Source organism: Crotalus tigris, unplaced genomic scaffold, assembly GCF_016545835.1.
Source record: "Crotalus tigris isolate CLP2741 ecotype Arizona unplaced genomic scaffold, ASM1654583v1 scf7180000024310.2302065, whole genome shotgun sequence".
Taxonomy (NCBI): domain Eukaryota; kingdom Metazoa; phylum Chordata; class Lepidosauria; order Squamata; family Viperidae; genus Crotalus; species Crotalus tigris.
The window spans coordinates 617593-761771 of record NW_024100482.1 but is presented as its reverse complement, the minus strand read 5'-3'; positions in this window follow the sequence as shown (position 1 = coordinate 761771).

Here is a 144179-nt window from a genome sequence, read left to right as displayed (position 1 = left end):
TTGAAGTAACAACGGCATTGAAAAAAATGGCGTATGACCGTTTTTCATACTTATGACCGTTGCAGCATCCCCATAGTCATGTGATCAACATTCAGATGCTTGGCAACTGACTCATATTTATGATGTCTGCAGTGTCTCAGGGTCATGTGATTCCCTTTTGTGTCCTCCTGACAAGCAAAGTCAATGGGGAAGCCAGATTCACTTAACAACCATATTACTAACTTAACAACTGCAGAGATTCACTTAACAACTGTGGCAAGAAATGGCTCCATTGTGGCCATAAGTTGTGAACTAGATGTAATTCTTGGGAAGGCCTGGTTAACTATGTATAGCGGGGTAGTCAACCTTGGCTCTTTTATGACTCGTGGACTTCAGTTCCCAGAATTCCTTAGCCAGCTTAGCTTAGTTGGCTCAGGAATTCTGGGAGTTGAAGTCCATGAGTCATAAAAGAGCCAAGGTTGACTACCCCTGATGTATACATTGTATTGTCTAACCTTCCCCATTTCAGCCCTGTGGGATTATACTTAGAGAGTACTTTTACAGAAATGTCCCTCCCAAAAAATCCGTGTCTTCTCAGTTCTTCTGTACATGTGTCAATAGGTCCAGAAGTCAGAATACAAGTAAACCTCAATTTACAACAGTTCATTTAATGACCGTTCAAAGTTACAACGGCACTGAAAAAAAGCGACTTATGACCAATGTCTACGGAGTTTCTCAGTCATCAGGCTGTCCAAAAGGTGCTTTTTCAAGAGGCAACTGGACTCTGAGCTGAAGAAGCTTCTTGGATGCAAAGCATAACGTCTTCAAAGAAAAACAAAGAAAATCCAGTTGCCTTTTGAAATAGCACCTTTGGGATGACTTATGACCATTTTTCACGCTTACGATCTTTGCAGCATCCCCATGGTCACAGGATCAAAATTCAGTCACATGGCAACTGGTTCATATTTATGATGGTTGCAGTGAGATCACCTTGTCAGGATAATAATTTAATAGCTAAACAGCTTGTGTAGAGATGTAATGTGATGTGGATGATGCAATAAGAGGAATGACTCAGCAGGTATGTGTACCCCTTTAAGAGTCTAAGTATAAAAGGGAAGTTTTTTACTGGAGTTTTTCTCTCTCTTCCATTTCCTGCTGTAATCAAGGTTTGTTGGATTCTGCTCTTAGCGCGTGTAAATTGTACCTGGTGTATAATTTGTTATATTGTGGATAGTGTAACATAAACCACATTTAAATACAAACCACTGTTTATTGTATTTACTCCTGGGTTACCTCAGTGAAATAAGACTGTGCATGCGCTGACACACCTTTTGTGACCTTCTGACAAGCAAAGTCAATGGGGAAGGCAGATTCACTTAACAACTGTGGGTCTCTAACTTAACAACTGCTGTGATTCCCTTAAGAACAATGGCAAGAAAGGTCGTAAAATGGGGCAAAACTCACTTAACAAATGTCTCACTTAGCAACATAAATGTTGGGCTCAACTGTGTTCATATGCCGAGGACAACCTGTGTTATATGAATCCTTTACATTCAATCTCTTGGCCCGTATCCCAAGAGTGGGGTCCTCCCACCTTAAAAAAAAAAAATCTATTTATGTCTTTCTGCAAGAAATATACTTTACCTGTATAGGTAAAATCTCAGATACTGTTTCTTCATCTGTCAGGCCTCTGGAAATTATCCTGCCAAGATATATGCCCAGAAAGAATGGTTTTGCTTCTACTGTTCCACCCTGACAGAATAAAGGGCTTTTTGCTTCATTGGAAGTTGTGATTTCTATGCCATTAATTGGTAATTTTCCACCACAGAGGTTTCTATATATACCCCTAGCCTGCATTTCTTTGGCTTTGGCTTTAGCCGTCAGCAACGTGGAGTTTGTAGGTTATGCCAGCTTGAGTAGGACTTGGAGACTTTTGATTCACTCCTTCTTTCCCTCGTCAAGCATTTGGAAGACTTCTGCAGAATTGCTGGGAACTTGACTGTTGGCTGCAACACACCTTGATACAGCAAAAAAAGACAGGAAAGAGCCCATCATAACAAGCCAATCTTTCTGCTTCCATACATTGGCCTGTTAAATCTGGAGTTATGAACTGTCATGGGTAGCCTCCAAGCAGGTGTCCTTGTCAGTATCAATTCAGTGAGCAGTGGAGAATTATCTCCCCTACTTCGTCATGCCTGGGGCAGCTAAACCCATAAAAATAATAGTAACAATAAATGGAAGACAAACATGTACGCGTGTGCATCCCACACACCCCTCCTCCAAATATTTGTTCTTCCAAATCAGAGTAGCTGGAGGGTCTTGTTTATATTTTTCATTGAGAAGGTCCCTGATGCTTTTTCTTTGCCAGTAGCATGATTGGGAAAAATCTCAGCAACCTAAGCAAGCTCACAAACCATTTAGAATATATTACAGAACACATATTCTCCTATGGAAGGCAATCAGTCAAGGCTCAGAGCGTCATAAATGAATACATCTCAATATTTACAAAATGGTATGGAGATCTCCTTCTACTAACCATTCTTTTTCTTTCAAAATTGTTTTTAACATTCATCCATCCATACGTATGCTCTCATCATGCTGTTCCTCTGCGGGGTAAACAGCATTATATAAAAAAGGTGGAAGAAAGCAAAAAGCAAGCCAAAGCAAATTAAGATGTAGAATTAAAAAGGTGTAGGATAAGGTATAAGTTTAAAAAGTGGAGGGAAAGGAATATATTCAAATCTAAAGAATCAGATAGTCAGGCAAATATTGACCTCTGCCACCTATGGTGGTTTTGGTCAATTAAGGCTTTCAGATAAAGCTTTTTAGTGAAACACAAGCAGTATAGACAAGGCTATCAATCTTAGCTTGCTAAGACTGGGTTTAGCCCGGGTTATAGGTAGCAACTAATAGTAAATATAGAACCAGTTCTTTTGTTGGCACATTTTGGCCAATGTGCCACAAGCTTAGGCAAAGACTAGTTGTGTCCCAGGCCAACTCACACTATTCTGTGTAAGCAAAGGTCTCTACTAAATTGCAAATAGCTATAGCATTTAGACTTATATATCACTTCACAGTGCTTTGCAGCCCTCTCTAAGGAGTTTACAGAGTCAGCATATTGCCCCCAACAATCTGGGTCCTCATTTACCAACCTCGGAAGGATGGAAGGCCGAGTCAACCTTGAGCCGGTCAGGATTGAACTACTGGCAGCTGACAGTCTGCAATACCGCATTCTAACCACTGCGCCACCACAACTTGCTTATTTATTTATTTATTTATTTAAATTTATTGGTCACCCATGTTGTCATAGGTAGCTTACGCTTACATCTGTTAGAACCTAAACAGTTAAAATCAACCCTTAAAACCAAAAACACATGGGGAGGGGGATTGGTTAATTAATTGTTATTACTCAATCAACCACCTCCATTGCCCTGTTCCCCTACTGGGACCCAAAGCTGACTGGCAGAGCCATGTCTTTAGGTCCTTACGAAAAGATAGGAAGGTTGGGGCAAGATGTTCCAGAGGGCAGGAGCCACAGTAGAGAAGGCCCTCCTCCTGGACCTCCTCCTGAACACCAGCCGGAATAATCGGGCTGACAGGACACACAGCAGGCCACGTCTGCCAGCAGGAGTGGTACTGGCCAATCCCAGTGGGGTGAGACGGTCCCTCAAGTAACCTGGACCCAAGCCATCAACGGCTTTAAAGATGATCACCAACACCTTGAATTGCACCCAGAAGCAGACTGGTAACCAATGCAGCAATGTTGTTGCTTTCATCCCACAAATGAGGAGTCAGATGCAATATATTTAGAATAGAATAGAATAGAATAGAATAGAATAGAATAGAATAGAATAGAATAGAATAGAATAGAATAGAATAGAATAGAATAGAATTATGGGATAGAGTAGAGTAGAGTAGAACAGAACAGAACAGAACAGAACAGAACAGAATAGAATAGAATAGAACAGAATTATGGGATAGAGTAGAGCAGAGCAGAGCAGAGCAGAGCAGAACAGAACAGAACAGAACAGAACAGAGCTGGAAGGAAACTTGGAGGTCTTCTAATCCAGCCCTCTGCTTAAGCAGGAGAACCTATACTGTCTCAGACAGGTGAATGTCCAGTCTCCTCTTTAAAATCTCCAGTAATGGAGCACCCATGATTTCTGGAGGCAAGCTGTTCCACTGGTTGACTCTCCTCACTGTCAGGAAGTTTCTCCTCAATTCCAGGTTGTTTCTCTCTTTGATCAGTTTCTAACCATTGTTTCTCATTTATACACAACCAGGGTATAATTTTTCTTCTTACTGTTTGTTTGTTGTGTGATTTGGCCTAGAAGCAACTCACATAGAGAACACTATCGACTTTCTGTTGAGCCCCTTGTAGTTTATGCTAGACAATTGCAATGTCAATCTCTGTGTGTTGCAAAAAATGTCATGCACACATAGAAAAAATAAGGAGTCCTGGGAGTCCAGCTGAACACTGGACACATCGCTGTAGGGTTCTTGGAAGCACTAAGGAAATGTTTGTAACTGCCTTCATTATTATTATAGTTGATTGCACAGTCAGCCAGTTATTTGGACTGGATTTCACATTTCTGTCCAGCTATCAGTTCCTTCCCAACTAACATTCACTAACACAGTGTTTCTCAACCTTGACAATTTTAAGGCATGTGGACTTCAACTCCCAGAATTCCACAGCCAGCATCGCTGTCTGTGGAATTCTGGGAGTTGAAGTCCACATGCCTTAAAATTGTCAAGGTTGAGAAACACTGCACTACCTCCCCCCCCAAAAAAATCAGACATATTTTCATTCTTATCATATATGTTCTATGTTTATCTCCTACTTTGCCATTAGTACAGATACTTTTGTAATCAATGTCCATTAACAGATAGATTTTTTTTAAAAAGAGAGAGAATTTTCCAAAGGGCGATGAAGATAAACAAAATTACGGTATATTGTGGCTTGCATTTTAGTTCAGCAACAGAAAATAAGGTCAATTCTTAAAATGTGAATCAAACAAATTTCTCCCTCAATTGTTAGCAATTTCATTAATTGTTACCTAAGTGCTCACAATGGAACAAGCTTCAAATTCTGACATTCTGGACTGTCTAAGCTTGCAGTTCTGCCTTTGCTCTTTATCTCCTGCTGCTAAATTCCATTAAGGGATGAGCTAAAAATACACAAAACAGTACCACAGCCTCCTTGCACACCCCCACTTAAGCATTTTCTACCAATACTCCAGAAATGCTATAGAATACATGCATACTGTATCTCAAGTAGCCCATATGAGAAATTTGCAGTGTATGAAATCCTTTGTTTTGTTTTCGAGGATGATGCCATGTTGAATAGTTTATTCATTCGATGCATATCCGTGAATCTTATAGGAAATCAAAGCCATATATTTACCTCTAGAACCATGGTGGTGCAGCAGTTAGAATGCAGTATTGCAGGCTAATTCTGCCGACTGCCAGAAGTTTGATTCTAACTGGCTCAAGATTGACTTGGTTTTCCATCATTCCAAGGTCGGTAAAATGAGGATCCAAATTGTTGGGAGCAATATGCTGACTTTGTAAACTGCTTAGAGAGGGCTGTAAAGCACTATGAAGCGGTATATAAGTCTAAGTGCTATAGCTATGATTGGTCCTTGGTGCTCTCTGAGCTTGGTAGTTTTCTTGCAAATGATTCATTACTGAAATTAGGTAACATCATCAGTGCACTGTTACTCAATTTGGGTAATGGAATATCTGCAAGAAAACAACCAAGCTCAGAGAGCACCAAGGACCTTTCATTTCAACCCTGAGCTACAAATATTCTCTTTTATTGGCACTCACCACTATCTCTTTCACTTCCCTCCCCCCCAGTGGCAACTATGTGATATAGAATTGGCTCTGAAATAATAGTGTTGGTCCTGAAGTTACAATAAACTTCTATCCCTAAGGAAGGACTTGAACCTGTCTCTCCCTTCTTTAAGCCCAATGTCTTAACCACCATTTCCCTCTCTCTCCTTCCAGGTACATGTCCATGTCTAAGATCCGATATATGTACTGAATGAATACATTTATATTATTATGGAAATATTATGTACTCTGATCTGTAAAGACTTTATCTACCTAGAGATATCAAAGTAGTCCTTGACTTATGATATGGTCTCTTAGTGACCATTCACAATTATGACAGACCTCCTCAAAAGGTACTTCCAGCAAAGGTGAACACCCACCCACCCCTACAGTCACATAACTACATTTCAGGCACTTGGCAATCAGCCCATGTTTACATCTCTTTGGAGCATCCAGTGGTCATGTGACCAAAATTTACAACATTTTAGCCGAGCAGGAGCATTTACTTCCTGTTTTCAGCAAAAACACCCTATAACAAACAATGGATTTGTGTAACAACCATGGTTTTCGCTTAATGTCTATCACAGAAAAAGATCACAGAATCAGGTGGGTCACATGATGATCCCATTTATGACCGTCATGACTTATAACCATAATGGGCAGGTCTCATTCTGGTCATTAGTCAATGACTACCTATCTTAGACTGATCTAATGATCTGATGACAGTTTTCTTCCACTCAGTATTCTTCTTCATCCTGTATTAGGTTCTCGGTCACAACTCCTTCATTTGTCTTTCCTTCTTGGTGTCGAAGAAATTGATACTTCTACAGGGAGCGAATGAATGGTGGACATGGTGCTTCTACTAATACAAGATTGGAAGGGGTTGATTGATGTTGGTTGCGGCAGCTGGCAGAACAATGGCTACAACCATCAGCCAGGTCCTTCTCATTGTAGCAAACTACTATTTGTTTATTTCTGAAACAAATTCATATGGTCACTCGCCTCACACACAGGTGACTCTGGGCAGCTCACAACACTAAAAATCACAACATAAAAACCCATATTCCTACCCACCCATCTTCATGGCAACAGCCAGTGCTCTTTTTCTTAAATAAAAAGGTGTCAGAACTCACACATGTCATATGACCCACATTGCCTACCCTACAAGGTTCCATCCAAAAAAGGTGCCGGAACTCTGTTCTGGGCGTTCTATGAGAAAAAAAGCCCTGGCAACAGCAACAACACAGTCAACTCAACCATTTGATTGGTTCAATCTCCATTCATGGTCTCAGGCCTTCTGACAAAACCATGTCTTTCGGAAAGTAACAGGGAGGAGACCACTCCTATCTCAGAGGAGAGGAATAGAATAGAATAGAATAGAATAGAATAGAATAGAATAGAATAGAATAGAATAGAATAGAATAGCACCGTTGGAAGGAACCTTGGAGGTCATCTAGTACAACCTCCTGTTCAGGCAGGAAACCCTAAACCATTTCAGACAAATGGTTGCCCAATCTCTTCTTTAAAACTTCCAGCATTGGAGCATTCACAACTTCTGAAGGCAAGTTGTTCCACTGGTTAATTGTTCTAACTGTCAGGAAGTTTCTCCTTAGTTCTAGGTTGCTTCTCTCTTTGGTTAGTTTCCACCCGTTGCTTCTTGTCCTGCCTTTAGGTGCTTTGGAGAATTGCTTGACTCCCTCTTCTTTGTGGCAACCCCTGAGATATTGGAACACTGCTTTCATGTCCCCCCTCGTCCTTCTCTTCATTAAATTAGACATACCCAATTCCAGCAACCGTTCTTTATATGTTTTAGCCTCCAGTCCCCTGATCATCTTTGTTGCTCTTCTCTGCACTCTTTCTATACTCTTTTTGTAACAGTCTCAACATCTTTTTTACTCTATGGAATGATGTTCCATAGAGAAAGTGACACTACTACCCTTTTTCATTATCCCACCAGTTGTACACCCTCAATCGAGGGACCAGAAACATATCTTTCCTTCCTGTCTTGGTGGGCTGGATGGAACTAATAGAGAAGAGATACTGGTTGAGTTTTGTGTAAATCAGGGCTTAGTCAGAGCAATTCTCAGAGCTTAGTCCAAGCAGCAAAATGGTCTGATTATTTTACTTGAACAGAAACCAGTAGTGGGATTCAGCCAGTTCGTACCATTTCGGCAGAACCGGTAACTAATTTGTTGTTGCCCAGGCCCAGAATGAACTTCCAGAAGTGGCATCCACACAGAGAACCGGTTGTTCACATATTTGAATTCCACCACTGACAGAAACCTATAAACACCAGCCAGGTTGTCCTTTCTGAACCCTGCCTCCTAATATCCATGTGAGCTAACAAAAATAAAGCTAAGATTACTTTATGCACAAAAAATGGAAGGACACTTTGATTCTCACAATGGATGAAAGGCTGCAAAAGTTGATGTAGTTAGCAAAGATGACTAAACTGATTGCTTTGATTAAAGGGGGGGGGGAAGCACAATTGCTTTTGTTTCTACTTGGAAACCGCTTCTGGACTTTGTGCTTGAGGTGTTAAAAACTGAAACTTTGATTTTGGGTTTTACTGATTCGATAGGTTTGTTATTATAGAAATGGCTAATTTATACTACTATGTAAAAGTAAAAAGTTGAGCTTTAATGCTATTCTCTTATTACGCTACACCAAAAGGAGTTGGAAGTCAACATCTTTTCTTTCTTTTTCTCATTGCCCTATCTACACTTTTCCCTTCCCTTCTGCCTTCTCCCTTCCTTCCTTACTTTCCCACTATTTTCTTTTGTATTTTTGTATTTTGTATCATAGACTAATAAAAAATGTATCAAAAATAAAGCTTGTGTGACTAGTCTGGGATGAAGATACCTCAATACGCTGTTTGCAGACAGATGTTCAATTTTAGGCAAGCTAAAAACAACCTCTTTTCTATATGAGGCTTAATTGGTAGTCCTATACGTGTACTAAGCCTGCGAGTGCTGGTTCTTCCTGCACTCACATCCCTCACAAAAAAGGGTTAGTTTAGATTTCAAAGATGCTACCTTGCCTCATTCTGTGCTGACAGAAGAGAACAGCATTAACCTTTTCACATGCACTAACAAAGACAAGTTAAGACAAGATCTACAGTGACTACCAAAGACCTGACTTTGTTGTTGCCCTAGGCTTCTGACAATTATCAGGCACTTCCAAGCTAATAATCGTAAGCATGTTTACCTCAGTTTGAGCATATGTGTGTGCGTCTCCCTCTCTCTCTCTCTCTCTCTCTCTCTCTCTCTCTCTCTCTCTCTCTCTCTCTCTCTCTCTCCCTCCCTCCCTCCCTCCCTCCCTCCCTCCCTCCCTCCCTCTCTCTCTCTCTCCCTCTCTCTCTCTCTCTCTGTTTGTGTGTTTGTGTGCTCAGTAATTCTGTAAAATAACAACTTTATCATTGACAAATGATAAGTAGCAAGCCCAAAGAGAATAGGAAAATCCTTCTTTCTTCTCCAGAGATGGATGCATAGCATCCTCTTTTGCAATGAGCCTAGGTTCTTAGGTTGCAGAGAAATAATTTGATGGATCTTATTTATTTATTGTATTTGTTTGTTTAGAAAATTTATATAGCTGCCTGCTCGCTCACAGCAACGCTAGGTGGCTTACAGTAAAAACACAAAATAGAATAAAAATAAAAATAAAAAACAATAATCTCCCATCAACCCCAGCAACAGCACACAATTAAATAAGTCATTTGATGGGCTCCCTTGCGCTCTGGGTTTCCCAGGTCCACTAGCAAAACCACACCTTCAGGGCCTTCCGAAAGATTGTCAAAATGGGGGCCAGTCTAATTTCTGGAGGGATGATATTTCAAAGGGAGGGAGCCACCACGGAGAAGACCCTTCTTCTGGGTCCCACCAGATCAGTGGTAGGATTCAGCCAGTTCGCACCACTTCAGCAGAACCGGTAGCTAATTTTTTGTTGCCCAGCCCCAGAATGGACTTCTGGAAGCAGCATCCACACAGAGAACCAGTTGTTCACATATCCAAATCCCACCACTGCACCAGATGTACCTCCTGAGGGGACAAGAACCGCAACATTCCTTGCCTCCTTGCTCTGGAGGGCCAGGTAGATGTGACCAGCAAGAGACGGTCCCCTCAGAAAACCATAAAATGTTCCAAGCCATAAAAGGCTTAAATTTATTTAATTTATATTAATTTATTAAATTTATAACCCATATTTCTGCTTGCAGAATCACCCAAGGTACCGTAATGCAATAAAACAAGGGACAAAATATAAAAAGGCAACAAGGAATTCAATACCACTGAAGTCAAGAGAATTAATATAGATCATTTTAATACTTAAAATAGTAAGAGTAAATATCAGTTTCCTGGTTCAAAGTTTGGAAAGTGTGATTTGTTCATGCCATTTTTAAAAAAAATACTGGGACCATGGAAGCTAAACAGACTTTCCTGGCTTAAGGCTCTCTTCCACATTTATTATTGATTTGTTTAATCAATTTGTCTAGCCACCCATCTCAACAAGTGACTCTGGGTCAGACAATATTAAAATAAAATTAAAAAACAATTACAAATACAAATGCAACAACTAAAATACACAGCAGCTGGACTAAATAACTGTTGACAGTTGCTAACTATCAGGTGCAAAAGAATAGGGCCAAGCATTAAGTTCCAGTTAAGCTGACTTATTGCTCATGACTAGACAAGGTCAGTAACAGGCTAGCAATAATTTGGGTTAAGAGAATTCAAAAGGGGCTGGACGTAGATTACTTGTAGGAACTAGACTGATTTGACTCCACCGAAGCTCTGCACACACTCAGGGACCCAGGCACTTACTCCTAACACTTAGACTTATATACCACTTCAGAGTGCTTGACAATCATCTCTACCTTACAGAGTCAGCCTATTGCCCCCAACAATCTGGGTCCTCATTTTACTGACCTCGGAAGGATGGAAGGCTGAGTCAACCTTGAGCCAGTCAGGATTGAACTCCTGACAGTGGGCAGAGTTAGTCTGCAATATTGCATTCTGACTATTGCACCACCGCAGCTCCTTAGAGCAGAGGTCCCCAACCTTTTGGGCACCAGGGACTGGTTCCATGGAGAAAGGTTTTTCTGTGGACCGGAGGGTGCGTGGTTTTGTGTGCTGCCTGTGCCCCCCAGATGGGGCTTTGCTTGTTTGCATGGACCAGTTTCTGGCAGGCTGCGGCCCAGTGCCGGTCCACAGACTGGGGGTTGCCTTAGAGCATTCCTTAGGGCAAGGGTGTTTATAGAAGCTGCTAATCTAAAACTGATCAAGAGAGCAATCTGTTCATAAGCACAGTGTTGTCTATGGAGATTCCCAGTCGCCTAGGTCAGGGGTAGGCATAGCTGACTCGGGAATTCTGGGAGTTGAAGTCCATGAGTCATAAAAGAGCCAAGGTTGCCTACCCCTGACCTAGGTTTTTCCTTAAGATGTTTTTCCAAAAGGCAACTGGATTTTCTTGTTTCTTCCCTTGAAAACATCTCACTTTTCATCTATGAAGCTTCTCATCTAAGAAGCTTCTTCTGAAGAAGAAGAACTGAAGAAGCTTCTTGAATGAGAAGCGAAATGTTTTCCAGGAAAAAAAACCCAGAAAGACCAGTTGCCTTGGTGGGAAAGCACCTTTGGGACAACTATGACCTAGATCAGGGGTAGGCAACCTTGGCTCTTTTATGACTCGTGGGCTTCCCAGAATTCCTGAGCCAGCCGTGCTGAGGGGAAAGGGAGAGGTTTCCAAGATGAGCCATGCTGGCTCAGGAATTCTGGGAGTTGAAGTCCACGAGTCATAAAAGAGCCAAGGTGGCCTACTCCTGACCTAGATGATTGAGAGTCTCTATAGACAACTCAGTAGTCTGAAGAAGAACTGAAGGAGCTTCTTGGATAAGAAGCAAAACTTTTTCAAGGAAAAAATCAAGGAAGTCCAGTTGTCGTGGTGGGAAAGCAGCTTTGGGACAACTACAGAGTTCATAAATTCCCTCACTTTCAATCACTAGAACAAACAGTTGCCAAATCTAGCATGTGCCTAGTTGCAGGTGCCAATTGAGATAGGTCCCTGATCGCGATGGTGGACATGAAATCCAATCCTGAGCCATTCCTGTACGGGCAATCTCCCAAAACAAGTAGCTTAGGATAATCGTGTGCCACACTAGAGATCATCCTACAAAGAGATACTCTTGTACAGTGCGATGGACAGTATACAGGACCAGTGGTGGATCCTGTAATTACCCATAATGCACTAAAGCAGTGTTTCCCAAACTTGACAATTTTAAGGCATGAGGACTTCAACTTCCAGAATAGAGCTGGAGGGTGGAGTTAAATGTGTCATCAGCTTAGAGTCATTACATTCCCATAAACCAGTGTTTCCCAAACTTGACAATTTTAAGGCATGTGGACTTCAACTCCCAGAATTCCACAGCCAGCGTTGCTGGCTGTGGAATTCTGGGAGTTGAAGTCCTCATGCCTTAAAATTGTCAAGTTTAGGAAACACTGCACTAAAGCAATAGAGTTGCATCACAGCACATCAACTAAAATGGTGACTGCAGAAATTAGGGCAGTGTCATCTGCACCAGGAAACCTTCAATAACTTTGGCTTTCGTGTTGGATGAAAATGACAACAAATCCTGCCATGTTGTAAACAGGAACTCATATGTTAATGCTTTGATGTAGCATCTAGTTAATCATGGTGGGGAAAAGAGGGGGAAGGAGGCGCTTTGAAGTCAGTGCTGACGCCTGACAATTATATGGTCAAACCCAAGCAGTTTTCTTGGCAACTTTTTCAAAAGAGCTTTTTCTTTTTTCCTAGGAGTTAGAGAGACAAGCTGATTTTGGTGTCTAGCCCCACCAGCATCAGAAAGAGTACAGAATAACAGAAGAACAGAGTTGGAAGGGACCTTGGAGATCTTCTAGTCCAACCCTCTGATCAAGCAGGAAACCCTGTATCATTTCAGACAAGTGGCTGTCCAGTCTCTTCTTAAAAACCTCCAGTGTTGAAGCACCCACAACTTCTGGAGGCAAGTTGTTCCACTGATTAATTGTTCTAACTGTTAGGAAATTTCTCCTTTGTTCTAGATTGGTTAAAACAGTGGTTCTCAACCTGTGGGTCGGGACCCCATTTGGGGTCGAACGACCATTTCACGGGGGTCGCCAAACAACGCAGTCCGCCATTTTTTCCCCTTTTCCTTAGCTGTGCTACTCCCTTTTATTCTATTGGCTTTTGAAAGCCAATAGAATAGACTCTCTTGACTAGAGTCTAATTCTATTGGCTTTCAAAAGCCAATAGAAATTGTCCAGGCTGTCTCTGCCCTGCTGAGCCCGCCAAAAGTCCCATTCTGCAAACGGTGCTACACCAGTTGAGTAGTCCTCAACTTACGACCGGTTGAGTAGTCCTTGACTTACGACCGGTTGGGGGGTCGCGTCATTAAAAAGGTTGAAAACCACTGCGTTAAAACAACCAATCTCAGAGAGCACTCATTTCGCCCCTGCTTTACAAATATTCCCCTTTATTTGATACAATGCCCACAGATAGACTCTAGGGCAGTATTTCTCAACTTTAGCCATTTTAAGAGTGTGGTACAAGATGTGGTTTTCCCACTTGCAATGTATGGCTGTGAAAGTTGGACCATAAGAAAGGCTGAGCGTCAAAGAATTGAGGCCTTTGAACTATGGTGCTGGAGAAGACTCTTGCGAGTCCCTTGGACTGCAAGGCGTTCAAACCAGTCAGTCTTGGAGGAGATCAACCTCGACTGCTCTTTAGAAGGCCAGATCCTGAAGTTGAAACTCAAATATTTTGGCCACCTAATGAGAAGGAAGGATTCCCTGGAGAAGAGCCTAATGCTGGGAAAGATTGAGGGCAATAGAAAAAGGGGACGACAGAGAATGAGATGGCTGGATGGAGTCACTGAAGCAGTAGGTGTGAACTTAAATGGACTCCAGAAAATGGTAGAGGACAGGAAGACCTGGAGGAACATTGTCCATGGGGTCACGATGGGTCGGACACGACTTCGCAATTAACAGCAACAACAACAACAAGATGTGGAATATGGAAAGGTATTACGTGATCCGACACACCCATTATTTGGCCAAGTGCCCCCTACAAAAAGATTGAAATCGAGAAGGAGCTTTTTTAGACTGAACCAAGGAGATTGTTACTACAACTTGAACAGAACAATTAAAAAGATGGAAAACTCAGGTAAAACTTGTTCCTAATTGGATATAACTGCTTGAGGAGTTGCCTGGAGGTGCGGAGGTGGACTGGATGGTCTGGGGATATTTAAACAGACTGTGCTCTGATCTGGCTAGAACTAAAGATTTCATGAGAAAATAGGGATTTCTCCCTTAGGATGAGGCTAGTCATTGCAAATGTGGCACTATTCAAACAACTATCTTTTATAGTGCCCTCTGGGACTGACTTATATGCAAAATGACTTGCTAATCGGAAATATCTCTGCCCTTAACATGGCCCTGTACAGACTAGAACATTATGAATCTATATTTTATTAAAGCTTTTGAATTTTTAAAAATATTAAATTAATATTTTCCCCTTTTCTAGTTCCCGCACTTCTGATAGGGAGACAAGACAAGGCGCTTAGGATGGGGTCTAGAACTCAGGTTTCTCTGCTCCTTATCTAGCATCTTAGGGGTTCTCAACCTGTGGTCCAAGGACCCCTGAGGGACCTCAATGTTGTCACAGGGGGTCTGCAAAGGCTTGAAGAAATGTTATGATTTAAATCTTAAGTCTTGGGAGGCCCATGGCCATGATCCATGGCCACAAAAGGTATCTAAAGGAGATCCAGATGATGAAAAGGTTGAGAACCATTTGCCCTAGACCAAAATGACTCTCTAGATAACTAGAGTTTGGTCTAGTGCAGGGGTGGAGAACCTTGGCTCTTTTATGACTTGTGGACTTCAACTCCCAGAATTCCTGAGCCAGCATGGCTCACCTTGGAAACCTCTCCCTTTCCCCTCAGCATGGCTGGCTCAGGAATTCTGGGAGTTGAAGTCCACAAGTCATAAAAGAGCCAAGGTTCCCCACCCCTGGCCTAGTGGCTAAAGTGCCAGCCATAGCTGGTCTGAAAAAAGTTAAGCAGAGCAGAACTTCCTTTAAAATGAACTTAATAATGACATCCCCCGCAAAAGCAGTGCCAACCACTTCCTTCTAGTCAAGAAAATTTTATGGGCGTCTTCATGAAGTTAGCAGAAATTAAGCTCGACAAAAAGGAGACTTTATTGTAACCATACGCCATCCAGATTTTCAGGAATTAAACTTCATTCACTTGTGGTTGAAGTTCACAGCAAGCCTTGATGTCTTATAAATGGAGCACTGAAATATCTGAAATATCATTTCAGAATGCTCCTTTACATGTACACACACACACACACACAATGTATCACTATGTCTTTTTTTCCCCTTAATACTTCTTGTATTTCCTCTTACTATCTGATATACGACAGAGCTCTTGACAGCACTCAAAATCTTTATTAATCAGAGGAGATGGAGTTGCCGAAGTCAGCGCTGGAGTATAATCCTTAAGATGCATTCCCCCACCCACCCACCCACCCTCAAAAGCAGAAGAAAGCTGTTGATAGCATGCCTGACAACAGGGTAAACAGATTATTGTGTTATTGCTGGCTGATTGCTGGAGTTATTTTGGAGCTCTATAATTCATTTAAAGAGATTTTTGACATTTATGAAATGACTTCCATAATCAACTGACAGTGCAATATCTTATAATTGTTCAATTAAAAATGACTACTAGTGCATTCATTTATTAGCAAAATCAGATAATTGTCTTGCCACTAAAGAGTACTTCACAAATGTTGCACATCGACAGAAAATGTTTGAGGAGAACTCTGCTAGGCAAGAGCCAAAATCCTAAGGGTTTTTATTTTTATTCTCCAAGTGCAGGTGTAATTATTACAGACCCCATAGTAAATACATCTCCGTGCGAAACTGTGTTTCTTGAAATTGAGTTTGCATGAGTGTGATTGTGTATGCCTGCGAGCCCTGAGAAGATGCATACTTTGCATAAAAGTGGTGGCATCTGATCCTATCAAAGTTCACATTACTACAACACAACACAACCAATTAGGGTCCAATGACTTCCTATCTAATTCTTATTTATCATATTGTCGTTCCTTCCCACGTTTTCTCCTTCTGGATGAATCTTAACTATCATAAAGTAACTACAAATAGCTGTATTGATAAATCTGGTTTGTTTGTTTGTTTGTTTTAGCTACTGGTCCTGCAAGGTCTTGCAACCTCCAATTTTCTATCAGAGCTTTCAAAAATATTTTGTAGTGGCCTGAACTGCTTCTGTTGCAGCACAAAACAGCCTTTCCTGGCTGACTTGGGAATTCTAGATAGGGTCAAAGTAGGAAAGACCATTCTAAAAGATCATCTAAGACTTCATACTCCATCTTCTTGACCTAGTAAAGTAGGGGCAGGGGAACAGATTCCATAAAATATCTAATGAGATCTGATCAAATCTAACAAGCTGTCACACTTACAAAGATGATAATTTTCCATATAAAAAAGTATTTCCAAAGGTGCAGGTATCTGGTGAAGAAGTTTACATCAGAAGCTTATTCTCACAGTTTGAAACATTTCAGAATGTATTGGGGGAATATTTTTGCCTGCAGGATGCTTTCACATGAATCTCATAAACATCAAGAAGTACTTCTGAACCCACATTTTTACTTATTCATTATGATTAACTATTGTTGAAGCAATCAAGAAGTGCAGCATAATGTTTGTTCTTGTCTGAATGTAGGACCATTTCAGATGAAAGCAAATAATTGATGCAACCAACTTAAGAAAATCCCAATTCAGTCTATGAGGATGCATTTTCTATTTATCACCCCTTAAATTTAATAGTTATACCCCTTACCCAATGAACTTCATTAGCAGACATGGCCTATAAATGCACATTTGATGTGCATTCAGGAAGTCCTCGACTTACCACTGTAATTGAGCCCACAATTATGGTCATAAGATGGTATTAAGCTCATGGTGGCCTGTGTGACTATGCCCGATTTTATTATCTTTTTTGCGGCGATCATTAAGCAAATGTCACAGCTATGAAGTGAATGCTTTAGTCATTAAGCAAACACTACAGTCATTAAGCAAAACCCATTTGCTATGGGGCATTTTCTGCCAGAAAGCAGAAGTTTCTCAAGCACTCATTCACAAGCACACACCACAGGTTTCACGAGTCTTTATTAAGGCTTCTGAGCCTAAATTGTATTCCCCAGAAATTCCCTATGCCAGCACCAGCTCAACCCCAATGAATTCTACAGGCTGCTCAAATGTAGCCAACACTTGTCCTCAAGGCAAAAGCAAGTTCCAAGAGAAAGGCAAATCCACAGACAAAGGCAAGGCAAAGTAAAGCAAGCAAAGGCAACAGCTGAAGAAACACAATCTAAAGTTCAAGGCAAAACACACAGCAAGAAAACAAACACATTGTTCCCAGCATCACCTCCATCTATCCGCTGTGCAACCCATAAAGGAGGACAAAGCTTTCTCCTCATGAGTAATCTGGCTGACCTTCTCTGCCCCTGCCTTTACTCTGCCCTACATGTTCTTGGATCAGGTGAAGAAGGTAGTTCTTCATCATCATCATCACTGACTGGCTGCACGTTTTCCCCACCTGAACCCTCAGGGCTATTCTGCTACAGCTGTGCTTCAGCCAAATCCCTCTCAGACAGCTGCTTGGAACCATTGGCCAACTCCCCTCAAGATGTGCCTGGAACTGCTTCATCCTTCTCCGAGCTGACATCTGGAGAGGTATCTGGGGAAGTGTCCAGGAGTGTCATCACAACACCAGTTTCTGGCAAAAAGTCATAAATCATGGTTACATGATCACAATATGCTACATTGTAAATTGTAATTGTAAATGCAAGCTGGTTGCCAAGCACCCAAAATATGATCATATGACAGTGGGGAGTATGGGCATCAGAAACTTCAATCCAGACCGTAAGTACCTTTTTCAGGATCCATCATCATTTGAACAGTCACTAAGTCACTGGTCATAAGTCAGTGGTTCTCAACCTTTTTAATGCCGTGACCCCCAACCGGTCGTAATTCGAGGACTACTCAACCGGTCGTAAGTCAAGGACTACTCAACTGGTGCAGTACCGTTTCCAGAATAGGACTTTTGGCGGGCTCAGCAGGGCAGAGACAGCCTGGACAATTCCTATTGGCTTTTGAAAGCCAATAGAATTAGACTCTATTCAAGAGAATCTATTCTATTGGATTTCAAAAGCCAATAGAATAAAAGGGAGTAGCACAGCTAAGGAAAAGGGGAAAAAATGGCAGACTGCGTTGTTTGGCGACCCCCATGAAATGGTCATTCAACCCCAAATGGGGTCCCGACCCACAGGTTGAGAACCACTGTCATAAGTCAAGGACTGTCTGTAATCAGATGAGACTTCATCTATAAAGTTGTGTTTCTTTCAGCAGTGCTGAAGAGCATTATCAAGAATGGAACCTGAGCCAACTCACTAAATTTGACTAAGAAATTGGACTCATATTTATGTGCATTAATTTAGCACAATCTAATTTGTAGACTAAAAAACCCAAAATACAATATTACTGCATTCAGCATTTGCTGCCAATAAAGATTCAGAGAATCAGAGACAGAAAGCGTGCTGTATATAGAAGTATCATATAAAACACAGGGAAGATATAGGTCAGTGACAGTCCCGAATCCCCAAAGGATCTAGTTACACTATAAGAGTGCCAAGCCCATTATGAGTTGGAGAAACCTTCTTAAGACAGAGATTTTCCTTTGAAGAGCCTGATTTTAGCTAGCATTATCACAAACCATCTGCTGCGTACAATCATAAATCAATATTCCATTAAATAATCAGAAAACCAAGGAGGCAAAGAGATGATGAAGGAGAGGGGAAAATAAATTGTTTGCAGTTTGTAAAAAGAGAATACTGCCAGGATCCCCTTTCCAACTATAATGATTTTTTTAAAAAAAAAATCATCCGTCTCTTTTTATAAGAACAACTTTTCCAGAATTCTTGGCTGGAATACGTAATTTACATTCCGATAATCATCATTAAAGAAATCGAGTGCAAGTTCACCAGATGGAAGATAATGCTTCATTCGTGGTTGGTACAGCAGGGTATTAAGTAACAAGTAGTTTCAGATTTTCAGTAAGGCTTCAGTTCTCCTCCAATCTCTCCACCAACCCCCCGCTCAAAAAAACCTTGGTAGCATATAAACTGTATTTAAACTCTCTAGGACAAGTAATCCTATTGTCCCTATAGGATTACTGTAGGATTGTTACATAGGATTGCTTTGTTATTATTAGTCTTATACACACACCATCACCACTATTCCCCTTTCCAATTGTGTCCAACTCTAGGGGGTGGTTCTCATCTCCACTTCTTAGCTGAGGGAGTCAGTGTTGTCCAAAGACATTTGTGTGGTCATGTGGCCAGCATGACTATATACCAAGGTTCAAGGAATGCTGTTACCTTCCCACCAAAGTGATACCTATTTATCTGCTCGCATTTTCATGTTTTCGAACTGCTAGGTGAGCATGAGCTGAGGCAGGAACAGGAGCTCATCCTGTCACGCAGTGCTTGGGTCTTGAACCTGCGCTGTCAGCTTTTTAGCTGACAAGCTCAGTATCTTTAATCGCTGAGCCTTTACCACCTCCTCTGGCCACCTAGAAAGCACTCTCAAATCTAGCAGCATTTCTGGAGGGAAAATTTAACCTTCACCCTTCACACTGGAAGGTCCTTCAAGTATAGTGGCATTTCTAAAGTGTTGGATTTCCAGAGGTCTCTGGTGATTATTATGAGAAGAAAGAAGTCTCCTTAAATATTCTTACATTGATGTTTGTAGTCCAGCCCTTTAAGGGAGGGTCTTGTTGACCAAGTATTTAGAGGACTGAGAACTGTGTTATGGATCAACTGAAGACTCTGATAGAAACCACACTGACCACTGTCATTGTCTTTATTTCTGGAATACTACCTACTTTTTATATTGCCTAGACAGAGGACCTTGCCTTGGAAAACTTCTGCCCATGAAGGTAGACAATATTTGGTTAGCTGGGGTCTTCAAATCACTAAAGTAGAATTGTTATGCCATCCTCTAACCCTAAACGTATTTCTCTACTAAAGTTTTTGCTTGCCTTTATCTTTGGGGTATGCAAGCCTATTTTAAAGCAAAAGATCCATTGAAGAAAAGGACCACTTCGCCCATCCTGTCTATTGTTTTCAAAGCAGCTTGTTGCCCTTGACTGACCTTGAGAGATCTCAGAAAAGGAGGATTAGACCTGGCTAGGACTTGGAAGAGAGATTACTAAGGAAGTTGAGAGCTAGACTGGGAGGCTGAAAAAGCATCCAACAAGAAGACAGTGGCAAACCAACAAAATGACATGAATGTATCCATGAAGTCACTAGGAATGCTCAACGTGAAGAAGACATAATGATGATGATGATGATGATGATGATGATGATAATAATAATAATAATACAAAAGTTGGAAGAGACATTGGAGGTCATCTAGTCCTGCTCAGGCAGGAAACCCTATACCATTTCAGACAAGTGGCTGTCCAGTCTCTTCTTTAAAACTTCCAGAGTTGGAGCATTCACCGCTTCTTGAGGCAGGTTGTTCCACTGGTTAATTGTTCTAACTGTCAGGAAGTTTCTCCTTAGTTCTAGGTTGCTTCTCTCCTTGATCAGTTTCCATCCATTGCTTCTTGTCCTGCCCTCAGGTGCTTTGGAGAATAGCTTGACTCCCTCTGTGGCAGCCTCCGAGATATTGGAACACTGCTATCATGTCACCCCTTATCCTTCTCTTCATTAAACTAGATGATGATGATGATGATGATGATGATGATGATGATGATGTTGATGACGACGACCACACTTAAGCATTTGTGGTCCTTTTACACATATCTCTGAGATTGTTTTTCTTTCTCTGTCATGGATTTAAATTTTGAAGGCAGAGTTGTGATAAAGGCTGTCTTGGCAGGTAGATGATAGATAAGATTTCTATAACCTGCCTCGCTTTGCCCTCAACCTGCTACCTAACCTGGATCTGGAATTAGTTGATTAACTTTCCCATATCTTCCCAGGAGTTTTTCCCTTTGCTTTTTGTTCACCTTGGGCATTTGCATCCTTCTTGCCTAAGAGTTAACTCCATAAGTCTAGCCTCTTTGGCTGGGTTTGGTACCAAATACGCACAATGCTTGAGGCAGCAGTGTCCCCTGCTAAGGCTTGAAATCTCTCTTAAACACATTAAGCATCCCATTTTGGACTGATAGTGTAGTAATTATTCCGTTTCACCCTAAAAACCATCCTGGGGTAATTGGCCTGGAAGGAAATTAGCCCGACTTCTCTGCCACCTGGTAGTTAAGGAACGAATCCAAGGAAAGATAAGTGAGGCAAGGGGAGGGGTAAAAATCGGCACTTATTTGATTTTAATCTTGCCACTTTGCAAGCATTTAAATTGCCTTAATCAGGTGGCTGGCTTCCAGCCTGACTAGTAATCTGTTATCAAATTTGTAACTAGATTTCCCCACCCCCACCCCGCCCCCAAAATGTCAACGTGGGCTGAGAATTGAAGTCTATTAACAGTTGTACAAGTCCCCCTCCTAAAATTTCCCATAATCTCTGTATTTATGATCTCTTGCAAATCTGTCAAATACAACATTATTGCGCCTCTCTTTTAAAAATCGTAGCATTCAAGCAAGACTTAATGATTGTTTTATTTGTATAATACATATGTATTGGAGGACAGAAGGGCATTCTGTGTGACCACTACTCACTTAAACATGACGTACACACAATGCATGGACAATGTCAATAACCATAATACTAAAGCTTGATTTTATAAGGGAATAACTAGACTGTATGGAATAACCTTGATAAATATAATTGAATTTTACCCTCCAATAAGATTAACTAGAGGTAATTTTGATTGGAGAATGCCCTGACCGTCTACATATGAGATGTATGATAAACTGGAGATAATCAGTTTAATTTTCTTCTTTTCTTGGTCATTTTTTTTTCCCCTCTTCCAAACATTTTTTTTTAAAAAAGGAGATAGATCCCAGCAGTAATTTGAGGTCCATGCAGGATGAAACAATTTATGATCTAAAATGGATTTTTAGTTTGCTGAAGGGGTGTGTGCGTGTCTGAACTGATTATCTCCCAATCTTCTCATTGTGTCTAATTGTGCTGAGCTTGGTTTAAAATGAGATCAACACAATTAAACCCCAGTAGACTTAATTAAGGGAGGGACTTAATGCTTTACAAAACAAAAAAGAAAGGGGGGAGGGAAGGAATTGACTTTGGACAAATAAAGGATGAATTTTAGCTGAATCCCCTTGATTAAACCTCTTCAGATTTTGCTGCTAAAACTGCCTTTTTAAAATGCATTTAAATGCTTTTATTTTGTTTTTTTTCTGCAAGTTGACCGAGTTCTTTTTTTATATATAGTTTTTGCATTTGTCTTCTGACCAAAATTGCTCAGGGAAGAAAGTGCATGTCTTCTCGTGAAAAAAAAAAAGAAAGAGCTCAAAATCTTCTACTATTAATAAAGATCTATATTTGTGAACCCAACGTGTTTGAGTAGATTTTCTGAAAACCGTTTTTTCCCCTATAATACAAGGAGAATTTAGCACTGTTTAATGTGAAAATTCATGTGAGAAAAGGGAATACGTGACAGATCTGAGAAGGCCCATTGTAACTCTTGCTCTCTTTGTCTTTGCTATACACGGCCTGCAGAAGACTTCCTGAAAAGTATGTCTATGGATGTTCTCAGTCATCTGGGTCCTGTTTGGCCTGAGTGACTGAGGTTGACCTGGATGACTGAGAATCTCCATAGACATTTAGCTATGCACTTTGGGATGAACACCCATTGAATGGTGTTATGTGCTCCTGGCCACTTTCCTTTGTGACCAGAGGCAAGCTCGCCTGACCAATAACCAGCCAAGACACAGTGAAGGCCTTTTGTTTCATTTATTGCAAGAAGCGGGGAGAGAAGCTATCAAAGCTTGCTTCTGTCCAAAGTTCCAACCCAAAATATTCCCTTCTTTATAATCCTTGTCCCGGCCGCACATCCCTCCTCTTTCCCCATTGGCTGAGGTACTATGAGGTTACACTCTTTCCGAACCACCTCTTACACATTTCCTGATAACATATTAAATCATATTCACATATACAATAAGAAGAAGAAAAATTAGACATTCAAATGGTTATTTTAAACTCTGTGGATATTTATGTCCTCCTTTTAGAACAATAAGTTCTTTCCTGTTTTTCAGTTCAGTGTCTTTCCTGGCTAGCCATTTCCTCTTACAGCTATTTTTTATAGTTTGTCTTCTTCCTTTTCCCACTCTAAGACCCAGCTATTTTTGCCTATGTGTTTATCTTACTTCCTTTCTTTATGCTCTCCTTTCCTGGTTCCCATATATTCTAGTTTTTGGTAACTTCTTTGTCCAGGCAGTAAGTTTCCACTGCAGCAAATTCAATTTTAAATTTGTCTTTCAATATTAAATTTTTGAAGACTTTTCCTTTACTTCTGTCAAATGGTGTGGGAGTATGAATGGATTTCCAGAAAAAAAATGCAGACTACAGGATTCAGGTGATGAATCCTCCAAGTGACCTCAACAACTCTCAGAAAGAGTACTAATAACCAGATGACTTCAAGGAATATAAATCCTTCCATTCTCCTCTATTCAGTCAGAACTGAAGAAGCTTCTTGGATGAGAAGTGAAATGTCTTCAAGCAAAAGAAGAAAGTCCAGTTGCCTTTTGAAAGAAAGCACCTTGGGGATTCCTGAGAAGTAATGTAGTTGTGAACATTGGCTGGAAAACAACTCAGTGAAGCTATATTCGGATGGCCCCCACAAGGCCCACATAATGTATATTGCATTTTTTAAGAACAAAGCAATAACCATTTTTAAGCTATTCAAACAGGCAACCCTACACAAGGCAGATGTGTTATATTTTTTATTGATTCTGAGCCTTGAAAGATTTAAGAGCTTTGAGCAGGGTGCAAAAAAATATCTTTTAAAAAATGGGCAAACCATTGCACATTTATTAGCCAAATAGCCAGTTTAGTGTAGTGGCCTAGAAACCAGGAGATTGTGCATTGTAGTCCCTCCTTAGGCATGAAAGCCAACTGGGTGACTTTGAGCCAGTGACTCTCTCTCAGCCCAACTCACTTCATGGGGTTGTAGGGAAAATAGGAAGAGGAAGGAATATGGTGTGTTTGCTGCCTTGAGTTGTTTATAAAAATACTAAAGGTGAGATATAAAATAACACAAAGTTGCTCTGGTGGTTGATTGAGATGCTATTGTAGAGTATTACTTAATACAATAACTGCATGTTCTTTACTCTTTCCTACCATATTCTCTAGGATTACACTGTGGGAAAGAGGTGTGGTGGCCCAGTGACTTAAAGAAATTGGAAATGGTCTCAGCTCCAGCCGTTCGAGTCCTATCTCTGCATGTCAGGGTGAGCTCCCGTCACTCAACTCAGCTTCTGTCCACCTAAGAGTTTGAAAGCATGTTCAGTGCAAATAGATAGATAGGTACCACTTTGGTGGGAAGACAAGCTAGTGTTCTGTGCAGTCAGATTCCTGATGGCTCTGAATTTTCCTGGTTGCAGCACCCACTTGCAAGGCAGCTTCAGGAAGGGAGGGAAGCTGCAGGAAGATCTAGTCATCTTTCTATGTGGTGAGATGCCAGCTTGCCCTCCTGTGGTGCACCTTGGGAAGCGCGCAAGCATGTCCTACAACAGGGCTGGTACTTTAGCAAGCTAAACTACTACTCTGGAAGAGCATTGTGGTCTCCTTGTTACTGTAATAATGCCATATGCTAATAATAATAGTAATAATAATAATAATAATAATAATAATAATATTACTGACTACTGGAGAGACCAAACTGGTCTACAAGAAAGACCAAATGAAGAACAGAATAGAGGCATGGGAAGACAAAGCACTACATGGCCAATACATTAAAAAAATAGCTGGGAAAGCAGATAATAACAAGACCTGGCAATGGCTAAGAGCAGGAAAATTGAAGAAAGAGACCGAGGGACTAATTTTGGCTACACAAGACCAAGCCTTAAGGACAAATACATATAAAGTCAAAATTGAGAAGACAGCAACAGACAGTAAGTGCCGCCTATGCAAAGAAGCTGAAGAAACAGTGGACCACCTGGTAAACTGTTGCAAGAAGATTGCACAGACTGACTACAAGCAGCGGCATGACAAAGTAGCAACAATGGTGCATTGCAAGATCTGCAAAAAATATCATTTGCCTGTAAGCAAAAACTGGTGGGATCATAAAATAGAGGAAGTCATGGGAAATAGAAAGACTGTGGTAAAAGCAAGCAAGGGTAGTACCAATAGTGATAGGCTCCTTGGGTGCAATCCCAAAACAACTGGAGCACCACTTGAACACCCTTGGCATTGACAAATTCGCTATTAGTCAATTGCAAAAGGCGGCCTTACTGGGAACTGCTTCCATTCTGCGACGATACCTGTAATACCATCAAACATCCACATCTGCCTATCCCAGGTCCTGGGTAAGGACTCAATAGGTAGACAAAATGCCAAATCCAGTCTGAACATCTGGCTGACTGTGCGATGATCCATAATAAATAATAATAATAATAACAACAACAACGATACCAACAAACATTGTAATGATTCCCCCACTGAAGGATGCTATGAATGAAGAATGCAATGAAGTCCACCATTATGGTCAATCACTCAATGGAGCACTACTAATATATTATTATCATATCTTCCTAAATAAAAGTTGCTCCCTAAAAATGCTGCATTCTCTTGTTTTCTATCTAGTTAGGAGGGAGACCAATGAAAGGCTAATGTTGTACTTCTTTTCTTGGAACTTGTGAATTCTGAGCCGGGCATTTTTAAAAAACATAAAAATCTCCCAACAATGAAATTAATCCAAAAGTACAAAAGAAAAGCAGCTCACAACCATCTACTGAATAATGCAAAACTGTGCTGATTTAAATTAAGTGTCAACCTTAATGTATTGTCTATGCAGAAAGTACAATATATGCAGACATATGGATATATAGTTAGCACGTCGTATTTCATTGTCTATAAAGTATTTTAATTCAAGGTAAATGGGGGATGTATGAAATTGGAAGATTTGAAGAGACTCTGATTATGGCTGTTGACAAATCACAATCTTCCCCGACTCCAGTATTGTTCATATATGCCAAGGCAACAACACAAGAGGTGAACTGACTGTGTTTATTAAGAACACCTTGGATTCCGCTAAATCTGGAAAAAAATGGAACTAGACCAAAGAACACGGCATGAGTGGCTGGTGCATCTTTTGATAAATACCAATATCCTCACAACTCCCTCTTTCTAGATAAAATAACTTATGCATGGAACGTTCAACACAATTCACTTAAACTTGTCAATCAAGTTTAGGTTTGGCTCAGTGCAAATAACAGGCAAAGACCACTCTCTCTGAGTCACACTTTTATTCAGATCTGGACAAAGGTGGGTCCTCCCATAAGGCTGGAAGAACCTAGAATTATGTCAACAGCAAGCTTTTATGCTTTACATGGTGTCACAAACAGGAAACTACAAAAGGCTTGCTTGGTGATCGATAAGCAAAGTACCAAAGTACCGAAGCACCCTCCACCTAGCAATAAGTGTTCCAAGTGAGTTTTTGTAAGAACCCCTCTAGGTTTTTTTATCAGCCTTCACCACACCCAGGACCAGTGGTGGGATTCAGCCAGTTCGCACCAGTTCGGCAGAACCGGTAGCTAATTTTTTGTTGCCCAGGCACAGAATGGACTTCCGGAAGCGGCATCCACACAGAGAACTGGTTATTCACATATTTGAATCCCACCACTGCCCAGGACACATGTTCCCCATTTCAGCCAATTCAACGTACAATCCTTGGTCATCAGAATCCTGATCCATAAAGTGGAGGGAAAAGTCATTGCACCAGGGGCACTGACCAACAGTTTGTTCCGATTCTTGATTATACTGTATGTCCAGTTCTATCTAATTAAAATAGTAATATTAGGATATCCTTTGTCACTCTCAACTCAACTTCACTTTTGACACCACATGTTGTTCACCTTGGAGAATACAATGACTCCAATGATACAACAGACTCAGCATTAAGATCAAATTAGCTCAGACCAGGGGCAAAAAGGAAATGTATACATATTGCAAGAAAATTACTATTATTGCTTAGAATCTTGGTAGGCTAAATTGTTGATAAATACCAACTTCCTCATGTGCCCGTAAAATTAGCTGTGAGATAATTTAATATAATTGTTAATTGTTTAGGAAAAATAAATAGGAAATTGTTGAATTTGTCTCAAAACTGAAACAAAGGGAAAGGGTTACACCTCCTCTTTTTTTGAAAAAAAAATCTACCAGAATGCTTTTTTTTTCTAAATACGTCAAGTCATAATTATATTACTGATATAAGAGAAGAGACGGTAGAGCTGGAGAGTGGAGTTAAATGTGTCATCAGCTTAGAGTATTACATTCCCATAAACTGTCCAAGTCTAACTCCTCTTGAATTCCATTCACCCAATTTAGCACTGAACCTTAGTTGAATAGATTCTTATATATAAGCTTGAGCAATAACTCTTCTGAACTGCAGTTTCATGTATGGGTATCAATCCTTGGACCTAACAACTATGGGGGATTGGATTTCAATAGTGGGCTTCCCATTTTGAAATCTGCCCAATGAAGCAACTACTTTCTATTCCTTTACCGTATATGCCGGCGTACAAGGCGACCCGGCGTATAAGACGACCCCCGTCTTTATCTCTGGGCTGCATTCCTAGAATGTCGTCTTATACGCCAGAAACTACCAGTATTTCCGGCGTATAAGACGACTCGGTGTATAAGACGACCCCCGTCTTTGGCGCCGATTTCAGCGCTCGCGGAAGTCGTCTTATACGCCGGCATTTACGGTATGCTAAAACCAGCCTTGGCTGTTTCTTTCCACTACATCAGAGATGCATATTTTGCTTGGATCTTCTTTTTAATTTGCCTGAATCACGAGATGTACATAAATACTTTCACAAGGGACACCCCATTTCAGACTGGATTGATATTTTTTAAAACCCATTATGGGTTTAATGAACAGATGCATTTATTAATCCAACTAACTAGTTCACGAATGCTTCCAAAGTCATTTGCTTTCTACTTGGAAAGTTGCTAGCAACTTATGCCTGCTGCCATATATTTCGAGGGTAAATATGAACCTAACATACTTTATTTCTCAGCCTCTGACAACCTTTGTTATTTCGTTTATATGCTATTTGCAGTGAGATATAAACATCTTACTTCTCTGCGTGATCATATCAACAGTGGGTCAGTTTAAAAAAATCGGGAATCAATACATTGTAAGAGATCAAGCAAGACAAAAGGGGATGCAGCCAAAACAGGACAGACTAAATGCATAGCGTGTAAAATGAAAATAATAATAATAATAATAATAATAATAATAACAAGGTCAAGGTAATAACTAAGATAGGAATGTATACCTAAATATTCTGTGTCAAATAACAGTTTAATAGATGAAATGTAATTCATTCAAATGAATGAAATATATAACCTATAACAGTGGTTCTCAACCTGGGGCCTTGAGTTAAGTCTTTGGGGTCTATGGCCATGGTCTGTGGTCGTAAAAGGGAGTCTGTGGTGAAGAAAAGGTTGAGAACCACTGACCTATATGATTGGTTAAATAGAAACAATATAATTAAATACTACATATATTTGATATATATACAACTTATACAATTTTCCTTAGAAAGAGGAAGATGAAGATGACCTTCTCTGTTTGAAGGTCAGACATCTCCAAGACCAGTCTGAAAAAGAGAGATGTTTGGATTTTGTAAAATATTTTGGATTTTGAACAGCACTGATGATGCTACCATTTTGGGTAATAAAACAACTGCAAGAAAACAGCCAAGCTCAGAGAGCACCAAGGAGTCCTCATTTCAACCCTGAGCTGCAAATATTCTCCTTTATCTGTAAAACATTTGTTTACTTATTTAATTCTATCAATAGCTTATCTTTCCACTAAAAAGAAACCCCAGGACAGATAAGAACAATCTGATAAATAAATTACAATAAACTCTTACAATAAAAATTCATAAAGAAGATATGATTATTTGTTTGTTCATTGTACTTATCTCCTGCCACAATATAATGACTCTCGGGGGGGCTTACATGATGTATAGAGGGGGAAAATGTAAAACGTTCACAGTAAAGTTAAAATAACAATTTAAGTAATCATCCTAGAATTCCCCCAAATACACAATATAGCCAACCAAAATAAAGCAGTCATAAAAAAGCAAATAAACGAAGTTTTATATATATATATATATATATAAGGTAGCACAGAATATAAAATTAAGAGAACAAGCTGAAATAGTTTGATATTTCTTGAAAATTAACAAGAGAGAGCTTCTAGCAACAAATTTACAGCTGTTCACAATTTTTGGCCCTCAGAGATCAATAAAATCTAAAAAATATTCTGCAGCTGAGGATCACTATAAAGAGAACATTACAAATAATCCTCTACTTATGACCACAACTGAGCCCAAAATTTCTGTTGCTAAGCAAGACATTTGTTAAGTGGGTTTTGCCCCATTTTACGACCTTTCTTGCCACAGTTGTTAAGTGAATCACTGCAGCTGTTAAGTTAGTAACATGGCTGTCAGATGAATCTGGTTTCCCCATTGACTTTGCTTGTCAGAAGTTGGCAAAAAGTGATCTGGGACACTGCAAACTTTATAAATATGAGTTAGTTGTCAAGCATCTGAATTGTGATTGTGTAACTTTGGGCATGCTGCAACGTTTGTAAGTGTGAAAAACGATCATAAGTCACTTTTTTCAGTGCTGTTGTAAAAGGGATCAGGAAAGTAGAGCTGCATATTGGTGAGAAATTTGTATTATCTATCCCTGCCATAAATTATGCTTTTTTCCTGAATTAACAATTCCGATTCTTCTTCCAGAAACGGTCAGAAGCTGAAATGCTTATGAGTCATCCGGTGCAGCTGAAGGAAACGTGCAATAATTGTAATATGCCAACATGCTCAAGACAAAGCAGTGCTTCTCAACTATAAGATTACTTGTCATTTCCAATACAAGGCAACTTCTAGCACATCTTGTCACTGCCCACAGCCAGAAGGCCAATCATTCTACCTAATTCACCCATAATCACGCCACCATAATCACATTAACCAGAGGACAGACTGAATTCCATGTTTGCCCACTCATTTGCCCTCCCTTTCTACTTTTTGCTGAGACAAGCTTGAACATATGGGACCCCAGGGAGACAAACTAGCAATGGATATAAAAACAAGGAGAGTTCATACATCACGGGGCTAGCATTGATCTTCTAGCCTTTGACTCATTCTTCTTGGTTAGTGATTGTATGGAGGAAGGAAAAACCTAGGCAGTAGCTTTCTCAGCTCAAACTAAGCCTTTGTACTCTCAGTATGCTATTTTTTTCTTCTGGATACATTGTTGTTGTTGTTGTTGTTGTTGATGATGATGATGATGATGATGATGATGTCATTGACAATGACCACAACAATTTTGTGAAATTAAATCTTTTAAAAATAGAACTTTGCTTGAGCCCCTTGAATGGAGGCAAATATGCCTAAAAAGCCCAGGGTTCTGTTTGTGTTTAAAGACTTCATGGATAAAAGATTTGTAGGTCCTACTTCACAGAGACTCCTCAGCTTAAACCTGTCATCTAAATCTGATTTAAAGATAAAGAAGCATAAGACTAGAGCGTACAGTTACTAAAATTGCCCATTCATAGTTAATGCGTATCAGCTACTTGCTTATATAATTATAAATATATAATAAAAATTTTCCAATTATACTAAAGGTTATATTATACAATTATAGTAAAGATTGATAAATAAGTTCCTAAATGTATCTATTTAACAAAAATATCTATCTATCTATCTATCTATCTATCTATCTATCTATCTATCTATCTCAAATTTAAATGGCTTTCCATCTCATGAAAAAGATAACTGGTCATCCATCTACATTTAGTTATAGCAGATAACTCTGGGCAGCTAACAAAACAAAATGGAAGCAACCGAGCATCAAAATATGAAAACAACCAATTAAAAGCATAGCCTTAACCATTTCACTAAATCATAAAGGCAAAAGACATATACTGGGTTTCACCAACATTGTTGGTGGGCAAGTCTTCAGGGGCTTCTGAAAGGCCAATGAGATGGGGGCCATCTAAACTTTGGGAGAAGTTATTCCACAGGGCAGGTATATCAATGGAGAAAACCTATGCCTTGGGGCCCATCAAATGACACTGCTTTACCAAGAGGACATGGAACATATCCATCCTGCCAGATATGAATAAGCATGTACACATTTTATGCAACACAATCTCTTCCTTTGGCCTTATTTGAAAATGGACATAAATACATGGTATCTCTGTTATATGAGTAACAAGTTAGGGTTGACGATGCGCTTCATGATGCTGTTAGAGCATGGCTTTATTCCTAGGTGGGAGATTTTTTTGCAGAAGGAATTTCAAACCTTGCAAGCTGTTATGACAAGTGCCTCAATTTGAATGGCGATTATGTTGAAAAGTAATGTAATGTTGTAGTTTTCTAATGTGTATAATAAAAATTCTGTATCTGAGAGTGTCTGTCATTGATAACCAAATGGAGATTTATTTCCAAATTGCCTTGGTAGAACACAAATGATTTTGGAATGTAAATGGACGACATATCAAGACTTATTGTATCTGAAAAAGAGGGATTTGAGATAAAGACAAGAGAACAACTAGTAAGTGAAGGATTTGATTGTGATTGGTTTAATTATTACAGAATTTTTGATTTTCTTTTTGATTAAAAGAAAGTTTTGTTTTCACAGGAACTAAATCTGACCTGGACGTTAATTTATCTTCTGGAGATGGCCACTTGATTTCTAATATAAAATATTACTTAAGATGAACCTAGAAGATGAATACATTAACGAGTGTATGGTAAAACGGGGAAAAATTGGGATATAATATAATGCTAGATAAATGGGAGAACGTATGGACAAATGGACTAAAATTCACATTAAATTATAGTTTGAAAGAAAACTTCTTTAAATGATGTATTGTTGGTATTTGATCCTAGGTAGACAAAAATGTATAAAGGGATTTCTAATAAGTGCTGGAAATGTAATCAAAATCCAGGTTCATTTTATCATATGTGGTAGTCTTGCAAATATGTGAAAACATACTATATAAACATAACAATGACAATGCAAAAAAATATTTAAGATACAAATATTAATGAAACCTGAAGCTTTTCTTTTAGGGATGATGGACAAGCCAATTGAAAAACAATTTGGGATGCTATTCCTTCACATGGTATACTTGCCAAACATTGGAAAGAAAAGGAGATGCCAACTGTTGAAGAATGGATTTTGAAACTGACCGGAACTAGCAGAGATGGCAAAATTAACTGCTTTGATTAGAGATAAGGGACTAGACAGCTTCATAAGAGACTGGAAATCATTTGTAGACTACACACTAAATATAATAACAGATGGTTAACAGAGGGATTTGAAGATTAGTGTAATGTAACCTGTTGACTGCTTTTACGTGTGTATGTGTGTGTGTTTGTGTGTGTGTGTGTGTGTGTGTAAAACAGGAGGACAATTTACTTCTTTTTCTTTACTTACAGCAACCCAGCCAGGGTGAATCCTACATGTTAAATGCTAAATTTAATTAACCACTTTCTCTTCTTTTTTTGTATACTATTTTTTGTTGTGGTGGTTTTTGCTGGGATTGAATATACACTTTCATTTTGTTTCATTTTGTCTGTTTGTTTTATTTTATTTTTTTTTGTATTTTATTCTGTATGACAAAACAATTATTATTATCAATAATAGTAATAATAATATTAATAATAGTAGTAGTAATAATAATAAAAGAATTTGAGACAGTAAAATTAGATAAGGCAGAGCACTTTGTGGGGACCAAAGAACACGATGGTGGGCATATAATCTCTTCAAGGTGACCTGCTGTGGAACCCAACATTAGAGTATTAGAGTTAGAAGTGGATGATCACCCACTTAATAATGGCAGGAATTATAAGACTTGATTTGAAAGAAAGCATTAAGTATCATAATGCCACTCTAAAAATGTATACGATCTGTCTCAAGGGCTATTAGATAGCGCTTGACAAATGAGGTGTGTCTTTTCAATCTGTTTTGCCTTCTTGAAACATTTTTCTGCTGCTGGTCAGATTCTTAAAACTTTAGTATTGTACATGAATGACTTTGGCTGGACTCAGAAGCTAAGCAGGATCAGATCTTTACTAAAATGTTTGCCCGTCTTTGCTGTCAGAAGTCACAAATTATACAACTTTGTATTAAAGCTGTAAAAGCAGACTCATGGAAAATGTCCTTAATATAATGTTGTTGTAGTTACAACATTTCAGAAGAAGACAATGGCACACCCACTTCTTTATTGTTGTCAGTACTTCATCTTTTTATGCTCATCTTCTTGATCTGGTTCAAACCTAACACAGAGAATAACAGAGTTGAGAGGGACCTTGGAGGTCATCTAGTCCAACTCCCTGATCAGGCAGGAAACCCTATATCATTTCGGACAAATGGTTGTCTAATCTCTTCTTTAGAACCTCCAGTGTTGGAACACTCACAATTTTGGAGGCAAATCATTCCACTGATTAATTTTTCTGTCAGGAAATTTCTCCCCAGTTCTAATTTGGTTCTCTCCTTGATTAGTTTCCATCTATTGCTTCTTGTCCTGCCTTCAGGTGCTTTGGAGAATAGGTTGGCATTATTATAATGTGGCATTAACCAGAACAATCCTCTTCTACATCTTCTCTGGGACAGCTTGCAGAAGATTTGGGACTACTCTCTTTTTAAATTAATCACAATAGGTATCACTGCCCATTGGTCAAGGTTGTTATCAATCTGCTATTAGAAGCAGCATATTGCACTATCCATAGCATAACTATACCAGTAGGAAGGTGTTCTTACCACTATGTCCTGCTTGTGGACTCTCCAAAATCCAGTGAAAGTGCAAGTAATTGAAAAAAAAATTAATTGCTACTCAAATCTGGGATAAGAAGTGTTTTATTTTGAGGTCCACAAAAATAAACTGAAATACCTGTTCTACTCAAGTGTGCTATAGCAAGGGAAGAAATAATTTGCATTCACCTTTATGAATGTTTTCAAAAGAATTTTCTAATTTACAGGAAGGGGTAGATCTGGTTGTAAATCAAATCCAAAGAGTTTAGTAAGGAAGGCAAAGATATTTCAGTGTAACAGTTGCTGGGAATAACCAGCAATATAAACTGGACTCTATGAGACAGATTGCATCAGAAATCTATCTGTTAAGAGCTGCGCTGCATACTTCTGAATTCAGTACTGAACATTAATGGGCTGTTTTATAAACATTAGTGAGTATGATTCTGTACCGGTCAGCAGAGGTAAAAAGGAGCCAAATTTCCCAAACCCTAAGAAATGAATTGGATCTGTCTTGATGAATAGTGCAAATTGTAAATTTCCTCAAGAAGAGATTGTGCACTCTAGCATAATGGAATAAAGCTGACCATCACAGTATTGAAAAATTGCGGATAGCTATTCTGCAGTTAAATGCCTAATGTTTCAGATCTTTTGTTCTACGTCTTTATTATGCGATGCCTGTCGGCACAGGGCTGTAAGGAACTGTGTACAAGAAAAACAAAAATGAGCATCTCTGTGGGATTGCGATTGTGCTGGAACAGGTCCATGGGTGAATCAGTCGGGAGGGATGGAGAATATGCAAGCTGGCATCTATATCAGTTTTAAGAACCAGATAGGAGTTCTAGAAATTGTGTACCAAGTTAGGAAATTGAACACTTGGGCATAGGCTTCTCATTACGATGATCTATACTCTATCACTATGCACCAATTATTTCTACACTCACAGAGAAGCTGGATGAAGACCTTGCTTTCATTGGAGAAGATATAAGGTGGAAATGTGCTTGTCTGAATTTTTATTTTAAAGGAGGGAAGATATAAGGCAAACAGCCATGAAGAAAGAGTAAAGAGATAGGAATAGTACCTCATACAAGAATCAGGAGAATCTCCACTGTCTTTCCAAAACATGTGATATTAACAGAAGGAATTCATAGAGTGGCATCACCATTTGATTTCCAACATCTTACGATATTCATTTTGTCTTATAGAAGAATCAGGGAGCTGCAAAATTATATAATCCCAGAGGAAGAACTTTAGAAATTTTCTAGTCAATCCCATCCAATGGCAAAGAAATAATAGTCCCAGAACCGGAAGACCTCAAATGCATAGCCTGCCAATCTTGCCAGGATTCATTTGAAGCCTGTTGCTCCCCATCTAGATCCACACAACCTTCAAGTACTGGAATAAAACAGTTCCTCTATCTTCTTCTAAAGTTCACTAACATGGAATTTTAGGGAGGGAGGGTGAGAGAGAGAGAGAAAGAGAGAGAAAGAGAAAGAGAAGGAGAAGAAAGAGAGAAAGAGAGATTCCTTCCCTTTAGTACACAGAATAACTGTGGTATCCATCACAAGTCACAATGACATCAAAACAATGACACATGCATGATTATGTCAGCATGTAAATGGCTCAGTTTATAATAAAGGATGATGCCTGTTCCAGGTATATAACTTGCATTATGTACACATTATCATTTCCTGATCACCATTACAAATATCTTCAAGTGATAATTATTTCTTTCCTGCACCCATGCCATTGCTAGAAGCTAAGAGAAAAAGGCTGAAAATTTTGCAAAATTGCCATTATTGTGATCTTTGGGTGCAGGGTAGCATGGCCAAGAGATCAAACATGTTGAAACAGTCGTCTTAGAAAAATATTGGGATAGCAAATTTTGCAAGGAGCCTTTATGAGAATACAAGTTTTTCATAAAAGGGAAACATTCAGCAATTATGAATTTTTAGTTTGGTTTGGTTTTTTTTTATCAGAGATCAGACCATTTATGCTAATAACCTGTTATTTTCTGGATTTGTTTGGCAGTCACAATAGCCTAAATGGGTACAATTTTAGAATTAAGAAACAATAAAGAAATAGCTTTCCAGCCTCCTGGCATAGAAAAAATAACCCCCAAACACCAGTAAAACTACGAAGCACTTTATATTCAACAAAGCATTTGTAACACTATCTAATAGCATGATTTAATGTTTGTAATGATTTAATATTGCTAAAATACTGCAGAGATTTACAAGCCATCTCCATTGACTCATATCTTTAATCAATATTAACTGGTGAACTGGTTATCAAGATACAATATTCTACAGGTATTTTAAGTTTTTTGGGTCAATTTCTATTTATTCATACCAACCATATTAATAACAGCATGCTCATCTTTGTTTATGACTTTCATTCATGTACTGACAGTGTAGTATTAATATAGTGTGCTATTTTCCTCTTCAGCTATATTAAATATCAACAATTGTTGTAATACATTTGCCAATAGTTTCATTGCAACTTCATATGCAATATTGAAATTTAAATGACTGATGCCATTTTGTGTCTTTAAGGGTACCGATTTCCATAGGTACCCCTAAATCTGAAGAGCCCTGCTATCAGAAGCCATTCCATTTCTTGAGGGATAATAACGCCAAAGAGCCCCTGTTAAAGGTATCTCCCTTTCTGATGGGACAAGAACATGATATTTCATGAGATAAAAACAATTTGTTTGCTGGCTAGTTATAAGTGCTGGACATGAAGATTAATTCTTTCAGTCTAGTAGAGATTCAAATCAAATCTATTTCAGGGTAGCTTCAATCTCAAATATAAGCATGGTCAGTGGTGGGATTCAGCCAGTTTGCACCAGTCTGGCAGAACCGGTAGCTAATTTTTTGTTGCCCAAGCCCAGAATGGACTTCCAGAAGCAGCATCCACACAGAGAATTGGTTGTTCATATATTTGATTCCTACCACGGGGCATGATACAGGTTAGATTGGCCTGATTATTGACCTTTCCACAAAAGTAGAGTATTACGTTGATTCTCTGAGATTTCTCAATAGGCTTTTACACCACTGAACACGGGATATTATTGCGGTAGCTTATGAGTTAAGATATTGGAGGTACTATGTCACAATCATTCAGTTCCTATCTGCAGGACCATCATTAAGAAAGAGGTGGTAGGACATTTCTGGTTGGCATCTAAGTATTTATCATAGGGGCATCCTACAGTTTCTTCAAGTTTGAAGACCCATGATCTAGATCAGTGTTTCTCAACCTTGACAATTTTAAGGCATGTGGACTTCAACTCCCAGAATTCCACAGCCAGCGTTGCTGGCTGTGGAATTCTGGGAGTTGAAGTCCACATGCCTTAAAATTGTCAAGGTTGAGAAACACTGATCTAGATGAAGCTACTGAAAAACCTCATCCAGAGATTTAGAGGGCAGTATCATCAGTATGAAGAAGAGATTACATTCCATATCTGCTTTCCACTTAAGACAAGAGATGCCACCTATTGATAAGTGGAATTAGACCAGCAAACTACAGCAGAATCCATATCAGAAAGAGGCTTTGAAAAACAAGAAAATGGTCTGTTCTGGATTAGTTAACACACTTTCCAATAGAAGATGCACATAGAGGATGTGATTGATTTGACCAACTCTGATTGATATTATCATATACAGCCCTACCAGACTGAAGTGTGGTACAAGTGACCCATACTTTAACAATCTTGAATTCTGATCACCCCAATGATACTTAACAGCATCCATAGTGAGCTACAATAAATGACAACAGGTGTGCAATATCATGCCCCCAACAGCTGACTGAACTATCATTGTCAAGGTGCTTGACACACCTGGTGAACTAATTTTTGTTTGTTACAAGCTTATACTAACAGAATCTTGCAAGTCTGAGAATACATCTTTCTCCCTACACCAGGGGGTCTTCAAATGTGGCCCTTTTATGACTTGTGGACTTCTACTCCCAGAATTCCTCACCCAGGCAGGCTGACTGAGGAATTCTGGGAGTTGAAGTCCACAAGTTATAAAAGGACCAAGTTTGAAGACCGCTGCCTTACATCTTTACAGTCAAAGAAACTAGAGAGGGTTCCTTCTGAGATGTTTGTCATACCCTCATTCCTGCTGCAGGCTAAGCTGCCTCTTATCCCACTGTTCCCCTGGCTGAGACTCTTCCCCCTGTCTCCCAGGATCATTCAGACATACCATTAACAGGATCATAAGACCACAGTGCATGTTTAGAACAGAACAGAATAGAATGGAATGGAATGGAATGGAGTGGAGTGGAGTGGAGTGGAGTGGAGTGGAGTGGAGTGGAGTGGAGTGGAGTGGAGTGGAATGGAGTGGAGTGGAGTGGAGTGGAGTGGAGGTGGAGGTGGGGGTGGAGTGGGGTGGGGTGGAGTGGAGTGGAGTGGAATGGAATGGAATGGAACAGAACAGAACAGAACAGAACAGAACAGAACAGAACAGAACAGAACAGAACAGAACAGAATAGAATAGAATAGAATAGAATAGAATAGAATAGAATAGAATAGAATAGAATAGCTGGAAGAGATCTTGTATGTCATCTAGCCCAACCCCCTGACCAAGCAGGAAACCCTACATCATTTCTGACAGATGGCAGTCCAGTCTCTTCTTGAAAGCTTCCAGTGATGAAGCTCCCATAACTTCTGAAGGCAATCTGTTCCATTGGTTGATTGTTCTCAATGTCAGAAAAATTATTTCTAAGTTAAATCTCTCCTTGATCACTTTCCATCCATTATTCCTTGTCTGGTCTTCAGGTGCTTTAGAAAATAGATAGACTCCCTCCTCTCCATGACAGCCCCTCAAATATTGAAACACCGCTATCATGTCTTCCCTGGTCCCTCTCTTCACTAGACTAGCCATGCCCAGTTCCTGTAGCCATTCTTCATGTGTTTTAGGCTGATCTTCATCTCTCTACCTGTGGATGTCCATGCTTATATTTTTGGGTAATATAAGCTATCAGTTTTGCACAGAGTTAAATTTCCAATTTTATTCTGGATGATGGAAGGAGAGAGAGAGAGAGAGAGAGAGAGAAAGAAAAAAATAGATATTATTCCACTCAAACTTCTACCAAGGCATTTTATCCCCTTCTAGCTTTTCTATATACATGTGAGAGCATTTCTGAGCAGTGGGATTAGAAAGAAACCTGCAGGCATATTAATAAATAAACTTCACATGGTGTTAGATATTAAGTAAACATACAGCTAAATATTTCTCCAAGGGCTCTGTGATCTTATAACCTATGGACTTCTAATTTGGTTACTTGTGACATGTGGTTCCTGCCCTTGGGAATTGCAATAAATTAATTTTGAAAAGTGTTTTTGTTTATTTGTTGTTGTTTTTTTTTTCATTTCAGCAATAGCGTTGCTCAAACCTGAATTCCAGAAGAAATATTAGCAAAGCAGTCTTACAGATGGACATCAAATGCAGTAGCTCAGTTGAGCCTTTGGCTACCACAACTGATAGTCAAACTTCACAGAGTTAAATTCATACATCATGCCAAATTCTAAACCCAGATGAACAAAATGCAACTCCTGTCTTCATAACTTCGATCATGGTTTAGCCTGGCAGTGTGCTTGGAAGCTGGGCTTTCACAACAGACTGAATGATGAATTATCAAACCAGCTTAAGATAGAATGGTGTGAGAATCTAGCCAGGTGATAGCAAACCTCTGAAATGGATGTCTTTCAGGTTTTATTTTTTTTTAAGTGTTAACAATAGTTATACATGAGCAGAATAATGGATTTATGTTGTTAAGTGAATCTGGCTTCTCTATTGACTTTGCTTATCACAAGGTCACAAAAGCGGATCACGTGACCCTGGGACTTTGCAACGTCATAAATATAAACCATCTGCAAAGCATCTGAATTTTAAGCCGATGTTGCAATGGTCGTGAAAAATGGTCATAAGTCCCTTTCCCCCCCCTTTTTATTTTTTTAAGTATTAACAATAATCATACGTGAGCAGAAGATGGATTCATGTGATTCTGATCAGAACTGTAAATTAATCCTTTTAGCATGTCACATTTTTCCAGTTAAGGATGGGTGATAGGACTTGCAGATATGAATGCACAGGTAGTGGCAGCACATCTAAATGGAGCCTATGACAATATAGAATCTAAGAAGTTGTAATTTTAAAAGAGGGTGAAAAGTTATTACCTTAGCTCAGGGGTAGGCAACCTTGGCTCTTTTAGGACTTGTGGACTTCAACTCCCAGAAATCCTGAGCCAGCCATGCTGAGGGGAAAGAGAGAGTTTCCAAGCTGAGTCATGCTGGCTCAGGAATTCTGGGAGTTGAAGTCCACGAGTCATAAAAGAGCCAAGGTTGCCTACCTCTGCCTTAGCTTATGTCTAAAGGGGTGAAAGTTGGAAGTCAGTTCTTTATTTTTTGTCTTTGTTTCTTTTTTCTTTTATTTTTTTTCTTTTCTCTGCATTTTTCTTTTCTTTTTCCTTTTAGTTTGGCTTGTGTTAATATTTTACTACGTTTAATAAAAATTCAATAACATTCTTTTTTTAAAAAAGCAGGACCTGGATCTCTACATGGAGCATCAAAGTGAGAAGTCGTGCTAAACTGAACTAAACCTGCCATTCAATTGAACTTTTTAACAGAACACAAAGAGGAAATTATGAAACACTAGAAAATTATATTTACTAGGGAATTATCTTTAAATTTACAGAAATTACTTGTGGGTGACCCCCGTTATAAAGCCTTGATCTAAAGCTGGCTGTGTAGCACATGTTCCTACTTTATACAGGTAGTTCTTGACTTATGACCACAAATGAGCCCAAAATTTCTGTTGCTAAGTGAAACCTTTTTAAGTGAGTTTTGCCCCATTTTACAACCTTTCTTGCCACAGTTAAGTGAATCACTAAGTGAACTATTCACTATTGACTGATCAATAGCTGATCACGTGACTCTAGGACATTGCAATCGTCATAAATATAAACCAGTCTCAAAGCGTCCAAATTTTAATTATGTGACCAAAAGCAATGTTGCAATGGTTGTGAAAAACAGTCACAAGTCCCTTTTTTTTAGTGCCATTGTAACTTTAAACAGTCACTAAATTCACTGTACCTGTACCAGTGCAAGTTTGGAAGATGTGGAGAGACCTGGTCCATAGAATTGCCCATAAACAGACATGACTGAATGGATATCATCACCACCACCACCACCACCACCATATTGTTTACACTACAAGAAGGATAGTTTTCCTTGCTTGTCCTGGTGAAGCCAATTGTACTTGAATGTGTCGTGAAGGTCTGACAGCCAGATGAAAAAGAAGACATTGTTATCAGTCAATGAAAGTGGGTGAACAATCAATCATCCAGGAAGAGTTTGGTGTAGATGCAGCTGCTTCATGTGATATTATTTCCTTACCAAAAACATCAGCACTGAGATTAGTTAGGATTACTCATTAATGCCAAGAAGATTTAATGGGAATGTTTTTGTTTGTACTTAGGTTATAAGTAATGCCAGCAGAGCCCAAAAAGTTCACCATCACTGGGACTCATGGCAACGGTCCACAATCTGGGTATTCTCCAGATCAGTGGAATAACTTTTCAACAGAGAGAATTTTTTATTGTTGTTAGTTGTGAAATCGTGTCCGACCCATCACGACCCCATGGACAATGTTCCTCCAGGCCTTCCTGTCCTCTACCATCTTCTGGAGTGGGATAAATGTGAGAGTGAAGTCCATACAACTAGAGAGCCTCCAGGATAGGAAGACTAGTTTAGGGCTTTCGTTTTTTTTTGTTTGTATGTAGTTCTGTGTGTATGCATGCACACAGAACAGAATAACAGAGTTGAAAGGACTTTGGAGGTCCAACCCCTGTTCAAGCAAGAATCCCTGTACCACTTCAGACAAACGTCTGTCCAGTCTCTTCTTGAAAACCTGCAGTAATGACTCCCACAACTTCTGGAGGCAAACTGTTCCAATGATTATTTGTTCTAATTGTCAGGAAATTTCTCCTTAGTTCTAGGTTGGTTCTCTCCTTGATTAGTTTCCGTCCGTTGCTTCTTGTCCTGCCTTCAGGTGCTTTGGAGAATAGGTCTGTCCTTCTTCCTTGTGGCAGTCCCCCAAATATTGGAAGACTGCTATCACATCACTTCTAGACCTTCTTTTCACTAGGCTAGACACACCCAATTCCTGCAACACATTCATTACATGTTTTAACCTCCAACTGAGATTTCCAGAACTCATTTACAATTAACATCTCAATTTGGGTAGCTAGCTCAATCAAATTGGAATGCAATAAAAGTCCAGAGTTTGTGTAGCAGAGATATTTCAAGCTTAAAGACAAGAGTCAACATCTGTAAAATTTAAAAAAACAATACAGCAAGGGGTGGGGTGGGATGGGGGGGGTTTCAGATTTGTAGAAGACTTCTCTGTGAACTGTCATATAGGTTGCCTTCATCTCCGGAGGGATGTGGAAGGAAGAATGTTTCACAAAAGAGAAAACAAAACCTAGTTGTTAACTACAGTTTTGTCTTTGGTTATTCTCCAAGATAAATGATCTATTCTGGATGGAAAAATTGGGGAAATGGAGGGAGAGAGAGAGAGAGACAAGGGTTTATTATTGCCTGACCAGGCCTTGTACGATGTGTTAAAAATGCTTTTAAAAAAATAGATGAGATATAAATGTATACATGACAGAATCAATTTTTCTTTTAGCTGAAGGGCATAATATACAGCAGGGAGTCTCGTGCTGCTGAAAGGAAATTATGCTATGACTTGGGAACATCATTCTAACCCCCCCTCACGAGAAGCTCCAAATAGGACACTGAAAACAGGGTGGGAGGTGGGGATGGGAGAGCCATTGCCAGACTTATATACATCTCAGCACCGGTAAAGACAGATGGAACCAAAGCAGGAATGGAATTTTTCAAAAGACCATTTTTCCCCCGAGATGTTTCTTTCTTCTTAGCCTTTCGAAGATGAAGGCGATTCTGCTGAATGTTCGTAAAATATTTCTCACTGTTTTTGTTTGCTCGTTGCTTTTTGCAGTGCCAGCCATCAGTCCTCTCCAGCATCTCCTGATCCTCAGGTAGCCTTCAAACTGAAGACTGCAATTAGGACCAGAATTCCTGTTGCCAACCAAGGTTGTTAAATGAGTTGCGTTCGATTTTATGGCTTTCCTTTGCCGCAGTTGTTAAACAGATCACTCCAGTTGTCAATGGCACAGCAACCGTACAGGACAGGTACAGACCTCGACGGATAGTTAGGACTGCAGAAAACAAAACAGCAGTTTTTGTAACCAGCCTGTCTTCCTTTGAGGATCTGTATACTGCACAAGCCAGAATGAGGGCTGATACAGTATAATATCTGCAGACCCTTTACATGCTGGACATAAACTGTTTCAACTCCTTTCCTTGGAACTCTGCTATAGAGCCCCCAATCTTTTGGGCACCAGGGACTGGTTCTGTGGACCAGAGGGGGCATGGTTTCATATGCTGCTTGCATCCCACAGATGGGTGTTCACTTGTTTGTGCGGCCCGTTTGCTGGCATACCACAGACTGGCGCCAGTCCACAGACTATGAGTTGGAGACCCCTGCTATAGTCAAAACAACTAGACACAGAGACAGTTTTCCCCATGCCATCACTCTGATGAACGGGGAAGAGGGAGTCAAGATATTCTCCAAAGCACCCAAAGGCAGGACAAGAAGCAACGGATGAAACTAACCCAAGAGAGGAGCAACCTAGAATTAAGGAGAAATTTCCTGACAGTTAGAACAGTTAACCAGGGGAACAACCTGCCTCCAGAAGCTGTGAATGCTCTAACACTGGAAGTTTTTAAGAGACTGGACAGCCATTTGTCTGAAATTATATAGGGTTTCCTGCCTGAGCAGGGGATTGGATTAGATGACCTCCAAGGTCCCTTCCAACTTTATTATTATTATTATTAAACACCTAATTCCCACAGCACTATCTTATGTCTAAGGATACTTGCCCATGTAGCTGGGCTGTATTACTATTATCCTTCTCACCTTCCCTAATGCCTACTCCTATTGGTATCTTATGATTGTATTACTTTGTTATTTATTGCTCGTAGGTACACTGAGAGCTTACGCACCAGAGACAAGTTCCTTGTGTGTCCAATCACACTTGGCCAATAAAGAATATTGTGTTGTGTTGTGTTGAGTGTCAAGTGAATGGCTTCTCCTATTAACTTTGGTTGTCGGAAGCATGCTGAGAAGGTCACAAATGGTGAGCACATGACACTACCACCATTTATGAATTTTATCCCAACGTTTACCATTTTACCATTCATTCATTCCCATGTTCAAAATTCGGACATTTGGCAATGGTGTATATTTACGACAACTGCACCATCCCAGGATCACAAAATTGTCTTTTACAATCTTCCCAGGGGCTTCCAACAAGCAAAGTCAATGGGAGAAAATGGACTCATTTAACAACTGCAGGATTTGCTTAATGGCTATGATTTGCTTAGGGGTCATGGCAAAAAAAACCCAAAACCAGGCCTGACTGACTTAACGACTACCTTGCTTGGTGAAGGAAGTTCTGGTTGTAAATCAAGGACTATCTCTACTCTATTTAGAAAGTTTCACATCATTGAACAGTTTGATGGCCTGCATTCTTCTTTTCTGTGGCTGCTACTGTAGGTTCTAAGTCTGTTAATGCTCTTTTTTATTTCCTTTATTATCCCCTTGAATAGTTTCAGTCTAGAACTTGTGTTTTTGGTCTACTTGTTTCAGGAAGAGCCCATGTTGTTTTTGAATCTCTTACGGATGTAGAATTGGTCAAATGTAGTAACGAAGTTCAAAGTTATTATTCTGAGCTTAGCTCACCCATATGTAGACTTTTCAATTTTTAATATTCAGTGCTGTTAGGGTAACCATTGTCTGTCTACAAAAGATTAGAGATAAGGTGAAAGTACCTTAACGTTTCTTGAAAGCTCAGACACACGTGGATCTCTGCAGTTGAGGATTATCTGCAGTTAATAGGTAATCATAATGGCCTCGTTCAGAGCAGTGACTTCTTTAGTGTTTCAAGAGACAATGCAGGAGAAATAAAATGTAATGAATTTCCAAAGCAGCATTTCCTTGACTTATTACATTAGCAGGACTTCTCATCTGATTGGGACTTTTGAGAGAAATGCAGAATTCATTAAAGCAATTTACTTTATAATGGGAGATGGCTGAGATAGATGACTACTAATGGGATAAAGAACATTAATTAAATAAATTGTAGAGTGGAAGTGAGCTGTTTTGCTCAAAACCTGGCAAAATAATCTTTTCCAGCTACACTGCAACATCAGAATTTCTCATCTAGGAAATGTTTGTGTTTCTTCACAATAAGAATTAAACAAATGGCAATGTAACTACAAGAGTTGAAGCTGTAGCGTATACTATCATTATTGCTATGAAACCTTATCCCCAAACATGGACTCCTCAGATATTTTAACCTGCAACTCCCATGAATTCAGATCACTGTTTATTCTGGACTAATTATAATAATATCCAGTTTAAAGGAGTCAGACTAGTGTGCAGGCACAGGCACAGGTGGGAGCGTGCTCCAGGGGCAAAAAGAAGCAAGGCCCCTTTAAGGAAAAGGTGGAAGAGACAGGATCAGAAAAAGGAAAGAAGGCAAGGTTGCAGGAATACAAGCTAATTTGAGGGCTAATCCACATGGAGCTCCATTTCCATCTGTCCTGTTTGCCATCGTTTGCTCCCTGTTGAGTCCGTGGCGGGAAAATAGACACGAGAAGCAGCTGGAGTTCTCAGTTTCTTTTATTCAGCGTTCAGCTTACAGGAAGATGGCTTCAGCCTCGCCCAAACGCCTCGCAGCCTCTTATATAGGCAACTCCCGGGTAAATGGGTTACTTTTCCCGCGCCAGCACCCGCGCATGCGCACGGCGCTGGCGACAGCCTGTCTGGTCCCGGGCAGCTTTGCACCTGCCCGGGACTGCCTGCAAACGCCCGAGCCGTTTGCAAGGCTCGGGACATAACACCCCTTTCCCCCGGGCTAAAACTACTACCAACATACAACATTTATTTTACACGACAATTTGCTCCCCAATGCGCCCACTGTTTACTGGCTTTTGCCTTGCCAGCAATGTTATGTAATCTTCTAGGTACTTAGGAGATTTCTTTGCTCTCTGTGACCTTCTTAGCTCTGGGTTACTGGCATAAGTTCCCTGACTGGAGGGAGGCGTGAGCCTGTTCTCTCTATTGTGCCCTGGTGTCTTCCAAGGACTGTGCCCCGATGCCTGGCCTGCTTGCTTGCCCACCGGGCTCGTCAGGCCAGGGCTTCTGTTGCTTTGTGACCTGGTTGTCCTACCTAGCTGTAGACCCTCAGGCCCCTTGAAGTGATAGCCACTGCTGGGTGTCTCTGTAGAACCTCCTAGGTCAGTCCAAGACCTGTCAGGAGGCTGTCCATTCCCTGAACCCCATTCTGTGCTCGGGCTCGTGTGGGTTTCTGTACTTTCCCAAAACTCAGGTGTTCCCTGATTTGTGCTAGGGGTGTTGTAGTCGGGACTTGGCTCCTCGACTAGCTCTGTGTATGTTTGACCCCCTGTAGGATTTGGGGTAAGGTCAGGCCAACCTTGGGAATTGTGTGCCAGCTCTCTTGCAGGGAATGATTTGTTGGGATGCCCCCGGGTATCCTCCGTTGCTGGAGTGCTGTGTGATGTGTGTGGAAAGTGAGTATGCCCCCGGGGTGACTCCCTGGCTGGAGTAGGCGTGAGTGCCTGTTGTGTGGGTAAGCTCCATGACTTTCTTTTCGGAGCAATTGCGGAACCCTGGGATGGGCCGTTTGTGGCTCCCTCAGTGGAGATGGGCAGTAGCTCTTGCCCTTCCCTTTGCTCCAAAGGGTCCCCCTCCCCCCCTGGAAAAGACCCAGGAGTCTCTTCAAAAAGTCTCGCCTAGAGCGAAGTTGGTCGATGTGCCGACGCAGGACACGACCGTTGTCCAGGGCAACCTCGTAGGAGAGAGGACCTGTGATCCTGGACACAGAAGCGGGGACCCATGTATGACCAGGCCCGTAATTGCGAGCCCAAACCGGGGCACCCACAAGTAGTTGTCTAGGTGCCCTAGGATGTGAGGTAGATGAAGGCAGTCTGTCCGGATGCAACCGGTCAAGTCTAGTAGTAAGTTGGCGCCCCCAACGAAGTTCAGCTGGACTTCTCCCTGTAGAAGTGGATGGTGTGGTGCGATAAGAAAGGAGAAAGTCAGCCAACCTGTGATGCCAGTCCCCGTAGGTGAGTCTCTTCAAGGCGTCCTTTGCGATGCGCACCATGCGTTCAGCCATACCGTTGGTGGACGGGTGAAAAGGCGCAGACGTGGCATGACGAATCAGGTTTGCCTGTAAGAAAGCTTGGAATTCGGAGGAGGTGAATTGAGGGCCGTTGTCGGACACAATGACATCTGGCAGCCCGTGTGCAGCAAAAATCCCCCTCAGTACCTGAATAGTCTTTGCAGTGGTGGTGGATGAGACAGGCACAACCTCAAGCCATTTTGAATGGCTGTCAACAAGGACCAAGAAGAACTGGCCCTGAAAGGGCCCAGCGTAGTCAATGTGCACCCTAGACCATGGGGACTGTGTTTCCTCCCATCTATGCACAGGAGCTTGGGGCATCTCTGGGCGAGATCGTTGGCACAGGTGGCATGCGTGTACCGTAGCCTCAATACCTTTATCTAAACCAGGCCACCACAAGTGGCTTCGTGCAAGAGCCTTCATACAACAATGCCAGGATGACCCTCGTGGAGGGATTCTAAGACCCTAGTCCTCATTGAGGTGGGAATGACAACTCTGTTTCCCCAAAGCAGACAGCCCTGAGAAAGGGACAGTTCGTTCCTTTTGGACCAGAAACTCTGAAACTCAGGACTAGGGCAGTGCTCAGGCCACCCGGACAGGACCCAGGAGCGGACACGTGAAAGTGTGTGATCTGTACCTGTTTCAGCGGTAACATCCCTGGCACTAAGAGGGAGCTCGGGCAAGGCTTGGATTGATAGAATGTTGACAGCTGGCGCGGGGTCAGCTTCTACTACTGGCAGAGGCAACCTACTGAGGCCATCAGCATGGCCCATTTCTTTCCCAGGCTTGTGGAGTAATGAAAAATCATATGCAGACAAAAAAATAGACCACCTAAGCATTCTAGGGGAAATGATGTGGGGAGTCTGCTTACGTGTGGTAAACAGTCCCAGCAGAGGCTTATGGTCAGTGAAGACCGTGAAATGCCTGCCATATAGAAAATCGTGGAATTTTTTAATTCCAGCAACAACAGCCAGAGCCTCCCTGTCTATCTGAGCGTAGTTGCGCTCGGCAGAAGACAGTGTTCTGGAGTAGTATGCAATAGGAACCTGAGTTCCATCAGACCTGAGGTGACTCAGGACAGCTCCAACCCCGTAGGGGGACGCATCACAAGCGATGCACACAGGAAGAGACTCGTTGAAATGTGCAAGAACACTGTTAGAAGTGAGCAAGGCCTTGACTTCTTTAAAGCAAGCCTCATGTGCTTGTGACCACAGCCACACAGCTTGTTTGTCTAGTAGCCTGTGAAGAGGCTCAGCTACACTAGCTTGATGTGGAAGAAAAGAAGTGTAGAAATTCAGGAGGCCTAAGAAGGCCTGAAGTTCGGCCTTAGACTTTGGCTGGGTGCTTCTAAAATAGCAGTTAGTTTGGATTCAGCAGGATGAATCCCAGCAGCATCAATTTTGAATCCCAGAAATTCAGTAGAAGGCACCCCAATCTTGCATTTGTCTTTTCTGAGCTTGAGGCCCGGATTCTGAATCTTAACAGGTGGCAGTCCCTAAGAGACACTTTCAGCTCAAGACACATGTGTAGGATTAACTCACATGCAGATCAGGACATCTTCAAAGTGGGGCAGACCCCTGTATACCTCGTAGTGTGTTTTCCATTATGCTTTGGAACAATGTGCCCAGGAGCGACATTCACCTCCAAACTGTAGCCTTTTTATAGCCTTAAAGGGCTCCCCTGTGGGTCACAATGGTCTGAGCTAGTTGCAGCATCATCCCAAAAAGGCACTACTGTTGAGATTCTTGAGCTAGGTCAAAGCTTTGGCAAAAGAACACGCCCCCCCCTTGAGAGAGGCCAGGATGTGACTGACCACAGGAACAGGATAGGCATGTTGCTGCACTGCCTTATTGAGTGTGCATTTGTAATCAGCACAAATGCGAATGTCCCCATTTGCCTTTAGAGGCGTGACAATGGGGGTCTCCCACGGGCTGGAATCAACAGGTTCTAGGATTCACTGTTGGATTAGTTTGTCTAGTTCAGTGTCAATCTTACTTTTTAAAGCAAAAGGGACCCTTCTTGCTTTAATCCTAATGGGAGTGACAGTGGGGTCTAGCTTTAAGGACACAGGTGGTCCTTTGAATGTGCCCAGCTGGGGGCTGAAAACATCTGCAAATTCTTTGCAGACTTCCTGTAGGTCGAGTGTTTGTAAGCTGTTGAGTCCTGTGACGTGTATCCCCAGGGCCTCAAACCAATCGAGTCCTATGAGACTCGTTCGTTCACCCCCTACTACTAATAAGTCTAGTGGACCTTCAAAACTCTTGTATTGCACGTTAAGGGTGGCCTCCCCCTTAACACACACTCTTGAGTTCTGAAAATCTGTTAATACAATATCAGAAGGCCTTAACTTGGCTTAGTCCCACTACTGGAACAAATCTTCCTAAATGTATGCAATGAAATGATGGAAAGGGCAGACCCTGTGTCTAGTTCCATAGATATGGAACCCCTTGTAGCTTCACGTTGAGTGACAGCTTTTTCTTCATGGGCTTGTGTGTGCCTGTCCTACAGATGCTTCTTCGCGAAGCGCAAAAACCTACCCTATTCTGGCTGGGGAGTCTGGTACCCTTCAGGCGTTCTTCTTGGGGTTGTGCCTTTCGTCGGCCCAGACACACAGCTGCAATGTGCCCTAGTTTGCCGCATGCCCGGCAGGTAGCGGAGCGGAACTTGCAGTCGGTTCTCCTGTGGCGACCTCCACGCCGATGCACTTGAGCGGAGCCGAAGAGCTTCCCTTCTGGTTTTCTTCCTTCGCGGGGTGTAGACGGTCGACTTCTTCGTCCGGATCCTCCTCGGAGTTTCGTTGGACGTCTTCCTGGTGCACGGACGCACCCTCTGCACTGCTTCTGATCGGCCGCATGTTCTTGACGGCGCCGCCTGCTGCTTCTTCTGTGGTGACTTCCCTTAAGGCGTCTTGGAAGGATAATTCTTCCTTAGCGAAAAGTCTCTGTTGTAGCTCTCGATGCCTTAACCCGCACACGAATCGGTCCCTCAGTCGTTCCTCGAGGTCCTTGAACTCGCAGGGCTTGGCGGCCTTCCGTAACGCGGCGATGTATTCCTTGGCTGACTCACCGGACCGTTGATCCCTCTGTTCGAAGGTGTGGCGCCATGAGATAACGGACACCTTGGGGTGGAAGTGCTCCTTCAGCAGCTTCTTCAGGTCTGCGTAGCTTACAGACTCTACTGGGACAGGTGCTGCAAGGTTTTCTGCGATTTCGAAGGCGTCTTGGCCGCAAACGCAAAGCAGGGTGGCAGCCTTCAAGCTATCTTCCGTCACTTGGTTTGCCTTGAAGTAGTTCTCCATTCTGGATACGTAGGACTCCCACCGCTCTGGATGTGAGATGTCGAATTCCGAAAGCCTTCCGATTTTCGCCATCTTCGGATCTTCAGGAGACGGGTCTATCAGCCAGCCTACCCCCGAATGCGCACCGGATTGGCGGGCAGCTGCCGAGTCGACGCCGTTCCTCTTCCGCTGCTCAGGACTCCTTGGGTAAGCTTACACTTTTTCCTTTCCAGGTAGTGCAAGGCATCCCACCTTCATCGCCAGTGTTGAGTCCGTGGCGGGAAAATAGACACGAGAAGCAGCTGGAGTTCTCAGTTTCTTTTATTCAGCGTTCAGCTTACAGGAAGATGGCTTCAGCCTCGCCCAAATGCCTCGCAGCCTCTTATATAGGCAACTCCCAGGTAAATGTGTTACTTTTCCCGCGCCAGCACCCGCGCATGCGCACGGCGCTGGCGACAGCCTGTCTGGTCCCGGGCAGCTTTGCACCTGCCCGGGACTGCCTGCAAACGCCCGAGCCGTTTGCAAGGCTCGGGACATAACACTCCCTAGAGACTAAAATGGACGATCTGAAACTTGAACTGACCGTGAACAAGGAGTGTATATTGGAGATGGTGACCCTATGCAATGAAATTTCATTTTGATAAAATTTGATGTATGCCGATTGGTGTACATTCGAAGTGACAATAAAGTTTTGTTGTTGTTGTTGTTGTTGTTAAATTAAGGAAATCCACACTTGAAGTTTTGTCTTCCTGTATCTACGCTGTCCAATCTCTTCTGGACTGAAAACACTGAGGAATATATATAATCCATCAAGATTATCAGCACTATCATTATATCTCGGCAAAATGTTCACCTGCTGTTTCTCTGTGGGTGAAAAGCACAGGATTCCTGCCAAAAATTGGGAGAATTAAGAGAGTCCCAAAGCAGGAAATCCAATTATGTCAACAATCAGCTGCCATAAGGACCAGGACTGAGAGACACAAAACAAAGTGTTTCCTAAACTATGGAAAAGGCCAGAAAAAGAAAAGTTGGATTCAAAGCTCAGTGCTGTAAGATATAAGATATGAAATAAAACTTCATCTCTACCCTGTGTCTATCTTGTTCCCTTCCTTGCCACCTTGGTTCATTTTTAAATAAGTTTTAATATTAGTATTTATTAATTTAATATTTTCATGTTTGTTTTTGTTGTTTTTACTTGGTTGGAAAATGGGCAGCATATCAATTTAATAAATAAAATAAATAAATAGAAAAATGGATGTTCCCTTTGTGTTCACAGAGGGCATTCAATTACTTAAAGTGACTTTCATCATCATCACCATTCTAGCCATTGTTTATTAACTGCAGGATGAAGGCCTCTTCCTCATGTTTCCAACCTATATGGTCCTGACCTTTCTTTTGCCAACTGGGCCCCCAATATTTGCTGATGTTATCAATCCATCTTATTTTAGGTCTCTTTCATGGACACTTTTTATCAAGTGGGATCCATTTTGTGACTGCCTTGGTCCACCTGCCATCAGTTCTTCTTGTTATGTGACTAGACCATTTCAGTTCTTTTACCCTCTTGATGATATTGTATACTTTCGTTTGTTCTCTAATCCATGTGCAGGTCTTTCTATCTTGTCTTGTAATGCCGAGCATGTATCTTTCCACTGCTCTTTGCTAAGGTGACCAACTTTTTTACAATGAAAAGGAGGACACAAATAAATTGAAGAAAACAATATCGTAAATAAAAGAAACATTTTATTCATTGCAACAATAATACAGACAACTTACAGGTGCAAAGTTTGCCAGCCGGGTGTTTTGGTGCGCTTAGCAGCAATTCCTATTGGTTTTCGAAAGCCAATAGTGGAAGTAGCACAGCTCATGCAAAAGCTGAAAAACAAAACCATCAAAAAAAGGTGCCAGAACATGTTCTGAGCATTCTATGAGGGAAAAAAAAGCCATGCAGATTAGTCTTCAAATATCGAAAAGGAGGACATGAAGGAGGACACTTTTTGAGGGAGGACAGAACTTACAAAAGGAGGACTGTCCTCCCTAAAGGAGGATGGTTGGTCACCTTATCTTTGCGCCACTCATAGCTTTTGTATTGATTGTGAGGTGAGTGTCCATGTTTCACTGGCATATGTTAGAACAGGTAGAACACACTAATTGAAAACTTTTCTCTTCAGGCATTTAACTTACCTTTATTGTATCACCTTCCATTGAGATCCATTGTCCAAAGTATATGTAGTGGTCTACTACATCTAGTTCTTCTCCAGATATATATTTTTTCTACCTTTAATGAATTTATTAAACATAACCTGGCTCTTCTTCAGGTTTATTTTTAAGCCAAATGGTTCTCTTGTTTCGTGCAGATCTTTGTGTAGGACTTTGTAGCTCTTCTGGGTCTTGTGAGAAGAGAACGTCATCTGCAAATCTTAAGTGATTTAAACAGGCGCCATTGATTTTTAATCCATCTTTTGCCCAGTCTACTTTGCGAAATACTTCTTCAAGGCAGGCTGAGAAAAGGATAGGTAATATTGTATCGCCTTATCACACACCTTGCTCTATGTTGTTTTCCACTTTCAGCTCATTAAGGCAAATTATCGACATTGTTCTTTCATATATTGATTGTAGTAAGTTTACATAACCAGCGTCTACACCTTGGTTGAGCAATGCTTGCTTGCTGGAATACTGAGTCAAACGCCTTTTCATAGTCAATGAAAGCCATGCACAGAGGCATGGTGTACTTATTGTGCCTTTCAAAGTGACTTCATTTTATATAAAAGTTTTGCTTATCTAGCCATGCTATGTCAAATGCCAGGGTACCTGCTGAATTCAAGCAATGGAGTACATTGATTGGTAAAACTGCATTGGCTCCATGTTTTAGGATTCCTCTAGAATGGAGGTCCCCAACCTTGGCCATTTTATGACTTGTGGACTTCAACTCCCAGAATTCCTCAGCCAGCCATGCTGGCTGAGGAATTCTGGGAGTTGAAGTCCACAAATCGTAAAGTGGACAAGGTTGGAGACCCCTGCTCTAGAACACTATTGTTGTTTTTCAAAGAAGATCCTGAGCTTTATTTGAAAAGTGATGGGAAGATCATCAAGGACAGGCAATCTCCATGAAAGGCACTTTGTCAATCAGTGTCAGCTTTTCGCATCACAATTACGGGAGAGAGCAGATTGTGATTTATATTGCATATTAGGTTCATGGAATCCAATGATAGCAACATTATTTTCCCACTCAATTGTCTTACTAAATGGAGTTGATGCAAGCCATCACTCAATACATCTGGAGACACCAAATTCAGGACCACAGCCCTAGAATTTATCTATCTCCCACCTTTTGCATCCCAAGTATATTTTGCTGAGAATTCTGAATGCTAAGAGAATCCCCTGATCAGATTTCAGCCTATATCCTCTTTTTTTTGCACAGTAAGGAAGGTATTTATTTTATTCTCAAAAAGTATAGTTTCTAGCCTGGTGGTTTAACCATTAGACAAAATCAGCTCTTGTGAAAAGTACTTCACCTGGATAAAAACATCTAAGGAAAAGATATTACTTAATCTTAAATACAATGACAATATCAGCATTTGTTTTTATTTCATATATAATCTATAGAAATACGAACATCCAGACAGAGGTTTATCTGCTGGTTTCTACAGATGCAACATTACATCAATTTAGACTTAGCTTCTCTTTGTCAGCAACAGATCAAAGATCGCAGCAAATATGTTAAATCCTTTGCTTCACAGCCACCTCTTTATTATGTATATATTGCCTCTGTTGAAGTGGTTAAATATGTAGGTGTCTTTTGGTTCATTAGAGGATATTATCTTGTTCAAAATAGTATCGGTTGTTTTATTTAAAAAAAACATATGCAATTGTTATTTTAGGAAATATATAGGGATACAGGTGGAAATAGAGAAAGAGAAACCCAAAAATGATGGAAATGACAGAGATGGAGATGGAGATGGAAAGGGAGAGGGGGAGGGAGGAGAGAGGAGAGAGAAAGAGAAGAAAGGAAAGAGAAAGGAGGGAGGAGGGAGAGAGAGAGAGAGAGAGAGAGAGAGAGAGAGAGAGAGATGAAGATCCAGTTGCAGTTGCAGTTGCAAATATAGACATACTTAGGGCTCTGAAGGTTTTCTTGCAATATATTCAGGTTGGCTGGCCAAGACGCTGACCTAGAACAGATTATCCAAAAGCAGAGTTTATAAACTCCATAGATCTGGGTACACTGAGTTTGCCAGAAGACATGCATTTATATCACATTCAGTGCTGTGATGAAATAAATGACCAAGGAGTTCATGACCTCAAGATGGCGCCGCCGAGGACAACCTCGGTGAAATGCTCCCTGATAGTTTTGTTATTTTTTATTATTCTCTGTGATTCACTTCGGATCTCATGTTATGTCTTATGATTTATGATGAATGTATTTTTATGTCGACTATGATCATTGATTTATCACTTGTTGCTTGTAGGTACACTGAGAGCTTGTGCACCAGAGACAAATTCCTTGTGTGTCCAACCATACTTGGCCAATAAAGAATTCTATTCTATATGTTTCCTGGGTCTTCTTTTCCTCCATCCTTCGACCTTATTAGCCCTTGATTCCATGAGTGGAAGGCTACTTTTCCACTTTGACCTCCATTCCATTAACCCGACTGAGCCCTCCAAGCCAGTGGTGGGATTCAATTATGTGAACAACCAGTTCTCTGTGTGGATGCTGCTTCCGGAAGTCCATTCTGGGCCTGGGCAACAAAAAAATAGCTACCGATTCTGCCAAACTGGTGCAAACCGGCTGAATCCCACCACAGCTCCAAGCACAATACCAAGAAATATAAGCAAAGTGCAGAGCAGGCAGTTCACAGACATGCCTTTCCACTATGCCCCTTCTGTTTTTTTCCTGCCCAGAGCACCCAAAATGCAAATAGGAAAACAAATCACCTCATGTATGGAGAAGCCTTAGATGTCAGGCCAAAGAGGGGCCAGTATACAAATAGTTACAGTACTTTGATATTCAAAAGTAGTAGTGATTGGATGAATGCTGTCAGTTCTCCTTTGATACAAAAGCATGGGGTTGGATTAGCAACTTCCAGAAGGCCACCATAAAATAATGAATTGTGCCATGACCGATAACATTCAATAAATGCTCTGATGTATAGTCCAAACCAATTCCCCCATACGTGCACAAACACACACACACACCTATGCGCAGCTTTGTCGCGTTAAATTACCATATTGCATTTCCAATTCAGCTGAGGAGTTCATCACCTAAAATACATCTCAGTGGTCCGAAAAAGAAAGTAAAGGTTTTCTCTTACCCCCCCTCCCCCCAACACGCACACTCTTTTAATAAGCAAGGTTTGGAGAGAAGCACAAATGGAGAGGGGGGAGTGAAAAAGAAACAGGATTGTCAGAAAGATTTTCTTCTGCTCAGAAATGTGCCTAAAGAAAGGAGATGCAAAACAAAAATCTTAAGACGTAGACCGGTGCTTGGATTCCGTTTCATTAGAACTTCAGCAAAAGAAAGAAGAAAACAAAGATCCATTTTGCTTCTTCTCACTTTATTGATGATATCGCGGCGGCATTAAAGGAATGCTTACATTCTGCTAGAACAGTCTGAATTTATCTACAATGTATTTGGTGACTGGATAAGCTGCAGAATCTTACTTCGGCACCTGAAAAGAAAGATGCCTCTTCTTTTGAACGAAAATCACATGCCTTCTGTCGTTGCTGGCAATAAAGAATTTCAAACTGAGTTTAAGACATCATCAAAAGACCAGTCCCTCTTTCTCACCTGCATATAAATATATACATGCACATACACTCACATACACATAGATATGCGCTGACAAATTAACCATCAATGGACACATAGACATAGACAATATCTACAGTCTACGCAAAAGACTATCAACACGCCAAAAAGGGAATAAAAAGACCAAATCACATTCCCCCCTCCAGCAATCAGCCCCCAGATGAGTGTAGATTAACACCAAGAATCTATGGAAATTTTTAGTCATCCAGGACATGGTTGTCCCATGTCCTTCAAAGGGCAACTGGGTTTTCTTTGTTTTTCCTTGAAAATGTTTTGCTTTTCATCCAAGTAGCTACTTCAGTCAAGTAAACACAACCCCAATCAAGGAATTGTCAAACAGGCCAACAGTAAACATCCCAAACAAAGATCTTCTAAGACAGGGGTGTCAAACTGCCAGCCCACGGTCCAGACGCATCATCTGGAAGCCATGCCCACTCCATTGCTAGCAATGGCAAAACCGTCCTGATAAGTTGCGTGACGCCACATGACATCGCGAGTTTGACATGTCTGCTCTAAGACCAACCCAGAGCAAGCCACTTGAATACAGACTGAGGGCAAACCCCATTCCTTACTAGCACTGATGAAGTTAGCTAATTTGGGTAATGAAAGGTCTGCAAGTAAACAAGCAAGTAAACAACAGCACCAAGGATCCTCACACACATACACACACGTGCGCGCACACACACATACTTACATATACATATTTATTACACTAATGTAGCATACTTGCCATTGTGATGGACAAGGAGCAGTGAGACTTCTGTTAAGCACAGGAGCTATCTGGGTGACTTTAAGCCACTTAGTCTCTCTCCAAGACTGGGAAGTTAAAAAGCCCTACCTATTAACAACATTCAAGTAGAAAAGAGTCTGCAACCTTGGATGAAGAGACCTTCATTCCTGCAATGGATTGATTCAGGCTGATAATCATTTTTATCACACACATTTTATTGGCTTATACACGCATGTGCACACACACACACACACACACACACACTACACACACACATTATAAGAATTCATTATATAAAGAAAAAAAATATGGAAACATAGTTGGCCTACAAAGAAAGAAGTTGGCTAAATGCATCCTAAATATACCTTGCAGTTGGGGTGGTCTAGAAATACTGTTTCACAATGACTGTAAAAGAAATGGACTTCAATCTAGGTACAGTTGCTGTGGATCTCTGATTTGTGGCACCTTCCTTTACAAACAGGGAGCTTGTGGAGATCAGCCTTACAGTAAAAATTCTGTCCATGGTGAAACAAATTGAGAAGGACCTCTTATAATGCCCACAACTTTTTTCACAAATGTTTGGCAATGTTACCTTTTGGGCTTTTGTCCAACCCCCTGCTCAGGCAGAAAACCCTCTACACTTTGAGACAAATGGCTGTCCAGTCTCTTCTTAAAAACTTCCAGTATTAGACCATTCATAACTTCTGGAGGCAGGTTGTTCCACTGATTAATCATTCTAACTGTCAGGAAATTTCTCCTTAGTTCTAGGTTGCTTTTCTCTTTGATTAGTTTCCATCCATTGCTTCTTGTCCTTGCTCCTCCAGGATGATAAGTTAAGGCTCATAAGTGGTTCTTCCCTAGGATGGCTTCCATTAGAATTGGAAAGACATGCATATTTTGGTTGGCAGCGTCCTGTGAGTTGATGGGATATTCATAGAATCATAGCCCTAAGGTTGGGAAGGACTTTGAGGGCTTGTAATCCAGCCTCAGACATCCCAAAGAAATGACTGTTCAATCTTTTCTTGAAAACTTCCTTGAGCATCATGACTTTGGCAGCTTCTTTAATGGATCTCACAGTCATGAAATACTTTATTTCAAGAGTGAATCTGTCTCTGTTAAACTGTCACCCGCTGGTCTTTATCTTAGGTGCAATGGAGAATAATCCATACCTTCTGTCGTGTGAGATCCCTTCACATGTTGGAAGACTGCCATTATATCTCTCCTCACCTTCTCTTATTTTAACTAAACATACCAAGTTCCTTTCATCTAAATCAGGGGTCTTCAAACTTGGCCCTTTTATGACTTGTGGACTTCAATTCCCAGAATTCCTCAAACAGACACTGCCTGGCTGAGGAATACTGGGAGTTGAAGTCCACAAGTCATAAAAGGGCCAGGTTTGAAGACCTCTGATCTAAATCCATCAAATTCATCCCCTTATTGTCTTTGTTACTCTGCATCGTTTCAGCATCCTTTTTTGTATTGTGCCAACCAGAACGGGACATTGCATTCCCGATATCTCTGTTCCACTGGTCAGAGTATAAAATATGACCTTCTTAACCACTTTTCTGAGATGGATCTGCTTAGAGTCCAATTATCATATTCATTATAATAGTCTCAAGTCTAAGCATAGAAAACTAATACTTGGCCTAGAGCTAGTTTGGCCTAGTGGTTAAGGCACCAGGGTAGAAACTGGGAGTCTGTGAGTCCTTGACCAGCCTTAGTTATGAAAGCCAGCTGGGTGACCTTGGTCCAATGGCTCTCAATCCAACTCATCTCACAGAATTATTATTGTGGGGGAGATGGGAAGAAGGAGTGTTAGATACGTTTGCAATCTTGAGTTATTTATAAAAAACAAAATATTTATATTTTATAAACATATTTTATCAAATCAATATAAGATAATAAAGGTGGATATAAATTAATTAAATATAGGAAATAGGCAGGTATAGTCAGTCCAAATGCAGGCAAAGACAAGAGTCCTGTTATAACTCTCTTATTATTTAATACCAACCAATAATTGTTGTGATGGTGTTCTTCCCACTTCAGCATCCGCTTGGATGGTGACATAGATTACTGGCTCAGATCAGAATGCTTTGCATGTTTGCAGTAGGTATTTAGAACTTGAAACTCAGTGCCCACTTTTCAAATAAGGAGCAAGTTACCATCTTGTGAACAAAGATAAAATGGGAGACCTTGTCAAAGGCACCAATCAAAATATATTACGGATATGGCATTTCCCCAAACCATAAGACTTATGAATCTGTTTTAAAAGGAAAATAAATAATAATTTTTATTTATTTATTTATTTATTTATTTATTTAATCTATTTATTTATTTGATTGGCATGACTTATTCTTAACAAAGCTGTGTTGGATTCTAGTAACTAATCTGCCATTAAATACATTAGATACTAAATTTTTACTATTATCACATTTGTTTTCGGGGATTTACCCTAATATTTAGTGACAGATTTTATCTTCCTGGGCTCCAAAGATCACCGCAGATGGGGACTGCAGCCAAGAAATTAGAAGACGCTTGCTCCTGGGAAGGAAAGCTATGGCAAATCTAGACAGCATACTAAAAAGCAGAGACATCACCCTGCCGACAAAAGTACATATAGTCAAGGCCATGGTTTTCCCAGTTGTAATGTATGGCTCTGAAAGTTGGATCATAAGAAAGGCTAAGCGCAAAAGAATTGAGGCCTTTGAAATATGGTGCTGGAGAAGACTCCTGTGAGTCCTCTGAACTGCAAGGCGATCAAACCGGTCAGTCCTAGAGGAGATCAACCCTGACTGCTCTTTAGAAGGCCAGATCCTGAAATTGAAACTCAAATACTTTGGCCACCTAATGAGAAGGAAGGACTCACTGGAGAAGGGTCTAATGCTAGGAAAGATTGAGGGCAATAGAAGAATGGGACGACAGAGAATGAGATGGCCGGATGGAGTCACTGAAGCAGTAGGCGTGAACTTAATTGGACTCCAGAAGATGGTAGAGGACAGGAAAGCCCGGAGGAATGTTGTCCATGGGGGTCGGACATAACTTTGCAACTAACAGCAACAACAACCCTAATATTTACTATAAAAATATGCTGTGTATTGACTCATCACAAAGGGCCAGTTGTCTCCAAGATCATTTTCTAGCTGAAGACCACAAATTCTTCTCTCTATTTTTTTGACATTTTGCTTTTTCCAGGCTCTCTCAAATATTGCAAATACTCTTTCCTAATCAGTGGAATGGCTTTCCTCCAGATGTTGTGGGTGTGCCAACATTGCAGGTTTTTAAGAAGAGATTGGACAACCATTTGTCTGACATGGTATAGGATTTCCTGCCTGAACAGGGGGATTGGACTAGAAGACCTCCAAGATCCCTTCCAATTCTGTTATTCTGCTATTTTGTTAAATATTCTGGATGTCATTCACCCGGCTCATAAGACATGAAATTACTTAAAGTAACTAGATGTTCTCTAATCATAATTCCACCTATCTTGGACAGCGAACAGAACAAAATTATGTCTGCCCATGCACATTATTTGTTTGTTACTCAACTAAAATATCTAATGGGAGTTGTGTGAATATTTATCTAGCATAGAAATCCTGTTCCCATAATAGCCTTCAGTGAATAAGAATAACGAAGCATCAAGTGGAAAATGGAGGCGAACAAGGAGTTGGCCTCAAGAGAGAAGACAATTAGTTAACCGATCTTAGTCTATTGTATCATCTCAAGTGACTGAATTCAAAATCTATGTTCCATTCAATTGCACGTCCCAAAGACATGTTATCGGTAATAATCCTGCAAGCATATTTATAAATGACAGCAGTTGCAACTGTTTACAAGAATTTTCATTAAGTTTTTACTAAAGTCAATATAAAAAGAATTACTTAAAATCCAGGACAAACCCTGAAGAATTACATTTGTTATATGGCTCAGTTTTGGATGGAGAAAGTTGACAATTAGCTAACACCTATTTCATTACCTCATCTACTAGTTCCTAAAGATGTGTAGCTTTAAAAAAATATGTTTTTGGTTGGGTGAAATAATAATGAGATGGGAACATGATTAAATCAGCATTTGATTTGCAAACAAATATTTCTGCATGGAAACTGGCATAATCTAGATTACATTGCACACATAAGGTTCCTCATGTTGATATTATGTTGTATGAGTTTTCTTATTTCCTGCTTTGTAAAGAGAATATATGGATTGTGTATACAACATTATTGTTGTGGTTGTTGTTGCTGTTGTTGATACATGGACTGTTGAACAAGAAAGAAAAGTAGTGAGAAAGGGTTTGGTTGGAAGAAAGATCTCAATGGAAGATCTGGCAAAGAGGACATAGAATAAATGGGATACTGTTCGTAGTTTTGAGGACACTCATCTAGCCTTCTAATCTCATCCCTGCAACTGGAGTTAACAAACTTTCTGAAGCAATGACTCAGTGACTAAATATTTGCATTTAACCCATAAGTAGGACTATTTCATGAGAACAGTTCAGAGGGGGTCAAATTGCTCCCTGAAAACTGAACCTTTTTCTCAGGCCTAGTTTTACCTCATCTAGAGGACTGAGGTAAACTTGAGACTTACTTTGTAAGAGAGGCCTTGTTGGTTGCCCTTGTTCTTTAAGCCTTCCATAAGTATTTTCCTGAGAAACCAAATCAAGATCTCATGCAGTTCAGCCTGTCAGCAGATCTCATTTTAATGCCTGGTTAGAACATCTTTCTGCTCCAAACAAACAGAAGATGTTTCTTGAGCAGACAAAACAGTGCAGAGTTCTTGACTGCAGCCACAACACCACCACCACATAAGCTAGCATAAGATGGAACAAAACATTGGGGACTGAATTTATTAGGAGGGGAGGAAAACACCTTAGTTTTGGCCCCACTCTTCTTCACCCCACTCACAAAATCAAAGAGGGTGTGACCCTTCGGATGCATCAAGGTATCCGAGTCCTTTAACGTGGGGAAAATCTGTTTAGATAGCTCACTCAGAGGGCAGATTTACCTCCAGAAAATTTGGAGTTGCTTATAAAAAGGATGAGAGTAATTTATTTTCCTGTTACTGGGCTGCCACATGAATGAGATAAGATCAGCTACAATATTCCACAGAAACAAGCTATTTCTCACATTTCTCTATCCCTCTTTCTCTTCCTATTCCCCCTCTTTTCTCTCCCCCTCTTTCCTTCTTTGAGACCAGTTACCTATTTAACTCCATCCTGTCAATTAAGTTGGAGGAAGCGGGAGGGGGAGGGGGGAAAGGCAAGGCAAAGAACTAATTAGGCAACTGTGTAATTTTAATTAGCTGTTTTGATAATTAAACTAATTAGTTCCCCTGTGTTTCCACAATATGGGGTGGACTGGTTTTGATACCCCGGCTTCAGAGTTCCATTCCATTAGTTAATTAGTCACTTTTGCATTAGAAAGCTTTATTAATGGCCTTAATTTGCAGTTGAAATGAGAAATCTGCTGTCAATAATTTGGATAATTGCCTACTGTTTGATTATAAAGTACAAAAGTAGCAGCACACCATTACATATGCAAATCCCAAGGGTTATTTCCTGGATGCTTAGCTTTTTTGTTTCTACATTTCATCTTCTTTTAATTTCTGAGTGTTTCTTTTCTTGACCCTGTTTGGGGGTTCGGGAGGGGGAGATCCAGCTTATTAAGGAAATGAAAGCCTGGTATTGTTGTGTGGGGTTTTCTTTCTTTTTTTTTCTTTTTTTTTTTTTTGGCTTTCCCCCTCCTTGTCCTGAACGCTCTGTCTGCTTGTGCCTGCAATTGTTCAAGTTATTGCTTGCTTTGTACCTAATTAGTGTCCTTGGATTTAAATGAACAGCTCTGTATATACCTCTGGCTCCTGCAGCCATGTTTGTGCATTGAATAATTGATTCTACTCTGCTAATCAGATAGGGACATAATGAGCCAGTTTAATTAAATGGGGATCTAACCTGATGAACACTGGGAAAATATTTGCTCATTTACTTAGCAAAAGGCCACAGTTGCTTTTCCACTGGATGGAAAAGGAAGGTGACAGAAAGTAAAGCAAGATTTGGGGAGAGTCAGAGGGGGGGAAGGAACAATACAGCAGTTGTCTCCCCCAGCAAAAATCAGCCTACCTGAATACCAAAAGCAAATAAAAGTTTTTTGAGAGGGGGAGGAAGCTTAATCAAGGGCCAGACATTGGTGAAACTGCTGACACGAGTTTTCCTGGCTTCTCCCAAAGGTGTCAACATTACTTTCCAGCTCTGCTCTAGGAAACAAGTGGCTTGGTCTTTGCACCCTTGATGATTTACAGAAAGAATTTTTCAACCTATTGGGCTGTCATTTAATTCCTGTGTGAACTGCAGAAGGTGAGTTGTAACTAAATAGCTTTAGTGGGAAGAGAAAGGGAGGAGAGGGGAGGGGTTGTTGCTTCTGAATGCTGGGAAATTGGGATCAATGTCTTGTTGAGTTCTACGGGAGACGGATTTATCCCGAAGAACTGCAATGCATCATTGCGACAATAAGAGTGGGCAGTTCTGGGTACAACTGCCTGAAAAATGTTGGAGTTTGGAATATGGGACCTTATCCCATGCCATGTTACAATGGGTTATATGTGTTCCTTCCACTGCATCTTGTACCAGTTCTGAGTGGCAGCTGCCTACGTCGGATTCTGTCCCCTGAGATTAAATTAAATGCAGATTTAAATGCAGATTGCCATGGGAAAATGGTGTGCTGGTTTTGGTTCTGTAACATCAGAATAAACTTTCTCCTTGACCTGATGTCTTTACGGTGTGAAACCTCTTGCCAAATGTTGAGTCCCCAAATTAATGGTGAATGAATACAGAACATACTGTAGTTCCAACAGCTCTTTATTGAAGTCTTTTCCACTCCGTCATAGTTCTGAGGCTCGCAGGCCTCTCAGACTCCTTTTAACAACGTCCCTGTGCAGAATGGTAACAATTAGGCGTGCTCCGCGCCTTGCGCATACACGCAAAGCCAGCACCAGCCAGTCTGGTCCCGGGCAGCTTGCAACTGCCCAGGACCATTGCAACATCCCAAGCCTGCCTTTGCAGGCTCAGGACACAACACCAAAGACAGCCAATAGTATGGCAGTTTGGGGAAGTGCGTACAATCACACTGTCCAATGGGTTATGGTGGACTAATCATTGCAAGGAAGCAGAGGAAAGCAGGACTTCTCTTTTCAAGAGAAGCTCCTTGTGCTTGGTCTAGCATTGTTATATTGTAAGCTCACAAATGGAAATGCAGCTAATTAAGAAATAGATGCAGCATTCTGCTCCATAGATGTCAGTGGAATCCAGGCTGACTTCCTGCTTCCTGTGATCTTCTATGCATAAAAACTAACGCATTCTTGGCATGTGGAGATATACAGTGGTAGGATTGAGCCGGTTCGCACCACTTTGGCAGAACCAGTAGCTAATTTTTTGTTGCCCAGGCCCAGAACAGACTTTTGGAAGCGGCATCCACACAGAGAACCGGTTGTTCACATATTTGAATCCCACCACTGGGGATATAGCTACATCTCCAGCATCTGAAGTACTCACCCATAGTACTCAAATACTACCAGTTTCTTGGAATCCATGATGGCTCTAGACCAGGGGCGTCAAACTGCCAGCCTGTGGGCCAGATGCATCTTAGCGAAACCGCGCCCACTCCATTGCCGGAAATGGCAAAAAAAAGTCACAATACGTCACGTGACATTGCAAGTTTGACATCCCTGCTCTAGACCGAGAGTGTTCTGTTTCTATGATAGCTCTGGACTACGGGTGCCCAGCTTTGGCAACTTTAAGACTTGTGGACTTAAACCCACGCTGGCTGGAGAATTCTGGGAGTTGAAGTCCACAAGTCTTAAAGTTGCCAAAGCTGGGCACCCGTAGTCCAGAGCCATCATAGAAATTGGCAGTATTTGAATACTATGGGTGAACCTTTTCAAAACGAAATGTCAAATCAGCATTTGCCTCTTTTTAATCTTCTACTTTCTTTTTTTAAAAAAAAAAAGATCATGAGAGAAATCACATCATGGCTTTGGGAAGTTTCATTCAAATAACTTCCAAGTCTTTTTTTAGGAAGTCGACAGGTAGATGATCTGCAGGTAAATAATGCCTAAAGGTTTGTCATTTGTAGCTGACGAGAGCTACTTTTTCAACAAAGGATTTGGTGGAAATGGAAAAGGTTTGCAGCCTTTAACAGCCAAGGTGGTGGTGGGGGGGGGAATTACTTGCATTTCACAAATGACAGCTTAAATGAAATATAGAGTACTGAGTACATAATCCAGTGGGGGAGAGAGAGAGGAAAAAAAACAGGCTCTAGTTAACTGTGTGTATATATGAGAGTATTTAAACTGCCCATCAGTGTAACTTTACCTGTAGGGCTGAGTTGCAGAATCAACATGGTTCCCATCTGGGGGTGTTCTAGGATGAAATAGCATATTGACCCTGAATCCACACTCAATGTAAAAAGCAATTGTTATTCCACCACTGTAACACCTTGTTGCCAATGGCAATGTAATTAAAGCAGCGAAGACTCATTTTCCATTCTTATCTCTTAAGCTCGTCTGAATCAGAAATGGTCTGTGTCAGAGAGAAAATATACCATCATAGTGTATGTTTATTTATGAATTTGAACAAGCCTGCATGTGTGTATGTATGTATATTTATATATATTATGTGCACAGATACACACACACACACACACACACACACACATATACATTTTTTTAGATTGCTAACAAAAAATAAAGGGAGAACTGGAATATATACATACACACACAATATGCAAGCTTCCCCTATATTTCTATTGCATGCTTGTATATCTGTTTGTGGATTATTATTATTATTTGCTATTTTTCTTTCTTGCCCATCTAGAAAAAAAAAAGAGATCTTGCTGCCGAGATATATGCACACCCGGCGTGGATGCGCACTCACAGTTTAAATTTTTTACTCATCCCCTTTTCTCCTCTATTAAAATTCCAAATGGCTAAGAGGATTTTCTCAATTTAGTCATACTTTTAATCTTCGCTGAAATGAGTGATGACTTCTTATAATAAAAAGTTGACAGGCTTACATTGCGCACCGGTGGATTAGTTTCCCTTGGTGATGAGGTTTTTCTTTTGTGCACCATGTGTCTGTTTGATGGAGGTTTAACAGAAAGCATTTTGGCAGAAATTGGATGCAGCAGGGATCATCTGTAGATGGCTGCTATTCGATATTAACTGCATATAGTAACTTTTTTCCCTTTCCTATTCTCTTTTTTTTTCTTCTTCCCCCTTCCTTGCTTCTCTCTTCCTTTACCAGGTGACAGAAGCAACCCAAACATAATGCTTATGTGCATTCGGAAAACAGGGGGGAGATGAGTTAATTAAAAGATTAAATACCCTTATGTGTTCCAGGCAAATATCTTTAAATATATGTGTTTTGCTTTGGGGCAATGCTGACAGAGGTTATGGGCAAAGGTTTCACTCGAAAAAGGTATTAGATTGCTGAGATTAGTGTCTGGTTTTGCAAAAGAAAAGAAGAATCTCTGGGTTTTTTTTTTTAAAAAAAGGAATGCATTTTCTCAGGATCTTCTTAAACAATGACAAAATAGGAATTTCTGGCCCTGTTTTAAATATTCTAGCAATCCAGTTTTGTATGGCAGAAATAATGCTCTTGCCTGTGATGTTTTAATGAGCAAAGGTGATCAGTCAGAGTGGTGGATTGGGAGCCAGTCAGTCAGCTGAGAAACAAAATCACAGATTTTTCAGAATCTTATTGTGACTTCCACGAACTACAGATAGTCCTCAACTTACGACAGCAATTGGGGCCAGAATTCCCATTGCTAAACAAGGTGGTTGAAGAGTCACACACAATTTTATTGACCTTTTTGCCATGGGTGTTAAGCAACCGTGCAGTTGCAGCTGTTGAGTGAATCCTACGGTCATTAAGCAAATCCGGCTTCCCCCGTTGACTTTGCTTGTCAAAACCAGCTAGGAAGATCTCAGGTAGTGATCATATGACCCTGGTTCATCATCACAATTGTCATAAAGAGGCCATCTATGTCAAGGAGGCCATCCGTGTCAAAACTGAACAGCCCTCTCTCAACAGACCTCATCTCTCTCCAGTCTACAACATAGTCCTTTCAGCAGTTCCAAGAAGACTCCACACTCATTTGCAATTCTCAGGTGACCCTGAGGACACAGATAAACCTCCAGGTGGCCTCAATAACTCTCTAAAATAATGCAAATGACCAGCTGTCTGCAAGGAGTATAAATCCTTCCATTCCCCACCATCCAGTCAGAGCTGCTCCTTGGATGAGAAGCGAAATGTCTTCAAAGAAAAGCAAGGAAGTCCAGCTGCTCCTGAAAAAAAAAATACCTTTGGAACAAACCTCCAAGTGGCCTCAATGACTCTCTAAAGCAGTGGTTCTCAACCTGTGGGTCGGGACCCCATTTGGGGTCGAACGACCATTTCACGGGGGTCGCCAAACAAAGCAGTCCGCCATTTTTTTTCCCTTTTCCTTAGCTGTGCTACTCCCTTTTATTCTATTGGCTTTCGAAAGCCAATAGAAGAGACTCTCTTGAATAGAGTCTAATTCTATTTCGCTTTCAAAAGCCAATAGGAATTGTCCAGGCTGTCTCTGCCCTGCTGAGCCCGCCAAAAGTCCCATTCTGCAAATGGTGCTGCACCAGTTGAGTAGTCCTCGACTTACGACCGGTTGAGTAGTCCTCGACTTACGACCGGTTGGGGGCGCGGCATTAAAAAGGTTGAGAACCACTGCTCTAAAAGAATGCAAATGACCCAGCTGTCTGCAAAGAGTATAAATCCTTCCATTCCCCACCATCCAGTCAGAGAAAGTCCTGTTGTCTTGTGAAAAAGCATCTTTGGGACAACTATGACCTGGGTGACTGAGAATTTCCATAGACAACTGGTTGCCATATCATCATTCTGATGATATGAACATGAGGATCCTGCATAAGTGGCCATAAGTGGGATGATCAGTGGTAAATCACTTTTTCCCAGTTATCTATGGAGATATTCGGTCATCCAGGTCATGATTGTCCCAAAGGTGGTTTGGGCTTTTTTTGTTTTTCCTTGAAGACATTTTGCTTCTCATCCAAGAAGCTTTTCAGTTCTATATTCCAAGTGTGGTCTTAACCAAACAGTATAAAGTAGTGCTAAAACTTCACATGACCTTCATGCTATCTCTCTCTTCTTTCAGCCTAGGACCACATTGGCTTTTATGGCAGCACCCTGCTGGTTAAATAAAATAAATAAATAGAATAAAATAAGCTGAGTGCAGGGTGCGTCACACATATTCTATATTTATGAAGACACATGGAGGATTTGCATTCCTATAACTTCCCAACCCTGTTATGTAGATAAAACCTTCCTTATTAAAAATATTCTTTAGGGACAAATATCTTATAGAGTCATACACATGCCAACCTGTTCTTGGGCTCCCTTCATCTACAGAAAAATTGTGAGTACTTGCACAACTCCTTCATTCTTAACAGGGGCACATCAGTTGTTCAGTTGTGCAAGAGCTGCATGCCTCTACTATTTTTTTTCTATTTTTTTATTAGTGTTCTATCCAACAATTAAAGGCTCCAGTGCAGACGACTATCTAAAAGAGTAACAAGACAAAAAAAAATAATAATAATACAGATTGAAAAAGTAATGTCAAAGATAAAGTTGAGTTCAGATGCTAGTGGTTACATCCATGCAGTTTTTTAATAGTGTTATGCAAGCAATTTGCTATTGCTTTCCTCAGGGTTGTTTTTTTATTTATTCTATTATTTGTTTATTTACTTGTATCCTGCCTTTATTATTTTTATAAATTACTCAAGGTGGTGAACATATCCAACACGCTTTTCTCCTCCTATTTAATCCCACAACAACAACCCTGAGTTGGCTGGCCCCAGGTCACCCAGCTGGCTTTCATGGCTAAGGTGGGCCTTGAACTCAAAGTCCCTTGCTTTCTAGCCTGGTGTCTTAACCACTAGACCAAACTGGATATACAATATATCCAACAACCATACAATTATCAGTGGATTCTCCCTTCCAGTTCTATCCAGAGCTGATCCTGCTTAGCTTTGGAAATGAGCCAACATTAGTTAGATGCTGCCATCTGCTGAGGCTTGAAAAACACCAATTCAAAAATAGAAAAGTCATTTTATCAACACAATACGAGCTCTTTAAAAAAAAAGAACTAAACTCTTAAAAATCTAAAATCAGTACAAGGAAGATCTTACCTGACACCCAAAAGATATGCCTTGCCTGAAATAAAAAAAAAGACTTGGGCATTTATGCCCAATGTCTCTTGCAGAGGCCATTCACAAGCAGAGCGCCACAGCCAATTAGATCCTTTGCCTCATAACAATACATGTTCGTTCTTTTGTCAGCTGCAGATAGTAGAGGTCCCTCAGATATGATCAGGGTATACGGGCAGAGTATACATTAAGAGAGTAAAAGAACTGAAATGGGAATAGGCTGGTCACATAGCAAGAAGAACTGATGGCAGTGGGAGCAAGGTAGTCATCGAATGGATCCCACTTGATAAAAGGCATCCATGAAAGAGACCTAAAACGAGATGGACCAATGACATCAGCAAGTATGGCGGGCCCAGTTTCAGCACATCTGCTTTCCTAGGAAGTGTAACTTTAAAGTGCATGCAGCTTATTTTGTATCTACTTTCTGACAAAATACAGGTAGTTCTTGATTTACAACAGTTGATTTAGTTCGAAGTTACAACAGCACTGAAGAAAGTGACCTATGACCGTTGCCGTATCCCCATGGTCAGATGATCAAAATTAAGGCACTTGGCAATTAACTCATACTTATGACAATTGCAGGTTTCCGGGGTCATGTAATAATCCCCTTTTGCAACGTTCTGACAAGCAAACTCAGTGGGTTCACGGGTTCATTTAACAACCATGTTACTAATTTAACACCTTCAGTGATTCACTTAACTGCAAGAAAAGTCATAAAATGGAGCAAAACTCACTTAACAAATGTCTCACTTAGCAACAGAAATGTTGGGGTCAGTTGTGGTTGTAAGTGGAGGACTACTTGTATAGATGTCCAGAATGAGTTCATATGCTAGGCAAAACCAATTGCCGCTTTCAAAGGTATGCTTTCTGGTGCCTGACAAAACCTGTGAAGAGTCAAATGAGTCTCAAGGTTGAGTTCCTCTAAACATAAAATTGTCCCTTCTTCAGTCTCTTTATTGTAAAGTGAAAACTGCTGTATAACCAGTATACTGTCATCAACCAAGAATAATGTATCTGGTCATTGCACTGATTATTACTACATAGTTCAGCCATTAATTAACATTGGACTCGGTTGTGTTTGGGCAGAGTCATGAGTTTCTAGCTACAATTCTAATTTTGTTTTGGAAATAATAAAGACTTCTCCAAGACTTCTTACGCATGCATATTCACTTGAGTGTTTTCTATTTCTTGGCCTAATCCTTGGGTAAGTATCACTTTCGTTCAGGAAAAGATTACAAAAACTAAAGATGAATAAGAGTCTCAGCTGAGGAATCTATGTGTTTGTTTTGCTGATAAGGTAAGACTTATAACAGTTCATTTAGTGACCATTCAAAGCTACAATGGCACTGAAAAATGTAACTTATGCCCGTTTTTCACAGTTATGATCTTTGCAGCATCCCCATGATTACATGATCAACCAGCTTGGCAACTGGTTCATATTTATGATGGTTGCCGTGTCCCAAGGTCACGTGATCATCTTTTGCTACCTTCTGACAAGCAAAGCTAATGGGGAAGCCAGATTCACTTAATAACCAGGTTACTAAGTTATCAACTGCCATGATTCACTTAACCATTGTGGCAAAAAAAAAATCGTACAATGGGGCAAAACTCACTTAACAAATGTCTCACATAACAACAGAAATTTTGGGCTCAGTTGTGGTCATAAGTCAAAGACTACCTGTAGTTGTGATGTTCAAAATTTTTGATTAACAGAGCAGCTCCAGCCGCAATAGTAAGCTTGAACAAATAGTATGGGCTATTATCAAATCCTAGATGCAATAACTGCATTAATCTAGATCTTCATCAAATAGATAGAGTTATGTTCACTGGACTTATAAAAAACGTCCAATGCCATTTTTATTTTAGCACAAAGAATTGTACAGAATACTTGTGATGAAACAAATCTTAAATCTATCCCTGTTCAATTATCCTTTTATTATATTATGTTTAGGGGAACAAAAAGGATTATGCCTACTTAATGAGTTGGTCTTGTCCCTACAATCCATCTTCATTGTTTTGGAAAGAGCATATATCATGCAAACATGCATATGACATGTCTGTGCAATCAAAGGATCTTAAACAGGCAGATCATCATCGAAAATATGATATTACAGTAGAGCAGTTTCCTAGACATTTTTAGCACTTACAATAAGCAATTATTTCAGGTAGATGTTGGTGCCCTTGTCAAAATAACATAATAACAGTACGTTAACAGGATTAGCATGAGGCATGCTGGCTGGAAAATGTGAGGAATTGAGGTCCACGCATCTTAAGTTGCTGAGATTTGGAAACAATGGTCCAAGTGATATTACAGCAAAAAGACAATGAAATTTTCTATGTTCTTGGCATCTGTTCATTGGCTATTCTTCATGCTCCCATATCCATTCCTTGGTCTGGACCAACATAGAATTGTAAAGTCTAACTGTAAAAAGAGAGAACTTGAAGATCATCTAATGCAGTGGTTCTCAACCTTTTTAATGCCGCGACCCCCAACCGGTCGTAAGTCGAGGACTACTCAACCGGTCGTAAGTCGAGGACTACTCAACTGGTGCAGCACCGTTTGCAGAATGGGACTTTTGGCGGGCTCAGCAGGGCAGAGACAGCCTGGACAATTCCTATTGGCTTTTGAAAGCCAATAGAATTAGACTCTATTCAAGAGAGTCTATTCTATTGGCTTTCAAAAGCCAATAGAATAAAAGGGAGTAGCACAGCTAAGGAAAAGGGGGGAAAAATGGCAGACTGCATTGTTTGGCGACCCCCGTGAAATGGTCGTTCGACCCCAAATGGGGTCCCGACCCACAGGTTGAGAACCACTGCTCTAATGCAACCTTATGTCCACTTCAAGAATCCACTGCTCTAGCATCCCTGGCAGATGGCCATCCAATCTCTGCTTAAGCATGAGTTCCCAGGGTAGTCTGTTCCATTATCAAACACTTCTTATATATTATTAAAGGTTTTGCCTGATTTCTAAACAGAATCTTGTAAATTACACCCATTGTCTATTATCTTGTCTTTTGGAATAACTGTTCCAAAAAGCAATTGGATATTGTTCTTCTAGGATATCTCCATGAAGCAGTCCTGGATTAACCATTAGGAAGCAATACAGAGTTTCTCCCTCTAGTAGTTAGCATGCCCTTCTTACTTCCATACTCAACTTTCATTTTCAGCCCTTATTGAGTCTTAATGTCTTGTTTGTTAGGCAATGGAAGAGCCAATGGATACCATTGTTGGGCTGTACTTGGGACATCAGTTGACTAAATCTGGCCCTGCCACATAGTTACCAAGAGTGGGGATTTTACCCCTGGTTAATCTAATACCTTCCCAATGTTTAGATTTCAGTTCTCATACATTTCAATAAAGAAAGTCAATACGTGTGTATTAGGGACATCTGGAAAGCATCAGATTACTTACCTGGGCTATTGGCTTTTATGTAAGACAGCAAATAAGGAGATGATTATGGAGATGAGCCAAAACTTCTCTGAGGATGAGCATACATATATCTGTGAGCAATAATAGGTTGTTCAGATCTGTATCTAATAAAAGCATCACAATACAATAATAAGTTCATAATAAGTTAATAACGATCAGAGAAACACAGCCTAATCTTGCCTTCTTTGTCTAGTTTCAAGAACTCACAATCCTTAATTTAACCACTTGAGAGATCTTTGAAGCTTGTTAATGAAAACATCTCTTTGTCTCTTTCTTAAGCAAAATCTGAGCTTCTTAAAAGACCTTTTAAAGCCAGGCTTTAAAACAATCTATGTTCTTGATGGATGACTAGCCTATTAACTTCTTTTATCTGCTTTTATCTATTTTATGTGCTTGTGTTTACATGTCTAAAGTACCTTTCATTCAAAGATGGCTACCACAACCAACACTGACAGTAAATAGCTCTGAATCATTGATTATAGAATCCTCCAGTGTTTTCATTGATTAATTAGAGATGCCGCAAAAGTTTGAAAGGTTCAATGCTTTAAAATTCTGGAATACTATAGGGTGTACAATGCTTTGTATTCAAGTTTCAAAGGAGGTTTCAAGGCAAACAAGCACAAATCAACACCATTTTAGAATCCGATCTATGACATAACCCAAATATCTTATTTCAAGAGTCCTGTGTCAACCTTGAATCATTTTGGAGTACTAGCTATATGAAACTTTAAAAAAAATAGCAAATCAATTAAATATCTGAATTGTTCTGAAATAAGCTCCATCAAGTCCAGTAGGCTGGGTAATCTAGATTTGGATCATAGAACTTTATGAAACCCATAGACCTGCAACTCAGATTTGGATCAGTGCTGGTATGTGAGAATTTCTTCACAACATTAAAGCAACTTTTTTTCAGAATTTCTAACAAATGTCTTTTATTTGGGGGATTACTTGACGTTCGCTGCTGGTTTCAAAGGCAGATCAGCCTATAAAAGGGACTAATAACTTGTTAATGTCATGAATGAACCATAGACAAGACAGCTTTCCAGTTGTACTCTACACAGAGCATATTTGAATTTTAGGCTATTATGCTCTGAGAATTCCTAGATAGTTTTCATGACATTTCTCTCAGATCACTTTGGAAACTACTATCTTTTATTGATCCAATCTGCTTCTGTCTGGAAGTCCACAGATGAGATCTCATAGCAAATGCAGCTTTACCTAAGCAAAGCTGGAAGAGATGCAGTGACCAAACTTCAGTTCCCTCAACTGAATATTAAAAGTTGAAATAATAAAACTCGGAGCTCACAGAAATCTTTGCCTTTTTCAATTGGTGATCAGCAAAATATTTTAAAGGCGAAACTGCAAAATTTCTGAGTTCTTCTTTGCATAAACCAGTAGGACATTTTCAAGAGGAAATGGAACACCATAATTGCTTAAGGGTTAGGGATGTGTAAATCAGATGTGGGTGCTTTATTGAGTAATAAATGCTTGGTGAAGAGGTCTTCTTGCTGGTCTGATTGATTTTGGTAGAATCCTGGTTTGATTTCTCTCAGGATCACTATGGATGTATTAGATCATCCTGAGCATTTGCTATTCTGACAGATTCTGCCCTGGAACTCAAAGTTTCCACAAATAACTTGGCTGACAATAAGGGAGTTGAACTGAAACATGGAATCGCTGCCATGAATTTTGCCCATAGAGTTACATCTGTGGAAAACAATAAAAAAAACCTTGGAATTTAGCACAGTGGTTTTGCAGTTTCATTACATAAATACATGTGTCCCTGCAAGCATAATTCTTGTGAGAGGAATAAATAATAGATGTTCCTCATAAGACATCAAGCAGGAAAGAATGAAGGCATTTGAGCCACCTTGCGCAATTCAGTCTGCCCCACACTCAAATGTCACTTGATAAAAGTCAGTAGAAGTGATGCTCATGCAGTGGCATTGGTTTCGGTGTCTAGTGCTACTTTGGCCAAAAGAACTTGAGTGTTTATTAGATGGCAAAGGCTATGAGATGAAAAGTGAGAAGCAGTTTGTGCCTTGTTTAGTTCTTTCATTTCCCACTGGGCCTTATTTTATAAAAAATGGTGGATACTCTCTTATTGGACAATTCTGTTTGGGGTGCTTCTTATTCCAGTGGTGGGATTCAAATATGTGATCAACTGGTTGTCTGTGTGGATGCTGCTTCCGGAAGTCCACTCTGGGCCCGAGCAACAAACAATTAGGTACCGGTTCTGCCGAACTGGTGTGAACTGGCTGAATCCCACCACTGCTCTTATCCAACAATATATATCTACAACAAAAGAAGAATAATTTTTATATAGCACCAAAGTCCTCTGTACCCATTCCTTATATAACTCTTCTGTTTTCTGGGGAACAAGTCTTCAAGAAAAATGGTTAACCATGTAGGAGAATTTCCATAAAAATTAGTCAGATCCATTCCAACCAGGCTTTTATGTGGATGTCTTATGGAGAAGATGTCTTATGAAGCTGCCTTCTACTCAGGATATTTGTTTCTATGGGTCATTTCGCCTGCTGTCCAAGTTCTCATGGAAGATCTTCTCCAAGATACGAGAAAGTTAGTATATAGAGAGGAAAGGCCACCTTCACACTAAATTCATAGTAAGGAATCTTCCTAAGTGATTCCATAAAGGTAAACTTGCTTCCTCTTAAGCAAAAAGTACAATTCTCAGTAGAGTTTTGTTTGGACCATGAAATTAACCAAACTCCTGGCTTTTTCTATAAATCTGGCTTTTGATTATCTGTTGGAACCTAATTCCCACCTCCAGCTCAACTCTGACATGTTCTCAGCATGAATTGATATCATTCCTTACCTCTTGTAGGGAGGGGTTTTAGATTTATTAAACAGGGAACCACATTATACATATTTCTCTTATCAATTTACCAAAATCCTCCATGCACCTATAAATCCCAGACCAAAAAGCCCAGAGGATATACTTGGATTCATCCAGGTTTAGTAGTACCGATTAAAACCCAGCACACAATTCACTTTGCTGCATTCTGATTTTCCCTCGTTGATTCTATTTCTTTCCAATGGCAGATAAGACTTTGTGGAGGATATCATACACATTAAGCTACCAACATCCATTTCAGATGGAAAATAAAATCAGAGTTTTCTAACGTAGTTGTAAGAAAAGTAGCAATGTTAACATGATGTTGGATTATAGCCTGAAAATTTGGACTTCCTGAACTTTAGATTCACAAACATGGAGTGTAGCAAAGATTGTTTTGTTACAATCTTGGACTGATTATATCATTTGCTTTTTGTGTAGTTATCTGTTGGCATAATGGAAAAATTGGGTAATGTTTAACATAGTCAAGGTTTAATGTTGTATTTAAAAATGACATTCTTTTATATTGAGATTGTTTATTATATTTGCTTTATTTGCCTATTGTAAGGATTAAGGATTAATTTTTAAAACTGTGGATGGAGCAAGAAAGGACTAAACTATGATTTATTGGAGGATAGTAGGCCAACAGTATAATAATCTTTGACTTGTTCACGGTTACACAAGAATTTACCCAAATTTGCCTAATAAATCTGGAAGAAGAAAGAGAAGGAGAAGGACAAGGAGAAAAAGGAGAAAAAGCATCATTAATCAAGAGAAAGAATCTTGAGTACTGTACTTGAATTTGAATCATTCTGTCTCCAACACTGGCTATAATGCTGAATTTGAATTGAAACCTCTTATTTTTAATATCTGGTTGTTCACATTTGCTGTTCACATGTTCTTATGGGTACTATTTGATTTTTACTATATAGCTGGAAACATTTATTTTCCATTGCTTTTTATAAATAATCACAAAGTTCACAAAGTAAGGTTATAGTGTAATGTTAAGCCTAGAGTAAAGGATGTGGTTACCAAGAAGTTTGAAAGGCAAGAGATTCAGGGGCAAAGAAAATGAAGAACTTTTCATACAACACATTAAATTAATATCAAATAAGACTATCAACCAGTGTTAATTTACATTAGTTATAAATTACATCCAGCATTCTTTGAATATGATTCAGCATTACTCTTCCCATGGTCTTAGAATTTAGAAGACACAAATTATTTCTTTGATATTAACAGGTATTTGGTATTTACTAATAGGCATATTTTCAAGAAGCATCTTCCCTTGAAGAGAACAAAGGAAAACGCCTCTCCTAACATGGTGCTAGGCATCTGTTTTATTTGAAACATTTTAGAGTATGAAAGTTTTAATTGCTTAATCACATGGATTAATTGACTAAAGCTTGCAGCCGTAATGATGATGAAGTGATATAGCTTCTTCCATTGCTGTGCCAAAAAGTGGCATTCATGTCTCATGGATTTGATCATTTTAATTCCATCACTGAAGCAGTCAATAGAGAAGATGAAAGAGAGAGAGAGGAGATTACCTAACTGGAAAAAAAAAAGAATAGGGAAGAAACAATGACATCAAAGGCAACAAGGAATGGGTGCATTTATCTCAGTTTCTTCCCAATGGCAGCTCTACCATTCCTGAAGTCATAGACATAGCCTCTGGCTCAAAGTTGGGTTGTAATCCCAATGTATCTGAAGGATACAACCAAAGGCATTCAACAAGAGGCATGAACAAATAAGACTAATTATGTCATTTGCATTCAATATAATCTGATTGCTGCAAACAACCCCATTTGTGCTATTTGCATGACAACAGTCACACCCAAAGACCAAAAAAGACATGCAATGTTACTTCTAAGCAGTTTCCTTTATTGTTCTTCCCCTATATTCAAAATCTTGCCAAACAAAAATAACTACTTTCAACATTACTTGCAACATTATACATTGAGAACTTATGCCCCAGAAACAAATTCCTTGTGTGTCCAATCACACTTGGCCAATAAAGAATTCTATTCTATTCTATTCTATTCTATTCTATTCTATTCTATTCTATTCTATTCTATTCTATTCTAGACTGTCCTTTCCTATCCTAATCTAGTCTAGTCTAGTCTAGTCTAGTCTAGTCTAGTCTAGTCTAGTAAAGGAGCTGCCTTGAACCTCTTCCTTCCAACTAAAATATATAAACGTTGCTGTTTCTTGTTCCTCTGGAATGCACTTCCTCCATCCTGGGAATCTGGATTACTTTTCATCACATCAGCATCATAACAAGGATGACCTCATTTGTCCTCTTTCCCTGTGTGAACATTCATGGGTATAAAAATAGAGAAGGTTAATGTCAAGTGCAAGAAATCAGGAGTCCAGGCAGTTCAAATAAATATAGGTTTTTTTGTATGCTAATGCTCTCTACAAGAATCTGAACTACTAATAGCCAAAACAAACTGGTAGTAGATAAGATTCAATGGAATTCAAGGAGGGCTGGACTTAAATCTCTTCTGGGCTTGAAGGGACTCAAGACTGGTGAGGCATTTGATCCTCCTTCGGGTTCAGCGTGATCATCTTCTACAATTAGCTTAGGATAAGGATGGAGGGGTTAAATTAAAACTCAGATAGGAAAGAATGGGTGTGGGACATTTTTCATTCAAAAAGGAGTTAATATCCCCAAATATTGTAATTTTTCTCATCTTTTTTCTTCAGAACAAGAAAAATAAACACGAAGACCTTTTCCTTTCTCCTGTTCCTTGCAAAATTCTGAAAATATTATCTCCCTCAATACGCTACACTAGTGATATTTCTGTAAACTTAGTCCTTTGATATGCAGTTGTGAATGTGACCCACTTTATACAGTAGGATTTGTATTTCCCTCTTCTGTTTATTATTCCACGAATATACACCACTTCTTTCATGTCATACCACTTACCATTAAAAAAAACTTTGATGATCCCCAAAAGTTTAAAGATACCATAATAAATATATACACCATCAGAGTCCCTCTTTGAGGGAGATGAGAGGTTCAGAAACGTGAAAAATAAATAAATATAAATATCATGGATGTGTAATGGTAAAACCCAAAGATCAAATGGACATTGGATGCCATTTAGCCATCTCTCCTGCATTCCAAGATGGAATCAAATTTAGTCCCATGCAAAGAAGAGCATCCACGAGGATTATCCATGAGAGCAACAAGAGGCTGGAGTAAAAAGGGAGACCATATCTCAAGGGAGGGTTCCCAACATTATTAAGCAAGTGAACACATTTAAAAATTTAAGAGCCGTTGAGAGAATTAAGATTACTTTTAGAAAAAGATAGATATTATTCTGTTCTATATTTTGTAAGAAAGTCTATGGGACTCAGAAGCACTCTTGGAAATTAGAAGATATCAGAACAGATACTTTGCGACCTTAAAAAGACACAAAAAGGACAGATGTGGAATAATTACAATACACTGTTTTCACTATTGCTTAGATTTTCTCTCCCTCTCCACATTCTCCACATTCACAGTGTGCGGTTCCAACGTCCCTAGCAAGGTGCACCTATGATAAGAAACTGGTTTATAACACACCAGCATGTACGACAGCATTGTCAGCTATAGTATATTTAAAGTGCAAGGCCTGGAACAGGAAAATAATGACTTTAATAAAATTTACTATTGACTTTGTAGACTAAAATCTTCCTGTCATCAGGAATCTGGGGTGGAAAAGTCCTACCCAAAAGGCCTTCACTTAAATGTATTCCTTTAATATTTCAAAGCGAGTTGTAGACCTTTTTTTTTTTAATATATTTCCTTCTTCAAAAATCTACTCTAGTGAAGTGGAAATTAGTATTTTTAATAGAAAGTTGGAATTGCTTACATAAGGGAAAAGCTGGTAATGACCTATGACACTGTCTCTAGAAAAGCAACATTTGAGGGAGCTGGAGAAGCAGTTAATCCAATTCCTTGAAAAGCTGCAGAAAGCGATGTCACCAATGAATGATTTATAAATTACCAAATGTCCTTCTCATTTGGAGGATATCTTTTAATCTTAGACTGAAGTTTTCAGTTTGATAGGGAGAGCCATAGAACCCACCTGCACGTTAACAAGGTTGGGGTCACATCTGAGATTTGGGGAGAGAAGAGGGGCCATGACAGAGAAACAGGGAGAGGCAAGCCACAGATGGCATAATTTTATTTATTTTTTTTCAACCAGTGTGATTAAATGCTCTCTAAATTGCTGACCAAGCAAGAAAGAGGCCAAGCCAGCTCTATGAAAAGCGACAGAAATCTCTTTTCTTTCATATCGTTCGGAATGTGCCTACCCCCCTTTAATGTACACAAAGTTAAAATAAATGGTAGGGTGTTTTTTTTAAAAAAAAGTGTCGCACCAATATATGACAATTCAATTTAGAGGTGAAAACTGTTAATAAAAACCTCTTGTAATGAATGATTTGGTTTATGAACTCTGTGTTTCCCAGAGTTAATATCAAGAGGCAACAGCTATGTTCTTTGCCGTAGTCAAGCAACTTAAAGAAAAGTTTGGGCTTTCAGTATTTGAAAATCATGAATGAAGGAAAATATAAGTGTCCCAGGATAATGTTGCAGAATCAAATCTGAGTCAGTCACGAGGACTAGACATTTAGTATTCCGTGCTTTGAGACTCGTGCTGGAGCCCATCCTCAGAGAACTTCTCTCTATCAGAATGTGTGCTTTGGACTATTCCATGTGTCATATTTATGTGGTGCCTTCCTATTCATTGATTAGTATGTTGATAGCCAGCTATTGGCTGTTGTTTCCTTATACTGCCAAGTCCTCGGCTCCTAAGTACCTGATAAGCTGGTGGTAAATCAGTACTTCTGTTAACTGACAAGGAGTCCATTTCCCAGGCTTCAAACATTTCCCTGACTGTCTTTGTACCTGCTCGGTCAACAATCTTAATAACTGCAAAATTGAATGTATGCCCTTGTTCATTGCAATGTGCAATAAGTCCTGGTCTTCTCAAAACTCTTGAAAATATCTAGTTCAGCTACTGATAAATGGAAGTGTGTGTGTGTGTGTGTGTGTGTGTGTGTGTGTGTTCATGTGATATATATATATATATATATATATATATATATATATATATATATATATATATATATATAAAAACTTAATTCAGAAGTAATATGTTTTCTTCTTAAATTAAAAAAATGCTCTTGTGTGTTAATTTAAATTTCACATAAGTAATTAAAAATGAAAAAGGGTATTCCATGGGGGATTTTTAATGCAGACTCCAGAATCTAGAAATAGTATTTAGTGAGCAATAAATTAAAAGCTTGCCTGAAAGTAGTGTGTTTCTTTTCTGGGAATTTGGCTGGGCAGCATTTCTCTCAAAAGTTAAATCCTTTCTAGTCCCTTTCAGTGGGCTGCATTTCTCAGCTTCACATAAAGCTGCTTATTTTTGATTCAAGTGAAACCACAGGCTGGTAGGACTTTCAGATCCACCGGTCTTTTCAGTAATGCATGGTTTCTGCATACAGTATCAATTCTTTGCTACCTGCGCAATGCAGTTCTCTTGCATTTGGGGTGAAGACTCGAGTCCAGGATGGGTTGGTCAAACAGAGAGCTTCAAACCTGTAAAGGAAAAGTCAACTTTGAATTTGCCTTGCCATTTTCATGCCAATTTCCTTCAGAGGCTTAAAAGCCCTTTTTATGACAGAACATAAAAGGGAGACCCAGTGAGGACTAAGCTTGGAGAACTAAACAGTCTGCTCAAATGTACTGAACATCAAATCAACTGTAGAGTTCAGCCCACTGAGAAAATCATTGCTTAAAAGGTAGTAATGAGGCTACATTTATACCATCTTGTAGGGTACCGCAAAAGTTGGAGCTGGGCTATCCGTGGAAGGGAGAATCAAAAAGATTAGGCTGGAGGGTGCAAACCCTATTCCTTTTGTTGAGAGAAAAATCTTCACCAGAGTCCAGTCCAAGCCGGGAATAATCAAAATGGAGACTGCTTTAGAAAGAAGGTTGTAGTTTATTGAAGAGGAGAGCCAGACAGAAAGATGGCTCTGGGAAAGCTGAACACATGTAGTAGGGAGTGAGTTTTATACCTTCTGGGCTCTTGAGGTTGTTTCCTGTTCCTGTCTGAGGCTTTGGATTTCCTGTGTCATGTACTTTAACCTGAGTCTGAATGTGCACTTTTGGTGTTGGTGGGTTAATCCTATTATGTCCTGTCTTATTTATTTATTTATTTATTTATTTATTTATGAGACTTATATACCGCTTTAAGTGCAAGCACTCTCTAAGCGGTGTACACCAGTAAGCAATGTATATATATATATATTTACATTGCCCCCAACAATCTGGGTCCTCATTTTACCTACCTCGGAAGGATGGAAGGCTGAGTCAACCTTGAGCGAGTGAGATTTGAACCACTGACCTGCTGAACACAGTGGCTTGCAGTACCCCACCCTAACTGCTGCGCCATCTCGGCTCTTAGAGTTTGGGTGTAGATTTTAAGGGTCTTTGTCTTCCTAATTTCTAGTTTCCTGGCTTCAACCTTTCTGAATGGATTATTGAAATTGCATTAATAAAAGCTGGCTTCTGCCTAGGGGCTGGGGCTGATTTTTGTGGGCTGGTTTCTGTCTTTTTAAATATCTTCTCCATTATTCCTTGGGGGAAATATATTCTGCCTTTTTAATATTTCCCAAAATATTTCTTTCTCTGGATTCTTCCCACGCTTTTTAATGTGCATTGCACACCTTGCATGAATGTGAAAAAAGGGAGTTTATCAATGTGACTGTAGGAGCTGAGAACTATTTGAGGGTTAGGGGGTGGGTCTTCATACAATCACACCTGCCATCTTGACTTTTTTTTAATCTCCCCTCCAGTATCTACTCCTGGTTGGAGTGCTCCAAGTTTGGATTACTGAAACTGAGAGTTCAAGATTTTCTTTCCAAAATGCATGTCAGTTAGGACACCTCCTTGCTAGTACTCACCTTGAAGTCCTTCATATCTTAGTTGAAGATATACTTGGAAAGTTGATGGACTTTCCCATTTTCAGGAGATTGCATTCTTAAATGCAAGTTCTAAAGTAAATTTTGAACTCCTTTATTTGCATTCTTAAATGCAAATTCTGAAATCAGTCTTAAAGTCCTTCACATCCTGGTTGTAAATATAGTTGGAAGGTTGATGGGCTTTCTCATCTTCAGCGCAGGAGATTGCATTACTAAATGCAAATTCTGAAATGCTATAGGTCTCCTACTTGAGCAGAGGGTTCGACTAGAAGACTTCTAACTCTGTTATTCTGTTATAGAGAGCCATGGAGATGACTTTGGAGAAACTATGGAGAAACAACTCCAAACACAAAAACATCTCTTAATAGAGAAAGTGTGAAAAAGAAGCTCAGGTTGGGTCCACCCTAATTTGTTGGGATATAGACAGGAGAGAAAGAAAGCACAGAGTTTCAAAATTCTCTTTGTATAATCTATATCAATAAAATAGAGCTCTAGTCAAACCTGCCAAGGTTTGTTGTTTCCTGACTCGGCCTATCTTAAAGGACTTACAGTTCTTCATCAATATATGGTGAAAGTGGGAATCTTCCAAGGCAAAAGCAACGATAGCAAAATAGCATTACAGTAATTGTTTAAAAATTTAGAATTTGCAGGGGGAAAAAGCAAGATTACAAACTGCTGCTAAATTAATGATAAAATTTGCAAGGAGCAAGTGGCATACAAACATGAGTAAAAGAAAGATATAAATAAATAAAATCATATACACATTAAACAGAACAATCAAGATTATATCCACAGGTGCATCAAAATGGTAGCCCTATTTATCAGCATAACCTACATGACACATGTTACACAGAGATGGGAATTTGTAAACCTATTCTTGATTGACATGATACTTTTTCTGTTTCCCTCACTTGCAGGTGCTATACTATATTATGTGATACTCAAAGAGATTTGTCTGCCAATGTTTAGACTGGATCTAGCATTTTTATCCACCTATCATTTTTATCCACCTATCGAGTCCTTCCCAAGGAACTGGGATAGGCAAATGTTGTTAACCCTAACCCTTTTGCAACTGACTGATAGTGATTTTGTCAATGCTGATGGTGTTCAAGAGGTGCTTCAGATTTTTTGGGATTGCACCCAAGGATTCTATTGCTATTGGTAATATCTCTGTTTTCTTTTGCCATAGTCATTCTCCTTTTATTTGATGGCATTTGTATTTTGTGATCTTATACACTTGGAATACTGCATCCAGTTTTGGTCACCACGATGTAAAAAAGATGTTGAGACTCTAGAAAGAGTACAGAGAAGAGGAACAAAGATGATTAGGGGACTGGAGGCTAAAACATATAAGGAACGGTTGCTAGAATTGGGTATGTCTAGTTTAACGAAGAGAAGGATGAGGGAGGACATGATAGCAGTATTCCAATATCTCAGGGGCTGCCATAAAGAAGAGGGAATCAAGCTATTTTCCAAAGCACCTGAAGGCAGGACAAGAAGCAATGGGTGGAAACTAATCAAGGAGAGAAGCAACCTAGAACTACGGAGAAACTTCCTGACAGTTAGAACAATTAGTCAGTGGAACAACCTGACTCCAGAAGCAGTAAATGCTCCAACACTGGAAGTTTTTAAGAAGAGACTGGACAGCCATTTGTCCAAAATGGTGTAGGGTTTCCTGCCGAGCAGGGGGTTGGACTAGATGACCTCCAAGGTCCCTTCCAACTTTTTTATTTTTATTATTATTATGGATCATCGCACAGTCAGGCAGATGTTCAGACTGGATTTGGCATTTTGTCTACCTATCAAGTCCTTACCCAGGACCTGGGATAGGCAGTTGTGGATGTTTGATGGTATTACGGGTATCGTCGCAGGATAGAAGCAGTTCCTAGCAAGGCCGCCTTTTGCAATTGACTAATAGCAAATTTGTCAATGCCAATGGTGTTCAAGTGGTGCTCCAGTTGTTTTTGGATTGCACCCAAGGAGCCTATGACTATTGGTACTACCCTTGCTTGCTTTTGCCACAGTCTTTCTATTTCTATTTGTAGGTCTTTGTATTTTGTTATCTTCTCCAGTTCTTTCTCGTCTATTCTGCTGTCTCCAGGCACTGCCACGTCCACTATCCAGACTTTTTGTCTTTCTTATCGACAATTGTTAAGTCTGGGGTGTTATGTTGCAGGTGCTTGTCTGTTTGCATTCTGAAGTCCCAGAGCAGTTTAATTTTATCATTTTCTATGACTTTCTCTATTTTATGATCCCACCAGTTTTTGCTTACAGGCAAATGATATTTTTTGCAGATCTTCCAGTGCACTATTGTTGCTACTTTGTCATGCCGCTGCTTGTAGTCAGTCTGTGCAATCCTTTTGCAGCAGCTTACCAGGTGGTCCACTGTTTCTTCAGCTTCTTTACATAGGCAGCACTTACTGTCTGTTGCTGTTTTCTCAATTTTGACTTTATATGCATTTGTCCTTAAGGCTTGGTCTTGTGCAGCCAGAATTAGTCCCTTGGTCTCTTTCTTCAATTTTCCTGCTCTTAGCCATTGCCAGGTCTTGTTATTATCTGCTTTCCCAGCTATTTTTTTCATGTATTGGCCATGTAGTGCTTTGTTTTCCCATGCCTCTATTCTGTTCTTCATTTGGTCTTTCTTGTAGGCCAGTTTGGTCTCTCCATAGTCAGTAAGCCTTCCTGATATACTTATTATTATTATTATTATTATTATTATTATTATTATTATTATATTATAAATATATAATTATAATAATTATAATATTATAATATTAATATAATAATAATTATTATCGATCATCGCACAGTCAGCCAGATGTTCAGACTGGATTTGGCATTTTGTCTACCTATCGAGTCCTTACCCAGGACCTGGGATAGGCAGATGTGGATGTTTGATGGTATTACAGGTATCGTCGCAGGATGGATCTGTATTATTATTATTATTATTATTATTATTATTATTATTATTATTATTATTATATACAGTTCTTTCTCTTCTATTTTGTTGTCTCCATGTATCCTTATTACTGTTATTGAATGGTCTAAAATTAAACCAATTTTAGATCACTAAGACACTTGTCACTTATGCTAAACATGCAATAAAGTAATATTAGAATACACAAAAAGCTATCAGTAAGGAAGGGGAAGAGTGACACCAGGGTGGTATAATCTTGTTCCTCCCTAATGAATTGCCTTGTACTGTTTTGATGGTTAGCATTATGTTTCCATCAGCAAAACCACTTAACCCTTATTAAAAAGAAAAAAGAGTAGAAAAATCAAATGTTAGATTCACAATTCAAGGTTATTCCCATGTACAGATTTATTTTCAAGACAAACAGAAGAAATAAGAGTCATATATTGCAGCTCACCATCCTTTTAAAAAAGTTTTAAAACCATTACATGTATATCTAGATTTATATTAAGGAAGCAGAGTACACTAATTCATTATATTCTTCCCTGGAGTCCTGAAACTTCAATTATCTGGTTATATACTAAAGGGATGCATAATGGGGGGAAGAGAAAAAAGCAAATATTTTCCAGAAGGCAGGATTCTGTAAACAATTCAGGCTTCTTTGTTATATACAATGTGCTTTGTTGTTACTGCATGCTTAAAGGGCTGATTAAAAAAAAAGTTTATACATCGGGCTACTGCACCAACACATTGAGTCTCTTTTATCTCCTGAAAACCCCAAAGTCAATGAAATTAACAGTTCAGTGATGCAACATGTAAATTAAATTAGCTTGTTATAACTGCAGCTGTCATGCAAAAGCAGAAAAAGATGCAGCTACTTTAAAGGGTTGCAAATAGGAGCCACATTTCCATTTTCATGCACCGCAAAGCTCTTTTTTGCAAATGAATTGCAAATTTCTAGTTCAGCCTTTCTCGATCTTGGAGGAACCCTTGAAATAATGTTCAGATCTCAGGGAACTCCTGCAGAAAAATAACAAAAAGAAAAAAAGATCACAATGTAATTCACTTCCAGGTAGACAATCCACATTTTACCATGTTTTACAGCAACAAAGTTGCAGCAGATACAAATGTTCACCTTTATGAGAGCTAGCATTGCATGGTGCATGACATTCAAAAACAATTAGAAGATAATAGTTGTAGCTCAGGGTTGAACTGTGGAGTCATTGGTGCTCTCTGCATTGATGATGTTACCTAGTTTGGTAATGAAATGTCAGCAAGAAAACAACCAAGCTCAGAGACCACCAAGAACCACCCTCAAAAACAATTTTTTTCTAAGCACAATTTCTCACAGAACCCCTGATAGTCTTTTGCAGTCTGGCAAGGAGTCACTCAAATTTAAGGGACTGAAATTTCAGGGAGTTGTGGATGCTTCAGTGCTACTAGCTGCTGCTGCGGTCACATGATTTTCATTTTCAAAGTGTTGTGACAGTTTCTCAGGCAGTCTTGCAATCCCTTACTCACTCCTCCTTGACCCAGAAGCAGCCACTTATCTGTGGGAAGGGAAGGGAAGATTTCCAATGCTCTTTGCCACATTCTCAAAAGGAAACTTAATAGGGAATTTGACAGGAAGTCGGAAGTTGCTCCTATTCCCACAGCTTTTTTGTTCACCCTTGGTCATTCTGATCCTTTGTTTAAGTAGCAAAATGTTTCTGAAATGATGACCCAGTGAGGCACAGGTTTTCTAATTATCATCTAAACATGCTGTTGACCCTTGAAGCAGGTTATATGTTATTGCTGCTTTGCTATTTAATACCTGTCTCTGTATTTTTTTCAACTAACAAGGCGGCACTGCAAATTAAGAGTTGGAATATTGCATGGACATAAACAGCTGGGTGCAAAAGAACTATAGATCTCAAGAAGACAGATACAGTGAGAATGCATCTTGTTTATTGCTCTACACTTGATGTTAATGACACATTCCTAATCTCAGTTGAACCAAAAACAACCAAGGCTTAATCTCTTCTCCTCCTGCTAAAATCCCTGGAAATATTTGCCTAAAACCACAGACTCTCTCTATCAGATTAGCATGTACTGAGCAACATAGGCCAGTATTTTGACTTAATATTCTGGATAAAGCAGCTTCATAAGTTAAGCATTACCTCCTTTTGCTCAGTGTTCTGCATTAGTGCAGAAAGCATCCATTTCTTTCTGTGCCAGCAGTTTTTATGGAGGAAGCTGCAGCATTTCTTTGATAATCGGCTAATATAGTGAAAATATCATTCCCTTCATCTTTACAATGTCATTGTCCAAATCATAACTTACAGCCTTATTTCACTAGAGGAAGGGGAGGGAGGGAGGGAGGGAGGGAGGGAGGGAGGGAGGAAGGAAGGAAGGAAGGAAGGAAGGAAGGAAGGAAGGAAGGAAGGAAGGAAGGAAGGAAGGAAGGAAAGAGAAAGAACAGAGGATAGGATAGGAGAGGAGAGGAGAGGAGAGGAGAGAAGAGAAGAGAAGAGAAGAGGGAGAAGAGAAGAGAAGAGAAGAGAAGAGAAGAGAAGAGAAGAGAAGAGAAGAGAAGAGAAGAGAAGCTTGAATCTGTACTTTAAAATTAGAATTCTTTTTTCCTATCACATCCCTCCAGCAGGAAATAAAAATTATGCCCTTGGTTTCATCCAAGTTATGATGTGATGCTCAGAAGTGTGTAACTCCAAAATAGGAGAAGCTGTTTTAAGGAGTTATTGATGCCAACATTAAATTTACAATTATTCATAAAAAGAAAGCTATTTGAAGAATTCCCCATGCTGCGCATATACAAAATACTTTGCCACGCACAAGGTTTCATTTATTAATAGTTCTATTTCTTTTGCCAGGATCTCATTCCAACAAAGTAAACTTTCTCCTCCATGGGGACTGAACATCAAAAGGACGTTGCATATTCTAGAAGTGTATTCACCACTGCATTAAAAAAAAAAAGCAATGGCACAAACTTATCTGAAGACATTAATGTCTCAGAATTGAAAACTCTTCAAAATATAGGTCACCAGAAATCTATAAATTTTATCCAAGGCAGGAAATAGTCACATGATACCAACATCATTGTTGTTACATTTATACTCCACTTTCATTTTGCACAATTCAGGGCAGTCTGCATAATGTTCCTATCTCCTATTTTTCCCCTAAAAACCAACCTGTGAGGTGGGTTGACCTGTCAGAATAACGAAGTTGGAAGGGACCTTGGAGGTCTTCTAGTCCATCTCTCTACTCAAACAGAAGACCCTATACCATTCCAGATAAGTGGCTGTTCAATCTCTTCTTAAAAGCTTCCTTTGATGGGGCACCCACAACTTCTGGAGGCAGGTTGTTCCACTGGAAAATTTTTCTCATTATTAGGAAATTTCTTCTTAATTCTAGGTTGCTTCTCTCGATTAGTTTCCATCCATTGCTTCTTGTCCTGCCTTCTGGTGCTTTGGAAAATAGTTTGATCTCCGTTGTCTTTGTAGGAGCCTCTCAAATATTGAAATACTGCTATTATGCCCCCCCCCCCAGTTCTTCTTTTCAATAGACTAGATATACCCAATTCCTGCAACAGTTCATCATATGTTTTAGCCTCCACACCCCTCTAATCATTTTTGTTGCTCTTTTCTATACTCTTTCCAAAATCTCATCATCTTTTTTTATAACATAGTGACCAACACTGGATGCATTCATTCTGTTGCTCTAATTTCACAACTAATTTTAAGCTACTGGTTTCAGGGCTAAAATACCTGGCCCAAGTCTTACTATTTTTCTACTTCTTCTATTACTAACACCACTTTTATGTTAACCTCTTACTGTGTGTATGCCTTCAGTTCAGTGTTGACCTCTGGCAACTTCCTGGCCAAGTCCATGCAGTTTTCTTGGCAAGATTTCAGAAGTGGTTTGCCATCACCTCTCTCTTAGAGAGAGTGCCAGGCACAAGGTCACCCAGCTGGCTTTGTGGCCAAAGTAGGACTAGAACTCACACTTTCCCAGTTTCTAATCTGATGCCTCAATGGCTAGACCAAACTGGCTTTCTTAACTATAGTTTGGTGAACAGTTCTGTGGATTCCAAGGCTGGTATATTCTAATATGACATTGACTGGCATATTTGATCGCAATGGAGGTATTGCTCAAGTACGATTTTCAATTTTTTTTCCCTTCCTTCTCTGACCTGTATGGGTGGATCGGTTTGCCTTTTCATGAGAAAAGCCTTAAGACTCAAATGGAATTGCTGAAAGGTAGGAAAACATTAAATCATTTCCATGCATCTGGGCACGCCTCCGCCTTTGGGCTGCTTGAGCGCCAGCCTGCATGCCTACTTGGTGTTGCAGGCACCAGGCTAAGGGCTGAACCTGGTACTCTTTGGGCCCTGGCGTGCACTGCAGCTCTCATGCTGGCTGGGTGCTTTTGGCCTTTAACGGCTGGTCCCGCCGGATCGTCTTCCACCTGGCTGGCTGCTGCACAGCCACCATGAGGTGAGGAGCCAAGGGAGGTGGCAGGGGAGTGGCTTCCCTCTACCTGCCAGATACCTGCCAAAGCTACGCAGGGTAAAGTTGCCGCGCCCGCTCTAACCCAGATGCCCTCGCCTCCCCGAGCGTTTTTTTACTAACTTGCTTCAGCTGCATTATGTTTGTCGGTTCATTTCTCAGCCTTCGCCACGTGTTTGTGGGACAAAAAAAAAAAGTTCAATCAGACTTTCTAACTTCTCGCAAGATCTCAAGAAGAGCCTTGGCGGGCTGATGGCAGGGCGGCACTCCTATTTTGGGCTGACTCACCCCGCGCCACAGGCTCAGTGCCCTATCCACCACCACCCCCATGGCTGCACCACTCCACTACCATGCTCTCGCCACCACGTTGCTTCTCCACCCCATGTACAAACCCCGCCCCACCGCTGCGTGCTTGTGGCCTACTGGTACTGGTACCAGCAAAAAGTAAGCCCTCCCCAAAAGTAAAAGCTAGTGCTTACTTCAGAGCCCAAAAGAAAGTAAGATGGGGTCTTACTTTTGGGGAAACACAGTCCCGTAAGGTGCCGCTCTTTACGGCAATAAAGCTTCCAGTATTATGTAATTATTTAATTTTCCAGTATCCATAAGCCCCCTCAGTCGAGAGTCACTTGATAATAAATACCGGTTGAATTCAGATATCTTAACAAAACAGGACTGAGATTAAGCAAAACATAAAAGTCCAAATTCAGTGAAGAATTTGCTTCTTTGTGTTGCTTTTAGCTCAGTCCTGAAGGTTGAGTACAATCATATCTGAGCTCCACATATGATTCACCAATTGAAAAACATTTCTCAATCCCCAATTAGCACAAAACACACACTGCAAATCCACATCCAGCTATGATTTATGACCCTGCTATGACAGCCAAACATCTTTAATCTGATCTCCAGTATGATGCCTTTCCAGAAGCAGGCGATAGAGCTGTAGGTCTTGAAACAGAAACATCAACATCTGAGACTCTGTGGCCAAATTCACATGTCACAGTAAATGTTGATGTGGTCAGTTGATTGAACTTAGTGTACTGTATAGATCTAGTTATCGCAATTTGCAAAAAAGAAAAAATGGTCTGTAACTTTATATAATATGGCAATCAAGGACATTTGCAGGGAGGGTCAAACATCAAGATGGTGACTGTGAAGATGGGATTGAAGCTCCACCCTCTTTGAGTGTGCATCAACCTCACACATATACATGGGGTGGAGTTTTCATCACACTTTTGTGACTGCCCTCTTGAACTTTATTACCTGTTGGCAGATGCTCCTTCCTTCCTTTCTTCCTTCCTTCCTTCGTTTCTTCCTTCCTCCTCTCCCTCCCTCCCTTCCTCACTTTCTCCCTTCCTTCCTTCCATCCTCTCTCCTTCCTTCTTTCCTTCCTTTCTTTTTCTTTCTTTCTTTCTTTCTTTCCTTCTGTCCTTCCTTTATCCGTCCCTCCCCCCTTCCCTCCCTTCCTCCCTCTCTCCCTTCCTTCCTTCCTTCCATCCTCCCTCCCTCCCTCCCTCCCTTCCTCCCTCCCTCCCTCCTCTCCCTCTCCCCCTTCCAGCCTGAACACAAATGTACAGAGAGAAACTTAAATGAATTTTCAAACTTCTGAAATACTCTTGCCAGATTCTGGGCTCTCCAATGAATTAATCTGAAAAACAACCAGGGACTCAATTTAGGTTTTCCTGGCAGCTAGCAAGAGAAACACGTCAAAGTCAGAATTTTAGCTTATTGAAGACCCTCTTAGGAGACTATCAAGAAAGCAATGTGTCTGCCTAGTAGCCAAAGATCAGTGGGTAGTAATATTTAGTTTATTAATGTGCTGGTGTTTTATTGTTGTTGTTTTTTCCTGAAGTGTTGATGCTGAACAAAAATCTAGGGCTCTTCCTTCAATTTTGCTCTTCCTCTCCCCTGTCTCTTTCTTTCTTTCTTTCTTTCTTTCTTTCTTTCTTTCTTTCTTTCTTTCTTTTTAAATAATCTCTGAAATATGGATAAACTTTCACAAGATTTTGCCTTCTATTAAAATGGATGTTAGTCCATCCCAGGTTTATTCAAGAGAATCAGAGGACTTCTCTGCCAGAAGAGTTGAGTAAATTCTTTGCTGCTTGTAAGCAGCGCCTCTTTTCATTTCATAAAAAGACTCCTCCATGCTAGAGTCAAGGTTTATTTTGAAACAACCCTTCACTTTCAAGGCAACTGTATTTATTAGTAAGAATCTATACTCAACAAGAGAGTGATTTTCAATGGACGTCTGACAATACAGGTAAAGCATCTGGAGGATCGAATCATAAATAGGATGGCTGACTGACAAGTCTTTTCAAAATGAAAAGCACTGTGGCAGAATGAAGCAACATTTAGGTTCCTTGTCTTCTCAATAAATCACCAGGAAATTACAAAAGCAGCATGCAGAGCAGTCAGACGCCACAATTTGTGCCTTGCTGTTGGTTTATTATAGTTGTGATTTGGGCTGGATCTTTGAGAAATATGGATGTGTGGAGTCTTTGGTGCTCTCTGAGCTTTAAGTGTTTGTTTGCAGATGTTCATTACCCAACTAAGTAACATCAGCAGTGTGACAAGGTTGGGTAACGAAAGGTCTGCAAGCAAACAATCAAGCACAGAGACATCCTCAGTTCAACCCTAAGTTATAAATGTTCTCTCCTGTTGAAATAAACATAGGGTTGGTTAGGGCCACAATGGATTGAGGTACAACTGGTTTCTTCTCAGATTTCTGTTCATATGTTGGCAACCTAATGGGAATCAGAACAGAATGGACAACTTGGTTAGCAGCAGGAAGACGTCTTTATTTGTTTGCTTCATTGTTTGCTATATTTTTTTCATTGACTATTTGAGATTTTGCTTCGTTGCTTTTGAACATCCTGGCTTTCCCAGGTCACCCAAGTTCAAGCCATAGATAGGCTGATGAGATTTGGTAACTACATGGTAAGATTTTGATTATTATTGTTTAATGGGATAGTATGTTTTCTATGGAAAAGCATCTCAAAGTCGTTTACAAAGCATGCAATGAAGAATAAAAATAAATCTTACCAAAATAATATATGTTTGAAAAAGGGATTTATATATATTGTGTTGTGTACCCAAAGACACTCAATCTTACCAGGGTTCAGATGAAGCCCATTCAGGCCCCCATGGCCTCCAGACACTGCAGGAAGGCAACAGAAGCAATATTTGTGTAAACCTGAGTAGAGATATAAAAATATCATCAATGTACTGATGATACCTCATTGCATGGTATAGGATGATCTCATCCAGTGGCTTCATGTAGATGTTAAAAAGGGACAGAGAGAGTACCAAGCCCTGCAGAACATCAAAATGAGGGGCTGTGAACTGGATCTCTCATTCCCTACTAACTCTGGTTGGACCTGCCTTGAAAAAAAGAGCTAAGTACTGCACAAACCAGCTCCAAGCTTGCCCTACCAGTGTTGATGGGGATGAGGTTTCCTTCTTGGTGGTTCCTTGATTAGGGTATTGTTTTCTGCCTGATTGATTGTACAAATTCCTTCTTATCTGAATGTGGCTGGCTTTTCTTTTTTGAACGTTGTGTAAATGCGATTTATCTCTATGTATCTATCAATGGCTGATTTCTCTGAATATCAAGCTTCCAGCAATTTCCTAGCTTTTGGGGATCTAAAATGTGAATAGTTTCCCAGCTGAAAATGTGGTTGAATCTGTCCATGTGCTATGAGATTAAGGCATTTTTGTCCTATCTTCTGATAGTGAGTTGGTATCTATAACTAAGCAACCACTGATCACCCAAATTCTGTGTCTATATGAAAGTTGTAAATGAGGATATTCCGGTAGTTAAATAAGTTGTTAGAAGACTATCTGAACTAGGGTATCACAGTACCCAAGCATGAATATTCAATGTGTTAGTTCATGTACATATTTTTTTTTAAAAAAAAATTGGGCTCCGTGTTATTATAGAAAAGCTCACCTGTTGCAAAAGGTCTTGCATACAACTTAGCAGTTGTGGACCATTATTGAATCATTTTTCAGTAATAGACTATTTCAACTTTCCTGACACTTTGCCATTTGAATTTATTTGAACTCTTCAAGTCATCCAAATGTACATTGTCTAATATGCCAGGCTAACATCCCTGGTGTTCTATCATTCAAAGAGGTCAGAATGAGGTCAGAAAGACGTCTGTTGGGAATTGTGTGCAGAAGAAAATCCTATAATCGGAGAAGTCCTTTCTCGTTCTTACCTTTTAAGGTTTCTTAATACCTCTCTTTTTTTTCCCAGTCATGGTTGTTAATTACCATCGATCGTATACCCCATTGCATATAGATAATCTTAATGAAGTTTTGCTCTTTCAGGTATACCAAAGGCAATGAATGCATTTCAGGGGGTATAATATATACGAAACATTTCCAAGATGTTAAACACTTTTCTCCAGTCAAAACTTTTTATGATGTTGTGGGAAGCTAGGTCAGGCTAACTACTGAGATACTTATATTTCTGAACCTACAGACTGCATCCCTAAGATGCAGATCTAATATATGTGTTTATTGTTGTTGGCTTTATACCCCTCCTTTTTACTCTCCATTTTATCCCTACAAATTGGAATGAGAATGTAACTGGTACAGAATCAACCAATGGGCTTTTATGAATGAAGGTGGACTAGAATCAAATATTTCCCAGTTTTCATCTACCACCTTAATTCCTAGCTCATTCACCACCTTAATTACTAGTAATTAAGGGATTGCTCCAGGCATGCGGAGACCCAAAACCAACTCTACCTTCAGCTTTGGAAGCTCATGGGTGGCTTTGTTCTTCTCTCTCTCTCTCAACCTAAGAGACAGTGTGGTATAGTTGAGTTATTGAATTAGGAGGGACAAGATCCAACTTCAAATCCATGCTCAACTGCAGAAGGTCACCAGGTGACTTTGGGCCAGTCACCCAAATCAACTCATTTCATAGAGTTGCTGCTAAGGGGAAGCAATGCTACATGCACCAACTTGAATTCCAGAATGAAATATGATATTTGGGGATCCATGGCTATGGTGGACTGGAGCTAGAGTTGTGTAGTTCTAGTGTAATATTTTCATGTCTCCACATTGAGTCTCCCATGATTGCATCTAGAAATACTTTGCTTGATTTGCTAGCTTGTATGGTAGACAATTTCTCAAAGATCCAGATGGTCCTGGCCCTGTTGACTTGACAGAGGGCTACAGAAACTTATCTTTTCCTGCAGGCATTAGGGCTAGCTTGTTAGCAGAGCCTAACATAGGCAAGTCTGCAATTTAGGATATAAGATGTCCTAAATTTTGCATTTGCTATTTTGCATTTGGGTTTTGCATTTGGTATTTTGTAATTATAATCTCTTGGTTTAACTGTATTGCTCTTATTGTTATGTTTGTAGCATTTGTCGCCCAGTTACTGCTTAAGATAAGCAGCTGTATGCAGTTTCCAAATAAATAAGTAAATGTGAAGCAGGAGATTGTTGGCTGTGCTGACGAACCTTTTCCTTATCCAATTTGCTGCCATCCTGAAATTTTAATGGCAGCTCCCATAGTCCCCAGTTGCTCTCTGGAAGGCCACAGACTGAAGGAAGCTCTATGAACTGTGGGGTGCGAGGTTGGGTTGTTTGTTTGTTCTTGCCCTTTTTCAACTTTCTGATTCTGATTGACCAGAAAAGTTGTATTATTTCCATACCCGCCTCTTTCTCATGAAGCACAAAGAAGCAAAAAGAAGAAGAAAAGATTTATTCTATTAATCTAAGTCATCAATGCCCCCAGGATGCTAAACTAATTATGCATAGCATCATGTAACTGCTGGTAGTTGATAAGCTGAAAATTTTAAAGCAACACATGGCTGTGTGAACCGACTATAGGCCTGTGCTTCATTACATCTTGACCTTTTCACTGATACTCAGTAGAAAAAGGATCACTCCTTCCATATGGCAGACACTCATTTACTAATATCTGTCCTCCTGCGCTACTGTTCTAGTATGAACTTTTCATATAACTTGACTCTTGTTAACTGCTTAGTTCTTGGTTTTTTCTTTAGAACCCATCCTTAGCATTTAAAAAACAACACACCATTAGGAGTTGATGATAAAAAGGGATACACTTCAACACAGAACAGAATTATTGTTTCTTCAGCCCTAACACTAACTCGCAAAGGGATTATTTTGACTATCAAAAGCATCTTCTTCCCGGCTCTGTAAGGTTCCACTTCAGTCTTCCTATCTCTGTTCAGCTCGTTGCCATTAAAATGAATGGTTTGCCTCTTGGGTTCTTCTGATCACATGACTCTCCTCCAAACCGTACACTAGCTTTTTTATCCTCTCCTTTAATTAGCACAAACTCTTCATTATTACCTTTAAAAGAAATCTCCCAAAAAATTATCCTCCCATTGATTATGTCTCTCAAAAGAACTATTAGGTACTGGGTAAACTATTTGAAAAAGTTCTCTCTTAAAAAAAGAACACTGAATAGATTTCCTAATTTGTAGGACATTGTATTATGGACAGTAGTATATAATAATAATAATAATAATAATAATAATAATAATAATAATAATAATAATAATAATAGTAATAATAGCCGAGAAAGAACTGGAGAAGATAACAAAATACAAAGACCTACAAATAGAAATAGAAAGACTGTGGCAAAAGCAAGCAAGAGTAGTACCAATAGTAATAGGCTTTTTGGATGCAAACCCAAAACAACTGGAGCACCACTTGAACACCATTGGCATTGACAAATTCGCTATTAGTCAATTGCAAAAGGCGCCTTACTAGGAACTGCTTCCATCCTGCAACGATACCTGTATACCATCAAACATCCACATCTGCCTATCCCAGGTCCTGGGTAAGGACTCGTTAGGTAGACAAAATGCCAAATCCAGTCTGAACATCTGGCTGACTGTGCAATGATCCATAATAATAATAATTAGAAGGGACCTTGGAGGTCATCTAGTCCAACCCCCTGCTCAGGCAGGAAACCCTACACCATTTTGGACAAATGGCTGTCCAGTCTCTTCTTAAAAACCTCCAGTGTTGGAGCATTCACCACTTCTGGAGGCAGGTTGTTCCACTGATTAATTGTTCTCACTGTCAGGAAGTTTCTCCTTAGTTCTAGGTTGCTTCTCTCCTTGATTAGTTTCCATCCGTTGCTTCTTGTCCTGCCTTCAGGTGCTTAACAGCTTGACTCCCTCTTCTTCGTGGCCTCCCCTGAGATATTGGAACACTGCTATCATGTCCTCCCTCATCCTTCTCTTCGTTAAACTAAACATACCCAATTCCAGCAACCATTCCTTATATGTTTTAGCCTCCAGTCCCCTAATCATCTTTGTTGTTCTTCTCTGTACTCTTTCTAGAGTCTCAATATCTTTTTTACATCATGGTGACCAAAACTGGATGCAGTATTCCAAGTGGCCTTACCATGGCATTGTAAAGTGGTATTAACACTTCACGTGATCTTGATTCTATCCCTCTGTTAATGCAGCCCAGCACTGTGTTGGCCTTTTTGGCAGCTGCAACACACTGCTGGCTCATATTTAAATGAATGTCCACTAGGACTCCGAGATCCCTCTCACAGATCTGAATGTCTGTTCTTGTAGAGTTAATGAATACATGCAAGGCAATGAAAACATAGGCTTAATTATGAAAAAAAGGGCTAAATATGTATGAAAAGTATGAATTGGTGTCTTCTAGGTTTTTTTTGGGGGGGGATGTATGAAAGTAGGAATCCATAAGCTTGTGATAGTTGAATGTTACAATCAAGTAAATAATGATAATGGAAAAACAGTTTAATACAGAGTTTTTCAATCTTGCTGGCTGGGGAATTCTGGGAGTTGAAGTCCACACATCTTAAAGTTGCCAACTTTAAAAAACACTGATTTAATGTATCCCTAGAGTTAAAGCACATTAAGTCAGGAAGTTAAAAAATATTACATTAAATTAATGAAAAATATTGCATGAAAATTATTAACCTATCTAGCATTTTCAAAGTTCTGAATTATACTTTGGGGAAACTTAATTTGGTGAATTATCCCCATAGCTCCATCTCCATTTCCATCCCTTTAAAAGGGCCCTGGATATTATTTTTTAAGTCAGGTTTAACTCATAAAAAACTGTCTCTCTCTGACCTAGAGCAGTGGTTCCCAACCTTCCCAATGCCGCGACTCCAACCATGTGGTCATAAGTCGAGGACTACCTGTATTTCCCTGCCGGAGGGGCAGGAGGAGGCACACATGCTCTGCCTCCTCTCCTGCAGCTGCACGCAGGCTGTCACCCAGCAACCGCCTCGGCCCGGGAGCGCCGCGCATGCATGGTGCTGCCCCCTGCTCTAGCCGAGGCGTAGCTGGCAAGCGGCAGCGATGGCGCAGGCCGACCACTGGCTGGGCCACCAGCTGGCCCAGCCCAAGGGAGGTAAGCCACCCGCTGGGCTCCACGCATGCCAGCAACCCTCCCTGCACTCGCCACTGCCCCGCTAGCCTTACCTTGGCCACCGCACGTTCGGTGCGGCAGCAGGCAGGCCCAGGCACTCCTGGGAGGCCATGGCACACGACAGCGAGGGCACAGGGCAACCACCGGCTGGGCCACCAGCTGGCCCAGCCCAAGGGAGGTAAGGCACCCACCAGACCCCACACGTGCCAGCAACCCTCCCTGCGCCCGCCGGCCTCCCACCTCCCACCTCTGGCCCTCTTTTACTTACTTTTAGTAGTTGCTCAGCAGGGAGGGAAGCTTTCCAGAAAGTTCGCCTTGCAGCACCGTTTGCAGAATGGGACTTTTGGCGGGCTCAGCAGGGCAGAGACAGCCTGGACAATTCCTATTGGCTTTTGAAAGCCAATAGAATTAGACTCTATTCAAGAGAGTCTATTCTACTGGCTTTTGAAAGCCAATAGATTCTATTGGCTTTCAAACACCAATAGAATAGCATCTCTTGAATAGAGTCTATTCTATTGGCTTTCAAAAGCCAATAGAATAAGAGGGAGTAGCACAGCTAAAGAAAAGGGGAAAAAATGGCGGACAGCCTTGTTTGGCGACCCCCGTAAAATGGTCATTCGACCCCAAATGGGGTCGCGACCCATAGGTTGAGAACCGCTGACCTAGAGCAAAAGAGAAGCAAACAGTACTTGCTGTAACCAGGTTATGAGGAACGGGGAGGGGGGAATCCCCCAAAATATATAGACTTCCATGCAGTTCATAGATCCAAGAGTACTGAAGAAGCACAGTAGGAAAAGCATAGGTGTCTTTGTACTTTGGTGTTAGGGAAGATCATTGAGAATGTTGTGAGCTGCCAAGAAAAGAAACCGGTGGATCATTAAGCAAATCAACCCAGTGTTCCCACAAGGTACAAATGACCAGGCTCAAATTTTCCTTGTTTGTTCCCAATGTGTGAAGACATAGCTCTCTAGAAAAGGCACCAATGCTAGAAAAGATAGAAAGAGAAGGGGATGACCAAAGGCTCATTTACAGTGATGGTGACTTCACCACCAGGAGACCTGAAAGACCAGGTTAGGGACAGGAGGACTAGATGCTTTTCTTCTTTAAAACCTTCTCCTTTGCTGGCTGTCAGCAAACAGGTTTATTGGAATTTTCTCCATAACTGTAGTGAAAAAAGATCCAGATGGAGAACAAGGTGGGGGAGGCATTTAATTAACATTTTTCTTTCCTGCTGCTTCATTAAATTACAGTTATAATGGCTCAATGGCAGGGCATCTGTTCTTGCACGCTAAAGGTCCCACATTCAATGTGTGTCTTCTGCAGGAATGCAGGAAGTTGTCTCCTAAGTTGGAAGAGAGGTGTTAATGGATGCTGCCTTGAGGAGAAGGAAAAGCAGGCTAGTTGTGGGGATATGTGGGAATTACCTGGGAAGACAGGGAGAAGAGATGCAGCTAAGGGAATGGTCAGAGGGGAAAAAAGCAACTTAGCTCACAACAGAATCTTGGATGGGGCAAGCAGCTGAGAAAGGTCTCTCCCTAGTTTCATGGGCTATATAGAGGGTGGTGTAGCTTCAGACTGCAAGATTTTGTTAATGCAGGGGTCTTCAAACTTGGCCCTTTTATGACTTGTGGACTTCAACTTCCAGAATTCCTCAGCCAGCATGCCTGGCTGAGGAATTCTGGGAGTTGAACTCCACAAGTCATAAAAGGACCAAGTTTGGAGACCCCTGTGTTAATGTAACCTTTTGTTGTTGTTGTTAATTGCGAAGTCGTGTCCGACCCATTGCGACTCCATGGACAACGTTCCTCCAGGTCTTCTCTACTATTTTCTGGAGTCCATTTAAGTTCACACCTACTGCATCAGTGACTCCATCCAGCCATCTCATTCTCTGTCGTCCCCTTCTTCTATTGCCCTCCATCGTTCCCAGCATTAGGCCCTTCTCCAGTGAGTCCTTCCTTCTCATTAGGTGGCCAAAGTTTTTGAGTTTCAACTTCAGGATCTGACCCTCTAAAGAGCAGCCGGGGTTGATCTCTTCTAGGACTGACCGGTTTGAATGCCTTATATGTTTCCATTTTCGCAATTAGAAGCCAGTTAAAAATATGAAAGCCTGGTTAGTTCTTATTCAGTGGCCTGTGAGCTGCCAAGTATGTTACAAAGAAGATTCTTTTGTCTCTCTGAGGATGACAGCTACTGTCACAGTGAAATATTAGTGAAATGTTAGACAACTAGACAATGGCCATTCAGTCCAGGAGCTCATCAGTGCTTGATTTAATGTCCATCCTCAGCCTTAGAAAATTATGGGATGACTTCATTCTCAGCTCAACATATCTCATAGGACAGCAGTCTCCAACCTTTGCAGCTTGGCAGCCCGGCTGGGGAGGGGGAGAGAGGAACCGGAGTGTGCAAGTGGCAGGCTGGCGTGCACACACATGCCACGCAGGTTGACTTCAAGTTGAGCTGCGTATGCATCATGTGCACATCCTCCTGTTGCTCACGCAACTCGAGCTGGATATTGTTTTCACAGGGCCTGTTTCCGAATAGGCCATGGCCAGGGATTGGGGACCCTGTCATAGGCCGTATGTTGGAAGGGGGAAATTGAAGAAAGAGCCTAGTCCAGTGTTTCTCCACCTTAGCCATTTTAAGATGTGTGGACCTCAACTCCCAGAATTCCCCAGGCACCATGTTGAAGTCCACAGATCTTAAAGTTGCCAAGGTTGAAAAACACTGGCCTAGTCTAACTGTTAGGGAAATGGCAAAAATCTCAATTTAAATGATAATAAAATATACATAAATAGCATAATATAAATAATAAAATATACATAAATACGTGAGGAATGTAAGGGTGTCACCTAATGCCTTTGCCTTGTTTTCTCAAAATCTGAAATGTGCAACAAAGCCCCCTTTGAATTCCAATGGCAACTTTTGTTCTTTGCATTTCTTTATGACAGGGGTGTCAAACTCAATTTCACTGAGGGCCGCATCAGCATTGTGGTTGCCCTGGGAGGGGTAGGTGGGTGTGGCCACAGTGGGTGCAGCCTACTGGGTGGGTGTGGATGGAGTGGGAGTGGCCTACTAGGTGGGAGTGGCCAGTTCTACATCATTCATATCAAGGGTGCCTATGGGGGCCTGGGCAGGAGTGGGACAGATCTGAGAGTCTCCAGCAGAAGGGGGTGGGACCGGGGCAAGTGCCAAGGCATGGTCCACCGGGGCAAGTGCCAAGATGGCCACCACAAAATTGTACATTGGCTCCCAGCTGGCCTGGGCCAGGGCCAAGGCAGCGGGGGCCGTTCCCTCACTATTTCCAGGACGGCTTCGCGGGCCACATGAAACCACTTCACAGGCCGCATCCGGCCCCCAGGCCTTGTGTTTGACATGTCTGCTTTATGAGTTCATTGTAGTTGAGGTTCCTTGGGGACAGGGAAAAGAAAGTAGTAAGCTTTTAAAATCTAGGTAGCTCTTGACTTACATCTGTTCATTGAGTGGCTACTCATTGTTATAGTGGCACTGGAAAAAACAGTCCACAACTGGTCCTCGCATTTACGACCATTTGCAGCATCCCTGTGGTCACATCATCAAAATTTGAACACTTGGCAACCAGCATGCATTTATGACAGTTGCATTGTCCTTGGGTCACGTGATCACCATTTATGACCTTCCCAGCTGGCTTCCAACAAGCAAAGTCAATGGAGAAAGCCAGCTTTGCTCAATAACCATGTGATTCACTTAACAACTGCAGTCATTTGCTTAACAACCGTGGCAAAAAAATATAATTAAATCAGACACAACTGATATAATAATTGCCTTGCTTAGCAATGGAAATTCTTTCTATCTGTTGCTTCTTGTCCTTCCCTCAGGCATCTTGGAAAATAGCTTGACTCCCTCTTCTTTGTGGCAGCCCCTGAGATACTGGAACACTGCTATCATGTCCCCCCTCGTCCTTCTCTTCATTAAACTAGACATACCCAATTCCAGCAGCCGTTCCTTATATGCTTTAGCCTCCAATCCCCTGATCATCTTTGTTGCTTTTCTCTGCATTCTTTCTGGAGTCTCAACATCTTTTTTTTACATCATGGTGACCAAAACGGGATGCAGTGACCAAAACTATATTTCAGTACAAAAATGTATTTCAATACCTCCATGACTGCAGTGTCATCATATCAAACCTTACCATTCATTATGGAAGGGGGAAACATTAATCAGATGTTCCATTTCTACCAGCAACTCCACAAATCTTCTAAAATTCTGCCCTAAAGACCAAACATGGTTTCCTTCCCATCTAAACTGCGAAAGAGTTAGATAGCCTGGAAGGTGGACATCAGCTGACTCTTTGCACGTCCTGGAGTTTTAGAAGTAGAATTTACACCTATAGTAAAATATTAAATTTAGGCCCAGAGTTTCTGAAGGAACAAGTGACTTCTACAGAGTTGCATTTATACCACTGCATAAAAGGGAAGCAAAAAGTTAATCAGGCTTAGTGTTCCAGATATAGTTTAATCTGTGGATGAATAAAAACGAGTTAAATTTTATTCTGCGTTTTCACTCAATGCTCCTCTTTATGACCACATGACATCCTCCTTAAATCCATTATTGCAGGGGATATGCCTCGTAAATATTCCATCAAACTGGGAAATGAGAACATATTTACAATTTAATAGGAAGAGAAATTATTTTGCTGCCATTTACAATGGGACTAATAAAACTATTTGGAAGCACGAGCCTGCCTCAGCCTGCTTTTTGCATTGACGAAAAAAGTTTCTGCAGGATTTGTTTTATAGAAAAGGGAAAAAAGTTACACTGGACAGATATAGTCCTATTTGGAATGCTATGATTGTCAACTTTTTGTAAGCTGGAGCAATTGTATAAATACTGTTAACCTATGTTTCAACTTTCACCAAGGGTTAATAAAGACGTTGCCGAAATTTTGTTCTATATAAAGAACTTAAAACTATGCAGTGGCCTCTCTGACATCTCAGCAGAGATGTGTATCATAAACAGATACGTAAAAAAAAAAATTCCTGAGTCTAAAATAAGGCAATTTATATGTAAATCGGCAATAAAGCAGAACCACTGCAAATGCATAAAACATCCCATTATTGACATTTTCTGTTCTGAAATAGTTAAAATGCTTGATAATTTTCCCTTTATCTCCTCAAATATTTGCTTACCTGCCTTTTATTTCCAGTCCTGGTTACATTAAGCCATCTACAGAATAGATTAATATCTCTTACCTAGCTACTTTAGCATTTGATTATTGAGTCTGGTAATTCTCTTATAGAAAATATTGCAATAGCCAGCCTTGCTGTACAGCAAGATATTAACTGAAAGCAGAATATCATACATGCTGAAATTTCAGATTAAACTAGAATGCATTATTGATTGTGTGGTAATTTAGTTTCCTGAAAATAAGTGCCATTGGGTTATTCTTTAATATGAATGATAATGCAATATCTCCATGGACGGGAAATGAGGTTCTTCAGTTGCTGATGATGTGCAGTGTTACTTCGTCAAACATTTTCAAATTGCTTCCTTTTGTGTGAGTGGATGAGGGAGGTATACTGGGGCCTTTTCATTAGTTTACAATTGGAGATTTATTAGAATAGAACTCAACCGTAAATTTGCCCGGAGTATTGCTTTATTAGAGTGGAGCAAATCTTTATTGGCCTGCCTTAGAACTGTATAAAATGCTGAGTTTTCTAGGTACAATGAATTGTAGCAATATCACTACTAGAATAGCACTTTAATAAATTGGTATTAAAATACCTTATCGAAATGTCCTGAGAAGGACGGTAACCCTTTCTCGACCATCAACGTTTTGTCTCCACTGCATTCCTCAGGTTCAAAATGGATTTCCTTCCTTACAATACTTTTGGCACCAGGAAGAAAAAGTTACCAATTCCAAACTTGTCCTTTCTTTCAAACTCCCTCAAATTATCTTCTCCTTTTATAATTCTAATTCAGTGCAGGATTAGGAATGTCATTCGGTACAAATTTCAACTAGAATGGAAAAACAAGGCTGGTTTTTCAAAAAAAAAAAAAAAACCTGGCCAGTTCACATTTGTGTGTATCCTGTCTTTCAGAGAGTTTGATTTTCAGTAGCTCCCAGTGACATAAAAAAAGTAGCTTCTTGAACACCAATTAAATTAAAATAATGTGAGTCACTGGACCTCAACATAAATGTTACAGCTAATATTCTAGTGAATATAACCTAATTACAAAGAGCACAATAAAAAGAAATTTGGTTGTCTTGAAGTCTCATGGTTATCAGTGAGGCTGTAATATAGAGTGAAACATTTAAAGTCAGTTAATTACAATGAAATCTTCAAAATGTGCAGAACATTGCATTCCGCCTATGAAACAGGTAGTGCCCCAGCCAGATAATGCCAGCCTGTGATGCAAAAATGTTTTTTTTTTTTTTTTTTTTTTTAGTTTTCCTATAGCTTTCTTGTAGTTAGGAGACATAGACCTTTCTAATTACAATTCAGAGCATGGGTCTGTGTAACCCGTTATAACCACCCTGGCTGCAGTTGGTTCAGACACACGTTTTATCCCAATCCACTTTAAGATGCCAGACAACAAAGTGAAGTCTTTTCTCCTTAAAGAAGACATTTTTTCTTATCTACTTTGTTTCAATGATGGAAGGTTCCAATAGCTAATAGTAGTAGGTTCTAGTAGCTGTGTTTAAACAACATAGAGAAAACCACTATGTACTACATGCCTGAGGTTAAAGAACAAAAACATTCTACTTTAGCCACTTAGACAACAACTAACAATTAATAAATGGGACCTGCTCAACTGTTGATCCAATTGCCTTTGGAACACGCAAGTCTTTAATGCTTAAAAAATGCTAGACAGAGTCAGAGGAACTGAATCTCTGGGAGAAGGCTGTTCAACAGGGCAAGTGCAGTGACAAAGTTCCTAGATCACTCAAGGTGACATTATCCAATAGATAGGAGCGTGAGCAGTCGTGTAAACATATGTTTTTGTGGAGCAGGTGGAAACAATTACAGGCAAGGCAGACCTTCAAAAACCCTGAATCTACACCCTGAAGGACTTTATAGATTAAAATGAGTACCTTGTATTGTATCCAGGAGCCCAGTGAGAGCAATTGCAGGCCATTCATCAGAGGTATTACATGAGCATATTATTGATTGATTTGTCTCATCAGGTTGATGTTGACCATTAGCAATCACATAGGTTTTCTCTGAGATGATCTTCCTTAATCTGGTCCCAAGGAGTCCATTCACCTTGCTGCTGGTCGTTGTCTTCTCTTTTCTTCCATCTTTCCCAACATTAGAGCCCTTTTCAGATATATTTCTTCTCATAATGTGCCCAAGGTAGAATAATTTAAGCCTGGTCATTTGTGCCTTGGGGGAGGATGGCTCGGTTGTTCTGTTCAACAATCCACTTATTTGTTTTCTTGGCTGTCCATAGTATTCACAGGAGTCTTCTCCAGCACCAAAGATCAGAAACATCAATACTCTTTCTACCTGCTTGTTCAAAGTCTAAGGCATATTATGGAATGCCCAAAACTGCTCTTACTGCTACCTTCTGGACTAACTGCAGCTTCCACATGTTCTTCAAGGGCAGCCCACTACAGAACACTTTGCAGTAATCCAATGACTAAAGGTAATGACTAAAGCACGAGTGAGGCCTCTTGATCCAGAAAGAGTCACAATTGATGCACAAAGCTGTGCAAAGACCCTCTTAGTGACAGCTTTCTCCAGCTCCTCAAGTAGACCTGCAAGTCCAGGAGGCCCTCCAAATTGTGTATCAAGTCCCTCTGGAGAGAAAGATGGGAAATCTCTAGCCTTGGGGTGTCTCAGAATTCAATTTTGCCAAACCCTGTTCTTCCCCATCCAAGCCCAACAAACTTCATACACCAGGAAAAATCCTGGATGCCATCATTTGGTCAGCCCAGGGCAGAGATATATATAATAGGAGATCAAAAGCAGACTGATATACCTTATATTGCCATCTTCGTATCTCCGTCAGACACTAGATAAGCTGACACTAGATAGGCAATAGATTCACTGACTATTTTGATGTTGGCCCAAAGCAGTAAAGAAAGCACGATGACAATGAATTGAGAGCCAGCCACAAGGTCCAAGTATTGCCTGCATCAGGTGACAACAATGAATGAGATGCACAGTTCTGACTACAACTCGTTTCTATCAATCATAAAAATGGTGACCAGGGTAGATCTTAGAACAGCGGTTCTTAACCTGTGGGTCGCGACCCCATTTGGGGTCAAACAACCATTTCACGGGGGTCGCCAAACAACGCAGTCCGCCATTTTTTTCCCCTTTTCCTTAGCTGTGCTACTCCCTTTTATTCTGTTGGCTTTTGAAAGCCAATAAAATAGACTCTCTTGAAGAGAGTCTAATTCTATTGGCTTTCAAAAGCCAATAGGAATTGTCCAGGCTGTCTCTGCCCTGCTGAGCCCGCCAAAAGTCCCATTCTGCAAACGGTGCTTCAAGTTGTTTGCAGCGAAGGCGAGCTGTCTGGAAGCTTCCACCCCTCCCTGCTGAGCAACTACTAAAAATGTAAGTAAAAGAAGGCCAGGGGTGGGAGGCCAGCGGGCACAGGGAAGGTTGCTGGTGCGCGTGGGGCCCAGTGGGTGCCTTACCTCCCTTGGGCTGGGCCAGCTGGTGGCCCAGCCGGTGGTCAGCCTGTTCCGTCTCTGCCGCTTTCCAGCTACGCCTCGGCCGGCGCAGGAGGCGGTACCACGCATGCGCGGCGCTCCCAGGCAGGGAAAGTCCTCGACTTATGATCAGTTGGGTAGTCCTTGACTTACAACCGGTTGGGTAGTCCTCGACTTATGACCAGTTAGGGGTCACGGCATTAAAAAGGTTGAGAACCACTGTCTTAGAATAATGCCCTGATTGTCCAAATATTACTTTTGACACATTTCATTATAAGATGTTGGCTGGCTACACACAACATACTTAGAGAATCTGGGTGGTGTAGAGATTAAAGTTTTGGTTTGGCATTTAAGGAGACTCTGGTTCAAGGTCATTTCAAGTCTGCTGGGTCAGTTCTGAACCAGTCTTTCTCAACCCAATTTGTGGATTATTGTTGCAAGCCAAAAGAAAGGGGAAGTATTTCATATGCCTTGAGGACCTGAAAGCAATGGGGGATATAAATACAACAAATAAATAAAACCTACGTACATCCAGTATTTTTTTTAACCTATGTTCAAGTAACACTGGAGGATAAAAGAGCTGTCAATGTTGCAATAAGTCTGCATTCAGAGATCCTCAACCTTTTCAGACTGAAACTTGACAAACCTATTGTCAACAACTCTCACAAAATAGATGCTGGGGGATCTTGCTGACTAACAGGAGACATACATAGTTATGAAGATTTCAGAATGACAGCAGTCAACAAAAAGCAAAGATTTTTGAAGGTCAAATTAAGAAAGAAGCAAGGTTGCTTCTTTCAGGGTCCAAAATCTGTTCAAAAATCTCATATCAATATTATCCAAAGTTTGATATTTATACAATAACGGAGAATGGAAGGTGGATTTCTGAACTTGAAGAGTTGAGTTCTGTGCATCTTATTTGTAGTGCCACCATCTCTTTTAATATTCTCATAGTTAATGAAAGTTCAGCACCAGATTGCTGACATTTGGGACAAAGATTTTGCGGCTGTAAAGAAGGGCTTAAATAATTGCCCTTGAACTATAAGCAATTCAGTATCAGTAGCTTTCGTATGTCAGCTTTCTATAAATCATGTTTCTACTTTAAAAAAAAAAAGACACCTGCCTATAGGAAATGTAATTGGTGTCCTCCTAATTATAATAGAAAAGATTAAAGAAAACCATCTCACTGCATTCTGAAAATTGTACAGTAGATCTAATTATATTTGTTGGTTAATATCAATGCCATTGTAACATTTTGGAACAAGGAATTTGACATTCCAATAAATAAATAAGAAGTTTGATCTAATGTTTAAGCACCAGGTTAGAAAGTGGGAGCCTGTCATGAAAGCCAGCTGAGTGTCTTCGGGCCAGTCACTGTCTCTCAGCCCAATTCACCCTCAAAGGGTTGTTATTGTGGGAACAATAGGTGGAGGAAGATGAGTTGGATATGTTCACTGCCTTGAGTTTCATAATAAAGAGAGACATGTTAATTCTTATGATAGCCATAAGAAATACAGGATCCTTATGATCGAGTTATAATATAATAGAAGGACAAAATAAAGGGGGGGGGAATGGCAGTTCGGACATTTTCACTTTATTTATATTGACAACTGGGACTGGGCTGAATATTTGTGCATATGCTTGACCTATATAATCCCCTATATAGAGCCCTGGGAAACTCCCAAGACAAAATGGAAAAAAAAAAACCAACCCCCACACCCTTCAATCACAATAAAGCAGTGTTTCTCAATCTTGACAATTTTAAGGCATGTGGACTTCAACTCCCAGAATTCCACAGCCAGCATTGCTGGCTGTGGAATTCTGGGAGTTGAAGTCCACATGCCTTAAAATTGTCAAGGTTGAGAAACACTGCTAAAGACTGCAGATGTTCTCCCAAAGCCATGTTGAAAATAGTACCTTCAATGTGACTAAACAGATTTGGGGGGGGGGAGCAGATTATTTCTGTGGTTTCATTCCTTGCTCATGTGGCAGTTTCTTGATGTGAGGGTTTGTGAGTAAACAGAATGTACCTGGGAGAGTCTGCACTGAGACGGAGGGAAGGACGGATATTTCTAGACACAAGCCGATGGGAGAGGTTGTTACTGGCTTATCAAAGCAATGGATTCTTAGCTCAGCAAGCAGTCTAGAAAACAAAATTCAAAAGCTTCAAAGAGGCCCAACCTTAATGGACTCACTAATAAAGGCACACTGGAGAGTTCCACTTTCCATTCTCAAGATGCTGTCTTCTAGGCCCTAATTCTGACATTCAAACTCATTAAAGAAAGTCCATGTAAATCTTGCTCCCTTGATCATGCTCCTTCATTAAGGGAGTTTGACGGTAACATTTTGCCACTGATCAAAATCCCATGGTACGCCATGTGGTCAGTAAAAGGGAACTAAGACTAGATCTCGAAGGAAGAGTTGACAAATCTTAAGTGTTGGTTTAATTCAAAATCAATCTCTTTTTTTCCCCTTTTTGGATCATTTTTTATTATTATTTTTGCATTACTCTGCCAAAAATGCCTACCTTTTGGAGCAACATGGTATATGCAGTACAATGCAGTTAGTCGTGTGCAGATCTGTACATTGGGGAAATAAAACAACCACTTCATAAACATATGGCACAACATCGGAGAATAAAACCACCAGGACAAGATTCAGCAGTCCATCTGCACTTAAAAGATAAAGGGCACTCTTTTGAAGATGGCGAAGTCCACATTTTGGATAGAGAGGATCACTGATTTGAAAGAGGAGTCAAAGAGGCCATCTATATCAAAAACTAAACAGTCCTCTCTCAACAGAGGGGGGGGGGATACGACATCATCTGTCTCCAGTCTACAACACAGTCCTGTCAACAGTTCCAAGAAAGCTCCACACCCATTTGCACCACTCAGGTGACCTTGAGGACACAGATAAACCTCCAGGTGGCCTCAATGACTCTCTAAAAGAATGCAAATGACCAGCTGTCTGCAAGGAGTATAAATCCTTCCATTCCCCACCATCCAGTCATTGCTGAAGAAGCTTCTTGGGTGAGAAGTGAAATGTCTTTATCTTCAAAGAGAAAAAAGTCTAGTTGCCTCATGAAAAAGAACCTTTGGGACAAACATGACTTGGATGACTGAGAATCTCCATGCGCTCGCTGGCCTTTTGGAGCACACATTTTTCCTAGATAATTTCCCAATAATTTATTATTTTCACAAAAATATTCATTTTGTACAGCCTTTGTACCCACTGTATACATTCTTAACTGGGAATTTCCAAACAAATTTCTTGGCTTGATTATAAAATGCAAATTATATTGTTTATACTCAGATTTGAAGCAATTTTCTTGGCAAGATTTCAGAGGTAGTTTGTTATTGCCTCTACTCCACCTAGGACTGAGAGGGTGCAACTAGCTCAAGATTACCCAGCTGGCTTCATCCTTAAGGCAGACTAGAACTCACAACCTCCTAGTTTCTAACCTGATCCCTCAACCAGTAGTTCTCAACCTTTTTAATGCCGCAACCCCCAACCGGTCGTAAGTCGAGGACTACCCAACCAGTCGTAACTTGAGGACTTTCCCTGCCTGGGAGCGCCGCACCCAAGGGAGGTAAGGCACCCGCCGGGCCCCACGTGCACCAGCAACCCTCCCTGCGCCCGCCGGCCTCCCACCTCCCACCCCTGGCCCTCTTTTACCTACATTTTTAGTAGTTGCTCAGCAGGGAGGGGGGGAAACTTCCAGACAGCTCGCCTTCGCTGCAGACAACTTGCAGCACCGTTTGCAGAATGGGACTTTTGGCGGGCTCAGCAGGGCAGAGACAGCCTGGACAATTCCTATTAGACTCTATTCAAGAGTTTTTGGGTTTTGGGTTGCAGTTTGGGCACTCGGTCTCTAAAAGGTTCGCCATCACTTTATTAGGAGATGCAGAGTTCTTTGAGGGACATCTCTCTCCAATTGTTCCTACCAATCTGATCTGGTAAGACAGAATAGGCATGCTTGATGTGATGGAATCTAGTGAGGAGGGGGTTTCCCAGGAGGGAAGGGGTACATTCCAGAGGAGTAAGAGGCAACTCAGCCAAGATATTATGTGTGGGAGAAAGAGGATGAAGACAGTTGTTCCCTAATAGTACACAGAGTGTATTGTAGATGCAGATAGCAGAAACTTCAGTCTGGTAAGACTTTCTCTGCAGGAGTGAAATAATAAAGAACACAGCGTGGAAGATTTACTACAACTCATTCTTGGTATAGGGCAGCAATGGCAAACCTTTTAGAGACCGAGTGCCCAAACTGCAACCCAAAACCCACTTATTTATCACCGGGTGCCAGGTGGGCATGGCCCACTGGGTGGGCATGGCTGTGGTGCTCATGGCAGACTGGATGGGTGGGGCCAAAGTGGGTATGATCACCTCAATGTTGCTCGTGGGGAGGGACACCTGTGGGGGCCGGGCAGGGTTGGGGGAAATCCAGGGGGTCTTTGGCAGGTGGGGCAGTGGGCAGGAGGCTCGTCCTGAGGGGTGAGGCGGCAAGGCGAGGCAGTGTGGGTTAGCCATTGTCGCAGGGCAAGGTGAGGCAGGGGCCAGGGCAGCTGCTGCCTGACACCATTGGCCCCCGCACACAGAGGCCAGCGAGCGTATGGGTACTGGGATGCATCCAACCATGTGGACCTCGGTGAGTTAGCGGGCGGCTGGTTGAAGAGGGATGGTTGCGCATGCCCACAGAGAGGGCTCTGAGTGCCGCCTCTGGCATGCGTGCCATAGGTTCGCCACCACTGGTATAGGGCCTGGCACTTGGGGTCCCAGTGGCCAAAGAATGCTAAGTGGCAGGGTTTAGGAGATGCTGGTGTGGCACCCACCTTGTGGAACCTTCTCACTCAGGAGGACAGGATGAATCTAACCCTGTTGGCCTTTTGTAAGACCCTAAAGACTTGGTTCTTTGCTCCAGCTTAGGCCCCCAAGTGTGTGTAGAGACCTTCTTCTTGATTGTGTTAATGATTTGGCTTTGATGTTCTCAGTTCCTTTGTATTTTAACCCCTGCAATCATTGCCATTGTTTTTATTTAGTTTAATTCTGGTCACTGCTCAGAGGCACTTGTTGAAATAAGCAGTCATATAAACTGAATAGATAAATATATAAATATTCAGAGAATTAGGTTCAGAAACAAGCAGATTACATCAGAAATTCACCAAATTGGGATAAGCTGAACATTCAGCTATTGGAAAAACTGGAAGAACTTCGCTGGAGGAACCTCTCAGACTGATTAAAAAACTAATTGGTTATTTTTAATAAGATAAATAATATCACTCCTCAGGTGAACTATGGCTAGTTTATACAGTCCCATAGATCTGCAGGGTAGGATCAAGGGGTGAAAAGTGGATTGAAGAATTGTAATTCAAAATCTACTAGCTCCAGCCCTTACTTACCTATTTACATCACCAGAATGCAAATATGAACAGGCTATTGTCATGAGCTCATGATGCATGTTACATTATTTTGGCTTCACTGTGGTTAGGAGTAGAGACCTATGCGCTGACCTATGAAACATGAAACATATCACAGATTCCTATTCAACAAAACCACCATCTTAATACAAGTAAATAGACATTTCAATGTGAGTTGAGCATTTGGAGAGAAAGGAAGTACCACATTTCAGTCTTATTTTTTTTAAAAAAAAAAAAAAATTCCTTTTTTCCAAATGTCTAAGAATCAAAATAAATCTCTGCAAACATAGATGAAAAGCCACGTGGTTTCAATTTCTCACCAAGATTTGGACTGCGGGGGTGGACACAATGGGAGGGGGCAGGCTAATAAAAAGTCTGTCCATCTTGACTGGATTCCAGTAGTGCAAGACTGCTTTAAGTGGTAAATAAAGATGTTAGCAGTTTACTCTTCTTTTGACAAGTAACACATTGTTTTCAAATAGCAAGACCAAATGTTGGCAATAGTCTGAGATCTACACATCAAACAGGTGCCCATGAGATACGTTTGCCAAACTTAAGTATATACTAAAGCCAAGTATAAGAAGAATATCACTGCTGTGGCAGCTTTGAAAAATGTTACTAACATATTTGCTAGGCTCTGGAGAAGCATCGTTTTGCTAGACCCCCATGTTGCCATCATTGCTGCTTAAAGGAGGAAGAATAGGCAGTTCAATCTCAAACAAATAAGCAAAATCCACTGATCCTGACATTCCTGTTATCGTGGAAGGCTTAGCGGATGCTCTGTTTGAAAAACTAAACAAGAATTTCATTGCATTTCCAAAGGAGAATAGAGAGCAACAGAAAATCCCCAATTACACCCAGAAGGAAATAAGTCCAGAGCCATTTAGGTCAAGTAAACACAAGTGATACCAAAGAGCCAATTTTCTATCACCATTCTACTATATTCTATTTGTTTTCTGCTTGAGGGTTATTTATTTATCAAATTTCCACACCTCCCATCTCATCTGGATGGATCTGGGTGGTTTAAAAATGAAGCGTTCAGAGTGGTTTCCAATAATATAATCAACGCTTGAAATAGTGTCTAAAATTAAAATAACCTCAAGAGATTAAATATGACTGTAATTATTGCAAGAGCCCTGGTGGCACAGTGGTTAAGTTCAGTACTGCAGGCAAACTCTGCCCACAGCTTGGAGTTTGATCCTGATGGAGCTCAAGGTTGACTCAGCCTTCCCTCTTCTGAGGTCAGCAAAATGAGGACCCAGATTGTTGGGGGCAATATGTTGATATTGTAAACCACCCAAAGAGTGTGTAAAGCACTATGGAGTATTATATTAGTCTAAGTGCTATTGCTATTGCTAAAAAATCCATAGAAATGTGTAGAAATAAAAAAAATATTGAAGACCAAATTCAATGGGGCCACTTGAATTCCAAAGTCCAAGCTGAGAAAGCTTGCTTTAGGCTCATTGGAAGATTATTCTGAAGATAAGATACTGCTACAGATACAGCCTTCTATAAGACATACATCGTCACCCTAATTCCTAGAGATGTAGGACAATCAATAAATGCTTTTTAGTCTGGTGTTCAGCAAAAGCATCTGGAGGCAGGTAGGTTGATGGGCATGACTATCTGGATCTCTTTGATATGTAGTTTAATTCACATTTAGGAACAACTCGAAGCGTAATCCCCTGTTTTAACTCATCCCCATCTTTCATGCCTGTCTCCTCTTTCCATAATCTCAATAAAAGCAGTATGAATATCTCCCTATAGAAAGTTTTTTATATATATAGGAACAGTATATGCTATATTGTGCCAGAGATTGCTGTACAGGAAGCACTGTCTCCTGATGAACGTCTAACTGAGAGGCAGGATATACAGCTAAGAAATAAATACAGATATGAATACATAAGTTTAGCCAATATTGGAAATAAAATGCTGGATTATGATCACTCTTAGCATAATTCAGTAGGGCTATTCTTAAGTTCTTAAAGCATGGTGAAGACTGCTAAATTGGATGACTTTAGTTGGGGTCTGGGGGAACATCAAGGGTCATCAATCTTGAAGACACAGTGTTGCCTCTAGAAGCAAATATGCAAATATGACTTGCAATAGAAGAATGGAAGAAAATATCCCTGATGTCTGTGGAGATTCTCAGTTATCCAGATTGTGGTTGTCTCAAAGTTTTTTTCTTCAAGAAGTAACTGGACTGTTTTGTTCTTGAGGAAGAAGAAAATTTCTCTCATTCAAGAAGCATTATCAGTTCTGATGGCATGAGGGAGGGAAGGATAGGTACAGACAGTTGAGACTATATAATGGGGAGATGGAAGGATGTGTACTGATAGGATGGTGGGGTGGGATGGGGATGGAAGGATTGTATTTCTTTTCAGTCATCTGGTCATTAGCATTCTCTCTGAGAGCTGTTGAGGTGATTTTTCTGTGCCCTCAGGGTCACCTGAATCAGGGTGCAATTGGTTGTGGACTCTTCTTGGAATTGCTGCAAGGGCTGTGTTGTAAACTGAAGATAGGTGGGGTCTTATTCCACCTCCCTCTGTTGTGGGAGAGGTGTTCAATTCTAACAAAGATGGATTGTTTTATACCTCTTTCAAACCAATGGTCCTCTCTGTCCAAAATGTGGACTTTGCTGTCTTCAAAATAGCTTTGACTTCATCTCTTAGCAGCATCATAGCAGCTGGGCCATTCTCACCTTCTTATTCTACTATCTTTGTATAAGAAGCAAAGGGTTGACGTAGACGCAACATGAAGCATTTACTTTTGCTGGGTCCAGTGTTAGAGGTCTCCCTTTAATATGTACTGTATGAATACCTATGAAGTGAATAATGTTCACATCCCAAAGCCTGCCTCTGATTGTGGAATCCCTCAACATTTACAGCAAGGGTGGGAAACCTCAAGTCCTAGGAGAAAAAGCTTGCCCAAAGCCGTCTATGAAAACCTCAAAATAGTTATTTAGACCACAGTCGAGAATGATCTGTGCCTCTTCCAGCTGTCCAGCAGATGGGGAAAAAGGAGAGGTGAAAGAGATGTTTCAGAAAAGAAAGGCAAGAAGAAACCACATGTTAGAAAGAGATGATAGATAAGCAAATGTTGTCAGAATGATCCATGCATTCATGGTTTTTTTTTAAATTGTCCTTAGATAATCTGGTCACAAGGACTGATCCCAAGTTCCAAGCTGCTTCCTGAGGCAGGTGCAATCATTTTTTTCTGAAATTTACTGTACTATGTCATTTGAAACCATTCACACCTTTTACTGGATAGCGTTCATCTCTTTAGTAAACTATCAAACCCTTATACAAGGTTTCTTAAGACTCAGGGGGTTTTGAACTTGATAAATCTATTTAGAACTCTTTCTGGCATAGAATTTACAAAGGTTCAGTCTTTTAAATTGATTTCAGATTCATTTCAGCAAATAATCAGGAATTACCAAAAAATATATCCATGAATAGTGTGCTCATTATCCAGAATTACACTATGATTTTTTTTAGATTGAACTGGAACATTTATAGTGCCTTCTTATCACCCATTTGTGTCAAATGGGGGAAATCACTAGAGATCTTTGAACATTCATATTCCTTTTGGTTTTTTGTCCAATACTTCTAAAACAAATCAGTTAGATCTGGGCCTGTTGCAGTTATGGAGGAATTGCTCTGCCTTTAAGCTTTGATATGTGACTGATTTGCCCCAGTTCACTACTTTACGTTGACAAAAGTGACTTCCCCATATGTATAACTCATGCCTATTTTGCCATCGAGAAGTCAGAAACCGTATTGTTCAATAAGATCATCCAATGAGTCTCTTTGCTCAGATATTCATCGAAATGCTTCTTCAGAGATCTGCACAGCCTTGTCATAAGCCAATCAGCCAAGGAGAGAAGCAACCTGGAATGAAAGAGAAACTTCCAAATAGCGAGGACAATTAATCAGTGGAAAGAGCTTGCCTTCAGAAGTTGTGGGCTTCATCACTGGAGGTTTTTAAGAAAAGATTGGACAGTCACCTATCTGAAATGGAATAGCTGGGGGTTGGACTAGAAGACCTCCAAGGTACTTTTCAGCTCTATTCTCATCGATTGAACTAATTCAAACACAGTTCTTTTGAATCACAAAACCGTCCCCAGTTCTGTTCTGTTCCCAAGGGGTCCTTGGTGCTCTCTGAGCTTGACTGTTTTCTTGCAGACATTTCATTATCCAAACTAGGTAAGATCATCAGTGTTAAAGGGAAGTGTGGTTTGCCCTCACTTTATATTCTAGTTGCTAGTTCTGTCAGTATTGGTGGGAGTGTTTACTGTTGGCTTGTTTAGTAATTCCTTGTTTGGGGTATTGTTTACTTCTTGAGTATTGGTCAGATATTAATCTTGGAGTTGAGCTATGCTTATCTGGATGCTGATTGCTGGCATGCAGGTGTTTTGCATTTTTGTTTCCTTTTGGGCTCGTTGATTGCTTGTTTTGCACCATTTGTAAATATTTATAATAATAATAATAATAATAATAATAATAATAATAATAATAATAATAATAATAATAATAATAAAGTTGGAAGGGATCTTGGAGATCATCTAGTCCAACCCCCTGCTTAGGCAGGAAACCCTACACCATTTCGGACAAATGGCTGTCCAGTCTCTTCTTAAAAACTTCCAGTGTTGGAGCATTCACCACTTCTGGAGGCAGGTTGTTCCACTGATTAATCATTCTAACTGTCAGGAAATTTCTCCTTAGTTCTAGGTTGCTTCCCTCCTAGATTAGTTTCCATCCATTGCTTCTTGTCCTTGCTCCTCCAGGATGATAAGTTAAGGCTCATAAGTGGTTCTTCCCTAATTAAAAAGAGAGAGGATGGCTTCCATTAGAATTGGAAAGACATGCATATTTTGGTTGGCAGCATCCTGTGAGTTGATGGGATATTCATAGAATCATAGGCCTAAGGTTGGGAAGGACTTTGAGGGCTTGTAATCCAGCCTCAAACATCCCAAAGAAATGACTGTCAATCTTTTCTTGAAAACTTCCTTGAGCATGTTGGAGCATTTACCGCTTCTGGAGGCAGGTTGTTCCACTGATTAATTGTTCTAACTGTCAGGAAATTTCTCCTTAGTTCTAGGTTGCTTCTCTCCTTGATTAATTTCCATCCATTGCTTCTTGTCCTCCCTTCAGGGAGCTTGACTCCCTCTTCTTTGTGGCAGCTCCTGAGATATTGGAACACTGCTATCATGTCTCCCCTCTTCCCTGGATTTCCGACTTTCCCCCTTAATATAAAATACTGACCCTTTGGTTAGGCGTCCTTTTTTGAATCACGGATTTGGTGACTATGTGTTTATTGTATGGCTTATCTGTCAGAATGCCAGGCTTCTAGAAATTCCCTAGCATTTTTGCACTTGGCTTGGTCTAGGATGGTCACAGTTTCCTAATTGAAACTATGATTAAGTCTGTCCATACTGTATGTGTCCATCTGTTCCCAAGGTCTGTCCTTAAGTTGAATTTGTAGGTAAGCCAGAACATTGTATAAGTGTTATTCTATAATGAGCTTGAACTATTGTGTATTTAACTTGAATCATTATGTGTTTAACCTAAATTTTGCTACAGTATTCTCCTTTCTTAACTATGAGTCATCCTTAAACCAGGGCCTTCTTAACCTGGAGGCTTGCTGTATGTTATTACGTGCATGTGTCTTCCCATCTAGATTAAGCGAAAGCCACATGGACTACATTCTGCTTGTTTACTTTATTTATTTCTGCCAACATTCAATGAGATTTACTTCTGATTTTAATCTGGCACCCAAGCCTCCCATCCTGAACTAGTGCACTGATTAAACATAAAAGCAGTATGTTACGAAAGTCACCAAATCTGTGATTCAAAAAAGGACACCTAACCAAAGGGTCAGTATTTTATATTAAGGGGGAAAGTCGGAAATCCAGGGAAGAAACACTACTCTTTGAGTAAAGAGATTTGATTGCTCTGAAAAGCAAACATTAATAATTCATATTTTATAGAATGCTCCACTGTTGGTTCTTTGTAGGTGTAATAGTTGGAAAGGCCTTCTGTGGGAGGAAAAATATTAAACTTTCTCTGCCATCAACAAATTTTAAAGCAATCCAGCTCGATGTGACAGCCAGCCCTCTGGCTTGAAGGAAGGAAAGTTTGAGTGCCCAGGACAAAAATTAATCTTGGAAAAATAAGGTTGAAAAGCAGCTGCATCATCCCCAAAGTACAACTATCTTAGTGGTGTTTACAATTATTTATTGAATTTATAACCCATCCTTCTGCTCTGACATCCACCAAAAGAGCAAGGCAGAATCATATCTGCGTTATGTTTGAATTTTTAAATGGTAATTTTATTTTATTTTTATTTTTTTCCTTCTTCAGAAGCAATTTGAGAAGGAAGGGAATGTGCTTTGATCAGATGTGGACAATGTGAGCCTTCCGGATTTTTCTGAAATGTAATTTTTTTCCAAAAGCTTGTGATCTGAGCTGCAGTCAGCATCAAACACCAACTCTGCTGACTGAACATGTCTGCTTGAAAATATAGACACATTGATTTTGGTGTGGACATCTAGTGATGTCCATGCAAAGAGAGTTATTTATCTTTTAGACCAGGGGTTCCCAACCCCCGGTCTGTGGACAAGTACCGGGCCACAGCATGCCAGCAACTGGTACGCACAAACAAGGAAAACTCCATCCACAGGATGCAGACAGCACACAAAACCACGCACTCTCCAGTCTGGGGACAAACCTCTCTCCACGTAAGCGCTCACTGGTGCCCAAAAGGTTGGGGACCTCAATTTTAGACTGTTGGAAACAGATGTGTGTTAGAGACTTTGAATTTTCATCCCCAAACTCTATGAGTTTGTCTCCTGCTTCATTTCCTATTCAAAGGCCGTGCCCCCCCCCCCCCCCGATTTTCCAGATGCTATTTCGGATCAAGACAAAAAAAGCTTTAGATTATGAACAAACAAACAAGCCAGCAAAACAATAAAGCTTAGGGCACATACTTATTGTCTCAGATTTGGCCCTGAAAAAAAAAGAGGGAAAAATTGTTTCCAAATCCATAGAGTAGAACTAATTGCAACATGTAAGCCTGGAGTCTGCCTAGTTTGGGGTGAACTGAAAAAAGAAATATTGTCACTTTTAAGATACGAGAATTCAGGTTTCCTATATTAGTTTTTATTTATGTATTCATTCATTCATTCATTTGGTGTACAGCATACAATATCAAGGAAATCTACAAATGTTAGACACAATGAATACTTTTTAGTAAGCTCCTTTCCATATTATATTGGTGGAAATCTTTCCCTTTATTCAACTGCATCTAGTCCTCTGAAGGGGGTCCTGTGTGAAGCTGGTATCCTTGGCAATGATCACTTAAGTCAAACAAACCTGAATCACTTGATTATATCTCCTCAGATAAGAATTGGTGTCTGAGCCCCCTGCAATCTTTCTTCCTTTCTTCTGGATATGACTTAACCATCATTGCAACCTCATGCATTCAGTGGTTACAAAATTCAATAATTCTGTGTCTTTTGTCCATGTTAAGAGGTACAGCTGTTAAGCAGGATTCCCCCCCCCCCTTAAAAGACTTAAATGCAACAAATACAGCATGACCTTGAGCTGAAAAGAAAGAAGTATGTAGAGAAGAGAGGAACGGTCTTTTCTTAACAAAAGCTGAGAGATTTCATAATTCAATTACTGTCTTGTTCAAAACGACTGTTATACAAAATCTACAAGTCATTTAAATTATAGAAGTTCTGCAAAGGTTAGGCATCTCCACCCCCACAGAAACATACTTCATCTCTCTCTCTCTCTCTCCTTTCACAAAAGACAGATTGCAGATATATTATAAATTAGGAATGTCATGGCTAAATATGATGGGTCTATGGGACTACTGAAAGAAAGGACGGAATTTGTTTTACAGTTTTCACAATGACTGGAAGCAGTGGGCTTCAAAAAACCTCGTGGTGGGGCCATCTTCTCTAACCAAGTGCCCTCCGTAATGAGCAGTGTGTCAAGGAACTTCTGCATGGCCACAGGAATTCTGGCAGTTGTAGTCCAACACATCTGAACAGCAGCAGATTGGAGAAAGCTGCCATCGAATATCTCCTAATTAAGATATCTTGGTCAATTAATCAGAAAACTTTTAGCTGATTAATTAATGTATGCTACATAGTTTTATACATCTTTGGAAATAGGTTAAACAAGAGTTCTAACCTGCAACAAGTATCTATAACAACTTATGATGTCAAATGAGAAGAAGAGAAGAGAAGAGAAGAGAAGAGAAGAGAAGAGAAGAGAAGAGAAGAGAAGAGAAGAGAAGAGAAGAGAAGAGAAGAGAAGAGAAGAGAAGAGAGAAGCTGGAAGGGACCTTGGAGGTCTTTTAGTCCAGCCCCCTGCTCAAGCAGGAGATCCTATACCATTTCAGACAAATGGCAGTCCAGTCTCTTCTTAAAAACCTCCAGTGATGGAGCACCCAAAACTTCCACTGGTTCATTGGTCTCACAATTAAGTTTCTCCTTAATTCCAGGTTGCTTCTCTCCTTGATTCACATGATAGGTGTGTCATGACATCATTGCACAAAGAATACAATTCTGTTCTTGATGTCTGACAAAACCATGTGTAATTTGCATGAGAATGTTATGACACCTGTGTTGTCATTTGTCCCTTGGCCCCACCCCCCTGAGACACATAGCTTCTGTATTTTTAGATGACCATTAGTGGACATGAAATCTTGCAAGAGGCAAACTTTTATCTGAAGAAGAAGGGAGAATGTCTCTCTTTCAGGGGTTCTCAACCTTGGCAACTTTAAGACTTGTGGACTTCAATTCCCAGAATTCAATTCCCAGCTGAGGAATTCTGGGAGTTGAAGTCCACAAGTCTTAAAGTTGCCAAGGTTGAGAACCCCTGCTTTAGCTGATGCTTGCAATCATCAGCTTATGCATATTAAGAATATTATGCTTTTTTTCATCTACCCAGTTAATTATGGTAGTTTCCTCCTTATGAAATATTTTCTTTAATTACTTGATTAAACAGATTGTACCTGTTTTATATGTGCCTCTCTCATATCTCTAGGGAACAAGTACAAATAGCCTTTGATTTACAACCAATCATTTAGCAACTGTTCAAAATTACAACAGCACTAAAAAAATTGACTTATGACTAGTCCTCACACTTATGACCATTGCAGCATTCCCATGGTCACATGAGCAAAATTCAAGCATTTAGCAACTCGCTAAATGTATTTACGACAGTTGCAGCTTTCTGAGATCACATGATTGCTATTTGTAACCTTCCCAACCCACTCCCAACAAGCTAGTCAGTGGGGGAAGCCATGTTCACTTAACAACTTTATGTGTCACTTAACACAGGGGTCCCCAACCCCGGGTCTGTGGACCAGTACCGGGCCACAGCATGCTAGCAATTGGTCCGCTGGATGCAGGCAGCACACACAACCATGGACCCTCTGGTCTGCAGAAAATCCTCTCTCCACGGAACTGGTCCCTGGTGCCCAAAAGGTTGGGGATCTCTGATTTAACAACTTTTAACCTGCTTTGCTTAGCAGTGGAAATTCTGGTCCCATTTGTAGTTGCAAGTCAAGGACTGCCTATATCAGTGATGGCGAACCTTTTAGAGATCAAGTGCCCAAACTGCAACCCAAAACCCATTTATGCATTGTTGGGTGCCAGGTGGGTGTGGCCATTGGCTGGGTGTGGCCCATTGGCTGGGCGTGGCTGCAGTGGTAACAGCAGACTGGGTGGAACTAAAAAGTTCAATCAATCAATTCCAACTTTGCAAGATTTTTTTTCCCGCGAGAAGTTCAAATTGACTGATTTAACCTTTTTTGGGGGGTTTTTTTTTTTTTGCACATGGCAGCAGAGGCCTAAAACGAAAAGGTTTTATAAAACCCAGCTGAAGGCCTAGGACAGGGGCAATGGCGCGCATGCCCACAGAGAGGGTTCTGAGTGCCGCCTCTGGCACCCATGTCATAGGTTCGCCACCACTGGCCTATATATTCACCAAGGTGTTTCAGCTAAATAGGAAGTGGTTCGCCTTTTCTGCAGTTGGTGTGAGCTCAGGCCTATCTTTCTGAATTCTCCCCTGGTTGTTCAATTTTATTAAACCTCTTCCTAAACATCTAGTCAACTAAACTGGACAGAACTGGTTAGCTTACACCCTTACTCCTAAGAATCTCACCAAGATTTTCTTCTTCAGGTACATAAAAATGAGCCATTTCTTTTTCTACATGAAAATACTTCAATAGCAATAGAATTTAGGCCTATATACCAACTTCACCCCCATGGCATTTGCATTGCTCTCTGGGCATTTTACAGTGTCAGAATTATTTGCAGATAGTGTCATGCCGTGGCCTGAATCTGTGGAGAAAAATGAGCTGGAACAGGACCCTATGGAGGTGGAGGGAGAAGTGTCTATGGTTTCAGAGGAATGTGGGGAAGAGCAGGACGAGGTAGGCCAGGGACCTTCAGGAGTGGGACAGGAGGAACAGGAGAGGCAGAGTTTAGGCGATGAGCAAGGGCCACCCCCATCTGATCCTAGAGCACAGAGAGTGGAGAGAAGGAGGGAACAACGCAGGTAGGCTCAACTACTCAGGAGGAGAGCATCCCACCCCTCTCCACAAGACACACCTGGAGAGTGAGATTTAAGGAGATGCTATAGGGAGAGGCATTTGTCAGGAACAAATGCTGATTCCTTGGAGTTTTTGTGTGTGTTGTTGCTGATCTCTTGTTCAGTGACTTCCGCTTGGAAACTCGGAAACTCTGACCATTGGACTGGCTGATAATGTTGCTTGGATGTTTATAGATCTCGGACTGTATTTTGGCTTCCCTTTTGAAACTGCTCAGGCAAGCGTGTATTCATACAGACTTGTTAGATTTATGATGTATGTGTCATCTCCTTGTTATCTCCATGGCCTTGAGTAAATACCTCTCCTAATCAGACTGTACTTGCAGCCAGAGGCGGTTGAAAGTGTGTGTGTGTTCCTGTGTTTGGAGGCTTGCCAGAAAGGTGGGAGCATTTGGGGAAAATTTGGAGCAATTAAAGGGCAATTTGAATTGCCAGCTGACTGCATTGCCTCGGTGGTGTGCCCTGGGTCATCACAGATTGCACCCAACCAGCTAGGTTCTCATTTTACCAACCTTGGAAGGATGAAAGGCTGAGTCGACCTTGAGCCTTGTCAGGATTGAACTGCAGGCTGTGTGTAGACTTTGCTTGCAATGCTGCACTTTAACCACTGGGCCTCCAGGGCTCAGAAAGAAACGAAATGAGTAAGGGCTAGAATCAACTCTCCACATAACTCACGATGATGACTTTGTGCTAGTCACTCCTTCTCAATCCAACCTATACCAGAGGATGGCTGTTCTCGCGACAAAATTAAGGATGCCTCTCCCCCTTGTACACAGTCTGAACTCCTAGAAAAAGAAAGTAGAATTTTAATCAATCAATCTGTCAATCAATCTCAAATCCACCTAATATATTTTCAACACAGCACAGTGAAGACCAATTAGTTATTGCTGTTACTTGTGGTTTGATGCATACATAATCTCAATAGCATACAGGATGTGCTGCCAAATAATGGACTCGGTAAACAGAACAATTTGTCCCCAAGAATACAAAACAAAACCAAACAATGAGAAAATAGGGTGGGGGTTTTGTCCCTCTCCTTTTTAAATAGATTATTATTCTCCAACCTTCAAAGTTCAGAACTTGAGAAATTCCTGGATGTTTGTAACACAGTCCAACAATGCAAGAAAATAGATCAGCAGCCGGTTGAACAAGAGCGTTTGAATAAACCAATACGAGGAGTAGAAATGTGATAAACATTAGCAAATGGTGCGGGCAGAGGCGGTGCTGGTATTGTACTTATTACCGAATATTGAAGTATTATATTACTTATTTAAAAGGTACGGTTGGAGGGTACACTTGCCCTGCAGCATTCATATAAAAATGCTCAGAAATCCATCTTGCATTACTGCAGATACAGCAGTCGAAAAACTGAACAAATCAGCAATACTTTGAGAGACAGAGCAGAAGACTGACAGTTAATTGTTTGTTTATAAAAAGCAGAACTTCGGGGTTATAAGCAGAATCTCATTCAGAATAAGGAGAGAAACAACTGAAACAAGAGAGGCCTGTTTCTGCACTAGACCTGGCCAATTAAATGTGGCGGGGGGTATTTATTTATTTATTTCATATGCCGCCCATCTAGCAGTCTGAGGAGGCTCTAGGCAGTGTACAGTATAATAGCACAGCGCTTGGATCGAAAGCATTGAGGCACTTCCAGGTTGAAAGGATTAAGCCGGTGACATCACCATTGCCCAGAGGATGCCCACTAGAGGGCTCCTTTTCTATCCCCAGCAGGAGCTGGAGCGAAGGACAGGAGCTCAACCTCACCCCACAGCAGCACTGAGGTCTCGAACGTGGGCTTGCTAAACTCCATTCCATGTCCTAACTCTATGAGCCGCCATGCTCCTTGTATAGTCTAAGTCAGGGGTGTCAAACTCACAACGTCACCTGACGTGTCATGACGTATTGCGACTTTTTTGTCATTGCTGGTAATGGAGTGGGCACGGTTTCGCTATGATGTATCCGGCCCACGGGCCGGCAGTTTAACACCCCTGGTCTAAGTTGCCCAGGTTGAGAAACCCTGCTGTGACATCATGCTTTTCTCTCTGTTCCAAACAGCACCAACATCCCTTTCTTTTACCTCCACTGTGGTGCAGTGGTTAGAATGCAGTACTGCAGGCTACTTCTGCTGCCTGCTGGCTGCCAGAATTTTGGCAGTTCGATGTTCACTGGCTCACGGTTGACTCGGCCTTCCATCCTTCTGAGGTTGGTAAAATGAGGACCCAGATTGTTGGGGGCAATAGGCTGACTCTGTAAACTGCTTAGAGGGGGCTGTAAAGCACTGTGAAGCGCTATATAAGTCTAAGTGCTATTGCTATTGTTATGGCTATTGCCCTTTGTATTCAGTCTCCTGAATGCATGGAATGGAGTTTAGCAATTAGTTGATGTACTAAACCATTTTTCGTATAGGGTTCAATTATTCTATTTTTACTCTAATTTTTCACTTTTCTTCCATGTTCAGAAGACCCATTCCGATGGTATCAAAAATCCTCTATCCTTCATTCAGAGTACTTTAGCACACATTCTTCATTAATTTTTATAATCTTTCATCAACAGCAATCAAATCAATCATGCTTTTAGATGTATGCTCATCCCTTTGCCATGTATATATGTATGAATAAACTGTTTAAACCATGTCCACAAAAGGAATAGAACTTTTTCTAAATAGGCATTCACCAAAAAGTCATCATTCTCATTCATCTTGAATCTTTGAGTCACATTTTCTCTACTTTCTTGTTTCATCCCCATCTATTCATAAATGCCAAATAATTTTTTCCCATGAATCACAGTTATTTAGAAAGCGGCAGAATTTTCCCCAAAACTCATAATTAAATTCCCACCTTTGCTTTCCTGTATGTCTTCATCAGCTCCATTCTTCATTCAGATTTATTATATCCTTCCTCTTTTGCTAATTTCACAGGCACAGAACATATTGATTTTTCTTTTTCTCATTTCATTCATTAATTCATGTTCTTTACTATGTATACCTTTAAGACTCCAGGATGCAGTTTCCTATAAGCCATAGTCACCCTCAGATGTGCCTTTAGATAGTAGATTACTTATCATGTCTTTGATCATTCACTGATTAGACATTCCTCATTTTTCAGACCTGTTAAGACATAAAAATACTAAGGAATGCACAACCATTTTAATAAGGATAGACCCTTGTCAGATTCTCCCATAATGCAATGAAGATGTGAATGACCTGTGACTGACTGAATTCAGTAGTAAGTCTTCTGAGATTAGATACCACAAACTATTTACAGTTTTGGAAATTCACTTTCTGAACCAAACCAACCAATCTAGGAATGGCAAGGTCAGGGAAGAAGCTTGGCATAGTCCCAAAGTGGAAAAGAACATTCAAGACTTCTCTGGAGCATTTGATTCCAGATTTGTTAATTTTGCACACATCTAGTAGTAGATTTTCTTTTCCTGGCTCTGTTGAAATAGAAGTTAAGTCTTGTTGTTCTGTTTCCGATGTAAAGGCATTGAGGCGAGGCAGGTGTAACAACAGTCTTCTCTTTATTCAGATCACAACAGAACTAATACAAAATGGCGCGGATTCCTTTTATTCTCCTTTGCAGGGATAGTGTCAGCCAATCAATGCAACAGATTCTCCCGCCTTGCACATGCGCAATTGGCTGGAGACAGCCTGTCTGGTCCAGGGCATCCATGTGGTCTGCCCGGGCCTCTCTGCAGCTTCCTGCACCTGCTGAGTCACTTAGCAGGCCAGGACATAACACTTGTGCTATAGATTCTACATTTATCTAGGTCAAGGATGAGCAATTAATTCTCCCAAAAGGCCACATAAGAAACTGGGACTTTTTTTGGAGGGCCAAACCAACAAGGCTGTGAATCTGTAAACTGGGGAAAAAAAATAGCAGTCATTTTCAAAATAAAAGCAATGCAGTTGTACTTTGCGCATGGTGTACAGCTATTTACATTTGAGTTCTAATTTCCGACTGACCTCATATGGGCTGGACAGGGATAGCCAAAGGGCCAGATATGGTCCAGAGGCTATAAAATGCCCAGGTCTGATCTAGATGTTATTCTACATAAGCCTTCCCTGCCAGGGATTCCTCCAGATGCAGGAACTTTAATTCTCAGTAATGGCTGTGCTAACTGGGCACTTTTGGGCACTGTACTCAACATCAACTTATGAGCTGTGGTGGCACAGTGGTTAAAATGCAGTATTGCAAGCTAACTCACTGCTCACTGCCAGGAGTTCAGTTCTGACTGGCTCAAGGTTGACTCACCCTTCCATCCTTCCAAGGTTGATAAAATGAGGACCAGGATTGTTGAGGTCAATGTGCTGATTCTGTAAACTGCTTAGAGAGGGCTGTAAAAGCACTATGATACATTTATAAGTCTAAATGCTATTGCTATTGTGAGTCTATCAAGGAACATAGTCCAAGAAATGGGAGGAAAAAGCGAATGGATTTTTATGTCCTGAACTTCATTACTTGTTGTTAATTGCGAAGTCGTGTCCGACCCATCACGACCCCATGGACAATGTTCCTCCAGGTCTTCCTGTCCTCTACCATCTTCTGGAGTTCATTTAAGCTCACGCCTACTGCTTCAGTGACTCCATCCAACCACTTCATTCTCTGTCGTCCCCTTCTTCTATTGCCCTCAATCTTTCCCAGCATTAGGCCCTTCTCCAGTGAGTCCTTCCTTCTCATTAGGTGGCCAAAGTATTTGAGTTTCAACTTCAGGATCTGGCCTTCTAAAGAACTTGATTACTATTAGATCTAAATTTCAAAAATCAAGATGGTCATCAACAGGAGCAAGGAAGCAGCATTTTCTCTGTCTCTGCTGCCATCTTGTTGTTATGCAAGTGAGCAGAAGTGACAACAGTTCTGAGGGGTGGTATGTCCTGCCCCATCTTGTTTTACCTCTAATTTCAAAGGGTGATGAGATTCTATATGTCCATTTGTTTCTGATCACCCACTGTTCTGACAACTCTTGTTGAGTGGACTGTATTTGGTCCCCCAGCATGTACTTCAGAGTGCCAAAAACAGGGCCATAGCAATCCTTCCACTGGAAGGGATGGACCTAGACATCGGGTCCTTTTCTAGCTGTTTTTGCAGAGGCATAAAATATTTCTTAAGTCAGAGTCAAAAAAAATCCAGCCAATTTTCCCACAGAGGGTTAAAATCAGTCCCTTAGGCCTTGGTGTGGGTCTTAATTTCCAACACCACTTAGAGAAGATTTTTCTTTTACCCCCTAGGACTCTAATGATGTCATTAGCCCATATCTTCCACCATCAGCCCCCAAAAGAAATTGGGCCCCATTTGCAAGATAACAGAACAACAGAGTTGCAAGAGACCTTGGATTGGACCTTCTAGTCCAATCCCCTGCTCAAGCAGGAGACCAATGTCTTCTTAAAAGGCTCCAGTGATGGAGCACCCACAGCTTCTGAAGGCAAGCTGTTCCACTGGTTAACTGTTCTCACAGTCATGAAATAACTCCTTTGTTCTAGGCTGGTTCTCTCCTTGATTGGTTTCCATCCATTGCTTCTTATCCTGCCTTCAGGTGCTTTGGAGGATAGTTTGATCCGCCTCGTCTTTGTGGCAACCCATCAAATATTGAAACACTGCTATCATGTCTCCTCTAGTCCTTCTTTTCATTAGACTAGACATACCCAATTTCTGCAACCGTTCTTCCTGTGTTTTAGATCTAACATCTTTGAACAAGACAAAGATATTTTACCCTACCATACAGGAATATTTTATTCCAGCATAAAGAAACAAGAATTCTGCAGAGTCCTTGACTCTTTCTTCTAAAAGGCAAGAGCTGAGCTTCCAAACCGTGTTTGCAAATCACCATTTATGTACAGAGAGTGTACCAAACAGAAACTAATGAAATTCCAAGGTGCTCTAGGATGCCTATTTTATTCTGATCAGTGCTAGATTGCACTATTGACCAAATGTCAGCCATAGAGCGATACAATGATTGAATAAAAGTGGATACATAATCGGAGGCGAGAACTTTGCCACGGCCAGCCTTGTTGCTTTTCTCTTAATACCAAAAGAAATGTTTCTGCTTTAATGTTCTGCATTCTTACTATTTTGCTTTCTCCTTCTTTTCACTTTCAGTGATAATGCACACAAACACACACAAACATACACACACATGCCTATACATTCACACATACTTGGATAGCTCTCCCCCTTTCCTCTCCATCTCAGCCCCGTTGATGGTTTCCTAAGATAAAATAATGCAAGATGCCTTCACCAGAGACACTGATGAAATATTTGAGGCCCAGATATTAATCTGTTATCAATTGTGTAGGTGTGAAATGTGATGAAGATGACAGAGGCGCCTGCTCTGCCGGCCTAAAGTAATTTGCACCAAAGATATTTAGATCTGTCTTTGGACACTGCAGATGGGCTATTGCAGAAATGGGGGGGGGAGAGGGAGTCTGTGGGGAATCTACCTTTAACATATTTCAAATGCCAGGAGAGCCTCATGAAAATTGGGTAATGAATGAAATTCAGATTGCAAGGGGGGAAAAAAATCACTTAGGGATGTGACTGAGGCAGCACAATCCTGTGCTATATACAAAGTCAAAGTTGGCCACCCTGAAAGGCAGACATTTTGGTCTTGCAGGTTCCACAGCTTATCTGCTCATCTATTTGCCCTCTTTTTCCTTCCTAAGGAAAAGAATAGTGTCCTATTTCTAAAAGCACTACACTGGCTAGAGGATGATGTAATAGACTTTGAGTACTTCCATCATCAACTGGAATGATGGAAGTATATTGTGAGTGATGTCAGGCTGCAAGAATCGAAGAAAGATACATGGAATTAACTTCTCAGCAACTTCCTTGATTGTTTCTCAACTAAAGACAGATATCTTACCAAACTAAAACAACCATATGTATCACTACAGGCAGTCCTCAATTTATGACCGTAATTGACCCCAAGATTTCTGTTGTTAAGTGAGACATTTGCTAAGTGAGTTTTTGTCCCATTTTACAGCTTTTCTTGTCACAGTTTTAAGTGAATCACTTAAGAGTGTTAATATCACAGTTGTTAAGTGAATCTAGGTTTCCCATTGACTTTGTTTGCCAGAAAGTTGCAAAATGAGATCACATGACCTGGGGACACTCCAGCCATCGAAAACATGAACCAGTTGCCAAGCATGCGAATTTTGATCACATGACCAAATGCTGCAACGGTTGTAAGTTTGAAAAATGGCCGCAAGTCGCTCTTTCAGTGCCGTTGTAACTTTGAATGACCACTAAATGAATGGTTGTAAGTCAACAACTACCTGTATAGATATATATTCTGAGAACTGCTAAGGAGGAGCATTTTTTTTCCTGACCAAACTATCTAAGCCAGTGGTTCTCTACCTGTGGGTCGCGACCCCATTTGGGGTTGAATGACCATTTCACGGGGGTCGCCAAACAACGCAGTCCGCCATTTTTTTCCCCTTTTCCTTAGCTGTGCTACTCCCTTTTATTCTATTGGCTTTTGAAAGCCAATAGAATAGACTCTCTTGAATAGAGTCTAATTCTATTGGCTTTCAAAAGCCAATAGGAATTGTCCAGGCTCTCTCTGCCCTGCTGAACCCGCCAAAAGTCCCATTCTGCAAATGATGCTGCACTAGTTGAGTAGTCCTCAACTTACGACCGGTTGAGTAGTCCTCGACTTACAACCGGTTGGGGGTCACGGCATTAAAAAGGTTGAGAACCACTGATCTAAGCTTAGCTGCCTTTTTGCTTTCTGGAATGCAGCAACTCCCTTCTGGGCAGGGGTCTTCAAGCTTGGCCCTTTTACAACTTGTGGACTTCAACTCCCAGAATTCCTCTGCCAGCATGCCTGGCTGAGGAATTCTGGGAGTTGAAGTCCACAAGTCGTAAAAGGGGCAAGTTTGAAGACCCCTGCTTCTGGGAAACCAGACTATATTCTACCACAGGTGCACTGGAGATTTCCCTCTTAGTTAGCATTCTGGACCCAAAACTGATATAGAGGAAGTTGTGACCAGCCTCAAGCATCTATTTACCAGAAGACAAAGAAATGAAGTTACCCTGTACAATCCTTTTTGTTCCTCACTACTTCTGCCTATGCCTGCCTTTACTCTTCCCAGGCAAATGGGCATATATTCAGGTAAAGTTCCAGGCTACATCTACTTAAGGACATTCCTGGAAAGTAAAGATGACTCTGGTAAGCTGATGAAATGGGCTGTGAGAATAACCCTGAAGAAAAAAAAGGAACAGCCACAGCTAAGGTAGGAGAAGAGAAATCTGAGTGGAAAGCAGAGATGGGGCTGGAGAAGTTATCTCAGATTTGTCCCTCCCTCCTTCTATTTAGGATAAAAGCAGGGAGGGGAGTGCAACATTCAGACTTGCGAGATTCTGTTATAATAAAAGTAATTTTAGTAGTCATGATTTGGGTGTTCAGGTCCGGCCTATCTAGAAGGGCCACCAGCTTGTATTTTTCATTTGCAATGTGCCAGCTTTCCATTTCACTTTACAAAAGTAATGTTTCTTAAAAGTTCTGGTAGAGCAGGAATCTGTCAGGTGCCAAGATTGCGGTATGCACAAAGGTGAATTTCAAGTCAAGCCATTGGTTCATCTAATTAGAATCTTTCATTCTAATTGCCAGGGTCTTTCCAAGCTTTCATATGGAGCTTTATTAGCTGAGATATTTTAAAATGTGTAGCTAAAAAACAAGTGGAACAATGACCTTCTATATCCAGAGGGGCACTCTTCTTCTATGGGGCTTTCTGAATTAGCACGAGGGGCTGATAGTTCTCCATTCCCCAGATTGCAGCAAGGTTCACCTATAGCTCACCAGTTATTTCTATCCAGGTTACAGGCTCGATGTGCAATAATCTGATATGGATTCTGTAGATTTGTGTTCACTTCCCCATGAAAAGAAATTAAGATATTGATTGAGAACACATTGAGATGCATTGTGAATTTCATCCTGTAGTTCCATTCTGGCTTTGAGCCATTGATATCAGTGGAACAACTTGCCTCCAGAAGCTGTGAATGCGCCAACACTGGAAGTTTTTAAGAAGAGACTGGACAGCCATTTTGTCCAAAACGGTATAGGGCAGCAGTTCTCAACCTGTGGGTTGCGACCCCATTTGGGGTTGAACAACCATTTCACGGGGGTCGCCAAACAACGCAGTCCGCCATTTTTTCCCCCTTTTCCTTAGCTGTGCTACTCCCTTTTATTCTATTGGCTTTTGAAAGCCAATAGAATAGACTCTCTTGAATAGAGTCTAATTCTATTGGCTTTCAAAAGCCAATAGGAATTGTCCAGGCTGTCTCTGCCCTGCTGAGCCCGCCAAAAGTCCCATTCTGCAAACGGTGCTGCAAGTTGTCTGCAGCGAAGGCGAGCTGTCTGGAAGTTTCCACCCCTCCCTGCTGAGCAACTACTAAAAATGTAAGTAAAAGAGGGCCAGGGGTGGGAGGTGGGAGGCCGGCGGGCGCAGGGAGGGTTGCTGGAGTGCGTGGGGCCCGGCGGGTGCCTTACCTCCCTTGGGCTGGGCAGCTGGTGGCCCAGCCGGTAGTCAGCCTGCTCCGTCTCTGCCGCTTGCCAGCTATGCCTCGGCCGGCGCAGGGGGCGGCACCACGCATGTGCGGCGCTCCCAGGCAGGGAAAGTCCTCAACTTACGACCGGTTGGGTAGTCCTCGACTTACAACCGGTTTAGTCCTCAACTTACGACCGGTTGAGTAGTCCTCGACTTACAACCGGTTGGGGGTCGCGGCATTAAAAAGGTTGAGAACCACTGGTATAGGGTTTCCTGCCTGAGCAGGGGGTTGGACTAGATGACCTCCAAGGTCCCTTCCAACTCTATTATTGTTGTGGTTATTATTATTATTGTGCTGTTGTTATCGTTATTATTATTATTACTACTACTATTACTATTACTATTATTATTATTTCCCACCTGTTCATCCAGAACTTCAGAGTGGGTTCAAACTGCTCCCTCCTACTACTTTTCTCCACCATATCAATTTTATGATATAGATTGGTTTGATAAATTCTGGTCAAAGTCGCCCACTAAACTTCCACAACTAAAACTGTGTCAGTTTAATGCCTTAACTGCATCACCCACCCTGATTCTCTTCTGTACATAGGCAAACATAGGATCTAGTTTTTTTAATTTACAACAGTTAGATTATAATCTGAAGATTCATATGTCTGTTGAGAGTTGGTCAGTTTCACTGAAACCATGCAGGAGATTCAGTTGTTGTCCTGATCCCAGCACTATAAGGGACTGGATGGGATAAAACAAGGTGAAACTTAGATCACAACAAAATGAAATAACTGTTAGCCCGGTAATCACCTGCCTCTCTAAAGGTTCACTTTGCTGGTTGCCAGTGGGGTCCAAAGGAGGAGATCTATGATTCTCCTAAATTCCAAATTCCTAATGTAGCAGTGGCTGAGTTAGAGTCTAGGAAAGCCTTTATCCAAATTTATCTGGCTGGCCCCTTTTAGAATGTGAGGTTACTAGCAATAGTACTCAATTTCTACAACATTCTTTACAAAAAAGTACTGGAGCACATAATATCAGGCATGTCACTGACACAGGAAAAATCACAAAACTGTGTCTCACTTATTTTGGCCATGTTATGCAGAAGAATTCACTGGAGAAAACAATTATATTGGGAAGAGCGGTAAAAAGAAACCAGGCCACCAGAAAACACGATGGCTGGACACCATCAAAGCTGACACCAGCCAGAGCATGGAACAACTCAAGGAAGCAGTGCAAGATCAGAAGATGGAGAGACCTGGCCCAGAGAATCACCAAGAGTCAGACTCAACTGAATGGATAACACCATCAGCATCATCTTTCCATGGAACTGTTCTTGAAAATTACCCCCAAACTTCACTTGATCAAAATATATCAGCTTATCTTCTGGGATGTGAAAGCCTTTTTCATACTATTACACTTATATTCTGAATTTCTTATTGATTGTTATAGGCTTCCAAACTCAGTTCCAGGTGCTGATTGTCCATAACATTACACGTCCAAATTACTTAGGGACTATCTCCTATAAGTGGAACTTATCTGGCCCTTTGGGGCAACATAGGAGACAAGGCTTCAGGTTCTTCTCCATGGGATACCAAAGAGACAAGAACAGATCGCTCAGCTGCAGCCCTGTTGCTTTGGAAAATACTACCTGTTGAAGCTGTTGAAACCTCTTGGATGAAATGTTTTCAATGACAAAAATCAAGAAAGTCCAGTTGCCTTTTGAAAAGCACTTTTGGGACCACCCTGACCTGGATATCCGAAAGATGCTTTTCCACAAGGCAACTGGACTTTCTTGTTTTTCTCTGAAGATGTTTCACTTCTCATCCAAGAAGCTTCTTCAGCTCTGAAGCAAAACATCTTTAAAGAAAAACAAGAAAGTCCAATTGCCTCATGAAAAAACATCTTTGGGATAACTATGACCTGGATGACTGAGAATCTCCATAGACTGTTGAAATCTCATCAGCTCCTATGCTGATAATTTTTTCAGAAAGCTTTTTCTAGAGAACATTTGGGATAGTGTTTTCAATCATGAGTTTTAATGTTAGTTCAATTCAGTTAAAATATGATCTTAATTTTAAATTCTCATTATATTGTTGATGGGGTGCATTATAAGTTAATATTGGATGTATATATTATTTTTGTTAGCCATCCAGAGTGTTTTCTAAATGGGCAGGTTATGAATGTCATAAATAAATAAATTCTGCTTTGTTTTCAGTCGTATGTTGCTACTGATATTTTTCACACAGAGAGGCTTAGGCAATTTTTGGTTTGGGCAAAAAAGTTCCAGCCAGTATATTGTCTGTGTGAATCAGCCCCTTGTCTTTGTCAAGGGTCTATTTAATAGCTACATAATTATATCTAAAGGCAAAGAATGGCCCACTGTTATTTACATTTCTCAATAGTTTGCTTTCCCATTTAGTAAATCGATTGGGACACACTTGTTTCAGCTTCACAATCTCTTGTGGTTCTCCTGGGAACTGTGTTTCAGACTACACTGTAGTATTCACTGTTTAATTTCCAGAAAGTAAAAAAAAAAAAAAACATCACGATTTGAAGTGCTGTGGGACGTAAGAATGATATCGGCAGAATCAGGCCCAAGAGGTACTTGATCTTGCACTTGGTCTTCCATCAGATATCTCTCAAATGATCAAAAGCAAAAGTAGGCAATGTCTTTAGACCTTGTCATCAATATAGACCGCCAGTTTTTCTTACAACTGCATCTGAACCCACTTTGGCACTTCAGGCTGACTCAGATGACTAAGTAGCTGAGTAGGAGAGGTTAATTGGTCATCTGTACAGATTCCAACTCACAAAAGTTTCAACAGCTCTACTGTGTAGAAACTAAAAGGGCATCATAGGGCAGCCGGTCTTACTCCATAGAAGCAGCCATGCCACATGTTGAAGTGGGAGAATAAATGTTGCACGGGGGAAAGAAATAAAGAAGGCCTAGCTTTGGCATAAAAGCTTTCTTATGTTTTGCAACTTTGATGCTGATAAAACATTGATTCTCTTGTAAAAGATGAGAAATTGGGTAAACTTTAGATCAGTGGTTCTTAACCTGGGCGATATTGCCCCCCAGGGGGCGATTTCATTTTTCAGGGGGGCGATGGAATGAAAAGGGGTGACGCAGGGGCGAAGGAACAAAAATGGGGGCGATGGAGCGAGAAGTTTTGGGGACACTTTTGAGACTTTTTCATACAGTGAATCGCTATATATCTGTCGTACAAAATCATCAGATCGCTCGCTATTAGTGGATTGAATTGTGTTTTCAAATGTTCCTCCAGTTAGCTTCAGTACAGAATGCCGTACATATGTGAATACACATCGCTTATCTTCATGCACGTTGCACAGCAGCCTCTACCCATACAGTGGCACGCCATTGGCCAGAATGGGCAGTGATGGAGGGGGGAGCACTTCTTTTGAAACATCGCATGCTGAGTGGCTGTCCCCTGTGACATCAGCTGTAATGTCAATGTAACTGTTAAAACTAGGTTTATCGACGTCCACGTGTGTTTTTCTAGTGTTCCAGTGCACTGGAAAATTTAATTTGCAGGTAGTGCCTTTCATTTTGAGGACCTCTCAACATGGCCAAGAAAAGGAAGTGTCGCCAATATCTGAAATACGACTGAAGCCCAGTCACATTTTCAGAGTTACGGCTACAAAACATTTTGGGTTAAAATGAGGAACACTTATCCAATATTGTGGGAGGAAGTTAAGTTGCTCTTTTAGCCTTTCCTTCCACTTACTTAGTGGAGAGGGGCTTCAGCACCGTCCAACAGATCCTTTTTAAGTCAAGGAACATGTTGAAGATCTCTGAGTCGGTGATTTAAGAATGCGATTAACAAAAATGGTTCCAGACATCCAGAAATTGGCATCAGCTCACCAAGCACAAGACAGCCATTGATGTTCTTTTTTTTTTTTTTTTGCTTTTTGTGTACATACATTTTTTCGTTAATAATTGTCTGAGCTTTTATCATTGTATTTGCTTTGTTTTCAAATTTGTGTTGTGCTCTGTAAAACATTTTGTGTGTCTCTTTGTATTGTATTTTTTTAGCGTGCACTCCAATTCAATATTATATTTTCTTTGTGTCTTTTTAATCCTTTCTACAGTGTGCGTGACTATATATACTTTCCTCAAATCTTAATTTAGTTTCAGAATTTTCGTCTTGAAATTCTTAGTTCTTGCATTGCGGTTTGTTCTTATGCCCTTTTTATATTTCTTTTTGCTTCTTAAATTTCACTTGTAATTCAATCATTCAATGTTACTGTTTTTCTTTACGGGCATTTCACTTTCTTGCAATTAAATTTTGTTTTCAGTGGTCATTACATTTATGAATAAATAAGATAATAATGAAATACATGTACCACGAAGTTTGGGAATAAAGTGAGGGGTGGCACCAAAATTTTTCACACAGTTGAGATATGGGAAAAAGACTGGAAATAAATTATTTGCATGGATATGTCCAGATGACAATTTTAAAGAAAACAAAAAAAGTGTTTGCATAAATTGAAGAATGATTTCCTATGTTGTGATTGAGAGGTTATGTTGGGGGAGGGGGGCGATGACAACTTCCTCATTGGCTCAAGGGGGCGATTCGTTCAAAAAGGTTAAGAACCACTGCTTTAGATTATGAGTTCGCAGCCTAAGGCCTAGGAAACACACATAAATTTCCCTAAATTTTCCCATTTCCACTGCTTCCTGCTCTGTTTCTGTGAACCTTATATAAATAATTTAAAATTAATCTATGTTTTCAAAACTGAGTAAGTTAGGAGAAAGCAAATGGGCATTGGGAAAGCAACTTCGAAATCATGTGGGTGGAATTAAAAACAACTTAAAAGAATCTGGGCAAGTCCAATTTCTGCTTTGATATTATCATTTTTTTCTAACCCAGCCTTATTTACACTTTCTAACCTTTGTGACCTTTGACCCCAATCAGATTATTCATTTATGTTCTAAAAATTCCACAAATCTTTCTAAACCATGCATGAAACAAATTCCTGCATTTTCCTGTCTGAAATCTGACAGATTTGATATCATACCCAGTGACAGTTACAAGGTTTTTAAAGCTACGCTCTTTATGAAATCAACATTTAAAACTGCCAGTCATCAAACTATTCTTTAAATTTTGTATATATCCTCTTTTTTTTTGCAAATCAGATTATGGCACAAATTTAATTCAATTCTGGGTTGTTGTTTTTTTAAATCAGAATCATTATGTAGATTTTCCATGCTGGGCAATGGAAGATGTGAAGTTTTCAATTTCCAAATCTTACTTCTGGTTTTGCCCTAAATTTAACTGGATAACATCTTATTTATTCAAGCCAAATTCACCTGTTCCTGAAATCATCAGTTTTGAATTAATCTTGCAGCTAAAGTGTGCATTTGATCTCCTTCTGAACTTCTAGCAGGCTAGACTGTTAGATCATTTGAATTTAATATCTACTAAATAATAGAAAAGTTGGAAGAGACCTTTGGGGTCTTCTAGTCCAACCTCCCCACACCATTCCAGACAAGTGACTGTCCAATTGCTTCTTGAAACCTCCAGTGATGGAACACACACAATTTCTAAAAGCAAGCTATTCCACTGATTAATTGTTTTAACTGCCAGGAAATTTCTCCTTAGTTCTAGAATGGATCTCTCCTTGATTAGTTTCCACCCATTGCTTCTTGTCCTGCCTTCAGGTGCTTTGGAAAATACGTTGACCCCTTCTTTTTTGTGGCAGCTTCTCAAATATTGGAACACTGCTATCATGTTACCCCTGGTCCTTCCTTTCAATAGACTAGACAAACCCAATTCCTGCAACCGTTCTTCATATGTTTTAACCCCCAGTCCCTAACCATCTTTGTTGCTCTTTTCTGTACTCTTTCCAGAGTTTCAACATCTTTTTTATAATATTGATGACAACAACTGGATGCAGCATTGAGTTTAATATTGTCTTCTGTTCCTGACCTTCATTACCCTTGGCAAAAAAAAACCCAGCCCTGTTCTAGATAGCTTATTCCACATGTTGAACCAGGGATTTTCATATCTTTTCTACTTCTCTAGCAGGGCTTTTCTTGGTAAATGAATAATTGAGATTCCTTCCATTATCTAATCATCCACAAAAATTAAATAATGGGCTAAATAGTGATTCTATATTCCTAGATATTCCTGACATGGATTTAATAGATTATAAGATCCAGATGAGTCTGTGGAAAGCTTCAGAAAAACACGAAATTGAGAAACACATTTGATTTCAATGATAAGTCAACATGACATGTACTCAAGTGGTAATAACACCATGAAAGTCATCAGGGTCTAATTTCTGCTACTTCCCTAGAAGTGATTTTCTCTGTAACAAAAATCTATATTGCCTTTGGTTTTGAATATATATCTTCACATTTTTTCTCATTCATTCAGTGCTATTCGGTGTGGGTATGTCCATATCCATGAGACTGAAAAACTATAAAATGAAATAATCTCTTTCAGAATAACTGTTGCGCTATTCTCCCACACACATTTTCCCTTGGCTACCCCCTCGCCACCCAAAAAAAAGAAAAGAAAGGACAATTGCATAAATAATACATTTGGTCTGCCATACGCAACAAGCACAATAACTATATTACAGTTTTCACGGAAAGACAGCCCTCTTTCTCATTTACATTATGAGACTTGTAATACAATATCATCAACCCTTATTGGCTGAATCATCCAGACAACATGTTCCTGCTCTCTAGAGAACAGAGCTGGGTCCCTATGTCAATGGAATGTATGACTGTGGGAACATATAAAGGAAATTTGTCATTGGCTCCTGGAATAATCTTAAAACAGAAAACAGGGGAGAAAGAAGACAGTGAAAGAAGGAAGCAATAATGAAGATTTATTGAGAAATATGTGAGAACAAGCAAAAAAATCCCCAGTGGGAAGTGGTGGGAGGGAGGCTGTGAACAAGCTGTAACAATGTTGTTTACTTGAATCCATGGTACATTTTGGCATTTGGCATCCAAGTTTATATTCATCGTGTTTTATTATGATAGCCCAGATGCAAGGAGATGTCAGCATGTAGCATTTGGGGGCATGGTCTATCTAGGAAGACCAAGGGGCAGTGAAAAATGTTTCTGTCTTCCTGTCTTGCTGAAGCCCTGGATGACCTTGAAGAATTTATTTCTTCTTTGCAAGCAGACTAGAGAACCTGACAAATGTGTCATGTATTAGCTAGACATCATAAAGCATATTGAGATCTTGGAGAAGACTTACCTTGTAAAGATGGCACGCCATCCTTTCCCCTCTACTTTATGCATTACCTCTGTGTGAGCAGAAGCACCACATCATAAGGACGGGAAAACATATTCATTGTTATGTTCTTGTGCTTCTGTCACTAATCAGCTACCTGTTTTGGCATTCCAGATGACCTGACCACTGAAATATGCAAGTCAAAGTCATAAATCCTTCTGCTTGGAATGGGAGGGGGAACCGAGCAGATTTCACGTTCCTCCAGCTATTCACTAATGAAAATAGGGTTACACAACTGTTATTCCAAGGATTACTGAGGGAGGTTTCCCATCACAATTCAGTTCCATATTGCTGATATTTTCACTTAGCCCCTTTCACACCTTCCTCTAAAGGCTGCATCGGAATTTGGATCATCTAAACTGAAAAAACGAGCTCCCAAGCTCAAACCACATGCCAGATTTTATTGTGTATGATTGTGGGGAGAAGACCTCTGGGAAAAAAGAGCCTGGGCTACCATTTGTAGTTCAGAAGCCAGGATGTCAAGCACAAGGGAAATCGAAAGATCCAGGCAGTTCAAACGTATATTAAGATTTATTGCTAGCTTAAGAATCTACAAGAATCTGAACTACTAACAGCCAAAGCAAATTGGCGGTAGATAAAAGTCAATGGAATTCAAGGTGGGCTGGACTTAGATCTCTTGTGAGCACAAAGGGATTCATGACTGATGATACATTTGACCCCCTCCCTTGGGCTTAGATTGGTCATCTTCTACACAGAGGTTGTCCATCCTAGGCCAAAAAGCATGATTTACAAACCAGAACATACACATTATACTAAGCTAAAACCAACAACAACATGAGGACAGTGTGTGAAGCTGACCATTGTGTATTCTGACTTGAAGCAACCACATGGGATGTCATGGAGAGGACTTCAGTGCACAGGAGCAATTCTATGGCCCAAATTCTAGGTCAATCCCCTAACACAGAGGTCACCAACCTTTGCCGGTTGGCAGACTGGAGGAAAAGGGAGGGGGAAGCATTTTACATGCATGCATGCATACCAGGCCACGAGCACACGTGCGCCACAAATGGGGCAGGGCTAGCACCAACATGATACTCACTAGCCTTTCCCCATTCTTGCATGGCACAACGCCTTGTTTCTGCACCCCACGGTTTGGCGGCAACCCATTTTTGTGCCTTGCCATGTGGTAGCAGCCTGTTTTTATGCCCTGTGGCATGACAGCACCCATTTTTGCGCCCCGTGGCCGTGGATCATTTTTGTGCCCCATCGTGTGGCAGTGCCCCATTTTCGCACCCCAAGGCACCATGGCAGCAGCCCGTTTTTGTGCCCTGAGGCACGGCAGCAGCCTGTTTTTGTGCCCCATGGCGCAGCATCCTGTTTTTGCACCCCGCGGCTGCGGCACTAGCACAAGTGAGAGGTTGTGCACACACACACATGCGTACTGGCCAGCTTGTCCCACGGCCCAGTGGCCAGCAGGCCACAACCCACTACCAGGCCATGGCCCACAGGTTGGGGACCCCTAGCCTAACATCCTCAAGAACTCAAGTAACAATAATTCTTTGTCTGGCATAATAACTTGAAAGTGTCCAAAACAGACTATATTTCCGTACATAGTCAAATAATATGGTATTAGGTATAATTTTCCTAAGATATGGGGAAAATCTGCATATAAAGAAGACGCAGGTAGTCCTTGACTTACAATTTCTTTAGTGACCATTCAAAGTTGCAACAGCACTGAAAAAAGTGACTTATGACTGCTTTTCATATTATAACCATTGCAGCATCCCCAGGGTCACATGATTAAAATCTGGACGCTTGGCTGCTGACTCATATTTATGACCGGATTGCAATGTCTCAGGGTCATGTGATTATTTTTTGCAACCTTCCAATAAGCAAAGTCAATGGGGAAGCGAGGTTCCTTAACAACCACATTCCTAACTTAACAACTGCAGTGATTCACTTAACAACTGTGGCAAGAAAAGTGGTAAAACAGGGCAAAACTTGCTTAACAACTGTCTTGCTTAGCAACAGAAATTTTGGGCTCAATTGTGGTCATATGTCGAGGAATGCCTTTAGTCTGAAAGCTACCTTTTCTGATTAATAAAAGGAAGAATTTTAATAAGATCAGGAACTTTAATAAGATCAGAAACCTCGCATCTGTTTGTTTAACAATATAACAACAACCACAATAAAAATAACAATAATAATAAAGTTGGAAGAGATCTTGGAGGCATCTAGTCCAATCCCATAATCAGGCAGGAAACCCTTATACCAGTGATGGCGAACCTTTTAAAGACCGAGTGCCCAAAATCTGGTCCCGACCCTGCTCCACCCCCCTGCCCTAACCCTGCTCTGCCCCCATCCCCTGCCCATCTGCCCACAGGACCACTCACCACCTCCAGGGCCCACTGTAGATCACCCAGGCAGCCCAGCAGCGCTATGGCGGCCACACCCTCTGCCCACATCCTGCAGCATCAACTGTGTGCAAAGGGACGTGAGGGCAGAGTCTTGTCTACACTGCCTGGCTGCCATGTCCTTGGCTGCACTGCTCTGTGTAGGCCACACTCGGGGGTGACTCTCCTTCAGGGGGGCTGCTGGAGAGGAGGAGGTCACAGGGGGAGGCAAGGCTGGGGCAGCGGCATGTGTGCCCACAGAGAGGGCTCTGAGTGCCACCTCTGGCACCCGTGCCATAGGTTCGCCACCACTGCCCTATACCATTTCAGACAAATGGCTGTCCAGTCTGTTTTTAAAAACTTCCAGTGCTGGAGCATTCGTAGTGCTGGAGGGCAGATTGTTCCACTGATTAATTGTTCTAACTGTCAGGAAATTTCTCCTTAGATCTAGGTTGCTTCTCTCTTTAGTTAGTTTCCATCCGTTGCTTCTTGTTCTGCCTTCAGATGCTTTGGAGAATAGCTTGACTCCCTCTTCTTTATGGAGATGTTGGAACACTGCTATCATGCCCCCCTCGTCCTTCTCTTCATTAAACTAGACATACCCAATTCCAGCAGCCGTTCCTTATATGTTTTATCCTCCAGTCCCCTATCATCTTTGTTGCTCTTCTCTGTACTCTTTCTAGAGTCTCAACATCTTTTTTACATCGTAGTGACCAAAACTGGATGCAGTATTCCAAGTGTGGCCTTACCAAGGCATTGTAAAGTAGCATTAACACTTCACGTGATCTTGATTCTATCCCTCTGTTAATGCAGCCTAGCACTGTGTTGGCTTTTTTGGCAGCTGCAGCACACTGCTGGCTCATATTTAAGTAATTGTCCACTAGGGCTCAATGTCACACCACTCGCTTCCTTCAGTCAGGGTAAATCTCTATAATTTCTGATTTAGTATTTTTAACACATCATACATACAATCAATGTTCTACTCTCACCCAATCCTGTGCTAACTGCAGTTTCTAAACTGTCTTGAAATCTAAGTACCGTAAATGCCGGCGTACAAGGCGACCCGGCGTATAAGACGACCCCTGTCTTTATAGCCGGGCCGCATTCCTAGAATGTCGTCTTATACGCCGGAAACTACCAGTATTTCCGGCGTATAAGACGACTCGGCGTATAAGACGACCCCCGTCTTTGGTGCCGATTTCAGCGCTCGCGGAAGTCGCCTTATACGCCGGCATTTACAGTATAATTGTGTAGTTCATAAGATATTAGGAACCATCTCGTACGTGAAATATTTTCTTAAGTTACTATAAAGCCCCCGGATAGTTATTTCAAGGTGTCCATATGGCTTAGGTATGAAGATATGGATATGTAAAATGCATAGCATTTAGCCAGCCTAATTCTCTCACTTATGCAACAACCAAAATCTAAGGCTGTTGCACCAAAAAATTAAAACTTAAGGCTTGCCCAAAATTAAGGCCGTGCAACTAAGAGGAGATTCAGCTAACCTATTTTTATAATGACATTTTTAATGTAGTCCTCAGACACTCTTATGGGTTACCAAGACGTATGCAGTATTTAGCTCTTATTTGTGAGCCAACTGTATTTGAAACAGTGTTAGTGTCTGGGAAATACAGGATGACTTCAGAAAAATATTAAAATCGCTCTGGGAGTGACAGGAAAAAATGGAGTGAGACAGATTTCTCTGGTTTGATCCTTTATGATTCTTTGCTGGTTATTGCATATATAAATTTCAATCCCCATGTACTACTGGAGGAGGTTTGGAGGGGGAGGGAGTGTATGATTATCATATCACTCAAAGCAGCACAACTTTTAGAAAATCAGTTCCAATATAAATCCACTCTATATAAAATGACTTTTAATATTCTTTTCCTTAACATAACTATTAAATTTTATATGATTAAAAATTTATTTACTTGCTCTTTTCCCTTAATTTGGATTTTTATTTGCTATTATTGCTACTCCCATCTGATCTCAGCAAATATCTCTCTTTCTCTTTTTTCTCTCTCCTTCTGCATATTACAACAAGGAAGGGTTTTAAGACAAGACCATGCTATTAACCACCGCAG